This window comes from Microcaecilia unicolor, chromosome 6 (genome assembly GCF_901765095.1).
Source record: "Microcaecilia unicolor chromosome 6, aMicUni1.1, whole genome shotgun sequence".
Taxonomy (NCBI): Eukaryota; Metazoa; Chordata; class Amphibia; order Gymnophiona; family Siphonopidae; genus Microcaecilia; species Microcaecilia unicolor.
In genome coordinates, this window is record NC_044036.1 from 318,296,075 (window position 1) to 318,431,974 (window position 135,900).

At 47.8% G+C, this 135,900-nt stretch overlaps 1 protein-coding gene and 2 non-coding genes across 3 annotated transcripts; 2 read left to right on the forward strand and 1 right to left on the reverse strand.

Moving 5' to 3' along the window:
* Positions 1 to 8,037: 8,037 nt before the first annotated feature.
* LOC115472560 (5-hydroxytryptamine receptor 3A-like) lies at positions 8,038 to 55,358 on the reverse strand. Its single transcript, XM_030206857.1, has 7 exons — positions 54,810 to 55,358; positions 49,095 to 49,204; positions 45,828 to 45,997; positions 35,025 to 35,194; positions 33,923 to 34,133; positions 8,791 to 8,964; positions 8,038 to 8,069 (listed from the first exon to the last, which is right to left on the reverse strand). The coding sequence occupies exons 1-7, from the start codon at positions 55,356 to 55,358 to the stop codon at positions 8,038 to 8,040; spliced, it is 1,416 nt and encodes a 471-aa protein (XP_030062717.1).
* A 67,062-nt stretch (positions 55,359 to 122,420) lies between these two features.
* Positions 122,421 to 122,493, forward strand: TRNAR-UCG. Its single transcript has one exon. It is a non-coding gene; the product is annotated as a tRNA-Arg (tRNA).
* A 492-nt stretch (positions 122,494 to 122,985) lies between these two features.
* Positions 122,986 to 123,058, forward strand: TRNAR-CCU. The gene has a single exon. It is a non-coding gene; the product is annotated as a tRNA-Arg (tRNA).
* The last annotated feature ends 12,842 nt before the right edge of the window (positions 123,059 to 135,900 follow it).

Here is a 135,900-nt window from a genome sequence, read left to right on the forward strand (position 1 = left end):
CACAGTAGGCCTAACACGGGCCTACCTCATGTTAAAAGAGAACTACCGTGTGACGCTCTGAGGCATCCTGCGCTAGTTTTCTGCTTAGCGCATGCTAATCCCACACTGGAAAATATTTCTTTTACAGCGTGGGAGGCACACCCATGGGCAGAGTGTATGCATGCTTGCTCTAATCGGGTAGTGTGGGCACATTACCATGCACAACCTGATTAGCACGAGGGTATTGCAGGAGCCTTTACCACCTCCTAAATAGGTGGCGGTAAAGGGCGCCTGTGGTAACGTGGAAATTAATGCATGGCCATTTTACTGGCGTGCTAAAGGTGGCCGCAGCAAGGTAGGGCGGGCCACCTTTTAGCACGCTTTAGTAAAAGGGCCTCTGTGTGCGGAATGATATCGCACCCAGTGTTTACATTAAGGAAAAGATTTGCTACACTTTTTTTCAATATTTTAAATGGCTGAAGGCCAATGCAGTCGCTATTTTATAATTTAGTTATATAAGGATTTGTTATAAAGAAGAGCCTTGGAACTTACAATATTTCAAACATCTAGTGGCTGCAGTGCTATATAGCAGAAAGTGGGTTCATCTGAAGTATGTGTTATACATATTTATCATTGTCTAAGGAAAAATTTAGTTCCAAATGAGAAAACTGTGGAAGCATGATTGTCATTCAGAATGTAGGAAGAACTGGTGATAGATGGATTTTTGTGATGAACTCGAGCATCATTGTATTTCCACCAGTCTCACCTTTGCATTCTTTGTCACTAATATAGTTGTACTGTTTTGGGGGTTGGTAGTTGGCAAAGTGTGTGCTGCCTCAGTTCCTAGCAATCAAAAGAAGTGGGTACTTCTAGCAGCTAAAAGCTCCCCTTGAACCTCAAAACTTGAAAATTAGCAAGCCCTAAAACAATCCTTAAAGTTTCATATTGTGCTAGTCCATTTTAGAGCAAGAATGACACAGAACAATATAATACAGCTCATATGAATATAGAATATGCCCCTTTCTATGGCAGCAAGAGCAGGTGCCCTTTCAGTGTGGGCTGGGTCTTGGCTTTTTTTGAGGGCCACTTGCATCTCTATCAGTTGCACTTCAGAATGGATTTTCTTCAAAAGTCTGATCTCTTCATTGTCTGTCGTCATCGGGCTCAGATCCCTGGGTTCGCCCAGTGCTTCATTAGGAATGCAGACTGAAAAGGGTAGGAGATACAGTAATTGAGTGTCGGTGTAAATCGGAATAACTAATCTATATGAAATCTTAGTTTTAGGCTGGGGTGTGCTGCTGGTGTCAGTGTTGTCAGAGAATGTTCATGTTTGATAAATGCAGTAAACAAAGTGGTTCCATAGCGTCCCACAGATCAATCCAGAGACTTGTGGGTTATGTCCCCCCCACCCCCACCACCAGCAGGTGTAGAAGATAGAGAGAACGCCAGAGTCCTGCTATATGTGGTCCTGTGCAGCCACTCACAGCTCAGTATTCTCTCTATCTAGCACTAGCAGGTTGGTGGTCATAACCAGTGTTGCCAGGTGGGCAGTTTTACCGCCCAATTGGGCGGTTTCCGCGACCCGCCGCGGGAAATTTTTGCCCGCGGCGGGTTGCGGTTTTTTGGGCTGCTTTTTGGGCTTCGGGCGGTTTTTTGGGCTGCTTTTTCGGCCGCGGTGGGCGGGGTTAGTGACGTGGGAGGCGGGGTTAGTGACGTGGGAGGCGGGGTTAGTGACGTGGGAGGCGGGGCCGATGACGGCAGGGGCGGGGTTGATGACGGCGGGGGCGGGGTTGATGGGGCGGGTGTGTCAGGGGCGGGGTTTGAGTTTGGGCGGGTTTTGGGCTGGATTTTGGGCTCCTTTAGGCTGGAAAAATATTTTCTACCTGGCAACCCTGTACTGTGCAGCTCTGGATGGATCTGGCTCCTTGTGCTCTTTTGGGTGTAGTTGAGAGCCTGGACTGGGGTTGAGGCCACTGTTAGGCAATTGAGGTGTACACCTGGTGGTACCAGGTCCCTCCCTACCTCCCCCCCATCTACCCTCCCTTCATTTGCTGGTTAAAAAATAGGTAAATTCGGCTGGCTGTCTCTCCTGCCTCTTTAAAAAAAAAAAAAAAAAAAAAAAAGACTGAATACAGCCTTGAGGTAAGTAGTTTTAGTGCTTTGAAAGGATTCCTCGTCGACCCGTGCTGCGGCGGGGGCTGAGAGGGGAGCGAATGAGAAATCCGTTGGGGGAGCGTTTGGCCGCATGTCCGTACCCTCGGAAGCCGCGAAGCGCTGTTCCTGGTGTGGGAACCGGCGGCGAGCAGCGTCGGGGAGTGCGCGAGGCGTGTGGAAGCGGAGCACGTTTTAGCCTCTCCTGGGAAGCCCGACGGCGGAACAGCGTCAGATCGTGTTTTAGCGGGCAGCTCCGGGGCTGGTTTGTCTCGCATGCCAGCGGGCGCCATTTTTTCAGAGTTCCCGCGCTTGGACAGCGTGGCGCTCGGAAATGCTGCAGCTCTTGCTTCAGACGGTGAACAGCTAGTAGGACCATCGGAGATGGTCAATGACTCGGTTTTAGAGCCTTTTTCGCCAGAATTTGTGGTACTTATGCACAAGGCTTTTATGTTGAAGTGGGCTGGGGGGTGGCCTTAGGAGCAGGATTTGGCTCAGCTTTGCCTCCTCAGTTTGAACCTCCTTCCCTGCCTCGCAATCTAAGTGCCCTAGGGTGGACTTGGATCATTTGGGTGATGTGTCAGATGAGGAAGAATTGGGGTACACTAGGGGGTCTCCTCTTCAGGATCAGTGGATTATTTGGAGGACGTGGACCAGCAAGAGGAAGGTGATGACCCTACTGCGGCACGTTTGTTCCGCAGGGAGGAGTTGCCTAATTTGATCGGGCATTGGAGGTGTTGAATCTCTGTGCGCCAGAGGCGTCAGCGGGGCCTCCTCTCCCTCCTCCATCCATTATGTCAGGTACCAAGTGTCCATCCAGGTCTTTTTATATTCATGAGGCCATGAAAGTTCTTATCTCAACACAGTGGGATTCTCCTGATGGGGGACTTAAGGTAGCGCGTGCCATAAGCCGGCTTTATCCTCTACCGCTGGCGGATTTGGAGACCCTTAGGCTCCCGGCCATGGATTCCTTAATCACGGCGGTTACTAAGAAGACGACCCTGCCTGTAGAGGGAGGCACTGCCCTTAAAGATCCTCAAGATAGAAAATTAGAGGCTTCTCTTAAGTTGTCATTTGAGGTGGCGGTGCTTTGTTTGCAGGCATCGGTGTGTGGTTCATATGCGGCGCGGGCCTGTCTGTCTTGGGTTCAGAAGGCGTCCTCGGCAGATGAACTGATTAGTTGTTTGCCAGCTTATTTAGCGGATTTGCTTTATGACCTCCGGGCTTCGGCTAAAGGCATTTCTCTTGCTGTTACGGCTCGCTGGTGGATATGGCTGAGGCATTGGGCGGCGGTCGTGGCATCGAAGTCCCATCTCGCGAAATTGCCTTTTCAGGGCAAGTTACCGTTCGGGGACGAGTTGGCAAGAATTGTGAAAGAGGTGGGAGATTCCAAGGGTCAGCGGCTTCCGGAAGATAGGCCTAGATCGAGGGCTACGGTTCTCAGGTCTTGTTTTCGGGACACTAGGAGTTAACGGCCGGGTCGAGCGGGGACATTCCATAAGCCGCGTTTTCCCCCGAAGCAGCAGCCCTTTTGGGGAGACCGACGTCTGCCTGCCTCAGGATCTCGGGCTCAGCCAGTGGCAAGGTCCTCCCAATGATGGGGCCCTGGTCCATCCCTTTCCGGTTATAGGGGGAGTGGGCCAGGGTAACTTCAAATGCATGGAAACTCTAAGGTTGGTTATAGTGGCGGTTCAGCTGGGGGATATTTTGACGGCTCTCGATCTCAAGGAGGCCTACCTTCATATTCCCATTTGGCCTCCTCATCGCCGTTTCCTCCACTTCGCAGTGCTCGGGCAGCACTTTCAATTCCAGGCTATGCCCTTTGGGCTAGCAACCGCTCCGCGAACTTTTTCCAAGGTGTTGGTAGTGGTGGCGGGGTTCCTGCGGAAAGAAGGAATCCAAGTTCATCCTTACCTAGATGATTGGCTTATACGGGCCCCATCGTTCCAGGAAAGCGTTCGAGCAACGGGCAGGGTGATCAAGTTGTTGTAGTCCTTGGGTTGGGTCATCAGTTTTCCCAAGTGTCACCTGCAGCCAGTTCAGTCGCTGGAGTATCTCGGAGTCTTGTTCAATACCCGACTGGGGACGGTGTCCCTCCAAGTAGCTCAGGGTCTGCGGATTCAGGCGCAGCTGCGAAATTTGTTGGTAATTCCTGCTCCCAGGGCCTGGAATTATGTTCAAGTCCTGGGGTCTATGGCTGCCACCATGGACGTGGTTCTCTGGGCCAGAGCACACATGCGCCCTCTTCAGTGGCATCTGCTCAGTCGGTGGGCTCCTCTTTCGGAGGACTATTCGGTTTGCATTCAGTGGACAACACGAGTTCAGTCCAAAATGAGTTGGTGGTTGATTCTGGAGAATCTGCTAAGGGGCGCGCCTTTGGCGGCTCCGGAGTGGATGGTAATTACAACAGATGCATCCTTGACGGGCTGGGGAGCGCACTGTTTGGGTTACACGGCTCAGGGGAAATGGTCTCCGCAGGAGGCAGCATGGTCCATCAACAGGCTGGAACTCAGGGCTATTCGCTTGGAACTGAGAGAGTTTCTCTCCTTGATACGTGGACGTCCGGTGAGGATTCTTTCCGACAACGCTTCTGCGGTGGCTTATGTGAACAGGCAAGTGGGCACCAGGAGCCTTCCTTTGGCTCGGGAGGCTGCTCAGATCTGTCGGTGAGCAGAGGAGCAGGTGTTCCTGCTCTTAGCAGCTCACATTGTGGGTTCGCAGAATATTCAAGCGGACTTCCTGAACCGACACAGCTTAGATCCGGGGGAATGGGAGCTGTCTCACCTGGCCTTTCAACAGATTGTGGCACGATGGGGCCATCCGGTGCTGGATTTGATGGCGACTCGCCGCAACACCAAAGTGCCCAGTTTCTTCAGTAGGGGCAGGGAGGCGGGCTCCAGCGGAATCGGTGTGCTTTATGTATGTTTTTCCTCCCTGGCCCATGGTGGGGAGATAGTTGCTCGGATAGCCAGGTACCCCGGTCGTGTAATCTTGGTTGCACCGGATTGGCCGTGGCACCCGTGGTATGCAGATCTGATCCGCTTGTTGTTCAACAGTCCGTTACGTCTCAGTCTATGGAAGGGCCTGCTGTGTTAGGGTCCAGTGGTTATGGAAGATCCCTCCCCCTTTGGTCTTACGGCATGGCCCTTGAGGTTGAGGAGAAAAGGTTATCCAGAAGCCGTGATTACAACAATGCTTCAAGCACGTAAGTGGTCGACTTCAACTGCTTATGTGAGGGTGTGGCGCACTTTCGAAGCGTGGTGTGTATAGTCGTGGGTTTCGGCTATGTTGGCCTCCGTTTCGGTAATTCTTGACTTTCTTCAGCAAGGACTGAAAAAATCTCTGTCTCTGAGTGTGTTGAAGGTTCAGGTGGCGGCGCTAGCGTGTTTTAGGGGAAGCCTTCAAGGCAGTTCGCTGGCAGCTCATCCGGATGTCATTCGTTTCCTTAAGGGAGTAAACCATCTGAAGCCGCCTCGTCCTACACTGCTTCCGAGTTGGAGTCTTAATCTCATCCTCAGAGCTATGCAAAGACCTCCTTTTGAGCCTTTGACGCAAGTCTCTTTGAAGGATCTTACGTTGAAAACGTTTTTTTTTTTTTTGGTTGCGATGGCTTCTGCCAGGATGATTTTGGAGTTGCAGGCTGTCTCATGTAGAGACCCTTTTCTGCAGTTCACGGAAGCTGGGGTGTCCATTCGTACGGTTCCGTCTTTCTTACCTAAGGTGGTATCATGGTTCCATCTAAGCAAGTCTTCAGTGTTACCGTTGTTTAGCAGAGAGGATTATCCGGAGGATTTTAGAGCCGTGCATTGTTTGGATATTAAACGCATCTTGATGAGATATCTGGAAGTCGCCAATGGCGTTTGGATCATTTGTTTGTTCTGTTTGCAGGTCACAAGAAAGGTTTGCTGGCATCAAAGGCTACGGTGGCCCGTTGGCTTCGGGAGGCGATTGCAGCCACTTACTTGGCCTCGGGGAAGGATCCTCCTTTACAGATTCGGGCTCATTCGACGCGAGCGCTGGCTTCTTCATTGGTGGAGATCCGTTCGGTGTCTTTGGAAGAAATTTGCAAAGCGGCCACTTGGGCGTTGGTACATACGTTCACTAAGCATTACAGGTTGGATGTGGCTGTGCACCAGGACGCGGTTTTTGGAGCGTCGGTTATTGCAGCAGGGTTGGGGATTTCCCGCCCTACTTGAGGACTGCTTTGGTACATCCCACAAGTCTCTGGATTGATCTACGGGACGCTATGGAAGGTAAAACTAGTCCTTACCTGATAATGTTCTTTCCATTAGTCCCAACAGATCAATCCAGAGGCCCGCCCGGGAGTTCTTCTTTTTGATTGCTTTGGTTTAGTTGTGGTTTCTATAAGGATTCCTTTGTTAGCACTGTTTTTTTGTTTGTTCAGTTTGATTGGTTGTTTGTTTCCGCAAGCAAGTTTGCAGGTTTAAATTGTTCTGAAGAGGCAGGAGAGTGAGATTAATTTGTTCATGTTCCTTTCCACTGCTTTGGTATCGTTCATACTGAGCTGTGAGTGGCTGCACAGGACCACATATAGCAGGACTCTGGCGTTCTCTCTATCTACACCTGCTGGTGGGGGGGACATAACCCACAAGTCTCTGGATTGATCTGTTGGGACTAATGGAAAGAAAATTATCAGGTAAGGACTAATTTTACCTTGTCATGGACTTGTCTAACCATTGTTAACAAAAAAGATAAAGGTGGTCTTACTAAAAACATTTCTTGACTAGGTTTTTGGGAGTTCACACTTCTTTCCTCAGATCAGAAGAGAATGTGCTAAAAAATAACATTGCCCAATCTTGTAATAATGTTTCTTTTTAATTTTAGCTCCTTTAAATTCTTCTACGTTGATATTGCTGGGAACAGTTACTCTCTGTTCACCTGGATGAGCAGTGGCAAGGCCCATGTGCCTTAAACGTTAGCTTGAGAACCAGGGTAGTGTGGCGTGTTCAATCTTTGAGTCTTGCTGTATTCTTAAGACTGCTGTGGGGAGGGGGGGGCACTGTGGATTAGAGAAATTTAGTAATGCACATACCTGTTTGATGGAAAGTGGGAATTGGATTAAAAACTTCATCCTAACTACACACAGATGCATCTGGATTACAACATCTTGGTATTGGCATGTGTTTGTGATTGAGAAATGCATGAATTTAATGTATAAGGAATAGGATATGTGTGTCTTAGTCATAAAGTGGAATTTTGAAGTCTGTCCGCTGTGTATGGTGTTTTAAAGTATTGAATTATGCCTGTATGATGATAACAATTCTCCATCTCTGGTTTGCTCTAGGATGAAGTTCAAGGCTTGTGATAGATCTGTAGGTTTTGGTAATTTTTATAAACCTTTTTCCATATGTCATGGCTGTGCACACATGTGAAAGGGCATATTGAAAGAGCATGCCTCGTTTTACACGAACTGTATATTGACGCTCCCAGAGGGTGTAGTATGGCTGGAACGGTGGTAGACTTGCGATGCATACATGTGTCTCTTATAAATATTTGAATATATGGTGAAGAGTACGCGCACACATTTACGTGTTTTTCAGAGTCGGTGCAAGTTTGTGCATGGGGATTAGTAAACTAGTGGAGCTGATTTTGGGTATGCATTTTGTAAAGGCTCAACAGTGCTCTAAGGTTAGGATTATTTTACAACAACAAAAACCCAGATATGACGTCTGTTAAGAGAGCTTCACTGCCAGCTGTAGCAAGGGTTGATTTTAAGATTTTATGCTTTTGCTTTTAAATGTTTTTATATGGAAATTGTCCATTTTTATTTTCTGAAGCTTTTTAAAGATCTTGTCCAAAATTATGTGGTCAGTACATATTAATAAATTGGAGATACCATTGACGTCATCTATTCGTTTAAATTCAATAAATAAGGAACTTATTTGGTTATGTAGTTCCTGTGTTATGGAACTCACTACCTGTATCAAGAAGATGTGAAACCAACTATCTAAGGTTCAGAAAATTGGAATCTTGGCTATTTACCAAATATCTGAATTAGGTTCTAGCATTATTTTATCTCATAATAGCTAAGATTGTTATTGATTAGTAAGGTTTATTTGCTTTTTTTCAAATGTATTTTTTTCCTACATAAAACGTTCGTGAGCCAAGTGGTAAAGATGGTATATAAATATTCTGTTTATTATAACAAAAGTGTTAAAGTCACCATGTGTAGTTCCCCCACCCCCATGCCTCCCACAAATAACTTTTGTGTTTTGGGGTCCTATCAAAATGAGGAATGTAATGGCCTTTCTTTAGGGTATGTGTGTGTTTGTGAATACAACTGACTATAAATTTATATTTACGACAGCGGTATAATACAAATACACAAAACACCCCACTGTGATGTCTACATTTTTTAGATGTAGCTATCACAGTGGGGTATATTTTGTGAATTTTTGTGTGTGTGAATCTATATTTTGTTATATTCATTTAATATCATTAAAAATTTCTAAGTGAATATTCTTGTCCTATTTTTGTACTTAGCCATCAACCTTCAGCTTCATACTGTGTAGTCGTATAACAGTAGATTACTTTTTTCCTTATTGTTATATGACATCAAAATATTTAAGAATCTGTGGGATTGAAAGTCTAAAAAACAACCAATGCACTTTGAATATCTATGAGGCCCTGCATACGAACCCAGATCGGAGTCGTGTGACATTTTAGTCTTTTTCTTGTCTCTCTTGAAGTATTTGAGCATTTGGTTGATGAGCCTGAGTAAAGGATGCTGAGGCTTGTCTTTCAGGTACAGTAAGAAGAAAGTCTCAAGCAGACCAGTAATCATGAACATAAATGAACCTGTGAAAAACAGTGCTGAAGAAGAAAACAAAACTCATTAAACCTGTACAGATTTGGATGTGACATTAAATTTATCTTGTGGTCCATAGCTGCTCTTCATACAGTCTCACTGTAGCCAAGAAAATGCACTGAGGTGATTTAATTTCCTTTTTTTTGCTGCGTACAGAAATTTCAGTGTTGTAAGTACTCTCTCTCCAGGCCCTAATTTCCTCCTTCCATTTTTCATAATGGCCCCAAGGCTGGCTGGCGTCTATCTACTTTGCTAATGGACACAAGCACTTAGGGAAATCTTCTGTTCAGGAGGAAAATCAGTGTCATACTTACCGGTAGAACCCAGGGTCAAAAGATACCTTTCCTGAAAAGCTGTATAATTATCACAACCAGAAGCCCCAGCTGTATCTGGGAAATGGGCTGAAATGAAGTCGTGCATCATTAGGTAAAGATCATCTCTGCATACTTCTTGTATGCTTATGTAACTAATCTACAGTGATGTGAAAGTGTTTGCCCCCTCCTGATTTCTCCTCATGTATATATGTCACACTGAATGTTTTGATCTTTAAACAAAATGTTATGTTGGACAAAAGGAACCTGAGTAAATTTAAAAACTGGGTTGTGATTTATTATATCATTTTAGTTAAAAAAAAAAAAAAAGTTACTTTTTCACATGGGTGATATAAGTTAAGGGTAATTGCCCCTTGAAGATCCTTCTACTAAGTTGCGCTAAAATCCTTAGCGTGTCCATAGAAGGGGTTTTCCCCTGTGCTAAGGCCATTTTACTGCTGTTGTAAATATGACTGAATTTTTCCTTTTTTAAATAAATGGCCATGCACTAATTTTAATAAAACAAAAACTGGGAAACTCGCCCACAGCGATATCTCAGTGTATAAACTACTAACAGCATGCGATGGGAAATGTCAGCACTATGTACTGTAAAGTGCAAAAATAAAAGGAGGAAAAGACCTCAGCAATTCTTTTTCTATCATTGTCACCAACAGATGAAAAACTACTCATTGGCCGAAAACCTCCAAAACCTTTTACTTAACACGCCCCTATTAAATCCCCTAATGAAGCCTCAGGAGAAATGGGTCCCCTTTGGGATTCAGTGGGAAGATAATTGCTTTTTTTGCGAGGAACGATGAGAAGACTGTGATTTTCAGAAGTGCACACTGTTAAGTTATAGGATTTTGGAGGTTTTTGGCCGATGATTAATCTTTCATCTGTTGGTAACAATGAATTGTTGAAAATCACAGACCCTGCTGAGGTTTTTTTCCTCCTTTTATTTTTGCACTTACATAGTCACAAAAGGGAGGGTAAAACAGCATACAACAGAAACAAAGGAAGCAACACTGGGCCTTCAGGATAGAGATAAATGTCGTCCTTTAATGTGAAAATGACCCGACACGGGCCGTGTTTCGGCGTACTAACGCCTGCCTCAGGGGTCAGAATGATCCTTCAAAATCTAGAAGATATTCAAGCATTCCAGATTTATTACCAGAAACTGCTAATTGTCTGATTCTTCAGCGTCTGGTTTGAAGAAACGGACAATTAGCAGTTTCTGGTAATAAATCTGGTATCTTCATTTGTCTAGATTTTGAAGGAGGAGTGGCCTAGTGGTTAGGGTGGTGGACTTTGGTCCTGGGGAACTGAGGAACTGAGTTCAATTCCCGGCACAGGCAGCTCCTTGCGACTCTGGGCAAGTCACTTAGCCCTCCATTGCCCCATGTAAGCCGCATTGAGCCTGCCATGAGTGGGAAAGCGCGGGGTACAAATGTAAAAAAAAAATCCTGAAGGCCCAGTGTTCTTTTGTTTCTGCACTTTACATAACGCAGAAACTAGTTTTCCACAGTGTGTTGTTAGTAGTTCATGAACTAATTTTGCCATTAGCATGTGGCTGTAAAAAAACAAACAAAATCGGTGAGTGAGCACTTCCCGACACTTATTTTGTAGGTGGTAAGGGCTCATGTACCACTCCTGTGCTAATTGGTGTGCGGTTATGTAACTGCGCTAACTGATCAGTACAGAAATATCCCCAGCCATGCCCCCTCCACAATAAAATAAACATTTTTAGCGAGCACACAAAGATCAGGAAAGTACCACAGGATAAGTGAGCATGTCCTGTGGTGAGCCATTTTAATTTGTGGTAAATACATATTCCATATCATCATGCTGATCAATCCATAGACTGGTGGGTTGTGTCCATCTACCAGCAGGTGGAGATAGAGAGCAAACTTTTGCCTCCCTATATGTGGTCATGTGCTGCCGCAAACTCCTCAGTATGTTCTCTATCTCAGCAGGTGGTGGTCACACACAGCAGCAGCTCTGGCTAGGCCTCCAAGCCTAATTTTTAGGTTTTGTTGAGTGCCTGGTGTTGAGGGCTCTTTTTGAGCAAGTGCAAACCTGGTGGCGCCAGGTCCCTCCTTTTCTCCCCCCTCCCGCTGGCTCCGTTAAAAAAAAAAAAAAATTTTGGACGTCCTTAAAGGCGTTTATTTAAACGTTTATTGCAGCTACTCACTGGGACACCAGGTCGTTACAGCTCGGAGCGGAAAGCAGGTAATTTTTACCTTTTTATAGCGGGCAGGGGGTTCCCCGATTGATCTCCACGTGGCCTATGGCGTCGGAGGGCGAGGGCGCAAAGAGTCGCTCCCCGGATCACTTGTGCGCTTCTAGAGGGGATGCGGGGGTCTTAAAGTCTGATTCGCCCTTGTTGGGTGACAGTTTCGTGACCGATGAGTGTCCCGGTCCTTCCTCCGGTGTGGCGGTTTTTCCCGCCAAAAACGCCCATCCCCCGCTGCTCGCCTCCGCCATCTTGGCCGGCCACGCGGCTCGGACGGCTTCTTCTTGGGCCGCCCTTGAGGTAGGAGACGTTAATGCCATGAACGCCCTTAATTTGGGCGACGGCACAAAAGCGGCTAAAGTTAAGCGCCGTTCTTCCCGCGCGGCTCCTTCGCGGAGTGTTGCGCTGGACGCCATCTTGGATGCGCAGCATGTCTCTCCCCCGCTCTTGCGAGCGCCGGTTGAGGGTGCGTCTAGGGCTGTAGCCCAGGCAGCGGAAGTGCACAGTCTGGGGGGTTTCTCCCCCGAGTTTGTTTTGCTGCTGCATCAGGCCTTTCTTATGCAAAACGCTGCCCCTGCTCCCTCGTCTGGTAAAGAGGTTGAGGCCCCCGGAGGTAAATGCCCTCGGGTTGATTCCCAGGCCTTGGAGGACATTGTCTCCTCCGATGTAGATGAGGGCAGCGTATCTGAGTTCTCCCAACGGTCCTTTGCGGATTCCTTGGAGGAGACGGATCCCCGCTCGAATGGAGCGGATGACCCCTCTGCAGCGCGGCTCTTTAGCTCAGAGGATTTGCCCAACCTGTTAGTGCAGGCCATGGGCATTTTGAAGATTTCCTCTCCGGAGGACGTCTCTCCCTCAGCCCCTGTTGGCTCTGCCATTATGCTGGGGACGAAGCGCCCGCCTAGAACCTTCCATGTGCATGATGCCATGCACACCTTAATTTCGGCTCAATGGGATGTCCCGGAAGCGAGCCTTAAAGTGGCTAGGGCTATGTCCCGCCTCTATCCTTTGCCTGAAAGTGAACGGGAGGCCTATCTGTGGCCTACCGTGGATTCTTTAATCACTGCGGTGACTAAGAAAACGGCGTTGCCGGTGGAAGGTGGCACGGCCCTAAAGGACGCCCAAGACAGAAGATTGGAGGCAGCCTTAAGGTCGTCCTTTGAGGCGACTGCTTTAAATTTACAGGCCTCAGTTTGCGGCTCCTATGTGGCCAGGGCGTGCCTGACTATGGTGCAGCGGGCTTCCCCCTCGGATCATTCCTTGAGGGCTGATTGGCTGGCCCTGGAATTGGGCTTGGCCTATTTGGCAGACTTGCTGTATGATGTCTTGAGAGCCTCAGCTAAAGGCATGGCTCAGACAATCTCTGTGCGGCGGTGGCTTTGGCTGAAGCATTGGTCTGCTGACCACGCCTCTAAATCCCGCCTGGCTAGATTGCCTTTTAAAGGCAAGCTGCTCTTTGGGGTCGAGCTGGACAAAATCGTGACCGATCTCGGCACGTCTAAGGGCAAGAAGTTACCAGAGGTCAGGGCTCGGGCTAGTACTCGCCCCGGTACCTCCAGAGGACGGGTTCAGGAAGCCCGTCGGTACCGCCCGGGCAGGTCGGGCTCTTCTGCCTCCTCTTCCTTCAAGAGGAACTTCTCCCCCAAGCAGCATTCCTTTCGCAGAGACCGCCGTCCCGGAGGTGCTCCCTCCGGTCCTCCCCCAGGGTCTCGTACCCAATGACGGGGCCTTGGTCCACGCCCCAGTGCAGATTGGAGGACGGCTGTCCTCGTTTCTGGGCGAGTGGACCACAATAACTTCAGACGCTTGGGTGCTGGAAGTCATCAGAGACGGCTACAAGCTAGAGTTCTGCCGACCCTTAAGAGATGGGTTTGTACTCTCTCCCTGCAAGTCTCCGGTCAAAGCTGTGGCAGTGCAGCAGACCTTGGACAATCTGATCACCTGGGCGCGGGCGTTCCTATGCCAGAAAGTCAGCTTGGCAAGGGACGTTACTCCATTTACTTTGTGGTACCAAAGAAAGGAGGTTCTGTACGGCCTATTCTCGACCTCAAAGGGGTCAATCGGGCCTTGAAAGTTCGGCACTTTCGCATGGAGACTCTCCGCTCTGTTATAGCGGCAGTGAAGGCAGGGGAGTACCTGGCATCCTTGGACATCAAGGAAGCGTACTTGCATATTCCCATCTGGCCTCCTCATCAACGCTTTCTGCGTTTTGCAGTACTGGGCCGACTGGTTGATCCGAGCCCCCTCTTATGCAGAGTGCGGCAAAGCTGTGGACCGGGTGGTTGCTCTTTTGAGCTCCCTGGGGTGGATCATCAACTGGGAGAAAAGCCAGCTGTGCCCAACTCAGTCCCTGGAGTATCTGGGAGTTCGATTCGACACCCAAGTGGGCAGAGTGTTCCTGCCAGACAATCGGATTGTCAAGCTTCAGGCTCAGGTGGACCAGTTCCTAGTAGCCTCTCCTCTTCGGGCTTGGGACTATGTGCAGCTGTTGGGCTCTATGACGGCCACGATGGAAGTAGTGCCCTGGGCCAGGGCTCATATGAGACCACTACAACACTCTCTGCTGCAGCGCTGGACTCCGATGTCGGAGGATTATGCTGTGCGCCTTCCCTTGGTCCCAGCAGTGCGCAAGGCGCTGAGCTGGTGGACGCAGACAGACAAATTGTCTGCAGGAATGCCTCTGGTGACTCCGGAGTGGATTGTCGTCACGACGGACGCCTCTTTGTCGGGCTGGGGAGCCCACTGCTTGGGAAGGACAGCGCAGGGGCTCTGGTCTCCTGCAGAGGCAAAGTGGTCTATCAACCTCCTGGAACTCAGAGCCATTCGGTTGGCGCTTTTGGAGTTCATCCCGGTACTGGCGTTGAAGCCAGTACGGGTCCTGTCGGACATTACCACGGCTGTGGCCTATGTCAACCGCCAGGGAGGTACCAAGAGCGCTCCTCTAGCCAAGGAGGCCATGAATCTATGCCAGTGGGCGGAAGCGAACCTGGAACAGCTGTCAGCGGCCCACATTGCCGGAATCATGAATGTCAAGGCGGACTTTCTCAGTCGCCATACCTTGGAGCCCGGAGAGTGGCAGCTATCTGCTCAGGCGTTCTTGGACATCACGAAGCGCTGGGGCCAGCCGAGCCTAGATCTGATGGCGTCATCGGCCAATTGCCAAGTGCCGCGCTTTTTCAGCAGAGGACGGGACCCTCGATCCCTGGGAGTAGATGCTCTTCTCCAACAGTGGCCGACACAAGAGCTTCTCTATGTGTTCCCGCCCTGGCCCATGTTGGGCAGGGTGCTAGACCGGGTGGCAAAGCATCCGGGCCGGATAATCCTGGTGGGTCCGGATTGGCCCAGATGTCCCTGGTATGCGGACTTGATCAGGCTCTCAGTCGACGATCCTCTGCGGCTGCCAGTGGAGCAGGGTCTGTTACATCAGGGTCCCGTGGTGATGGAGGATCCCTCCCCCTTTGGTCTTACGGCCTGGCTATTGAGCGGCAGCGTCTGAGGAAGAAGGGCTTCTCAGACAAGGTCATCGCCACTATGCTGAGAGCGAGGAAGCGCTCTACTTCTACTGCTTACGCCAGGGTTTGGCGTACCTTTGCAGCGTGGTGTGAAGCAGGCTCATTTTCTCCATTCACTGCTCCAATTTCTTCAGTGTTGGCATTCCTGCAAGAAGGTCTAGAGAAAGGCCTGTCGCTCTTCCCTTAAAGTCCAGGTAGCGGCCCTGGCTTGCTTCAGGGGCCGCCTGAAGGATGCCTCCCTGGCTTCGCAGCCAGATGTGGTGCGTTTTCTCAAGGGAGTTAATCACCTTCGCCCTCCTCTGCACTCGGTGGTGCCTGCGTGGAATCTCAACCTGGTGCTAAGAGCATTACAGAAGCCGCCTTTTGAACCCTTGTCGAGGGCATCTCTGAAAGACCTGACGTTGAAAACAGTCTTTTTGGTGGCTATCACTTCAGCCAGAAGAGTTTCCGAGCTCCAGGCACTCTCATGTTGAGAGCCTTTTCTGCAGTTCACTGAGGCAGGAGTGACTATTCGCACAGTGCCTTCCTTCCTGCCCAAGATTGTTTCTCGCTTCCATGTGAATCAGCAGCTCTGTCTCCCTTCCTTTCGTAGGGAGGACTACCCAGAGGAATACTCTGCTCTCAAATATCTGGATGTGAGACGAGTCATCATCAGATACTTGGAAGTGACCAATGATTTCCGGAAATCGGATCATCTGTTTGTCCTGTTTGCAGGTCCTCGTAAGGGTCTGCAGGCTGCTAAGCCTACAGTGGCAAGATGGGTCAAGGAAGCCATTGCAGCGGCTTATGTGGCCGCGGGGAAGGTGCTGCCTATCCAGCTGAAGGCTCACTCCACTAGAGCTCAGGCGGCCTCGATGGCAGAGGCCGGGTCCGTCTTCTTGGAAGAGATATGCAAGGCGGCAACTTGGGCATCGGCCCATACATTCTCCAAGCATTACCGCTTGACTGTGGCGGCACGGGCGGAGGCCCGGTTTGGAGCTTCAGTGTTGAGGTCAGGGATTTCAATGTCCCGCCCTGGGTGAGTACTGCTTCGGTACATCCCACCAGTCTATGGATTGATCAGCATGATGATATGGAAGGTAAAATTATGTATCATACCTGATAATTTTCTTTCCATTAATCATAGCTGATCAATCCATAGCCCCTCCCAGATATCTGTACTGTTTATATTCTGGTTGCATTTCAGGTTCAAGTTTAGTCTTCAGTTACTTCAGGAAGACTTCGTGTTCAAGTTTTTTCAATTGGATTCTTCAAGAGTTGAGACGAGTTTGTGTTACAGTGAGCTGCTGCATTCCTCTCCCCTCCGTTTTACGGGGCTGGATTGAGACTTAAAATTCTGCCGGCACTCCCTCCCGCTTCGTGCGGCTGTAGGGCAGCTTTGTACCCCTCCCGCTTCGGCGGTGTTAGGGTCAGTCAGCTCCTCCCCCGGTTGCGGTTGCAGGATAAGCCAGATCCCCCCGCATCGGCGGGTGTGGTGTCCCTCCCCCGCTCCGCGGGGATGAGCTGGACGGATTCCCCTCCCCCACTTGTGTGGGGATGAGCTGGGTTAATTCCCCTCCCCCGTTTCGGCGGTGGTGAGCTGGGCAGAGTGACCCTTTGTGGGTGTAATTCTCTAAGTGCTGAGTCCTGCGGATGGAGCTTGGATATCGACATACTGAGGAGTTTCCGGCAGCACATGACCACATATAGGGAGGCAAAAGTTTGCTCTCTATCTCCACCTGCTGGTAGATGGACACAACCCACCAGTCTATGGATTGATCAGCTATGATTAATGGAAAGAAAATTATCAGGTATGATACATAATTTTACCCTAGTGCTTACCACAGCTTAATAAATAGATCCCTTAGTTACTTACCCAATTGGCCAGATTTAATTGAGTGTTAGGTTCAGCTGATTGAACATAGGCTTCATTACAGCCAGCCCTTTGAATCTAAACTTTATTAGACATTGAACCTTACCATGAAAGGTAAGTAGTTGTCCTAAATTTTCTACGCTATGCTATAATCAAAGGAAATTCCAGAAGAGATGAGAAACAAATGTTGAAATATATCGATCTGAAAAGGATTACAAAGCTATTTCTAAAGCTCTTGGACTCTACTGAACCACAGTGAGAGCCATTATCTCCAAATAGCGAAGACTTGGAACAGTGGTGAATCTTCCCAGGAGTGGCTGGCCTGCCAAAATTTCTCCAAGGGTGCAGCAATAACTCATCCAGGAAGTTGCAAAACATCCCAGAATATCATGCAAAGAACTACAGGCCTCTCTAACTTCAGCTATGGTCAGTGTTTATGAATTCACAATACAAAAAGAGACTGGGCAAAAATGGGAAAGGGGATGGGATTTGATATACTGCTTTTCTGTCATTATCAGTGCAGTTTTTACATATAAATACAGGTACTTGGTTTGTACCTGGGGAAGGAGGGTTAAGTGACTTGCCCAGAGTCACAAGGAGCTGCAGTGGGAATCGAATCTGGTTCCCACACTGCTGCACTAACCATTAGCCTAGTCCTCTACTCAGGATTCATGGGAGAGTAGCAAGATGGAAGCCATTGCTCTCCAAGAGTAACATCAATGCTCATCTCACATTTGCAAAAACACCAGGATAATCCCCAAGCCTTTTAGGATAATGTATGAATTGAGTCAAAAGTGAAACTGTTTGGATAAAACAGGTCCCATTATGTCTGGTATAAATACAGCATTCCACAGTAAAAACATCAAATCAACAGTCATAGCCTTTATGAGTGCACGTGCAAAGCAAGTGGCGACAGCATCATACGTTTAGAATCGGCATACAGGGCTAACCCAACTAAGGAAAACCAAGAAAACATGGCAGCTGCTTTGGTAGCATTAAATACAATGATCCATGAAAAATATCAGAGCTTATTATTTGCTACACGTCTTAATTTTCAAAGATCTGGAAACAAGTCTGGTAAGCTGTTAGCACAAGTAACTAGAGTCAGGAAATCAAGTCAATTTATCCCCCATATCCAATTGCAAGATGGGTCCCGGCTCTCGCAACCAGCAGAGATTGTAACTGTGTTTCAGGAATGCCGCGAGTTCGTGATTCCCTGGCTTTCCCCATTAGGGCACAGGAAATCCAACAGGTGATAAAGTCCCTCCCATTGAAATCGGCTCCAGGCTCTGATGGCTTCTCGAGTGAATATTATAAATCTTGTGTCCGGAGCTGGCAGAGCCCCTAACCTCGTATTTTGATGCTGCGGTGGAGCGCGGTTACTTTTCATCTGGAGAAAATGAAGCGCTTATTACATTGATTCCAAAACCGGGTAAATCCCCAGACCAAGTTGAAGCCTACAGGCTCATATCTTTGTTAAATGTGGATATAAAAATTTTGGCCCGAGTTTTGGCAGATAGGCTTGCGCAGCATTTGCCATCCCTAATTGGAAATTCAGGTTGGTTTTGTTAGAGACAGTCAGGCAACAGTAAATGTACGAAAGGTGCTGTTGTCTATTGCATGCAGTCATGCCATAGGGGAGCGGTTGTTCTCCGAGGACAAGCAGGCTGCTTGTTCTCACGACTGGGTGACGTCCGCGGCAGCCCCCATCAACCGGAAGAAGCTTCGCGGGCAGTCCGCACGCAGGGCACGCCCACCGCGCATTCGCGGCCGTCTTCCCGCCCGTGCGCGACCGTTCCCGCCAGTCTTTTCTTTTCCGCGCTGGAGAGAGTCGTGCGTCACCGCTCTCTTAGTCAGCCCCGGAAAACCGTCGCGTTACCGCGAATCATTCGCTTATTTTCTGTTTTTTGTTGTCGCGCGCCTTCAAAACTTTTTTTCTAAAAAAAAAAAAAAGAGGCGCTGAATTTTCCCTCGTTTTCTAGAGGGGGCGTCGCGTTGCGGCCTTGTGGCCGCACGGTCGATTTATTTTTCGAGGTGTGATTTACCGCCACCATCGACGACTTTAACTTCGCCGACGCGATTTTTCCGTCGATGTCCTCGAAGGTCCCGAGTGGATTTAAGAAGTGTGGTCGATGCGGCCGGCCTATCTCGCAGACCGACATCCACGATTGGTGCCTCTAGTGCCTCGGGCCGGAGCACAATATCAAGTCGTGTTCTTTGTGTCTTGGTCTCCGGAAACGGACTCAGGTTGCGAGGCAAGTTCTTCGGGACCGTCTTTTTGGAACTTGCGCCGGCCCCTCGACGGCATCGGTATCGACGGCCAGTTCTTCGGTACCGGTATCGATGTCCGCGAAATCGGCACCGATGGCATCGACCCCAGGAGTACAGGGCCCGTCGGTCCTCCGGTGACGGTAGGGGTGAGAGGCCGCATGGGCAATCGGCCCCGGTCACTCCCTCTGCTCATGGTCCTCGGGACCGAACCCTATCTGACCCGGCTCCTCGAGATCGAGGGGGATCGACCTCCTCCTCCTCCGTTCCACCTTGCGCCGATGACGGGCACCGCAAAAAACAGAAGAAGCACCGTCATCGGTCCCCATCGGTGCGCCCGGCCCTCGGTGCCGGAGAGGAGTCGACGCTGAGGCGTCCACGTCGAGAGGAAAGGTCCCCCTCGGTAGTGGAGGTACCGACGCGTCAGGGTCCCAGCACTTCGGTGCAGTCTCCTGGACCCGAGCAGCTTCCGGCACCGACGCCTCTACCGGCCCCCCCGTCTTTCCCGACAGCGGGCCTGGACGAGTGCCTCCGAGCCATCCTTCCGGGGATCCTGGAAGGGCTGATGCGCCAGGCTGTGCCGGCGCCGGAGGGGCTTGCGCCCTCGGTGCCGTTGACTGGGGCGCCGGCGAGCTCTATCCCGGTGCCGAGGCCTTCGACACCACCGCCGCTTGAGGCGCCGGTCTTGACCGCCACGCAGGTGGAGTCGACGTCGATGGAGGGAGCTTCGTCCCCGCCGGCACGGGAGTCCACCGCTCGACGACACCGAGGCCTTGGTGCCTCGACGTCGAGCTGGGCCCGGTTGAGGACTCAGCTGCATGAGCTTATGTCCGACACCGAGGAAGAGGCCTCATGGGGGGAAGAGGAGGACCCCAGATATTTCTCCTCAGAGGAGTCTGTGGGCCTTCCCTCTGACCCCACGCCTTCACCAGAGAGGAAGCTCTCGCCTCCTGAGAGCCTCTCCTTTGCCTCCTTTGTCAGGGACATGTCTATTTGCATTCCCTTCCCCGTGGATGAGCCGAGGGCTGAGATGCTCGAGGTCCTCGACTATCCATCACCACCTAGAGAGTCCTCCACGGTGCCGTTGCACAATGTCCTTAAGGAGACACTGCTTCGGAACTGGATGCGAGCATTATCTAATCCCACCATCCCCAAGAAAGCAGAGTCCCAGTACAGAATTCACTCGGACCCAGAGTTAATGCGGCCCCAATTGCCTCATGACTCGGCGGTCGTGGATTCTGTTCTCAAGAGGGCACGGAGTTCGAGGGATACCGCCTCGGCGCCCCCGGGGCGGGAGTCTCGCACTCTGGACTCGTTTGGGAGGAAGGCCTACCAATCTTCCATGCTCGTGACCCGCATCCAATCTTACCAGCTCTACACGAGCATCCACATGCGGAACAATGTGAAGCAACTGGCGGACCTGGTTGATAAGCTCCCGCCGGAGCAGTCCAGGCCTTTTCAGGAGGTGGTCAGGCAGCTGAAGGCGTGCAGAAAGTTCCTGTTCAGGGGTATCTATGACACCTGTGACGTGGCATCTCGTGCTGCGGCCCAAGGTATAGTGATGCGCAGGCTCTCATGGCTGCGTGCCTCTGACCTGGACAACCGCACCCAGCAGACTGGCTGACGTCCCTTGCCGGGGGGATAATATTTTTGGTGAGAAGGTCGAGCAGCTGGTGGACCAACTGCATCAGCGGGAAACCGCCCTCGACAAGCTCTCCCACAGGGCGCCTTCAGCACCCACCTCAGCAGGTGGACGTTTTTCCTAGGCCCGGCAGGCTGTGCCCTATTCTTTTGCCAAGCGTAGGTACACCCAGCCGGCCCGAAGGCCTCGTCAGGCACAAGGACAGCCCCAGCGCGCTCGTTCTCGTCAACAGCGTGCGCCTAAGCAGCCCCCTGCGCCTCCACAGCAAAAGCCGAGGACGGGCTTTTGACTGGATCCACGGGAACATAGCCGCCCTCAAAGTGTCCGTACCGGACGATCTGCCGGTCGGAGGGAGGTTAAAATTTTTTCACCAAAGGTGGCCTCTCATAACCTCCGACCAGTGGGTTCTCCAAATAGTGCGGTGCGGATACGCCCTGAATTTGGCCTCCCTGCCTCCAAATTGTCCTCCGGGAGCTCAATCCTTCAGCTCCCATCACAAGCAGGTATTTGCAGAGGAACTCTCCGCCCTTCTCAGCGCCAATGTGGTCGAGCCCGTACCACCCGGGCAGGAAGGGCAGGGATTCTATTCCAGGTACTTCCTTGTGGAAAAGAAAACAGGGGGGGTGCGTCCCATCCTAGACCTGAGAGGCCTGAACAAATTCCTGGTCAAAGAAAAGTTCAGGATGCTTTCCTTGGGCACCCTTCTGCCAATGGTTCAGAGAAACGATTGGCTATGTTCCCTGGATTTAAAGGACGCATACACTCACATCCCGATACTGCCAGCTCACAGACAGTATCTCAGATTCCGCCTGGGCGCACGGCACTTTCAGTATTGTGTGCTGCCCTTTGGGCTCGCCTCTGCCCCACGAGTGTTTACAAAGTGCCTCGTGGTGGTAGCGGCGTATCTATGCAAGCTGGGAGTGCACGTGTTCCCATATCTCGACGATTGGCTGGTCAAGAACACCTCGGAGGCGGGAGCCCTCCGGTCTATGCAGTGCACTATTCAACTTCTGGAGCTGCTGGGGTTTGTGATAAATTACCCAAAGTCCCATCTCCAGCCAACACAGTCTCTGGAATTCATAGCAGCTCTGCTGAATACCCAGACGGCTCAGGCCTTCCTTCCCGAAGCGAGGGCCAACAACCTCCTGTCCCTGGCTTCGCAGACCAGAGAGTCCCAGCAGGTCACAGCTCGGCAAATGTTGAGACTTCTGGGTCATATGGCCTCCACAGTCCATGTGACTCCCATGGCTCGTCTTCACATGAGATCTGCTCAATGGACCCTAGCTTCCCAGTGGTTCCAAGCCACCGGGAATCTAGAAGATGTCATCCGCCTCTCCACCAGTTGCCGCACTTCACTGCTCTGGTGGACCATTCGGACCAATTTGACCCTGGGATGTCCATTCCAAATTCCTCAGCCCACGAAAGTGCTGACGACGGATGCATCTCGCCTGGGGTGGGGAGCTCATGTCGATGGGCTTCACACCCAGGGTCTGTGGTCCCTCCAGGAAAAGGATTTGCAGATCAACCTCCTGGAGCTCCGAGTGATCTGGAACGCACTGAAGGCTTTCAGAGATCGGCTGTCCTGCCAAATTATCCAAATTCGGACAGACAATCAGGTTGCAATGTATTACACCAACAAGCAGGGGGGCACCGGATCTCGCTCCTTGTGTCAGGAAGCCGTCGGGATGTGGCGTTGGGCTTGCCAGTTCGGCATGCTCCTCCAAGCCACATACCTGGCAGGTGTAAACAACAGTCTGGCCGACAGACTGAGCAGAGTCCTGCAACCGCACGAGTGGTCGCTTCATTCCAGAGTGGTACGCAAGATCTTCCGAGAGTGGGGCACCCCCTCGGTGGACCTTTTCGCCTCTCAGACCAACCACAAGCTGCCTCTGTTCTGTTCCAGACTTCAGGCACACGGCAGGCTAGCGTCGGATGCCTTTCTCCTTCATTGGGGGACCGGCCTCCTGTATGCTTATCCTCCCATACCTTTGGTGGGGAAGACCTTACTGAAGCTCAAGCAAGACTGCGGCACCATGATTCTGATTGCGCCCTTTTGGCCCCGTCAGATCTGGTTCCCTCTTCTTCTGGAGTTGTCCTCAGAAGAACCGTGGAGATTGGAGTGTTTTCCGACTCTCATTTCGCAGAACGACGGAGCGTTGCTGCACCCCAACCTTCAGTCTCTGGCTCTCACGGCCTGGATGTTGAGGGCGTAGACTTCGCTGCGTTGGGTCTGTCTGAGGGTGTCTCCCGTGTCTTGCTTGCCTCTAGGAAGGATTCCACTAAAAAGAGTTACTTTTTCAAGTGGAGGAGGTTTGTCGTTTGGTGTGAGAGCAGGGCCCTAGAACCTCGTTCTTGCCCTGCACAGAACCTGCTTGAATACCTTCTGCACTTATCAGAGTCTGGCCTCAAGACCAACTCAGTAAGGAATCACCTTAGTGCGATTAGTGCTTACCATTATCGTGTGGAAGGTAAAGCCATCTCTGGAGAGCCTTTAGTCGTTCGATTCATGAGAGGCTTGCTTTTGTCAAAGCCCCCTGTCAAGCCTCCTGTAGTGTCATGGGATCTCAACGTCGTCCTCACCCAGCTGATGAAACCTCCTTTTGAGCCACTGAATACCTGCCATCTGAAGTACTTGACCTGGAAGGTCATTTTCTTGGTGGCAGTTACTTCAGCTCGTAGGGTCAGTGAGCTTCAAGCCCTGGTAGCTCATGCTCCATATACCAAATTTCATCACAACAGAGTAGTGCTCCGCACCCACCCAAAGTTCCTGCCGAAGGTGGTGTTGGAGTTCCATCTTAACCAGTCAATTGTCTTGCCAACATTCTTCCCAAGGCCGCATACCCGCCCTGCTGAACGTCAGTTGCACACATTGGACTGCAAGAGAGCATTGGCCTTCTACTTGGAGCAGACACAGCCCCACAGACAGTCCGCCCAATTGTTTGTTTCTTTCGACCCTAACAGGCTAGGGGTCGCTGTCGGGAAACGCACCATCTCCAATTGGCTAGCAGATTGCATTTCCTTCACTTACGCCCAGGCTGGGCTGGCTCTTGAGGGTCATGTCACGGCTCATAGTGTTAGAGCCATGGCAGCGTCAGTGGCCCACTTGAAGTCAGCCACTATTGAAGAGATCTGCAAAGCTGCGACGTGGTCTTCTGTCCACACATTCACATCACATTACTGCCTCCAGCAGGATACCCGACGCGACAGTCGGTTCGGGCAGTCGGTGCTGCAGAATCTGTTTGGGGTTTAAATCCAACTCCACCCTCCAGGACCTGAATTTATTCTGGTCAGGCTGCACTCTCAGTTAGTTGTTCTTCGTAGGTCAATTTTCTGTTGTACCCTCGCCGTTGCGAGGTTCAATTGACCTGGGTTCTTGTTTTGAGTGAGCCTGAAAGCTAGGGATACCCCAGTCGTGAGAACAAGCAGCCTGCTTGTCCTCGGAGAAAGTGAATGATACATACCTGTAGCAGGTGTTCTCCGAGGACAGCAGGCTGATTGTTCTCACCTACCCTCCCTCCTCCCCTTTGGAGTTGCGTTTCATCGTCATTTTTGCTTGTCATTCAACTGGCGGGAACGGTCGCGCACGGGCGGAAAGACGGCCGCGCATGCGCGGTGGGCGTGCCCTGCGTGCGGACCGCCCGCGAAGCTTCTTCTGGTTGATGGGGGCTGCCGCGGACGTCACCCAGTCGTGAGAACAATCAGCCTGCTGTCCTCGGAGAACACCTGCTACAGGTATGTATCATTCACTATGTTGGTAAGCCTAGATGCTGAAAAAGCATTTGACGGTACAGTGGACCTGTTTCAAGTGTTAAATCATGTCGGCGTGGGGGGCTGGTTCATGGAGGCGGTTTCAACACTATACAATAACCCCTCTGCTCGAGTAGTTGTGAATCGGATGCAGTCTGCTCCATTTCAATTACAGAGGGGTACTAGGCAGGGTTGTCCACTGTCCCCACTACTGTTTTTATTATACTTAGTCACTTCTCCGAACGATCATGAGGGTCCCGGATGTTGTGGGGATAAGCATGCCATCACTGGAGGTCAAGATGTTGGCATTTGCCGATGATATCCTTCTGACCTTGACTAATCCTGCCTCGTCGGTGCAACACTTAATGGCAAATTTAGATGAATTTAGTTTTTTGACGGGATTTTCCCTAAATTATCACAAGTCCGTGGCCCTCCCTATTCAAGCAGACATTCAAACTCAGTGGGAAGGGAATTTCCCCTTTCAGTGGGCGAACTCCAGTATTAAATATTTGGGGGTACATATACCCACAGATTTAGTGGAGCTGTATGAACTAAATATGGGGCGATAAAACAGCGAGCGGTGGAGTCTCTGCAGCGGTGGCATGCACCTCCGATCACTTTACTGGGACGAATAGCGCTTTACAATATGGTCCTTTTCCCTAAGTGGACTTGTGGGTTCCAAATGTTGCCATTTCATTTGAGGCCCCGTGATGGACACTGGCTGCGGAAAAAATTGACTCATTTCTTATGGCAGGGAAAGAGGGCCTGTTTGCCTTTTTCCAAAGTACTGCTACCGCGCTCAAAGGGGGGGGTTGGGACTACTAGATCTCAAATTGTTTTCTTTGGCTAGTAGCATGAGACATCTGTCTGACTGGTTCTGTTCTACAAATTTTTTCTCTTGTACAGGGGCAGAAGTGGCAATTTTGGGGGAAAATGCATTTCTCTTACTGGCTCCATGCGCCCTCCGGAGAATTGCCGGGGCTGGGTCCTTACCGACCTATTCTTTCACCATTGAGGGCTACATGGAGATGGATGGGTAAGCTCCACCGGATAGATACAAGGATTTCTGTTTTACTGCCCCTGGGGGGTAACTTGGCTTTCCTGGCGGGTGGTTCTTTAGTCCCCTTCCAGAGGTGGGCTACAGCGGGAATTAGGTATCTATTTCATGTGGTAACCAAGCAAGGGACACTAAAAGCATTTGAGGAATTGAAGAAAGAGTATGGTTTGAGTGTGAATGACTGGTTAGGATATACGCAATTGCGGCACTATGTAAACTCTCTGCTGGCAGAATCATTAACCAATGTTTCTGGAAAAAATTTGATGATATTAGGACTTGAGGCACAATCACGAGTGCCCTTGAGCTACTTTCATCGTGGTTTGAGGGACTCTTTGCAGCAAATTGATTGTCACCAGGTGGCACAAGCCTGGAATGAGGAATTGCGGATTAATCTCCAACCTGAACAACTTGACAAATGCCTTAAATCTATTTCTACTCTGACAGACAATGCTGCCTGGTGGGAGTTACAATACAAATTTCTGCTTCGTTTACATGTATCCCCCTGCACAGAGCACATAAAGCAACGCTCAGAGACTTGGACAATTGCCCAAAATGCAATGGGTATCACGGCCAATTTGGGGCACATGTATTGGACATGTGCGCCAATTAATGTCTTTTGGACTGAATTGAGCAGACATGTCTCTCAAATTTGGAATCATACATGGAGACCAACTCCCAAACAACTGTTTGACCTCTTTGCGATGCAGCGGCCTGCTCCAGTAGGATTTACAGCATTCTTGAAAAGAGCAGTATTAATGGCAAAGCGTGTCATATTGCAATTGTGGCTGGTAGCAGATCACCCGAGTATAGCACATTGGAGGTCTGCAATGATTCAAGCATGTGCCATAGAAAAGAAAGGTATAAGAGACTTGGCCTCCAAGAGAGGTGATCAATTTTGCTGCACCTGGTCTCCATTCTGGGACACTCACTCCAATAGCAAGAAGCAAGATATTGAACTCTTGAAGTTGTTCGTGGGGGGGGGGGGGGGGGGGGGGGGGGATAGGGTTAGAGGTTAAGGAGGGGGGGGAGGGGGAGGGGTTGAGTTCGGAAAAATGTTAAAAAATTTTCAGGCAAGCCAAACATTGTGTTGTAACTTTCTTTTGAGCTGTTTGAATGTGTTGAATTGCCTTGAAATAAAAATGATATTAAAAAAAAAAATCAAAAACCGTTTAGTGTGACATATGCAGTAATAGGAGACAAAATCTTTTCACATCACTGTAGATCCTTGTCAAACTGTAATCTTCTACATTTGTGCTTTTCAGCCCAGTCTTCAGGCCATACCCAACTGGGGGAGGGGGTCTTTTACTAAAGCTCAGCTCGAGTTATCTGCAACAGGGCCCATTTTATTCTTATGGGCCCTGCTGCAGATAAATCAAGCAAAGCTTTAGTAAAAGATCCCCTAGGTGACTTTTCAGGATATCTACACTGAGTACACAGGAGAGACATTTTCATGTACTTCCTTCATTTATCTTGTACATATTCATTGTGGATGTCATGAAAATCCGACTGGATGGATGCAGGGCCGGCCCTAGGGTTTCTAGCGCCCTCCTGCAGTCTATTAGTCGGCGCCCCTACCCATCCAGAGGCGGGATCACTATGGCTCTGCCCCCACAGTAGACACACCCCTTTTACCAGCCATGGCATCATTGAAAATATTATACCAGTATAGAAGAAAAATAACTTAGCACACAGAACAGACAGTCTTGCCAACTCTGAAAAACAATGTGTTATCAAGATTTCAGAATCTAACAAACAGATCCCTATTCAGACACTTGGCCTTGCAGTCACACATGTAGAACAGAGATAGCCCCTCTTCAAATTCTTCAAAAATTAACCTGAAATCCTAAGACGTTAGACTCTGCATGCAGCACAATAGCCTTCCCATCAAGCACAGCTTCCATATCATCATGCTGATCAATCCATAGACTGGTGGGTTGTGTCCATCTACCAGCAGGTGGAGATAGAGAGCAATCCTTTTGCCTCCCTATATGTGGTCATGTGCTGCCGGAAACTCCTCAGTATGTTCTCTATCTCAGCAGGTGGTGGTCACACACAGCAGCAGCTCTGGCTAGGTCTCCAAGCCTAATTTTTAGGTTTTGTTGAGTACCTGGGGTTGAGGGCTCTTCTTGAGCATGTGCAAACCTGGTGGTGCCAGGTCCCTCCTTTTCTCCCTCCTCCCGCTGGCTCCGTTAAAAAAAAAAAAAAATGTTGGACGTCCTTAAGGGCGTTTATTTCAACGTTTATTTAAACGTTTATTGCAGCTACTGACTGGGACACCAGTTCGTTACAGCTCGGAGCGAGAAGCAGGTAATTTTTACCTTTTTATAGCGGGCAGGGGGTTCCCCGATCGATCTCCACGTGGCCTATGGCGTCGGAGGGCGAGGGCATGAAGAATCGCTCCCCGGACCGCGTGTGCGCTTCTAGCGGGGATGCGGGGGTCTTAAAGTCTGATTCGCCCTTGTTGGGTGTCAGTTTGGAGGCCGGTCAGTGTCCCAGTTCTTCCTCCGGTGTGGCGGTTTTTCCCGCCATAAACGCCCACCCCCCGCTGCTCGCCTCCGCCATCTTGGCCGGCCACTCTGCTCGGACGGCTTCTTCTTGGGCCGCCCTTGAGCTGGGAGACGTTAATGCCATAGCCGCCCTTGATTTGGGCGACGGCAAAAAAGCGGCTAAAGTTAAGCGCGGCTAAAGTTAAGTTCTTCCCGCGCGGCTCCTTCGCGGAGTGTCGCACCGGATGCCATCTTGGATGCGCAGCATGTTTCTCCCCCGCTCTTGCGAGCACCGGTTGAGAGTGCGTCTAGGGCTGTGGCCCAGGCTGCTGAAGTGCACAGTCTGGGGGGTTTCTCCCCCGAGTTTATTTTGCTGCTGCATCATGCCTTCCTTATGCAAAACGCTGCCCCTGCTCTCTTGGCCGATAAAGGGGTTGAGGCCCCCGGAAGTAAACGCCCTCGGGTGGATTCCCAGGCCTTAGAGGACTGTCTCCTCTGATGTAGATGAGGGCAGCGTATCTGAGTTCTCCCAACGGTCCTTTGGGGATTCCTTGGAGGAGACGGATTCCCGCTCGGATGGAGCGGATGACCCCTCTGCAGCGCGGATCTTTCGCTCAGAGGATTTGCCCAACCTGTTAGTGCAGGCCATGAGCATTTTGAAGATTTCCTCTCCAGAGAACGTCTCTCCCTCAGCCCCTGTTGGCTCCGCCATTATGCTGGGGACGAAGCGCCCGCCTAGAACCTTCCACATGCATGATGCCATGCACACCTTAATTTCGGCTCAATGGGATGTCCCGGAAGCGAGCCTCAAAGTGGCTAGGGCTATGTCCCGCCTCTATCCTTTGCCTGAAAGTGAACGGGAGGCCATTCTTTGGCCTAGCTTGGATTCTTTATCACTGCGGTGACTAAGAAAACGGTGTTGCCAGTGGAAGGTGGCACGGCCCTAAAGGACGACCAAGACAAAAGATTGGAGGCGGCCTTAAGGTCGTCCTTCGAGGCGGCTGCCTTAAGTTTGCAGGCCTCAGTTTGCGGCTCCTATGTGGCCAGGGCGTGCCTGTCGATTGTGCAGCGGGCTTCCCCCTCGGATCCTTCCTTGAGGGCTGATTGGCCGGCCCTGGAATCGGGCTTGGCTTATTTGGCAGACTTACTGTATGATGTCTTGAGAGCCTCGGCTAAAGGTATGGCTCAGACAGTCTCTGCGCGGCGGTGGTTTTGGCTGAAGCATTGGTCTGCTGACCACGCCTCTAAGTCCCGCCTGGCTAAGTTGCCTTTTAAAGGCAAGCTGCTCTTTGGGGTCGAGCTGGACAAAATTGTGACCGATCTCGGCACGTCTAAGGGCAAGAGGTTACCAGAGGTCAGGGCTCGGGCCAGTGCTCGCCCCGGTAACTCCAGAGGACTGTTTCAGGAAGCCCGTCGGTACCGCCCGGGCAAGTCGGGCTCCTCTGCCCCCTCTTCCTTCAAGAGGAACTTCTCCCCCAAGCAGCATTCCTTTCGCAGAGACCGCCGTCCCGGAGGTGCGCCCTCCGGTTCTCCCCCAGGGTCTCGTACCCAATGACGAGGTCCTGGTCCATGGCCCAGTGCAGATTGGAGGACGCCTGTCCTCGTTTCTGGGCGAGTGGACCAGGGTAACTTCAGATGCTTGGGTGCTGGAAGTCATCAGAGACGGCTACAAGCTAGAGTTCTGCCGACCCTTAAGAGACGGGTTTGTACTCTCTCACTGCAAGTCTCCGGTCAAAGCTGTGGCAGTGCAGCAGACCTTGGACAATCTGATCCGCCTGGGTGCGGTCGTTCCGGTGCCAGAAAATCAGCTTGGCAAGGGACGTTACTCCATTTACTTTGTGGTACCAAAGAAAGGAGGTTCTGTACGGCCTATCCTCGACCTCAAAGGGGTCAATCGGGCCTTGAAAGTTCGGCACTTTCGCATGGAGACTCTCCGCTCTGTTATAGCGGCAGTGAAGGCAGGGGAGTTCCTGGCATCCTTGGACATCAAGGAAGCGTACTTGCATATTCCCATCTGGCCTCCTCATCAACGCTTTCTGCGTTTTGCAGTCCTGGGCCGACACTTCCAGTTCAGAGCCCTCCCGTTTGGGTTGGCTACTGCTCCGCGGACCTTCTCCAAAGTAATGGTGGTCATCGCGGCCTTCCTGCGAAAGGAAGGAGTACAAGTCCATCCTTATCTGGACGACTGGTTGATCCGAGCCCCCTCTTATGCAGAGTGCGGCAAAGCTGTGGACCGGGTGGTTGCTCTTTTGAGCTCCCTGGGGTGGATCATCAACTGGGAGAAAAGCCAGCTGTGCCCGACTCAGTCCCTGGAGTATCTGGGAGTTCGATTCGACACCCAAGTGAGCAGAGTGTTCCTGCCGGACAATCGGATTGTCAAACTTCAGGCTCAGATGGACCAGTTCCTAGTAGCCTCTCCGCTTCAGGCTTGGGACTATGTGCAGCTGTTGGGCTCTATGACGGCCATGATGGAAGTAGTGCCCTGGGCCAGGGCTCATATGAGACCACTACAACACTCTCTGCTGCAGCGCTGGACTCCGGTGTCGGAGGATTATGCTGTGCGCCTTCTCTTGGACCCAGCAGTGCGCAAGGCACTGAGCTGGTGGCTGAAGACAGACAAGTTGCCTTCAGGGATGCCTCTTGTGACCCCGGAGTGGATTGTCGTCACGACGGACGCCTCTTTGACGGGCTGGGGAGCCCACTGTTTGGGAAGGACAGCGCAGGGGCTCTGGTCTCCTGCAGAGGCAAAGTGGTCTATCAACCTCCTGGAACTCAGAGCCATTCGGTTGGCGCTATTGCAGTTCCTCCCGATACTGGCGTTGAAGCCAGTACGGGTCCTGTCGAACAATGCCACGGCTGTGGCCTATGTCAACTGCCAGGGAGGTACCAAGAGCGCCCCTCTAGCCAAGGAGGGCATGAATCTATGCCAGTGGGCGGAAGCGAACCTGGAGCAGCTGTCAGCGGCCCACATTGCCGGAGTCATGAATGTCAAGGCGGACTTTCTCAGTCGCCATACCTTGGATCCCGGAGAGTGGCAGTTATCGGCTCAGGCGTTCTTGGACATCACGAAGCGCTGGGGCCAGCCGAGCCTAGATCTGATGGCGTCATTGGCCAATTGCCAAGTGCCGCGCTTTTTCAGCAGAGGACGGGACCCTCGATCCCTGGGAGTAGATGCTCTTCTCCAACAGTGGCCGACACAGGAGCTTCTCTATGTGTTCCCGCCCTGGCCCATGTTGGGCAGGGTGCTAGACCAGGTGGCAAAGCATCCGGGCCGGATAATCCTGGTGGGTCCGGATTGGCCCAGACGTCCCTGGTATACGGACTTGATCAGGCTCTCAGTGGACGACCCTCTGCGACTGCCAGTGGAGCAGGGCCTGTTGCATCAGGGTCCCGTGGTGCTGGAGGATCCCTCCCCCTTTGGTCTTACGGCCTGGCTATTGAGCGGCAGCGTCTGAGGAAGAAGGGCTTCTCAGACAAGGTCATCGCCACTATGCTGAGAGCGAGGAAGCGCTCTACTTCTACTGCTTACGCCAGGGTTTGGCGTACCTTTGCAGCGTGGTGTGAAGCAGGCTCACTTTTTCCCTTCACTGCTCCAATTTCTTCAGTGTTGGCGTTCCTGCAAGAAGGTCTGGAGAAAGGCCTGTCGCTCAGTTCCCTTAAAGTCCAGGTAGCAGCTCTGGCTTGCTTCAGGGGCCGCCTAAAGGGTGCTTCCCTGGCTTCGCAGCCAGATGTGGTGCGTTTTCTCAAGGGAGTTAATCACCTGCGCCCTCCTCTGCACTCAGTGGTGCCTGCGAGGAATCTCAACCTGGTGCTAAGAGCCTTGCAGAAGCCGCCTTTTGAACCCTTGTCGAGGGCATCTCTAAAAGACCTGACATTGAAAACAGTCTTTTTGGTGGCTATCACTTCAGCCAGAAGAGTTTCCGAGCTCCAGGCACTCTCATGTCGAAAGCCTTTTCTGCAGTTCACTGAGACAGGAGTGACTATTCGCACAGTGCCTTCCTTCCTGCCCAAGATTGTTTCTCGCTTCCATGTGAATCAACAGCTCTGTCTCCCTTCCTTTCGTAGGGAGGACTACCCAGAGGAATACTCTGCTCTCAAATATCTGGATGTGAGACGAGTCATCATCAGATACTTGGAAGTGACCAATGATTTCCGGAAGTCGGATCATCTGTTTGTCCTGTTTGCAGGTCCTCGTAAGGGTCTGCAGGCTGCTAAGCCTACAGTGGCAAGATGGGTCAAGGAAGCCATTGCAGCGGCTTATGTGGCCGCGGGGAAGGTGCCGCCTATCCAGCTGAAGGCTCACTCCACTAGAGCTCAGGCGGCCTCGATGGCAGAGGCCGGGTCCGTCTCCTTGGAAGAGATTTGCAAGGCGGCAACTTGGGCATCGGCCCATACCTTCTCCAGGCATTACCGCTTGGCTGTGGCTGCTCGGGTGGAGGCCCGGTTTGGAGCTTCAGTGTTGCGGTCAGGGATTTCAATGTCCCGCCCTGGGTGAGTACTGCTTCGGTACATCCCACCAGTCTATGGATTGATCAGCATGATGATATGGAAGGTAAAATTATGTATCATACCTGATAATTTTCTTTCCATTAATCATAGCTGATCAACCCATAGCCCCTCCCAGATATCTGTACTGTTTATATTCTGGTTGCATTTCAGGTTCAAGTTTAGTCTTCAGTTCCTGTTCAGGAGGACTTCGTGTTCAAGTTTTTTTCAATTGGATTCTTCAAGAGTTGAGACGAGTTTGTGTTACAGTTAGCTGCTGCATTCCTCTCCCCTCCGTTTTACGGGGCTGGATTGAGACATAAATTCTGCCGGCGCTCCCTCCCGCTTCGGCAGTGTTAGGGTCAGTCAGCTCTTCCCGCGGTTGCGGTTGCAGGATAAGCCAGATCCCCCCCCGCATCGGCGGGGTGGTGTCCCTCCCCCGCTCCGCGGGGATCAGCTGGACAGATTCCCCTCCCCCACTTGTGTGGGGATGAGCTGGGTTAATTCCCCTCCCCCGTTTCGGCGGTGGTGAGCTGGGCAGAGTGCCCTTTTGTGGGTGTAATTCTCTAAGTGCTGAGTCCTGCGGATGGAGCTTGGATATCGACATAACGAGGAGTTTCCGGCAGCACATGACCACATATAGGGAGGCAAAAGGATTGCTCTCTATCTCCACCTGCTGGTAGATGGACACAACCCACCAGTCTATGGATTGATCAGCTATGATTAATGGAAAGAAAATTATCAGGTATGATACATAATTTTACCTTAGGATCTAGCTAGGACAGACTTAATCAGCATAAACTAACATATTCTACAATCTGAGTTGGACAGACTAACAGGAGTTACTGAAGTGGGAATGAGAGATAGGTGATGGTTAGGAATTGAAAGCAGGCATCTAGCCCTCCTGTCCTGTGAATTGCTGTGTTGGGGGTGGTGGGGTGGGGGTGGAAAAGGGTGGGTCAGGTGCAGCACTAAACAGCAGTCTCTGACAAAACAAGGGTCCAGGCTCTGCTGTGCTGTCTCTGTCTGGGCCCTCTCTGGGCAGAGGTTAGCTGAGCTCCCACAAGTTATTTCAGAGCCAGATTCAGTTGGAGCAGTGACATCCTCTGACAAACACAAGGAGGATATTTCTCTGCTTGGGAGGGGGGAGGGAACCAGACAGAGAGCTGACAGTTCTGGAGCCAGACTGAGATGAACAGCAGAGATTGTTTTTCTTAAACTTTGCATTCACCATCCCCAGCACTGGGAGACGGTTCCAAGCATCTGTCCCTCTTTCCACAAAGAAATATTCCTTTTATTGCTCCTGAGTCTACCCTCCTTGAGCTATCTAGCATGACCACTTGTATTAGATCAATAAAATTAAAAGATACCTATTATGGGTGGATTATTGGAGGTAGAAGGCAGGATTTCATTAAGTAGCAAAGATAAAACTGAGACTCCAAGAATCAGAGTTATTTTGAAACTGATCTTGTCTCCATAGTGCTCTGGGATGCTTGAAATGGTTATATCCAGTATCAGAAAGCAGGTGGTCGGCAAGAGAAGATTCAAAACATGTAAAACTGGTATTCTTGTCATGGATATCTGTAAAAAAAATCAAGACAGGTAAGAAATAACTAGCTGGTTAGTCAGGGCCGTGCCTAGGGTCTCTGGCGCCCCCCTGCAGATCATCAGTTGGTGCCCCCCTGCAGACTATCAGTTGGCGCAGCTGCATGCGTGTGTGCGCCCTCCCCCCCCCCCCCCCCCCCCCACGGACCTGCCTGGCTCCAAGGCATGTGAAGAGCTGGGCGGTGCCAAAGAGCCGAGCGCTGCTCTCCCAAGCTGCCATCTGGGGCGCAATGGAGGAAATGGCTGGGTTTGGACTGAGCCTCCTTCGCTCCATCCCCGATTCCCCGGCGCTTTAAATTTACCTCTCTCCACCTCCGGCTCTGACGTCTGCACAGCATCAGTGAAAGCGCTGCCTGTCTGACGTCTCTCCACCAGCCTTCCTTTCGCTTGTTTGTTCCTTCTGTGTCCCGCCTTCTTCTGACGTCATTTCCTTGAGGGCGGGACACAGAGGGAACAAACAAGCGAAGGGAAGGCTGGTGGAGAGACATCAGACAGGCAGCGCTTTCACTGACACTGCGCAGACGGAGGCGGAGCGAGGTAAATTTAAAGCGCCGGGGAATCGGGAATGGAGCGGAGGAGTAAGGGTTTTTTTTAATATAGGTCGACGGCGCGGCACCCTTGAAGGCAGGCGCCCCCCTGCGGCGCTTAACGCGCTTACTGTGTTGGCACGGCCCTGTGGTTAGTGGTCTAACCAAGCCCTGTGATACAACTCTGTAGCCAAAGGAATGTTGGTTGCCATTCTGCTGAAATGAACTTTTCGTACAAATGGGACTATTCTGTCGATTCTTTTTCAATTCCCTTCCATTAATGTAGCTCCCTTCTGAGGGGTAGCAAATGCAGTGGTATAAGCTTCAACAGTTTTAATACCTCATAAACGATGAATGAATATTCCTTGTTTTCTTCTAAGGGTACTGCCACCTTTAGTCTTGTGATTTTTATCTCTTTAAAGTTCCATTCTCCAGTGCTTAAATAAAGCTCTTTGCTTTCTCTGGTTGCTTGCGCTGTGCTCTTCGTGTTTCTTAATACAACTTCTTTGACTGTAGGAGCAGGAAGATAAAGGCGATATTCATAATGACATACTGCAGGCAGCTGAAGCCTACAGCCTACTGAGATAATAAGTATGGAGAATTGTTCTCAAACATTTTGTCCTATACTACTGTAGGACATAACATTGGGCCTGATTCAGAGATTCACAGATACAGAATGGGAGAATGGACTACTGCAACTTACTCCTCACCGGCCTCCCACTTAGCCATCTATCCCCCCTTCAATCTGTTCAGAACTCTGCTGCACGTCTCATATTCCGCCAGAACCGATATACTCATATCACCCCTCTCCTCAGGTCACTTCACTGGCTTCTGATCAGATACCACATTCAATTCAAGCTTCTCCTTCTTACCTACAAATGCACTCAGTCTGCTGCCCCTCACTATCTTTCTACCCTCATCTCCCCTTACGTTCCCGCCCGTAACCTCCGTTCACAGGATAAATCCCTCCTCTCGGTACCCTTTTCCACCACCACCAACTCCAGGCTCCGCTCATTCTGCCTCGTCTCACCCTATGCTTGGAACAACCTTCCTGAGCCCTTACGCCAAGCCCCCTCCCTGCCCGTCTTCAAGTCTTTGCTTAAAGCCCACCTCTTCAATGCTGCGTTCGGCACCTAACCCTTACCGTTCAGTGAATCCAGACTGCCCCAATTTGACTGCCCCTATCGGACCGACCGTTCATTTGTCTATTAGATTGTAAGCTCTTTGAGCAGGGACTGTCTCTCTTTGTTAAATTGTACAGCGCTGCGTAACCCTAGTAGCGCTCTAGAAATGTTAAGTAGTAGTAGTAGTAGTAAATCAGGCTGTGACTACGTATAAATCTCGAAAATATGTGCAAGAGTTTCGTTAACAGTTTCAGTTTGGATGCCTCTCTGTATTACTCCTGGTAGAATGTTGTATTCTGTACAATTTCTTTTATTACTGTGTAGACTTCATCCAGCATAAAACCCTGGCTCTTCATAAAAACCCATCCTCCAGTTTAGGCTTAATCACCCCTCCCCCAGCAGTCTCACTTTCCTCCCTAAGCTCTCTGCTCCCTCCCTTCTGCCTTTTTGAGGTTCAGTCCCCACTTTTCTGTACCCATGGCCTTTCCAGGATAGACACCCTTATGTTTCTCTTTTTCCACCCCCCAGTAGGATTCTCTCCACCTCACTTTCTCTCTCAAACCCCTCCCTCATGCACACACATCCCATTGCTCTTTCTCTCAGAACCCATCTCCCCCCCCCCCTCACAAATGCCCATAGATTCCTCTCACAATCCCTCAGCATGCACACCACTGTAGCTCTCTGTCAATCCTCCCTCCCTGAGGTGCAAACCCCTCTCTCAACCCACTTCCACCCTGATGCTCACAACACCATAATTCTCTCAAACTCCCTCCTTCCCATAAACACTATTTTTGTGAATCCCCTCTAAATACAGCTCCCCAGCTCTTCCCCCTCCCATAAACATACCAACAAATAATGATGTTAGAAGCAGTCTTAAATATCATTACCATTACAGAGACATGGTCTAATGTCTCCCATTAACAGGACACAACCATACTAGGCTATAATCTGTTTATGAAGGGTAAAGATAGTCAAAAAGGAATAGTAGTAGTGCTATATATGAAAAATAGTATTAAAGTGGTTGAAATATTGTGTGTGGGGGGGGGGGGGGGGGGGAGCTGCGGAAAAGATGAAGCAGTATGGATTATCTTGAAAAGAGAAGATGGAACTTCTATCCACACAGTGACAGCTTCTGACCTCCATCACAAATGAAGAGTATGGACAAAGATCCGATCTGATATATTCAAAAGCTGGAAATGAAGGGGAGGTGCTGTGGAGGGGCTTTGACCTGCTGGATGCAGATTGGAATGTCCCATCTGCAGAATCAGAAAGAAGTAGAGAGATCATTTGTACTTTTCAAACTGCGCTGCCCAGACAAATGGTGGTAGAATCCATGAGAGAAGGGGTGACACTGGATCTAGTACTCAAAAAGAGAGAAAGTGAGTTAATGACCAGGTCGGTGCCCATCTGGGCAATAGTGATCATCATATGGTGTGGTTTGATAGAAGAGCTAAAGTGGAGGGTAGATGCACAAAAAGACCTAGATTTCAAACATGTTGACTTTAGTAAAATGGAGGAATACCTCAAGAAAGAGCTGATGGGATAGGAGGATATGAGAGAACTGGGAAGACAGTAGTCCAAACTAAAAGGAGCTATAAAAAAGGGCAACATCTAATATAATAACACGCACCGTGAACGTTCTGAAGACAACGTTCTGAAGTCACTCAAACACTCCCTGGCTGTAGGGTTTGTGGATTCATGGTGTGAAGCCAGGCAGCCTTCTCTGCCCCGCCCTCGCGTCATGACGTCGAGGGCGGGAAAAAAAAACAAACGGATCGCACCCACGCACGGTGCGTTTTATTATATTACATTTACCTCTGTGGTGGCGGTTCTGGCAGCGCAGCGTCAGGGAAGGAGGCGGCGCTCCTGACATCTCTAGCCTTCCCTTCGCTGTGTTCCGCCTTCTTCTGACGTCAAGGATGACGTCAGAAGAAGGCGGAACACAGCGAAGGGAAGGCTAGAAGTCGGGAGCGCCGCCTCCTTCCCTGACGCTGCACTGCCGGAACCGCCATGGAGATAAATTTAAAAAGAAAAAAAAAAAGGGATGTTGGGGGGAGAGAAGAGGGTGGGCAGTAAAGTTGAACAATGGGAGCGGGAGGGCAGGGGAGAAATGACAGCATGGATGCGAAGGGGGGGGGCATGGATGCGAAGGGGGGGGAGAAGAGGGCGGGCCAGGCTGGGACATGGGAGAGAGAGGAGCATGGATGCGAGGGGGGGGTCATGGAAGGGAGAGAGGGGGATTGCTGGAAAAGGATGAATGGAGGGGGCAGGGGACAGAGGAGCATGGATTGGGAGGGCAGGGCTCAGGGAGAGAGGGGAATTGCTGGAAAGGGATGAATGGAGGGGGCAGGGGACAGAGGAGCATGGATGGGCATGGATTGGGAGGGCAGGGCTCAGGGAGACAGGGGAATTGCTGGATAGGGATGAATGGAGGGGACAGATGGGCATGGATGGATATGGATTGCAGGGCAGGGCTCAGGGAGAGAGGGGAATTGCTGGATAGGGATGAATGGAGGGGGCAGGTGACAGGAGCATGGATTGGGAGGGCAGGACTTGGAGAGAGGGGAATTACTGGAAAGGGATGAATGGAGGGGGCAGGGTACAGGAGCATGGATGGGCATGGATTGGGAGGGCAGGGAGACGGGAATTGCTGGATAGGGATGAATGGAGGGGACAGATGGGCATGGATGGATATGGATTGCAGGGCTCAGGGAGAGAGGGGAATTGCTGGATAGGGATGAATGGAGGGGGCAGGTGACAGAGGAGCATGGATGGGCATGGATTGGGAGGGCAGGACTCAGGGAGAGAGGGGAATTGCTGGATAGGGATGAATGGAGGAGACAGATGGGCATGGATGGATATGGATTGCAGGGCTCAGGGAGAGGGGAATTGCTGGATAGGGATGAATGGAGGGGGCAGGTGACAGGAGCATGGATGGGCATGGATTGGGAGGGCAGGACTCAGGGAGAGGGGAATTGCTGGATAGGGATGAATGGAGGAGACAGATGGGCATGGATGGATATGGATTGCAGGACAGGGCTCGGAGAGAGGGGAATTGCTGGATAGGGATGAATGGAGGGGGCAGGTGACAGAGGAGCATGGATGGGCATGGATTGGGAGGGCAGGGCTCAGGGAGAGAGGGGAATTGCTGGAAAAGGATGAATGGAGGGGGCAGGGGACAGATGGGCATGGATTGGGAGGGCAGGGCTCACACTCTCTCATATACAATGTCTTTCTGACTCACACTCTCACACACTCTGTCTCACACTGTATCACATTCACTCTCTATGTGCCACACAGTCACTCACACACTCGCTTGGTCTCATACACTCACTCTCACAGAGAATCTGTGTCACACACACTCTCTCTCTCTCGCACACACACACACACACACTCTCTCTCACACTGTCTCACATACACACTTGCACACACTCTCATTCTCACACACACACTCACAAACACACACACCCAGACTCACGCTCTCTCTCACACACTCACACTTTCACTCTGTCTCTCACACAGTCACTCTCACATACACTCTCCCAAACATACACACTCCGAGGAAAACCTTGCTAGTGCCCGTTTCATTTGTGTCAGAAACGGGCCTTTTTTACTAGTCACTTTATATAATGGAAAGTAAATAAAAGCAAGAGGGGGATGGAAACCAATGTGTTTCTCCAAACAAGAAATTGAAAAAAAAATAAGGTAAAAGAGTAATGTTTGTGAAATACAGAAGATTGCATGAGAAGGAATAAAGAAGAAAAGAATACAGGATAAAACTCAAAGAAACAAAGAGAGACGTATGGCTGGCAAAACCACTCGTAAAATATAAAATGTCTACAGATATAAAGATAGGTGACAACTTTTTTTTTTCAGGTACATTGGGGAAAGGAGGAAGACTAGAAAAGGAATTGTAAGAGTAAAGGATGCTGGGAACAGCCATATGGAGAATGATAAGGAAAAAGCATACATGCTAAACAATACTTCTATGGTCATGGAAGGAAACCCTGAAGAAGGATCACAATCGACTGACAAAGATATATGGAGGAATGGAGTAGATACTGTATTGTTCCTGGAAGAAAGTGGTTATATTAACTTGAAACATTAAAAGTGGTCAAAACCTTGGGGTTGGATAAGATACATTCCAGGATTATGAGGAGTCCAGAGAGGTTCTGGTGGGTCCTCTAAGACTTAGAGATTTGTTTAATAAATCCTTGGAGATGGGAGAGGTTCCATATGATTAGAAAAGAACGGATGTAGTTTGTAAGCCTGACTTTGATGGTTGGAAAAGTAATGGAGGTGCTGCTGAAGGAAAGAATAGTGAACTTCCTGGAATCCAATAGATTACAAGATCCAAAGCAACATGGTTTTACCAAAGGAAAATTGTACCAAATAAATCTGATTGATTTCTTTGACTGGGTAACCAGCGAACTGGATCGAGGACACGAGCTAGGTGTAATCTGCTTGGAATGTAGCAAAGCTGATGAATAAACTGAGCAGGCTACCCAAAGTAGTGAACTGGATTAGAAACTGGTTGACTGCGAGATGACAGAGGATGATGGTTAATGGAATTCACTTGGAGAAAAGAAAGGTGATTAGTGCAGTGCCTCAGAGATCAGTACTGCCTTTTTGTAGATGAGACAAAGTTTTGCAACAGAGTGGACACATCAAAGGGAGTGGGCAATGCAATCTACAAAAATTAAAAGAATGGTCTAATATTTGACAATTTAAATTAAATGCAACAGAGTGCACAGTGATGCACTTGGGATGTAGAAATTCACAGGAGTTGTATATGATATGGGGTGAGACTGATATTCATGGACCAGGAAAGAGACCTTGGGGTGATCTTGTCTGAGGATCTCAAGGTGGCAAAACAGTGTGACAAGGTCATGGCCAAAGCCAGAAGGATACTAGACCACATAGAGAGAGGCATGACCAGCAGAAAAAAGGAGATGTTAATGCCCCTTTACAAATCATAAGGCAGCACTTGAAGTTAAGGATATAAAAAGAGATGAGTTGGTTCAGAAAGTGCCAAAAGACATATGTAAAGAGTCTTAAATCTGAATATGTATACCCTAGAGGAAAGAAGGGATAGGGGAAGGGATAGATGTTTAATTACTTGAAGGATATTAGTGTATAAACAAATTGTTTTTTAAATAAGGGGAAGCAACCTGGGGGGTCATAAGAGCACAGGTCCTTTGGGGGGAGTGAACGGGGGAGTTGTGTCTTTCTAGGATTGTGAGTGGGGTAGGGGGTGGGCGGAGGGTGGGGTTGAGTTAGTATTGGAATTGTTTTTGCAACTGCGTTGAGGGTAGTAAGGAGGGCAGAAGGGAGGGAGAGACAATAGAAGTTGGATTTGTTTTCAAAAAGTTGTGAATCTTGAGAATGTATTGCATTTTGTTTGTATATGGATTTCTTTAATTAAAAAAGATTTAAGATAAGGGGAAGCAATAGAGCCAAAGAACGTGAATTAAGATTACAGATTTAGGAGTAACACCAGAAAACACTTTTTCACAGAGAGAGTGGTGGATGCCTGGGATACCTCCCACTGAAGGTGGTGGGACAAAAAAGGTGAAGGAATTCAAAAGTGCATGAGATATAAACACAGAAGATCTCTGTAGAAAGAGGAGGGAATCAGAACAAAGCTTAAATGAGTGTTGTACTTTAAACGGGACATAGGGGCCAATGCTCAAAACTTATTGGGCTTGTAATGTTTCATTTAGACCGGTTTTAGCTGATTTTGTGCCAATGCACACAGGTTTTCAGTATTGCGGAAGCAGTGACTGAAAACACAATGCAAATGTATTAAAATGAGCTCATTAGTATTAAAAGCAAGCCCATTAGCATTAAAATGATCATTCCCTGTGATGCACAGATGTTTCTGTGCAATGCACAGAAGAGAGTGCCTACCTGTAACGTTTACATTTTACTGGCAGGTCTGAGGTGGAGTTACACATGAAAGGGCAGCTTCTTAGTGGAATGGTCTGCTTGAAATTTTTTAATTCAGGTATGTGTATTATATGAGTGAGTTCTGCCTGGAATAGTGCTGTAAAAAAAAAGTATAGTGGAACAGAAAAAGGTAATGCTGATGCGCTCATATGATGTCCTTCTATGACGCACGGGTAAAGCGGTTTGCTTTACAACAGGATCTCTCATGAGATTTCTCTTGTTATAAAACTTTGCTGTAATAGAACCCATTCTTACTAGTGCATGTATCTTGCTGTCTGAAATGGTGCGTGTATCTTGTGTGTCTGTCTTGCACATGTACTTTGTGCAGGCATTCTGCTGCAACTGGAGCTATGGATGGAGGTTTCTTCCTGAGTTTTCTACAGGAGTATGAAGATGGTGAGCAAAAGAAAGAGGACACCGAGGAAAAGGCAGCTGTCGCCATTTCTGCTTTCTTTTTCCAGGGCATGCGCAGACTATTGACACTTACCGCAGGACTGTTCTGCGCATGTGCTAGGCGCTTTCTCTACTGAACTGCACCCAGACTTTCCATGAATCCCATTTGCATGCAATTTCCTTGGAATTTTGAGCATCAGCCCTATAGACAGATGTAACCTGCACGGAATGGCATGTATGTCTCTGGCCACTTTGTTGGACAGACTGGATTGGGGTAGACTGACAGTAATCGGGGCCCCCAGGCAGTAAAGGTTCTTAAGGCCCCCCTGGCCACTGCCTGCCACCCCACCAATACACTGCTACCTCCCTCCACACTACAACCCACCTCCCCACCACCGCAGTTGCTGCCCCCTCCCACACGCTAAAGCCATCCCCGCTCTTACCTTGAAGGGCCCTGGTGGTCTAGTGGCTTCTTCGGGGGCAGGAAAGAACCCCACTCTTTCCTGCATGCTGTCACGACTGTTCCCGGTGCTGCTCGTGTTTTAAAAATGGCTGCCGATACTTCCCGCGGTAGTCTTGTGGGTCTGGGCAGCCATTTTTCAAACACGGCGGCTGTGCAGAGCAGAGTAGCAACAGCGGGCAGGAAAGAGTGTAATTCTTTCCTTCCCCCACAGAGGTCACTACACCACCAAGGCCCTTCAAGGTAGGACTTGGGAGGGCTGTAGTGTGCAGCGGCAGCAGTGGGCAACCTGGCAGAACCTCTGGGCCCCCTAGAGCCTCTGGGCCCTCAGACACTGCCTGGTTGCCTGAATGGTCAGTCCACTCCTAGACTGGATGGCTCACACTGGTATTTACTATGTTACTATACACCCAATGGCAGCACTGAATCAGTAAACTGTTCCGTTTTTAAACAAACCCCAATAGTACAACAGAATAGAGCTCAAAGCAGGGCTGTATAATCATCATATCCAAAACAACAACAACAAAACACTTCTGTACTCATTCCAGGAAAGTAAGCAGATACAGTTCATATTCTCCACAATTTGAGTTTTCTTAGGGAGCACCTGACTATCTCTATAACATCACCAAAATGTGTCCCCTCCTTTCTGAGCACACTACCAAAACCCTTATCTCCATTCTCATCACCTCACACTTAGATTTCTTCAGCTTGCTCCTTGTAGGATTCCCACTAAACCATCAGAATTAGGCTGCACAGCTTAATCTTCCATCACTGTCGCTACACTCATGCAACCTTTCTCCTTGTCACTTCATTTGCTCCTTATCCATTTCTGTATACAATTCAAACTCCTCTTACTGAGGAGCTGCAGAATGAATACACTTGTATCTCTCTTCTCTTATCTCTCCCTACATCCCTACCCTGCTAAGTTACTCTTTTCTGTTTGCTTCCCCTCAACAGCCAGCTCCAGATTCTGTGCCTTCCATGTTGCTGGCTGTACACCTGGAATAGACAGGAAGCAAAAATTAAAAGCAGCCTCAAAAAGGGGGGCTTTTAGGCTGGATTTGATAGGGCCAGAGACGGAGCATGAAGTACCAACTCAGGAAGGTACTTCACACTCCATCTCTGGCCCTATCAAATCTAGCCTAAAATCCCACCTTTTTGAGGCTACTTTTAACCCCTTATTCACCTGTTCATTACCTATGTTGTTTTAATCATTCCTGTAATAGACGTAACTCCCTAATCCTTTATTTGTTCTGTTTGTATGTCTTGCATATATAGGAGAGCAGCTATATGTCTGCCCCCATTCTTCTTCTCTGCTATGCTGGCTCTGACCTACTGAATTTAAACTGTACCTGTGGAGGTGAGGAGCTCACTGTGAGAGATTGGGGTGGGGTCAATATTAGGGGAATTGTATACAAATTCTGCATTGCTCAGTTGTACAGCATTTCCCCCAGTAATACTAGATAAATATAATAGGTATGGTTATTGTGGATGATGGGAGTCAACTATTGTTGGCTCTGGCCACTAGGGGATGCTGTGTGCAGTGCAAAGAGCATAGGGTAGAAGGGTCTTCATTATCTCCCATGATAGTGGCAGACAGGGGCGTAGCTACGTGGGGCCTGGGGGGCCTGGGCTCCCGTAGATTTGGCCCTGGACCCCCCTGCCAATGACCATCTTGACCCCCCTCCTGCTGCCAAATCTCCCCCGCCGCCGCCTACCTTTGCTGGTGGGGGACCCCAACCTCCGCCAGCCAAGGTCCTCTTCTTCCCACAAAACGGCTTCGTTCAGTTTCTGAGTGATGTCCTGCACGTTGTACAATGTGCAGAACGTCACTCTGAAACTGAATGAAGCCGTTGTGCGGGAAGAAGAGGACCTCAGCTGGCAGGGGTTGGGGTCCCCCACCAGCAAAGGTAGGCGGCGGGGGAGGGTTGGTGGCGGGAGAGGGGGGTCAAAGTTATTGGTGGCGGGGGTCGGCAATGGCAGTGGGGGGTGATCAATGGCGGCGGGGGTCAGCAAAGGTGGAGGGGTCGGCAGTGGTGTGTGTGGGAGGGCTAAAATATGCCCCCTCACCTCGGGCCCTGGACCCCCCTCCCGCCAAAGTCTGGCTACGCCCCTGCAGATGCTAGAACCTCATGAGAATGAGGGGTAAAAATGTGAACATGGGTTGATGTGGAGCAGGGGAGAGTCAAGAGTGAAGAAATCCTTGGATGGAGGGAGTAAGAGTGCTGAGTTCAAGGAGAGAGAGCTAGGCTCCAGTGAATATTCAGCTATTTTTTGGGAACTGCCAGGTACTGTTACTTGGATTGGCCACTGACAGGATGCTGGGCTTAATAGACCTTCAGTCTGACCCAGTATGGTAATTTTTATGTTCTTATTCATTTATTTGGATTTTGCTCACACCTTTTTCAGTAGTAGCTCAAGGTGAGTTACATTCAGGTACTCTGGATATTTCTCTGTCCTAGGAGGGCTCACAATCTAAGTTTGTACGTGAGGCAATGGAGGGTTAAGTGACTTGCCCAAGATCACAAGGAGCAGCAGTGGGATTTGTACTGGCCACCTATGGATTTCAACCACTAGGCCACTCTTCCACTCCTCCACAATTTATGTTCTGTATCACCAATTCAGACTCCCTTTATATCCTCCATCAACCTAATCCTCTGAGTCAGAAGCTCAATGAAGAGAGCAAAGAGCAGTGGGGACAATGGACACCCTTGCCGAGTGCCCCTCTCGATCGGGAAGGCTGAAGAGTAACCCCCATTAATCTTAAGCCTTGCAACTGGGTGTTCATACAACCGCTTCAGCCAACCCAGGAGACCGGGTCTCATTCCCATACATTGCAACACTTCCCACAGGTAGGGCCACTGCACCCTGTCAAATGCTTTTTCGGCGTCTGTGCTCAAAAGGGCCACTGGAACTTCCCTCTGTTCGGCTTCCCACAGAACATGTAGCGTACGGCAAATATTATCTGCTGCTTGCCTACGAGATACAAACCCTGATTGATCTGTATGTATCAATTTGAGAAGTACCCGGCCCAACCTATCCGCCAATACCTTAGACAAGACTTTAACATCTAAATTTATCAAGGAGATTGGACGGTAGGATCCACAAAGTGCCAGATCCTGCCATGGTTTCAATAACACAGATATCCATTGTCAGTAATAAGAAAAGGAAAACAGTTCGTTAGGGATTTAAAGGCTTTAAAATACCATCAAAATACCTGAATGTAGCCAGAGTGAAATGGATAAGTCACATGACTGTGTGTCAAATGGAAACTTGTTGACATCTAGGTTGCAAGTTGAGATTATTTGATGGGGGCTACCTGTAGTCATGGTACCATCATACATAAGCTCAATATAAGGCATCTGAGGTGCTTTATCCTCACCAACCCTAAATAAAGCAAAAATGTTAATAAAATGAAGACTCGGATATAAGTGATCCTGCAGCAATACATATAAGGCAATCTTACTTGTTTCCAGAATAAATCCACCAATAATTCTGAGTGAGCTTTCATGAGGATTTTAATTTGCAGCATGGGTGTAAGAGGCTCTTTTACTAAAGTGCAGTCAAATGTGCAGTTACCGCAGCTTAACGCAGGAGTTTACTGCACAGTAACTGCAAATTTAGGGGGCCTCTTTTACAAAGCCGCGCCAGCGGTTCCTGCATGGGAAATGAGAGGAAGCTCATTCAGTTCCTATGGGCTTCCTCTCATTTGCTGAACAGGAATCGTTAGTGTGTTTAATAAAAGAGGCCCTTAAAACGGCAACTACTTTGGGGGGGGTGGGACAGAAGGGCATACCCATTATGTCCTCTACAGGTCCTGAGTAAAAATGTCCATTAGCACATGGTACTTAGTTTGACCTTAGCATGGAGGTGGTAAGTGGTCCCACTCTAATGACACATTAATTAGCAATTCGTCAGTGTAGTGTGCTAACTACTAAATGCCTTGGGTGCCCACTCTCTGCCTATGACACACCCCCTAACACACAAAAAAAACAGGGATAGGTCTACTAAAGGGCGTTAAGCCCTAAAATGCACTTATTGTTTACCGCAACGTATGTTAAAGTATTTTGTGGTAAGTAACCTGTTTGTGCGTGCTAAAGGTTAGCACATTCTGACTGCCCTTAACCCCTGTTTAATAAGACATGGCAGGGGCTCCCCTATCAATTCTTTTCTGGTGAACATTGGTGCACAACCTGAAAAGGAAATACTAGAAATTGCCCTATTTCCTTGGTGCACTAATTTTTGCTAGTACCTTTTTTTCCAGTGGTAGCTCAAGGTGAGTATTTCCCCTGGAGAGCTCACAATCAAAGTTTGCAGATGAGCCAAGGGAGGGTTAAGTGACAAGATCACAAGGAGCAGCAGTGGGATTTGAACCCACCACCTCTGGATTGTAAGAGTGGTGCTCTAACCACTAGGCCACTCCTCCACTAAAGCATCAGGTGCACTAACAGAACTAGTGCATTGTATATGCTAAGAAGCCCATTTTATATCTATGAGCTTCTTAGCATTTATGTTAATTCCATTGGTGTGCACAAAGCTTCAGTAAAAGGACCCCCCCTTAATATGCAGTTTACTCCACGGCAGGGGCGTATCTGAACTGCGGCGGTAGGGGGGGCCAGGGCCAGAGTGAGGGGGCACATTATAGCCCCCCCCCGCCGCCGCCGCCATTGCCGATCCCCCTCCCCCCAGCCGCTGCCAATCTCCCCCCTCCGTTGTTGTCGCCTACCTTCACTGGCGGGGGACCCCAACCCCCGCCAGCCGAGGTCCGCGTCCTCCTGCCGCTGCCGGCTGCCGTTAAAAGAATTCCGTCAGCTGGCGGGGGACCCCAACCCCCGCCAGCCAAGCCGAGGTCCTTTCATTTCTTCTTCCAGTAAAGCTGGCGCCGAAAGTTTCTTCTGAGTCTGACGTCGCTGCACGTTGTACATGCAGGACGTCAGACTCAGAAACAGAATCGGCTTGGCTGGCGGGGGTTGGGGGTCCCCCGCCAGCTGACGGAATTCTTTTAACGGCAGCGGCAGGAGGACGCAGACCTCGGCTGGCGGGGGTTGGGGTCCCCCGCCAGCGAAGGTAGGCGACAACAACGGAGGGGGAGGGTTGGCAGCGGTAGGGGGGTCCAGGGCGAAATCTGCGGGGGCCCAGGCCCCTGAGGCCCCACGCAGATACGCCCCTGCTCCACGGTAACTGTAAGAATACTGCAAAGCCCCTAAAATAGTTGTGTGCTAGCTGTTACCACACAGTAAATAACACATTAACCTCCAGATTCTATATAAGGTGCGGTAAGCAGCACACGTTAAATTGTGTGTGTGGCCTAGTTACGTACGCTGTTCAATTGAGTAATGAACCAATTAGTCATGATAATTGGCCAATAACAGCCAATTTATCATCACTAATTGGCAATAACTGGAATTTACGTGTACTGCTTTTTAGGCGTAGTCTAAAAAGAGGTGTGCTTAAATTCCAATGCACATAGCTTAAAAGGGGAGGAGTGTAGGCGTATCAGGGGCATCAATCACATGCACGTTGTTAATAGAATTTGGGGGAACATGCGTACTTTTAGGTGTGGGTATTTACACCAGGTTTACAGAAGTATAAATGGCTGCCCCTAAATGTATGTATGTTCCCCCAGCCTATGTGCTATTCTACAAACTACATCTTACTGTAGACACGGTTTATATAGAACTAGCCGTTCAGCCCGTAAAAACGGGCTAGTATAGGGGGGGGGTTGAAAGGCCCCCACCCCGCCGCCGAGTTCGCCGCTGCCGCTCCCCCTCCGAGTTCGTCCCCCCCCCCCCCCGGAGCCGTCGCCACCCACCTTCCACCCGGTCGGGCCCTCGCTCCGCTATTGAAACAGCGAGGGCACGCAGCACACAGCTCTGCTGCTGAGCTGCCGTGGCCTTCCTTCTTCTTCTCTGCCTGTGTCCCGCCCTCGTGTGATGTAACGTCGTCGAGGGCGGGACACAGGCAGAGAAGAAGAAGGAAGGCCGACGGCAGCTCAGCAGAGCTGTGTGCTGCGTGCCCTCGCTGTTTCAATAGCGGAGCGAGGGCCCGACCGGGTGGAAGGTGGGTGGCGGCGGCGGCGACTCCGGGTGGGGGGAGCGTTAGCGATGGCGGTGTCCCTCGCAAATGCGCAGTAGAGACCCTCTCTGTTCCGCCCCCGTCATCACATATTGACGCGGGGGCGGGGCAGAGAGGGTCTCTACTGCGCATTTGCGAGTGAGTACGACACTCACCATTTATATATATTGATAGTGCTACTCATATTATTCCAACATGCCTACATTTAAGACACCTCAGATAGAATCCGGCCCTAATGATTTATTAAGAGGGCCCCTTAGTCTTTCAATCATAGTTTTGCCCCACTCCTACATCCCAAATCCTTTTCTCCATCATTTCTCACTTGTTTTAATAATTTTGAGTTTCATAAAAATAAAGAAAAAAAAAAAGACTTCAGCTTCCTGCAAAGATAAATCCAATAGAATCTTACTGTTCTCCAAAGAAAATGTCTGGGACCCAGAATAAGTTCACTGGCAGTGTAATATAGGTGATATTACAGAAGTCCTCAGGATTCCAAGACAAAAATTCATTTTTCCAATGCTGGAAGATAAAACAGTTGTTTATTGATGTTCATGAAAAAGAAAGCTCAATTTCCTGCTCACCTAAGAGAAAATGTTGCTGAAAACAAAGATTCTTACCACTGATAACCAGATGTAGTAGCTTGCAGTTTGTAACTTTTCAACCTAGAGAAGTGAAAGGGGAACAGTTTCGTATCATGGCAATTTTATATAATAAGGCACTTTCCAGCATAGGTTGTTTTAGATAGCAAAATAGCTGTTTTTGGTGCATATTGACTGTACCATGTTTTTATTTTTATATTGTGTGTTTGTGTGGGTTTTTTTTTATTATACATGTGGTTAAAATGATGTGGTAGCCATGTTAATCCACTTTAAAGTTAATAAGTAGAAATAAAAAAAACAAAGAAAAGAAAATAAGAAGATACCTTTTTATTGGACTAACAATACATATTTTGTAGTAGATTTTGGAGGCAATACTTTCATCTGATATTGTATTATTTTTTTCACTTTATTGTGTTTTATTTTTATTTATTATATATGTAAATTTGTACTCTGCCTAGAATTGAAGGAAGAGCAGAATAGAATTTTTTTTTAAATATTTCCAATTCCTATCTCATTTACCCTCAGGCCCACCCATAGCTACATCCCTGCCCAGGGCTGGATTTATGCATATCGTGGCCCTTAAGGGCCTGCCTTCGATTAAATAGGAATTAAATTTTAGCTTTAATAGTTTCTCATGACAGTGAAGTGTGAGGCACTTTGTAATATGAGACTCTAAGCTGTAGCTTGGTTAGCTTATACATAAATTCAGCTCTGCTCCTGCCTCAGAACACTTTCTGTCCCCCCCCCCCTTTTTTTTATATTTTAATTCAGCTAACAGTTCGTCATACTTCCTGTAATTTAGTTCTGCTGTCATTGGCTCCTTTTTGGACATATGATCCCTGCTCCCGCTATCTCATGGGCCTTTCCTATTGGCTTTATGCCTGCTGGGTAAGCAATCCCCCCTCCCACTGTGTACTAAGAGAAGATCTCCATTTTTTGAAATGCCTTAAACCCTGCAAGCAGCCTGCTCCTAACTTGCTGCCAATCCCTGAAGCTGTTTTGTCTTTTACTGGTGTCACACAACAATACTCATCAGCCACTGATCTCCCAGTTCCTTCAGGCTGAAGGTGCTGTATTGAAGGACAAATTCCTTTCTGCAAAGACAGTGGCTGCAGTTCAGCAACTTCAGATGCAGTCTTGTCTTTTGTTTATCAGCAATCACTGTGCTGGTCATCTTTTGTTTGGGCAAGTCACAGTCAATAGGACAGGATCATCCAATGTAGTGTACAATTCTATAAGGATTCCCTCATGATCTCTGAAGCATCCAATGGTAATTAAAGAATGTACAAATGAAATTTAATTGGATTTTAGAGAAAATGAGGTGATAAAAATTAGAGGGCTACTTAAACCACTTTTTTCAGTTTTGTCAGAAACTTAACCCGTGATCAAATTTTGTTGCAATTTGGTTTCAACTGAAACTGGCTGCCCCTAATCTGTGCTCCGCTCCCTTATTCCCTCCCTCCCCCAAACAGGAGCAGCTCCCTTCCCAGACCCTCTGCCCCCAACATAACATGGGCAGCCGAGACACCTCGGATTACAAATTCACAACAGTACAGGAAATACAATAATTACACGTACACAGTATTTCATATGGCATAACACGGCCGCAGCTTTATTTGGATACAAAACATCTCAACCATGGGTATACCCAAGCCTATCCAGCCTCGGGCTCATTGTCCAACCCAGTCCGCCGTCATAGCAAGACTGACCAATCGTAACCTGAGCTCCCCGCCGTCGAGCAAGGGAGCTCAACCGTAAGCGCAGCTGCCCCAGCTGCCTAGCTTACACCATCAGGCTTGGGTACCCCGCCACTCGGCCGGGGTAGCACAGCTTGCCCCAGGCCCCCCACACCAAAAGCTGCGGCCTGTTGTGCCGACATTACCTCCTCTATCACGTTCTGGAGATCATTGTTAAACAAGTCATTTCCGATGTCAGATAGGTGCGTACCATCTTTCCAGAATATTTCATCAGCCCAAGTGTGTGTGATCTGCCATCCGCCCCTGGCCATCACCCCCGCTGCTATTTGCCTGTTCACTTTCTTTCTGGGCCTCCCCCATAGCTTCCTGTTTCTGTGCCGCCATCGAGGGATTATGTCGGACCATACTATGTGTGTAGTGGGAAAAAGTTGAGAAATTAGTAACAAATTCCGCTCTACAGCGCGTACTATGTCAATGCAGGGGAGTGTTCCGATGTCGTTTCCTCCCAGGTGAATTATAATGGCTATGGGGGTGGCTAAGATGTCTGCTTGGCGGCGAAGTAATGGGACCAGCTGGGGCCATTTCATGCCTGGCACACCTGTCCAATGTATCCTCAGACCTCTTGTAGCCATGCCTAAATGGGAGCCACCTGGTCTTGTCTCCGCTCTGCGTGCGGCCCACTTAATGAACGAGTGGCCAACGAGCCACATGGTTGAAGACCCTGCAATATAGAATGATGTGTATATTACATAGTACGCAAAGGGTCCTGATTGCCGAGCGATTTGTCCCTGATGTATCCCCTGTAAGCCTCAGATCGCCATCTGCCTAATTTTTTGATGGATGATGGTGGGAAACCTAGAGCTGCCGCACATGTGGCGGCTCCTATCCTGAAGGAATGTGTTCCAAATCCCTTTGGGTCGCGTCCTGCCTTTTCCAGGCATCTGCGCAATACCGCGGAGAATTGGAATAGGGTAAGAGGGGATCTATCCCGGTGCACTAGGAAAGCTTCACAACCTGAGGGCCTCAGTGATAGGTACTGCCTGACATTATCTACGGGACACGTTTGTAAGGAATCTACCTGAGTTAATGTGACTGCCCCTTGCCCAGTTGGTCCGTCTTGGATCTGTGGATTACAATCCGTAGAGTATTGTCTGACAACTTGACCCCGTTTAGCTGAAGGCCCGCTCTTACAGTGTTTTTCTTGGATGGAGCCACCAACTCACATACCCTCATTGCCCCGAAGAAGGCCAATGTAAATGCTGCTCGGAGAAGCCGAGTCTCGAATTCTGATGTGCACAAGGATTCCAGTGCATGCCAGATTTCCAGCAACAAATCGTGTGTGATTGGTAGTCTCCAGTCCGGTCTAGCGCCGCGTTCGCGCCGCCAGCCTTCCAATAGTTTTTTGACTATGAACCTGTTTTTTGGGTCACCCCATCCCGCAATTTTTGTGAAGAATGAGAATGCGGTCAGCTGCCTAGATACAGAGCTGTGGGACCCTCCGTTCTGTTTCGCATGTATTATGTAGTCCGCAATCACGTTGTCTGATACTGGGCCTTCCTGCCATCCCTGCGTATACAGGAAGGAACAGACTCTCCGGTAGGCCGCTGTGTAAGTTGCCCATGTTCGCGGGGCCAGAGATTGTTTCAGCAATTGCCAGGCCTCGGGGTTCCGAACCTCCATAGGTAGCTGGGCACCGGTTCCCCCTCCACCGCTGCTTGTGGTGCCAGTTTCCGGAATTCTTCCCACTTTGAACGAGAAAGAGCATCAGCAATTGGGTTGCGAGCGCCAGGAACATGCTTCGCGCGCAACAAGATATTGTTAACTATGCACAGCATGACTAGCTCACGCGCCAAGTCCACTACCCGCGAACATCGCGCCGTTTGCCTATTTATTATGTCTACCACTGCCCTGTTGTCCGACCAAAAAACTACTCTTTTGTTGTTTAATCTCGCTCTCCAAATGGCCACTGCTACTACTATGGGGAATAGTTCCAGGAATGCGATGTTTCTAATGATGGGCTGTTCTTTCCAACTTGACGGCCATACGTCCGCGCACCATTCCCCATGGAAGTAGATGCCAAAACCGATGCTGCCAGCCGCGTCTGTATACAGCTGCAAGTCGGTATTTGATATTGGGGCGTCTAGCCATACTACTCTACAATTGAAATCGTTCAGGAACATGTCCCACACTCTGAGGTCATCTTTCATGGCTTTTGTCATCCTGATGTGGTGTGAAGGCTTACGAACCCCTGCCATTGAGCTGGATAGCCTGCGCAGGAATGTCCGACCCATGATGATAACTCTGCACGCAAAGTTGAGGCTGCCAACCAGTGACTGCATTTCACGCAGAGTAACCTTTTCTGTGCTCAAGGCATCTGCTACTAGTGTTTTCAGCCTCTCAATCTTATCCACGGGGAGCGGGAATCCAGCTCAATGCCCAAGAACTGCAAGCATGTAGTTGGATCACATGTTTTCTCTCTCGCTAAAGGGATACCGAAGGCCTTTGCTATTGCACGAAATTGAGTAAGTGTGGACTGGCAAGCTGGACTGGCTGCTGAACCCACAAACAGGAAGTCATCTAAGTAATGTACGATATTCTTTCTCCCCGAGGCTGCTTCTACTACCCAGTGCAGGAATGTGCTGAAACATTCAAATATAGAGCAGGACACGGAACAACCCATGGGCATGCACTTGTCGTAATAGTATTGCCCTTCAAACTTAAAACCCAGTATGGGGAAATTATCAGGGTGTACCAATAATAGTCGGAATGCTGATTCGATGTCTGCTTTGGCCATGAGTGCTCCGTGACCCGCTCGCCTCAGTAACTGTACGGCCATGTCGAACGTAGCATATTGCACTGAGCTAGCCTCAGGGGGGAGGAAATTGTTCACTGATCCACCCGCCGGGTATGATAAATTGTGTATGAGTCTGTATTTACCTGGTTCTTTCTTGGGAATGATTGCTAACGGGGAGACTATGAACCCTTCGAAAGGCTGATAACGGAAAGGGCCCGCCACTCTCCCCAAGGTTAATTCCTTAGTGATGCACGTCCTGGCTTCCTGCCGCAAGCGCATCACTGAGGGGGAGTTTCTAGATGTTCTGCCTCGTTGTGTGCCGTAATAAGGAATTCTAAATCCGTGTGCAAAACCCTCTGCTATAGCAGTTGCATCCTTCCTGCGAGGGTAATGTGCTAACCAAGGCCGCATAGCAGCTAGGTTAACCGGGGAAGGAGCTTTTACTCTGTTATGTGTGTCAGAGCTGGGCAGCGGCTCTGTCGGGCTTTCTTAACACATTTGCTGGCGGGGTGTGGGGCCCCGCACGTGGCACAAGCATGCTTGAATTTACAGCTCGGTAAGGTACATGTGGCCCTGTTGAATCGCCAACAAACTCCCTCATGTGGCCCAGATGATCTCCCCGCGCCATGCAACCGCCCGGGCCGAAAGGACCTACCCTGGGTGCCCGCTGCCGCCCCTCTGTTTGTCATAGTGTACAGCCATAGGTCTACATCTTTCCATCCCCACCCCAGTGCGGGGTCGTCGTCCATCCTGTCCCTATATTCCTCATCATATTTTAACCATCTGTATCCCTCGTAATCTCTGTATGCTTGCATTATGCTGTGGGCATAAGCCAGCATCGGGCTGTATTGGGTTGGGTCGGCATGGCCTGCGGCATCTATCACCCTGAGGAATGCCCATAACCAGTTAAATAACGATCTAGGTATGCCTTTGGGCCGTGCCATAGAATTTTCTTTTGCGTGTTTACTTCTCTTCTTGCTCCTCTTCCTACCCTCTAGCACCTGAAACATATCAAAATATTTCTTGTTCTTTACCGTTTTTCGTGTGGATTTGGGGACTAGCCTCCATATGCACGGCAAGGCTGCCAGAGGCGGGGGACGTTCGTCCCTGGAGCCGGCTGCCGCTAATTCCGCGTTCTGTTCTTCGTCGTCCTCATCCGAAGAAGAGGAGGATGAGGACGACGAATCCGTACTGCTCTCTGTGTTGGAGTCTCTTCGCCTACTCTTTTTCTTTCCTTTCCCTTTCTTCTTCTTCTTACCCTTCTTGTTTTTTGTGGGCTTAGCCTCGCTGGTAAGCGTGCTTTGACACGTGTTGGTGCCTCCTCTCTCAGTGTGTGCGCCCTGTTCTGCTCGACTATTACTCTGTTCAGAAAAACTCTCTCTCTCCCCCACAATCATGTCGACATTTACATTATCAGGTCTGTGTGTGCCACCGGACGTACCTGCAGTGTCCATCATCTGCGTGGTGTCTCTCAGAGCAGGCTCCCGTACCAGGCTAGCTGGTTTAGGGCCCCCGGAGCTGGGGTCCAGGTTGCCCGGGGCTACTGGGTGTGCAGGGGTCGGGCCGCGCCTGTCGCTTGCCATGGCTGATAAAGGGGGGGGGGCAAATCCTGGCCACGCCCCGTAGTACGGAGGTTGTGGGGTTATCCCCAACCCATGCCGTACGTCCATGGAGGCGCGATGGCGTGCGGCCCTTGCCCCATCACTGGCCCCTGAGGCTCCGTCGCCTGCGTTACTGCACTCTGAGGCGTAGTCCATCCTGAGATTGTCGGCTGGTGCAGCCAGCCTCCTGATGTGCCCGGCACCGTTTGTATGGGGATGCTCTCCGCTGCGTTGGCTGCGTCTTATCGTCCCGTGGTTTTCTTTTTGCTGTCTTTTTTGGCCGATACGGTGTCTGCGGGGACGGCTTATCCCGTTGCCTTCTTGCTTGGTTGCTTTCTTTGTCCTTTCTTTTTGTCTGCAGTGCTGGGTGGCTGCGTCTCCGCCGTTGCGTTGGTAACGTCCGCTTCGCATCCTGCTGCCTCGTCAGCCTGCGTGGGTGATGCACTGTGCCCGTCCTCAATTCTGATTTCCTGGGTGGGACAGTTCTCGACCGCACTTGTACTTGCATCCGCTTCCATTCTGATGGGGAGGGTAAGGCAAGGTTGTCGACAGACAAAAGGATCTAAATAGACTTAAAAGATAACAAGTTAGTATCCGCTTCGCCCGCAGAGAAGCCCACTGGCAATGAACCCCCCCTTTTTTTTTTTTTTTTATTGTAATATATGTATATATATTTTTTCATGGGGCCCTGTGGCATCTCGAGGTGCGAATACTCTATAACGGTAATTTAGGCGGCTTGCCCTTTCGCAATTATCTCTAGTGATTTATAATATATGTTACTATTATATTTTATTTATTACTATTTATTTAATTATTTATTCTCTATTTATTATTATTATTATTATTTTTTTTTTATTTTATTTTATTTATTTATTTATCTATTTATTAGAATAGCCGCTGCTTTCCCGGTCCCCACTGCTAACTTTGCCATCTCCAATATGGCCGCCTCATATTCCCATCTTCAGTTATTTCTCATTAGGATTATGAGCCCTCCCCAAGATGGCCGCCCTCAATAATACAAGACACTCTGCACTGCCCTATCCAAGATGGCCGCCCCCAGAGAAAAGCATGCTCTATCTAATATGTCTGCCCCCTGCCTGCAGCATGCATTACCAGAGATGGAAGCCTACTTTCTGCCTTAATGGCACCGGACCTACTAAAGCAACCCGAGGTGCTGTAAACACGCCAACTATTTTTTTTTTTTTTTTTACTTACGATTTTACTGGTCGCCCGGCTTTCTCTCCTCTGCGCTTTTGAATGTTTAGCGGTACAACACTTGCCGCTTCTCGATCTGCTGCACTTTTGGAGCGGTGCGGGGGCCTGGATCGCCGGTGTCTGGGATGGCCGGTCGCGGTGCCTCACTCGTCTTCGTGTCTTCTTGGGGCGGGCTGCCTGGGGACTAAAACGCCGATCCCGGAAGAGAAGCCACGCGACCAAATTGCGCCGAGGTAGGCAGGCTCAATCAGTTAAACGCCGCTAAAGCCGCCGCCGCTGTTGAAGGTGCCCCTGCACCGCACCTGGAGCAAAAAGAGCACCTGGAGCCCGGAAGCAAAAAGAGGCCGTCCGAGCTCCAACTCGGGGTTTTTAAACCCCCGCTCTCTCTCCTCCCATGCCAGCGGGGTGCCTCCATTTGCGGCGGGAACGCACCCACTCCGCTTCCTGGCACCCCGCTGGCATGAACACGCATGCCCCTTGGTGCACGGCGCCATGTTAGCTACGGCTCGGTGCACCTCTGGGGCACTGCGCCTATCTTGAAGCAGCTCTTCCCCTGGACCCCTGAGCCTACCTTACAATTGGTGGTCTAGTGGTGCAGTTGGAGCAGAAGCAATCCCTGGTTACTCCTGCCCATGTTGGCTCCAATCTCAAAATGGCTGTTGTGACCTCTAACCGCAGTCTTGCAAGTACCCTGCAGCTCCTAAACAGTAGATCCACAGTATTTTTTGTTTGGTTTGGGATGGACATATCTTTCATAGGAAAGAGAGCCACAGTCTTTCCTCATCCTATATAATAAAACGCACCTCCAACATTCTGAAGCTGACTGCGTGGCTGAGGCATTCCTGCTCTCTGTATCCATCTCCTGAATTGACATCACGTACTTCCGGGTTCGTCACAAGCAGAAGTGACCAATCACACGAGGTTTCTCGGCTTCAGAATGTTGGAGGTGCATTCTATTAAATAGGATTGGTCAGTTCCTTGAAGCACAGCCAGAGCTCAGCGTCCTGCACAGTAACGCTCAGACACCAGAGAGAGGGGGGGGGGGGGGGGACCTGACACCAGAGAGGGGGGGAGATATCTCTGTCACCCACACTCTCTCTCTCTCACAGTCAATGTATTTCTCTCACTCACTCTCACACACTGTCTCTCACACACTCTATGTCTCACACTGTATCATATTCACTCTCTATGTGTCACACAGTCACTCACACACTCTCTTGATCTCATACCTTCAGTCTCACAGAGAGTCTGTGTCTCACACACACTCTCTCTCGCACACACTATCTGTGTGAAACACACTCTCTCACACTGTCTCACATACGCACTTGCACACACTCTCATTCTACTACTACTCATTCTCACACACACACACACACACTCTCTCTCTCACACACACACACTCGCACATTCATTCACTCTCTCTCTCATACACAGTCACTCTCACATACACTCTCTCAAACATACACACTCTGAGGAAAACCTTGCTAGTGCCCGTTTCATTTGTGTCAGCAATGGGCCTTTTTTACTAGTCCTATTTAATAATTTGCACCTCCGTCTGGATGCCTGGGTTCGTAACACACTTTCCATTGGTCAGTCTTGGTGATGATGTCAGAGGCGGACCAATGGGAAGGAAGCCAGCACCAGCCAGCGGAGGTGAATACAGAATAGCCCCTCCCCCCCGTCCTCCCTCCAAGTTCCAGGCCCCCCTCTCCTCCTCCCCCTCTCCTCCAAGTTCTAGCCCCCTCCGAGTTACATGCCCCACTACCTCCCTCCCTCCCTCCCTCTCCTCCGAGTTACAAGCCCCCCTCCCCTTCAAGTTGCAAGACGCCCTCTCCCTCTGAGTTCTATATCCCCCCTCTCCTCCGACTTCCACGCCCCCGTGCCTCCCTCCCTCTGTCTCTCTGCCCTCCCAGTGCAAGCACGACCTGTCCTCCAGCAGCCCCTCGCCTTCCTAATTGCCAGCTGTAATTTAAAAAATCTTACCTCGGGGTTCAGTGTCAGCATTGAAGGCGAGTGGTGCTTCAGACTGCCTTCACATGTGTCTCAGCTCTGCCTCTGGTCCCACCCTCATTTCCTGTTTCTGGAAGGGCGAAACCAGAGGCAGAGCTGAGACACATGCGAAGGCAGTCTGAAGCGCTGCTCGCCTTCAATGCTGACGCCAAACCCCGAGGTAAGATTTAAAACATTACAGTCGGCACTTAGGAAGGCGAGGGGCTGCCAGAGGACAGGTCATGCTTGCATTTGAAGGGCAGAGAGAGAGAGAGGGAGGGAGGCGCGGGGGTGTGGAACTCGAATGAGAGGGGGGGCGTGGAACTTGGAGGGGAGGGAGGGTTCCTGGAACTCGAGGGGGAGGGGGTCCTGGAACTCGAAGGGGGGTCCTGGAACTCAAAGGGGAGGGGGGTCCTAGAACCTGAAGGGGAGGGGGTCCTGGAACTCAAAGGGGAGGGGGTCCTGGAAGGGGAGGGGGTCCTGGAACTCGAAGGGGAGAGGGTGGAAGTGGTCCTGGAACTCGAAGGGGAGGGGGGCAGGGGGTCTTGTAACTCGAAGGGGAGGGGTGCCTGGAACTCGGAGGAGAGGGAGGGAGGCAGGTAGGGGGCATGGAACTCAGAGGGGAGGGGGTCTGGAACTCGGAGGAGAGAGAGAGGGAGGTAGGGAGGGGGCCCTGGAACCTTGCTAGTGCCCGTTTCATTTCTGTTGGAAACGGGCCTCTTTTACTAGTTTTAAAGATAATTTCCTCAGTTCAAGTTGCCACAAGTCTCCTCTCTTGCCTTCCTGTGCATCTCTTTCCTATTCAAAACTTTGGTTAAAAACTGAGGGCTAGATGCACTAAACTTAACGAGCCAGCAACGTGGTTTTTAAACTGGTTCTAGCCAGTTTAACGTGCAAGTAGTAAACCAGGACATGCACAAAAGGGTTCTCCGTGCCATTTTCCTGTCATGGTAGCAGCTAACGAAAACGGAAGCAAATAAGCAAATTAGTATTATAATGTGTATACGATGCGATGCACTTCCGTTTTCCGATCCCCTTACTGTGGAAAACCTAACGGGAGGTCTGCACCTCTTGTTGGGGCTGCTGTGAGGGAATCGGAAGGAAAATAAACGTACAAACCTTACAGCTTTCTTTTGTTTTTTTTTTGGCTATTTTCCTGCTCAAACCTCCCTGGAAAATTCTTGCAGGGCTAAACAACACCTATAGCGAGCTCCAAAACACATCTGAGAAGGACGACAATGTGGAAAGAAAAACGTCCACGTGCTCGTCAGGGACGTCCTTCTAAAGTGCCTAACATGGACGTCCTTCACTCAAAAACAAAAAGGCGGGCCAAGCTATGGTGCTGTTGAAAGGAGAAGGGTTTACTGAACCGGTAATGAGGGTTGGAGGAGCTCGGGCTCAACAGCAGTAATCAGCCTGTAATGCTTTTTAATGAATCAGGGTTCGGGACATGCGAGGACGTCCAAATCAAACTATTTGAACGTCCCTTTTGATTATGCCCCTCCAGGTCTCAGGCAATCACAGTGCGTTTAGCTGACACCAGTGACAGCTAAACGCGCTGTGGTTGGCTGAGAGAGACCTGGCGGAGGGGCATAATCGAAAGGGATGTCCAAATAGTTTGACATCCTCGCACGTCCTGATTCTCTCTGGCGGTGGTCGTATGAAAAACGCATCCAAGAAGGACGCCCATCAAAAAATCTGTAGGAAAAAAAAAGTCCAGTGCTCGTCAGGGACGACCTTTTTTTTTTTAATGTGAAGCTGTCTTTGAAATGTGCAGAGCAGCCAGCATAACGATTGGCTGCTCTGCGCATGTCCAGCTGGCTGACAAGCTTCCAAGGAAATTGCGTGCAAATGAGCTAACAGCGAGCAGCTCATTTGCATGCGATTTCCTTCATGTATGCCCTTTCCTTACCGATTCGCTAGGGGATCAGTAAGGGAAGGGTTCTTCCTTGGAGTTTAGTGCATCTAGCCCTTAAGCAACATGCCTGTTCCACACATGATTTTAAAACCCGTATTATATCCTCCTCCAGGCTAAGGAGCCCTAACCTTTTAAACCTTTCTCTATAAGAATGGTGTTCCATCCCCTTTGATCACCCTTCACTATATCTTTTTGAGATGAGGTGATCAGAATTGCACACAATATTCTTAATTTTATTTTCCATTCCTTTCCAAATGATTTCTGCCATTCTGTTTGCTTTTTTTGACCACTGCTGCACACTGGACTAAAGAGCTCAATATACTATTCACAGGGACTCCAAGGTCTTTTTCCGTTGTAGTGACTCTTACTATGGAATTATGTACCCAAGATTAGGATTATTTTTTCCCTATCTGCATCACTTCCATCTCTATCTATCTATCTATCTATCTATCTATCTATCTATCTATCTATCTATCTATCTATCTATCTATCTATCTATCTATCTATCTATCTATCTATCTATCTATCTATCTATCTATCTATCTATCTATCATTTATTTTACCCATTTAACTTCTTGATAAAGACTGCAGTTATGAGTGGTATAAATGGTTTACAATCAATAAATTGCACAAAGCATTACATGAAAATATAATAAAAACATATAATTCAGTAAACAGAGCAAAGCGTAATGACGCATAGGTGTGCACAATAAGAATTCTAACAGGAAAGGAAAACCTGCCCATCTCAAATTTAAGAAAAGGTATAAAAGAAAACATTTAAATGGGATGGGTTTTAGTTGAGGTAAGGTTGGTGGAATCCTGGTCTGCTCTACGACTAGCATGTAGGTTTCCCTGCATGCTGAGACCACCTTTAGTGCAGACGGAAAATGGCTGAGTTTTCATTTCCTTAATTAATGGCCACATGCTAACTTCCCAATTAGCATGTGGTCATTAGCACGTGAACCCTACCGACACCTAACCATGCACTAATCGGTAGGCACACGGCAGTGTAGCTGTGCTAACCAATTAGTGCTGGGCATGCCTACTCTCCGCCCCAGTGCTAAAAATATAAAGTATTTTTTGTACCTGCTGGGAACTGTGCACAGATGTCAACATTACAGAGGGATGCCAGACTGCACCAATTTCCCACTTAGTAAAAGCAGAAGCGTAGCCAGGTTCAGCCAGGTTGACGGTGCAGGGGGAACGACAGCAGACTTCTGTCGGTGCACATTTTCAGTGCTGCACAATGAAAAAAAAATAGGCGCCAGCAGAACTTCGTTTAGGGGAGCTGGCGCCCCACCGAGCTATGCCACTGAGTAAAAGAACCCCTAAGGTTTAAATTCCAGCAGAAGTTTCCCTCTAGTTATATCAGGATAAACTAACAAGAGAAAAAAAAGTGTTTAAATAAAACAAGGAATTTAAAAGCCAGCACAATTTTAAATAAATGAAAATCTGAGAAAATCAAAAAAGATACAAACAGAACACCTAAACCGAAGGGATTTCTAAGATTCCTCTCCAAGAGGCAGAAGATGGAGTAATCTGAAACAGCAACTGCTCTTTGACTGTAATGGTACATTGTTTACTCTTTGTGTTTCTAGAACCAAGAGTTAAACAAGTCAGTATTTGGTTTGTCAGCTCTCCATATTAAACCAGACAAGGTGCTTTTTCTGCTAAACCCTGCAAGACTGCAGATCTCTTCTGCCCCCTTGTTGTTTTTTGGTTTTTCAACATGGCACCAGCTATACACACACAAAAACGAAACCCCAAACCCCTTACGTATAACCCAAGACACAATCCAAACAGTAGGGGTGAACCAAAAATTCTTGGCAGCCAGAAGTAAGATGCAACAAACTTTATTCAGCACCACTCATTTATATGACCCATATTCACTCCATATAGAAAAATAGCACCAATCTTAGGGCCCTGTTTACTAAGCCGCGTTATAGGCACGTTAGTGTCTTTAAGGTGCATTAATCATGTACGCACGTTAACCGTGTACATGCCTACAATATCCTTATAGGTGCCTACATAGTGCACATGCTAATTGTAGGCATGTTAAAAATGCTAACGTACCTTAGTAAACAGGGCCCTTAGATTAGCCTGTGTCATTTTGAAAGCCAGAAGAAGTGAGATAGGAGTGAGTGGATCTGTTCTGTATGAATTAAACCCCTAGATGCTTAAGGGTGTGTAGGTGCTGAGGGGACCCTATGCTTTCACTGGTTTGGGAGGCATATAGGAAAGGGGAGCTTTGCATGTAGGGTTTCAGCAGTAACAGCAACAGCACAACGAGTAATGCAGGCAAGTGAGAAAGGGGTTAAAATGTTCTGACGGGGATGGGGAAGTGGTCAGGAGAGTGGGAAAGGGGTTAAAATGTTCTGACGGGAATGGGGAAGTGGTCAGGAGAGTGGGAAAGGGGTTAAAATGTTCTGACGGGGATGGGGAAGTGGTCAGGAGAGTGGATAAGGGGTTATAATGTTATGACGGGGATGGGGAAGTGGTCAGGAGAGTGGGAAAGGGTTAAATTGTTCTGACGGGGATGGGGGAAGTGGTCAGGAGAGTGGGTAAGGAGCTAAAATGTTCTGACGGGGATGGGGAAGTGGTCAGGAGAGTGGGAAAGGGGTTAAAATGTTCTGACAGGGATGGGGAAGTGATCAGGAGAGTGGGAAAGGGGTTAAAATGTTCTGACGGGGATGGGGAAGTGGTCAGGAGAGTGGGAAAGGAGTTAAATGTTCTGACAGGGATGGGGAAGTGGTCACGAGAGTGGGAAAGGGGTTAAAATGTTCTGACGGGGATGGGGAAGTGATCAGGAGAGTGGGAAAGGGGTTAAAATGGTCTGATGGGGATAGGGGTGGATAGGAGAGTGGGTAAGGGGTTAAAATGTTCTGACGGGGATGGGGAAGTGGTCAGGAGAGTGGGAAAGGGGTTAAAATGGTCTGATGGGGATAGGGGTGGTCAGGAGAGTGGGAAAGGGGTTAAAATATTCTGATGGGGAAGTGGTCAGAAGAGTGCCCTGATGAGGAAAGGGGTGAGGGTGACAGAATTTTCTGTGGAATGGAAAAGTGCTAAAGGGGGAAACGGCGGTTTGTATGTTAAAATGCCTCAAGGGAGGGAGTCAATAAGGCTCAGACAGAGGGGACCTTTTCTGATCATTCAAATGGGAAAAGGGATCCTAAGTACATAAGTATTGCCGTACTGGGACAGACCAAAGGTCCATCAAGCCCAGCATCCAGTTTCTAACAGTGGCCAATCCAGGTCACAAATACCTGGCAAGATCCCAAAAAGTACAAAACAAAAATGGTCCATGGACTTTTCGTTTAGGAAGCCGTCCAAACCTTTTTTAAACCCCACTAAGCTAACCGCCTTTACCACATTCTCTGGCAACGAATTCCAGAGTTTTACACGTTGAATGAAGAAACATTTTCTCCGATTTGTTTTAAATTTACTACTTTGTAGCTTCATCACATGCCCCCTAGTCCTAACATTTTTGGAAATCATAAACAGACGCTTCACATCTACCCTTTCAACTCCACTCATTATTTTATAGACCTCTATCAAATCTCCCCTCAGCCGCCTTTTCTCCATGCTGAAGAGCCCTAGCCGCTTTAGCCTTTCCTCATAGGGAAGTCATCCCATCCCCTTTATCATTTTTGTCGCCCTTCTCTGCACCTTTTCTAATTCCACTATATCTAGTATATCCTGCCTTCAGTTATTTGACTTAGAGGAAACACCCTTTTTCCCTCAGTACCAGCTAATACCAAACCATTTCCCCAACCATTTTGAGCCCAATACACATCTATGTTAACACAAATGTTTAGGGGCCCTTTTTACTAAGCTGCGGTAAAAGGAGCCCTGCGCTAGTGGCAGGCACATGTTTTTGCTGCATGCAGAGTCCCCTTTTACCGCAGCGGGTAAAAAAGGTGGAAAAAAGAAATGGGGAGTAGGAGGAGTAGGCTCTTGAACAACACTAGTAGGCGACGTAGGTTAGGAACAATCTCTTTATTTAAATATACACTCGACTCAACACAGCCGTGTTTCGGCGCTACAGACGCCTTCTTCAGGAGTTTTGAATTTACTAAGAGACGATATTTCATGTGCTCCATTGTCAATCAGTATATACTTTGTGCATCCACTGATCGGCACCTGGTACTGAGAAATGGCAGTTTGTAGAAGTTTAACATGAATTGCTAGATCTGATCTGCAAGGAGCTCTTCTGAACACTGTGCGCTCAACTTTTCAAAACTCCTGAAGAAGGCGTCTGTAGCGCCGAAACACGGCTGTGTTGAGTTGAGTGTATATTTAAATAAAGAGATTGTTCCTAACCTACGTCGCCTACTAGTGTTGTTCAAGAGCCTACTCCTCCTACTCCCCCTTTCCTCAGATTCTACTTTTCGTAGGAATTTGTGTACCTCCACCCTTGTGGTGGTTTGGCTTGCTGGAAAAAAGAAATGGCCGTGTGGTAAGTTGGCACTTGTCACACGGCCATTTCGGGGGGGGGGGGGGGAGCACTTACCGCCACCCATTGAGGTGGCGGTAAGGGCTCCCACGCTAACCTGGCGGTAACCAGGCAGCGTGTGTCTTTGCTCGATTACTGTCAGGTAACCCCTATGCTAGAAAATATGGAACAATTTTCCACGGCACACGCTGGGGTGGAACTACTGCTGGCACCCACATTGGGCCAGCGGCGGTAGTTCCATGTTGTCACGCAGCAAGCTCATTGCCACACGGCAACTCTTTAGCAAAACGGCCCCTTAATAATACATTAGCCTCTGCAGAACTGCAGTGCTGCGGCCACAAAGAGAACCCATATGGCCAAGAGGGAAAAGGAGGAGATGCAGTGCACGGGGTGAATGCTCTACAAAGCAGAGCCTGCCCCTTTGTGCCCTGTATGCTGCCCCACACTCACAAGTTAAAAAAGAAAAAAAGCAATCGCTTGCATCATTCTTACAGTAAATAGATGGAAGACCCACAATGGAAGTGTCTTAGCTTATACCTGAGGAGTACATTTGAACATGCTCATTTTCAAAGCACTTTGACCTACAAAGTTCCATAGGTTACTAATGTAACTCTGTAAGAGTAAGTGCTTTGAAAATAAGCCTCGTTCAAGTCTCTCAACTGGATAACCCCACCTGTTCCAGTAAAAATCTATTTCCAGTAGGTGCTGGACCTCTGTCCCCTGTATCAGCATTGTGTAATAGACAATATAAAATATGTCTAAATAAGAAATGTTTTTCTTGTAAAGTCCAATGAATCGGCTTTTCCAGGACAGAGTAACTCTGAAGTTTGATTGCGCCCTATTTCTCCCAAGCGAAATGAAACGGTGGTAAGAAACATTTTATTGCTAAAGGCGCCCAAACAAGTTTTAGCTTAAGTGACACTCTTTATTGGACTCACCACTGACAGAATGGAAAATAAGTGCAAATCCACATCGACTATTAAGGGTTCCATCCAGTTTTTCTTGGGCACGGTATAGGATAAAAGACTTTTCTGGGAAGAAATATTCAGATATTCGATAACATCGTGGAACTTACAGATTTTTTGCGGCGAAGTCCATTCTGTAAAGAAATCACAGCACTGACATTAGTGGAAAGGAACAAGTTTCCAGTCCAAATCAGATAATGAAGATGAATCACCAAGAGCCACCTTACAACTCCCAACAGGAACAATGCAAGTGTTGAGATGAACATTAACAGTGAGTCTGAGACACACTGATCACCAACATACTCTGGTATAGGGATGAGGTTCACTCCTGACATGGTATGCACAAAATTAACCCATCTGGAGACCAAGTTGCCCCTGCTGACCAGTCTCTTATCATACTGTCAAGAATTAAGATATGCACAGGAGCCAACTTTTCAAAATTATTAGGGTGCTAAGCCTAGTGGAAATAACTCCTCCCTGAACATATACAAGGAATTTTCTCAATATTAGGTGTGCTCAAGAACCCACAGAGCTGGATCCTATGAGGACATGGAAAGAAAACGTTACAAGATCATTCCAGGTAGATGCCTTCTAACTACGAGTTAGCGTTGAAGGTTCTGTTGACTCTTGTAAATTAATTAACCAGAATACATGTCCAAAGGTCAAGTCACTTTACATGCCCATCTAAACCATGTGGAATTCATGTTTAGAATTCCAATTTGCTCCATGTTTTCATGGCATTCACGGGTTTTTATGGTTATTTGCACAGAATTAAAAAAAAGTATGGGTTTTGTATATTTGTTTTGCATGCGGTTACTAAGAGTTTCATATCCATTAATTAGAGTGTGAACTCAAAGCTGTAAAACTGAACCCTAGCTGTGCCAGTTTCTTAGTGAATCACCCATGTAACGGACACTAATAAGTAAATCTTTCACCTTTTCTCTGTGCAGTGGCCCAGGAATAATTGCAGTCTTGTACAGACTTCAGCTTGTAATCCCTTCTGCTTACCCGGGGACAGGAAAATACTCTACCTCAATGTAATTGGCCTTGAATTGTAGAGGCATAAACTATGCAGAATCCCTTGTTTCCACCCTGGAAGTGATATTTTTAAAAACTATTTTCAGGCATGTCCATGACTGGCATTCCATAAAACTATATACAAACATAGTGTATAATTTTGGATGTACAGAGGCCTCTTCAAGATCCCAGGGGGTCTACAGACAAGAAAAACTATCCGAACAGCCATTGAACGTGCACACAATTTGCAAAATTTATAGGTGAGAGAGAGAGAGAGAGAGAGAGACCGCTTTTGATCTTACCTGGTTCCAGTAACAAAAGGATTACCATTAGACTGAGTTTCCACATATTTCTTGCTTTCTTCTTTCCTAATAATAATAATAATTATTATTATTATATAAATGAGATCAGATCTGGCTTCTGTTTGATTCGAGTATGTTTTTATATGTTGATGGAATGAGGTGGGCGGTGCTGGATGCATGATGCACTCAAAGAAAGAGGTTGTAGTGGACGTGATAATATTTAATTGAAAGTCTGCTAATGACTAAATGCATTCTGCTTGTTCTATTAGTCTCTTTACTTTAAGTGGTTCTTTCTCCAATGTGATATGGTATTGATACATTGCAGAATGTAATTATATTTGAAAATAGGCAACTTGCCTATTTGGGCTTCCATTACTGTTCATCTGAATTTCCAAGTTGCCCACTGTGCACTTATCCACATTCAAATTTCTCATAAGTACATAAGTACATAAGTAGTGCCATACTGGGAAAGACCAAAGGTCCATCTAGCCCAGCATCCTGTCACCGACAGTGGCCAATCCAGGTCAAGGGCACCTGGCACGCTCCCCAAACGTAAAAACATTCCAGACAAGTTATACCTAAAAATGCGGAATTTTTCCAAGTCCATTTAATAGCGGTCTATGGACTTGTCCTTTAGGAATCTATCTAACCCCTTTTTAAACTCCGTCAAGCTAACCGCCCGTACCATGTTCTCCGGCAACGAATTCCAGAGTCTAATTACACGTTGGGTGAAGAAAAATTTTCTCCGATTCGTTTTAAATTTACCACACTGTAGCTTCAACTCATGCCCTCTAGTCCTAGTATTTTTGGATAGCGTGAACAGTCGCTTCACATCCACCCGATCCATTCCACTCATTATTTTATACACTTCTATCATATCTCCCCTCAGCCGTCTCTTCTCCAAGCTGAAAAGCCCTAGCCTTCTCAGCCTCTCTTCATAGGAAAGTCGTCCCATCCCCACTATCATTTTCGTCGCCCTTCGCTGTACCTTTTCCAATTCTACTATATCTTTTTGAGATACGGAGACCAGTACTGAACACAATACTCCAGGTGCGGTCGCACCATGGAGCGATACAACGGCATTATAACATCCGCACACCTGGACTCCATACCCTTCCTAATAACACCCAACATTCTATTCGCTTTCCTAGCCGCAGCAGCACACTGAGCAGAAGGTTTCAGCGTATCATCGACGACGACACCCAGATCCCTTTCTTGATCCGTAACTCCTAACGTGGAACCTTGCAAGACGTAGCTATAATTCGGGTTCCTCTTACCCATATGCATCACTTTGCACTTGTCAACATTGAACTTCATCTGCCACTTGCATGCCCATTCTCCCAGTCTCGCAAGGTCCTCCTGTAATCGTTCACATTCCTCCTGCGACTTGACGACCCTGAATAATTTTGTGTCATCGGCGAATTTAATTACCTCGCTAGTTACTCCCATCTCTAGGTCATTTATAAATACATTAAAAAGCAACGGACCCAGCACAGACCCCTGCGGGACCCCACTAACTACCCTCCTCCACTGAGAATACTGGCCACGCAATCCTACTCTCTGCTTCCTATCTTTCAACCAGTTCTTAATCCATAATAATACCCTACCTCCGATTCCATGACTCTGCAATTTCTTCAGGAGTCTTTCGTGCGGCACTTTGTCAAACGCCTTCTGAAAATCCAGATATACAATATCAACCGGCTCCCCATTGTCCACATGTTTGCTTACCCCCTCAAAAAAATGCATTAGATTGGTGAGGCACAGTCTGCTAATGCTCCCTTTTCCCCCACCTTGGCAATCTCCCATTCTATTTATGTTTATAACATGACATTTATTTATTTAAAGTTTGTATATATATACCTCTTTCCTGTATAAAAGTGCTGTAGAACATCAGTAATCAAGAACATCCAAATTATCATAAAAAAGAAATAGTAACGTAGAAATACAACAGATAAAAAAAAGTGCCAATATGTATTTTTTACTTATCAAATTTATATCCTGCCTATCGAATACATCTAAGTGGGTTACAAAATATAACAACTAAAACAAAACATACTATACATCAGGGCCATCGACAGACAAAGCTGGGCCTGGGGCAAACAATCTTCTGGGCCCTACTGCCGCCACTCCCTCCACTGATGTTCCCCCCCATTGCTCCTCCTTCCATCCCTCTCCCGCAGCAGGAAATGAAAGAGAGTGCTCTGCCAGCTATAGGTCTTTGTTTCTGCCACGTCCCGCCTCCTGTGAAGTAACTTCCTGTTTCCACATAGGCAGGATGTGGCAGGAAGCAGAACCTGTGGCTGGCAGAGCAGTCTCTTTTGATAGCCGGCGCTGGGCCCTCCTTGAAGGCTAGACCCGGGGAATCTTGCCCCCCTGCTCCCCCTCTCAAAGGCACTGTATACAATGAAACAAAGTACAGAATAAAACAAAAACATAAAACATACATCATTATTATACATCATCAACAAAAATAACAGAATACAGCATAAAATTATTATACATCATCAGTGTATTCCAAATAGCTGGTCCTGCTACCAGGGATGTACGAGCATGATTTTCAACAAGACGGACTCGGCGAACAGATAGTACATCCAAAAAGGTACATGCCTGAGATCTTATCTCCCTTGAAAGTTGACAAACCTTAAACCTCTGAATCACAGCAAAAGGAGCTTCACTATGTTGAGTTTTAAAAGCCAACATCAAAATTTTAAATTTGATGTGCCAAAAAAATTGGCAACCATTGAAGCTTCTGCAATTGGGGAGTCACATGTTCAACCCTACTCATACCCTCAATTAACAAAGCAGCATAGGTTTGGGCTACCTGCAATGCCCTCAAAGAGTTTTTTGGAAGACCACAAAAGACAGCATTGCAGTAGTCCAAATGAGGTAAAAACATAGCTCTGCATTACATATCGAAAGTTTTCTACAGAAAGCAAGTCTTTAAGTCCCGCAACCAAAACATACAGTTTTAATAACAGCAGAAATGTGCTGCTTAACCGGTAGAGTAGTATCCAGAATTACTCCTAAACATTTTACATACCCTAGAGCAATCATTAAAAAGAGTATATAACCTACACTTAGGGGCCTTTTATCAACTGGCAGCAGGGGCGTAGGCAGACCTGCCATTTTGGGTGGGCCCAGAGTTAACCTGGGTGGGCCCTTCCAACCCCCATCCCTACCCCTGTACATGCAGGCTTCTCTCTACCATGTCCCCTCCAAAGAAACAAGAATTGACATCACTGAGGGCAGGACATGATAGAGAGAAGCCTGCAGGGCTGGCACAGGATGCCTATAGGAATTGCTGCCGGCAGTAGCTCCAAGGTAGACCAGGAGGGGGTGGTTCTAGAGAGAGATGAGCAGATGCTAGGCCATGAGTAGAGAGTAGTGAGGTGCTGCCACTGAAGAGTTTTGGGGGCCTCATGGGCTGTTGACTGGGTGGGCCAGAGGCAAGAATGGGTGGGCCTGTGCCCACCCAGGCCACCCTTGGCTACGCCACTGACTGGCAGTAGGGCTGCTGCCGGGCTGGGGCATGGCAGTTCCGGTGCTACATAATAGCTTTTCTTCCTTCGATGGGCAGTAAGGGATCTGGCAGTAAATAGCTGTGCACCACTTTTTAAAGTAGCACATGGCCACTTGCTGCCTCTATCCTGAAAATGCCTTTTTATCCGCTGTGGTAAAAGGTGGCCTCAGTGTATAGCAATCCCATGCACTGATGCCACTGTGGGCCACCTTTTATCGCCACTTGGTAAAAGGGCCTCTTACAGAGCTGCCAAGTTACCCCAGTTACAGGAGGAAGACTCTGACAACCCTATCCTGATGCATTGACATACAGCACTGAGTTCAATGGCCAAAATCACGGATTCTACATGGAATGTTGCTATTCCACTAGCAACATTCCATGTAGAAGCCTGCGCGGCCACATTAGTGATCTGCAAGGGCCGACTTCTACATGGAATGTTGCTAGTGGAATAGCAACATTCCATGTAGAATCTCCAATAGTAGCAACAGTGGAGGAGTGGCCTAGTGGTTAGGGTGGTGGACTTTGGTTCTGAGGAACTGAGTTCAAATCCCACTTCAGGCGCAGCTCCTTGTGACTCTGGGCAAGTCACTTAACCCTCCATCGCCCCAGGTACAAATAAGTACCTGTATATGTAAGCCACATTGAGCCTACGCCCACAGAAGGTGAGCTCTCCACAGGGGAACCCGAGACAGGCAAAACAAACAGTGGATCAAAAAAAAGTCCTCTCACAATGAGTGTCTTCCTGAACAAGGTCTTTATTAAAAGTAACACAGTTGACCTGACACGTGACGTGTTTTGGCCATAAAGGCCTGCATCAGAGGTCTATAAAATAAAATAAACATGATATAACCAATATACATAAACATGTGATTGCAATTAAAAACATATTTAGACCATCAGACACTTGAATAAAATATAACTGATGGTCTAAATATGTTTTTAATTGCAGTCACATGTTTATGTATATTGATTACATCATGTTTATTTTATTTTATAGACCCCTGACGCAGGCCTTTACGGCCGAAACACGTCACGTGTCGGGTCAACTGTGTTACTTTTAATAAAGACCTTGTTCAGGGAGCCACATTGAGCCTGCCATGAGTGGGAAAGCATGGGGTACAAATGTAACTAAAATAAAGGAAATGGCATGTCAATTATATGCATGCTATAAAAGCTAAAGAATGGGGGGGGGGGGGGGGGGGGAGGGGAATGTGCATATAAGCACAGCTCTTGTTCAGGTGTGCCAGGCAAACCCAAAAGTAAAGCAGACATTAGCATCTCCTGCACGTTTAAATGTAAATTTTATTTTTATTTGGAAGGCTTATATTAAGTACAGAAAACAGGTGCCATTGTGTGCTTACACTTTCAGGTTTACCTCTGACTCGTGCACACTTCTTTCTCAGTACTGGCACTTGTAGGCTTCCACGGGCTTTCTTTCACTTCAAAAAGAAATCAAAAATGGCAGATTTTAAACTGAAAATCAAGAGATACTCTTCAAACTCCCCCGCTCCCAGCAGTAAGACTGGAGTTTGTGCCTTGTTCGCCAATCATTACAAGGGTACAGCTAATCACCTCATTAACATCCATCTGACTATATTTAAATACAATTTGCGGCCCTCTCTGGCACACATGTTGATTCCTGCATTAAAGCTCTCTGTATATTCTAAAATGCACGCTATTCCAGCGCTAACTGGCCTTAATGCCAGCAGTCATCCTATATAATAATTTGCACCATGAACGTTCCATGAAGCTGCCTGGTCCGTGCCCACGGAAAATAAAAAAAAAAAAAAGGAAAAAAGAACAAAAGGACAAAAACCTACCGAGACTGCCGCCCTCCCAAACTGCCCTCCCGAAATCGCCAACCTCCCTACCCCCCCAAGACTGCCACCCTCCCAAACCGCCCTCCCGAAATCGCCAACCTCACTACCCCCCCTCCTCCTCCTTTTACCGGGGTCCTGGCGGCACCAGTGAAGGGCGAGCAGGCTCGCTGAGTCTGCTGCCTTCCCTTCTCTTCGCTGTCAGCTCTGATTCTGGTGGTCCCACCCTTGCGGAAACAGGAAATGAGGGCGGGACCAGAGTCAGAGCTGACAGTGAAGAGAAGGGAAGGCAGCAGACTCGGTGAGCCTGCTTGCTCTTCACTGCTGCCGCTGGGACCCTGGTAAGAGGGGGGGAGGGGAGAGTAGCAGAGGGGGGTTGGCGATTTTGGAGGGGGGGCAACGTGCACATAAGGGGATGGGCGGGGCCAGGGGAGGGGAGCGGGTGGAGGCATCGCAAGGACGTGTGTGAGACTGAAAGAGGGGGGGTCTGGAACGGGGAAGGAGGGAGGGGGGTCGAACACGGAGGGGGAAGGGAGGGAGCGGGGTCTGGAACTCGGAGGGGGGATGGGGATGGGGGAAGGGAGGGAGGGAGGACGAACTCAGAGGACAGACAGAGGGAAGGAGAGTGACAGAGGGAGGGAGGGGGGCCTGGAACTTAGAGGGGGAGGGGAATGTACCACCTGTTAAATACATTTAAAAAAAACCCACAATCAGGCCCGTACAGAACACCTGGAAACTTATGGACAAAGTGGTGAGTTGCAGGGGAGTGGGAGAGGGGAGGGAGGACGCCATGGAAATCGGAGGGGAGGAAAGGGGGCTGTGGGACTTGGAGGGGACAGAGGGAGACAGGGAGGGAGGGGGGATAACCTTGCTAGCGCCCGTTTCATTTCATACAGAAACGGACCTTTTTTACTAGTAAGTACATAAGTATTGCCATACTGGGACATACCACAGGTCCACCAAGCCCAGCATCCTGTTTCCAACAGTGGCCAATCCAGGTCACAAATACCTGGCAAGATCCCAAAACAGTACAATACATTTTATGCTTCTTATCCTAGAAATAAGCAATGGATTTTCCCAAGTCCATTTCAATAATGGCTTATGGACTTTTCTCTTAGGAAGCTATCCAAACCTTTTAAAACCCCACTAAGCTAACTGCTTTTACTACATTCTCTGGCAACAAATTCCAGAGTTTAGTTACACATTGAATGAAGAAATATTTTCTCTTATTTGTTTTAAATGTACCACTTTGTAGCTTCATTGCATGTCCCCTACTCCTAGTATTTTTGGAAAGAGTAAACAATTGATTCATGTCTACCCATTGAACTCTACTCCTTATTTTATAGACCTCTATCATATCTCCCCTCAGACGTCTTTTCTCCAAGCTGAAGAGCCCTAGTCACTTTGACCTTTCCTCATAGGTAAGTCATCCCATCCCCTTTATCGTTTTCATCACTCTTCTCTGTATCTTTTCCAATTCCACTGTATCTTTTTTGAGATGTGGTGACCAGAACTGCACACAGTTCTGAGCAGTAGATCAGCATTACGGAGCAGGGAGGTGTTCCAAGACAGGAGGACAGACGTGCCAGAGATGTGGGGCCCTTAGGAGAGCAGGGCCCTGTGCGACCGCCTCTGTCGCCCCTGCCTAAGACTGGCCCCGGTGGGAGGGATTTAGCAGGGTACTGAATTATCTTTTTGGGGTAGATAGGGACAGTACACCAGTGGCGTTCCGAGGGGCGCTGACACCCGGGGCGGATTGCCGATGCGCCCCGGCCCCCGGGGGAAGCGCCCCCCCGGCGAAGGGAACCCCCCCACCCCAGCGAAAGAACCCCCCCTGGTGCACGCCGCTGGGGGGGGGTGCCGCATGCCGGTCAGCGTCGTTTGTTTCTATCCTCCCTCTGTTCCGGGGCAGAGGGAGCATGGAAACGAACGACGCTGACCGGAGTGCGGCACCCCCCCCCCCAGCGGTGTGCACCCGGGGCGGACCGCCCCCACCGTCCCCCCCTGCAGTACACACAAATTTATTTATTTTATTTTTGTTACATTTGTACCCCGCGCTTTCCCACTCATGGCAGGCTCTATGCGGCAGGCAATGGAGGGTTAAGTGACTTGCCCAGAGTCACAAGGAGCTGCCTGTGCCTGAAGTGGGAATCAAACTCAGTTCCCCAGGACCAAAGTCCACCACCCTAACCACTAGGCCACTCCTCCACCAATATGTGCAGGAATACTGGTGTTAGGCTAAGGTAAATCTATACAAAACAAAAAAGGCAACACCAGAAAAGTAACTAATCCACTACAAAATTTATTTTTTTGAAAGGAGAAAACCCCTCAGAACCTATCGGACAAGACGTCCTAGGTTACAACATGCCTCAATATAGCTGTTGATAGTTTCTATCATAGGGGTTGTTATAGTCTCCTAATTTTTAAGTGGCTGCTCTATACTGTGTTTTAAGATTATATGCACAACTTGAACTGAAATCTAACAAGACTTAATAAAAAGTGCCAGAGAGTATCAGTCAACACTTAGCTTTTAGTCCGACGGCGCCACCGTTTCACCTCCATGTGGCTTCTTCAGGGACTTAGTGTTGCTGCTTTCAATTATCTAAAAATGTAAAGATTCAGTCATTAATTTTAAAATGCAATTTGTAAGGGATAAATCTTGAACATAGGCTCACTTACTTTCAGTTCTATACTTGGCGCAATATGAAGTTTGGGGCTTCGGCTCTGGATAAAGGAATTGCAGCCATTTTTGAGCCGCTATATTTCTGAGGTCCGCCATAGTGAAAAAAATAAGTAAAAGTAAAAGGAGTACAATGGATAAGGCATATGGAATTTAGAATTATTTTATTATCAGTGACAGAAGTTGAATGGGAATTATAATTGACATTTGAGTGCGCTGGGCAGTCTACGTTACTCTGCAGCATGGAGCTTGCTGCTCCAAACGTACAGCAGAGAATATTGGCAGGGGTGCTCAGCTACCCACAGAGCGGGTGCCTAGGGTCAAACAGTGGACAGAATTGAGGTGGAGGCCGTTAATGAGAGTATAAGTGTTCCACTTCCTGCATGGCCTGAAAACATTAAAACACAGCAAATAGCGGCCAGATATCTCCTTTTACAACAGTGTTTGTGAAAACTTGATATGGGGTCAGTTTGTCTCTTGGAAGCTAAAGTTCAAGGTGAATAGACCCTTTAAGGATGGTTCCCTAGACACAGAATGGGACACATGCCTTAAAAAGATATCACTGCAAAATTCATCTTACAGATTTAAAAAAAAAAATCAGAAAAGCTGAGGGCTAGGTCTAGAGTAATGATGGCACAGAGGCAGCATTCTGACCTAGAACTTATGAGGTCATAGCTGTTGTCCAGGGAGACTCAGCTTGTCCTGCTGCTCATTCCATTTATTGGTTTCAGAGCAAGAGTAGGATCTGTATCTTTCTCTAGCTATAGTCGGCATTGAGTGCCTGTGATTTTTTACATTTTAGTCCAGCAGAAATAGTTCTCTGAGGACACCCTGGAAAGGGAATATTACCATATATAAGACCCAAATTCAATTGAATCTCTCTGGGTAAGTGAACGTTTGCTCTGTTCTTTGGTGACTTAAAACATTGGGATAGAAGATAATTTGTACGTTTATTGATAAAAAAAACAGTTTGGTGGAAACGAAAACGGTAACGGAATTCAAACATGCGTGGGATAAACATAAAGTAATCCTGCTCAGAAGGAATGGATCCTAAGGAGCTTAGACGAGATTGGGTGGCAAAGCCGGTGGCGGGAGACGGAGATGGTGCTGGGCAGACTTATACGGTCTGTGCCAGAGCTGGTGGTGGGAGGCGGGACTGGTGGTTTGGAGGCGAAGATGGTGCTGGGCAGACTTATACAGTCTGTGCCAGAGCCAGTGGTGGGAGGCGGGACTGGTGGTTTGGAGGCGAAGATGGTGCTGGGCAGACTTATACGGTCTGTGCCAGAGCCGGTGGTGGGAGGCGGGACTGGTGGTTTGGAGGCGGGGATAGTGCTGGGCAGACTTATACAGTCTGTGCCCGGAAAAGGACAGGTACAAATCAAGGTAAGGTATACACAAAAAGTAGCACATATGAGTTTATCTTGTTGGGCAGACTGGATGGACCATGCAGGTCTTTTTCTGCCGTCATCTACTATGTTACTATGTTTAAATAATGTAAACCTCTTTTCCCCATAGTTTTAAACCTAAAGCTTTCTTTCTTCCAGAGGCTTGTGTTCTGTCCTCTTGACAGCCTCGCACTAGTTTATAACAAGATCCTGAAATGTGTGTAATGTTTTTGCTGTTATTCTCATTACAGTAGCTTTGAACCATTTTTACCTGTTCAACTATCTTTCTCCGCTGCAATAAAGCTGCCTCTCCTCAGATCTCAACCTCCAACAGCTCCCAGAACTGCGGAGTCTCTGTGCCCTGAGGCAGCACATCTGACCATCTGACTGTGAGTAAATTATCTGCGATTTATTCAAATAAAAGAGGCTTCATAGAAATAATAGAGACTCCAGGTGTGACTGGTGTGCCAAGGTTATACTCTAAGACATCATGACTTTACAGTAATAAGTCTATGAGAGTCTTAACAGCTTGAACTTAACTGTTATAGCCTAGAGCATTAACAGATAACCTAGTTCAGTCTGCTTTCCCACCCACCCACTTCTCTTAATTTACAATCAATTATTTTAATTAGGAGAACAAAGGGGGGGAGGTTTATCATTACAGAGTAGTTTCAGCTGCGAATGATTGTCCTAAACAATTTACACTAAATAAACCATACAATATACCTTATAATCTTAAGGCTCTTTATATTACATAGTAACATAGTAGATGATGGCAGAAAAAGACCTGCATGGTCCATCCAGTCTGCCCAACAAGATAAACTCATATGTGTATACCTTACCTTGATTTGTACCTGCCTTTTTCAGGGCACAGACCGTACAAGTCTGCCCAGCAGTATTTCCCGCCTCCCAGCCACCAGTCCCGCCTACCATCACCGGCTCTGGCACAGACCGTATAAGTCTGCCCTCCACTATCCTCACCTCCCAACCACCAACCTCTCTTCCCCCACCTGCTCCGCAGATATTAGTCTAATATCCCTGTTATATATGTGCTGGTAAAGATGTTAATAAACCTGCACTGTTCAATGTTTAAGGAAATACATGTAGAGCTTTATTAAGGGAAGGACTAGATTCTTATTTCTTATACAGATTGAGTTTATGTACAATACTAAATTCAGCACTCAGTATAGGGATCTTATCCAAGGGAAATGTACCACAAGATAAATGTTGCTAGAATTCCTGAATTATTAATTATGCTGGATCGGTATGAACTCACTCTGATTGAGGTCCAGATGTATTCTTTCTAGTGGTGAAGAGAGGGTCATTTGAGGTTGATCTTTGCTGGAAGAAAAGGTCTTCTGTTTGCAGAGTGGAACATGGAGGAGGTCTTCTGTTGGGTGCAGATGAGGAGTCCTGCAATGATGACAATATGATAATGATAAATTGGTCTTATACAGGGCCACCGAGGGGGGGGGGGGGGGGCAGGGGAAGCAAAATGCCATGGGCCTGGGCCTCCAAGGGGGGCCCAGTGCTGGGGTCTTTCTCTCTCCTGTTCCTGACAGGACCTGGGTGATCGCATCCCGATAGGAGCAGATGAGAGAAAACTCTGATGCTGGGCCCCCCCTTGAAGGCTGGGGAGGACCTGGGGCAGCAGAACACAGCAGGACCTCTGGCTTGGCCATCAGAAGAGATCTTCCTCCAACAATGCTCTTCACTCTGCCACATTGCCTGCCAAGCGGCTGCTTTTCCCCTCAGGCCGCACATGCTCGGTTTTGACCAAAGAGAGAGTCCAGCCCAAGAACGAGGAACTGAAGCCTGCTTTTATTATTCTTGTTGGGCCATAGGAACCAAGTTAGTGAGTATGGACACATGTAGAGATAAAATGGAGGAGCACATGTATCACTGTGAATCATCCATGTCAGCATCACAGAAGGCAGTAGCTCACCTTCAGGAGGGAATACCACCTTAAGCAAAAAGGAGAGAACAGTCCGAACCAACACCCCAGCAGCTGAAAAGTGGAGAAAGTGGTCTCTGCAAGAGAGAGCCTGCAAATAAGAAATTCAGCGAGCAGAAGAGAAGCCTCTAGAAAAACTGACTTGAGGGTGAAGTCTGTACCGTGACCGAATGTAAAGGGTCAAACAAAGGGGCTTGAGGCACCCTTAGCACCAGATTCCGATTCCAATTCGGACACAGACAAAAAAGACAGGAGGCTTCAGCTGCACAACTTCCTTGAGAAAGTGCACCCCATCGGGAAGAGTAGCCAGAGAAACTAAAGCTATATGACCCCGGTAACAGTCAAGGACAGCCACCTGAACCTGAACCCCCAGGGAGGTTGTCTGCCAGGCCGTTCTGCAACCCAGAGTGCAAGAAAGCCAAAATAGGAGTGTACTACCGTCCGCCTGGCCAGGACGAGCAGATGGACACAGTAACGTTAAAGGAAATTAAGGAAGCAAATAAAATGGGCAATGTAATAATAATGGGTGATTTCAATTATCCGGATATAGACTGGGTTAATATAACATTGGAACATGTTAGGAAGGTAAAATTTCTTGATGAAATCAAGGACAGCTTCATGGAATAGCTGGTTCAGGAGCTGATGAGAGAAGGAAAAAATTAGTATTTTTTAGTAGTCTAGTTAGTCCTTAGTGGAGTGCATGACCTGGTGCGGGGGGTAACGGTGCTGGGGCCGCTTGATAACAGTGATCATAATATGATCAGTTTTGATATTGGCTTCGAAGTAAGTGAACTTAGGAAATCAAATACACTAGCGTTTAACTTTAGAAGAGAAGAAAAAAAGACTGAGAGGAGCAGTTGATAGGGTAAAAAACTTGCATCAGGCATGGATGCTGTTCAAAAACACCATCCTGGAAGTCCAGGACAAATATATTCAACGTATTAGAAAAAGAGGAAAGAAAACCAAACGTCAGCTGGCATGGCTAAACAGTAAGGTAAAGGAAACTATAAGAGCTAAAAAACAATCCTTCAGAAAATGGAGAAGGGAACCGACTGAAAATAATAAGATACAACATAAGGAATGTCAAACCAAATGCAAAGCGGAGATAAGGAGGGCTAAGAAGGACTTTGATAAAAGATAGCATTAGAAGCAAAAACACATAGTAACAATTTTTTTAGGTACATTAAGAGCAGGAAGCCGGCTAAAGAATCGGTTGGGCCGCTAGATGACAGTGGTGTTAAGGGGGCGATCAGGGAAGACAAAGCCGTAGTGGAGAGATTAAATTAATTATTTGCTTCAGTCTTCACCGAGGAAGATTTGGGAGGGACACCGGTGCCGGAAAGGGTATTTGAAGCAGGTGAGTCAGAGAAATTAAATGAATTTTCTGTAAACTTGGAGGATGTAATGGGTCAGTTCTGCAAACTGAAGAGTAGCAAATCTCCTGGACCGGATGGTATTCATCCCAGAGTATTAATAGAACTGAAAAATGAAAATATTTCCTTAATTATTACTTCGAAAGGAGTGAAGCCTGTGAAAACTGGGATTGCTTTAATCAGTATATGTATCGTTAAATAATTTCTGGTTTTTATAAGAGAGAGAATGCAATCAGATGTATTATTTTTAATTAAAATCTGGATAATAAGTATGTTCTCAATTAAATGAATTGACTACACGCCGTATTTGGTCTTGAGGAAGCCAACTAGATGATCAATGTGGAATAATGAATTAGATGAGTAATATCTGGGGATAATCAGGTTAATACCATGTTTTCTTTTTCTGTTTACTGTTTAATTGATCTCCTTGTCTTATCTCACTCTCCCTATTTTTCTTTATATTGTGGTCTAAGAAAGAGAAAGATTGTATATAATCCATATATTTAATTGGGATTGTTTTCTTCTTATATTGTATTAATATGCAATCATCTCTGTATTACTGTTTTGCAAGTGACCCTTGTAAAATGAAAAATTATAAATAAATGATTAAAAAAAAAAAGAACTGAAAAATGAATTTGTGGAGCTACTGTTAGTAATATGCAATTTATCCCTAAAATCAGGTGTGGTACCGGAAGATTGGAGGTTGGCCAATGTAACGCCGATTTTTTAAAAAGGTTCCAGAGGAGATCCGGGAAATTATAGACCGGTGAGTCTGATGTCGGTGCCGGTCAAAATGGTAGAGGCTATTATTAAGAATAAAATTACATTCAAAAGCATGGACTAATGAGACAAAGTCAGCATAGATTTAGTGAAGGGAAGTCTTGCCTCACCAATGTACTGCATTTTTTTGAGGGGGTGAACAAACATGTGGACAAAGGGGAACTGGTTGATATTGTGTATCTGGATTTTCAGAAAGCGTTTGATAAAGTGCCTCATGAAAGACTCCAGAGGAAACTGGAGAGTCATGGGATCGGAGGTAGTGTACTATTGTGGATTAACAACTGGTTGAAAGATAGGAAGCAGAGAGTAGGGTTCAATGGGACAGTATTCTCAATGGAGAAGGGTAGTTAGTGTGTGTGTGGGGGGGGGGGGGGGGTGAGTTGTTTTGTTTTTTTTAACTGCGAGACTACTGCTAGGGGTTATCACTGGCATTTTTGAACCCCAAGCCAGAAGGGGGCAGGAGCCTAGGGGGACAGCTCTCACCATAGCCCACTAGATGCTAGGAATCACCTCTTGTGGGGGTTGGGAAACAGAGTGGGGGGGGGATAGGATCAGGGATCCAGGAGGATTAGAACTGGGGAGGTTACAGTAGCAGGTACCCGCAGAGATAAATCAGCCTTCTGTATAGTTCTATCTGGACACAAAGGTGCCAGCTTCTCCTCGACTCAGCTTGCACATTCCATATCATCAAGCTGATCAATCCATAGACTGGTGGGTTGTGTCCATCTACCAGCAGGTGGAGATAGAGAGCAAACTTTTGCCTCCCTATATGTGGTCATGTGCTGCCGGAAACTCCCCAGTATGTTCTCTATCTCAGCAGGTGGTGGTCACACACAGCAGCAGCTCTGGCTAGGCCTCCAAGCCTAATCCTTAGGTTTTGTTGAGGCCTGGGGTTGAGGGCTCTTTTGAGCAAGTGCAAACCTGGTGGTGCCAGGTCCCTCCTTTTCTCCCCCCTCCCGCTGGCTCCGTTTAAAAAAAAAAAAAAAAATTTTAAACGTCTTTAAAGGCGTTTAATTCGACGTTTCTTTAAACGTTCATTGCAGCTACTCACTGGGACACCAGTTCGTTACAGCTCGGAGCGGCAAGCAGGTAATTTTACCTTTTTATAGCGGGCAGGGGGTTCCCCGATTCTTCTCCTCGTGGCATATGGCGTCGGAGGGTGAGGGCGCAAAGGGTCGCTCCCCGGATCGCTGGAGCGCTTCTAGAGGGGATGCGGGGGTTTTACAACCTGATTCGCCCTTGATGGGTGACAGTTTAGTGACCGATGAATGTCCCGGTCGTTCCTCCGGCGTGGCGGTTTTTTCCCGCCATAAACGCCCATCCCCCGCTCCTCGCCTCCGCCATCTTGGCCGGCCATGCGGCTCGGACGGCTTCTTCGTGGGCCGCCCTTGAGGTTGGAGACATTAATGCCATGAACGCCCTTAATTTGGGCGACGGCACAAGCGGCTAAAGTTAAGCGCCGTTCTTCCCGCGCGGCTCCTTCGCGGAGTTTCGCGCCGGACGCCATTTTGGATGCGCAGCATGTCTCTCCCCCGCTATTGCGAGCGCCGGTTGAGAGTGCGTCTAGGGCTGTTGCCCAGGCTGCGGAAGTGCACAGTCTGGGGGGTTTCTCCCCCGAGTTTGTTTTGCTGCTGCATCAGGCTTTCCTCATGCAAAACGCTGCCCCTGCTCCCTCTTCTGATAAAGAGGTTGAGGTTCCCAGAGGTAAACGCCCTCGGGTTGATTTCCAGGCCTTGGAGGACTTTGTCTCCTCCGATGTAGATGAGGGCAGCGTGTCTGAGGTCTCCCAACGGTCCTTTGTGGATTCCTTGGAGGAGATAGATCCCCGCTCGGATGGAGCGGATGACCCCTCTGCAGCGCGGCTTTTTAGCCCAGAGGATTTGCCCAACCTGTTTTTACAGGCCATGGACACTTTGAAGATTTCCTCTCCGGAGGACGTCTCTCCCTCAGCCCCTGTTGGCTCTGCCATTATGCTGGGGACGAAGCGCCCGCCTAGATCCTTCCACGTGCATGATGCCATGCACACCTTAATTGCGGCTCAATGGGATGTCCCGGAAACGAGCCTTAAAGTGGCTAGGGCTATGTCCCGCCTCTATCCTTTGGCTGTGAGTGAACGTGAGGCCTATCTGTGGCCTACCGTGGATTCTTTAATCACTGCGGTGACTAAGAAAACGGCATTGCCGGTGGAAGGTGGCACGGCCCTAAAGGACGCCCAAGACAGAAGATTGGAGGCGGCCTTAAGGTCGTCCTTTGAGGCAGCTGCTTTAAGTTTGCAGGCCTCAGTTTGCGGCTCCTATGTGGCCAGGGCGTGCCTGACTATGGTGCAGCGGGCTTCCCCCTCGGATCTTTCCTTGAGGGCTGATTGGCCGGCCCTGGAATCGGGCTTAGCCTATTTGGCAGACTTGCTGTATGATGTCTTGAGAGCCTCAGCTAAAGGCATGGCTCAGACAGTCTCTGCGCGGCGGTGGCTTTGGCTGAAACATTGGTCTGCTGACCACGCCTCTAAATCCCGCCTGGCTAGATTGCCTTTTAAAGGCAAGCTGCTCTTTGGGGTCGAGCTGGACAAAATCGTGACCGATCTCGGCACGTCTAAGGGCAAGAAATTACCAGAGGTCAGGGCTCGGGCTAGTACTCGTCCCGGTACCTCCAGAGGACGGTTGCTGGAAGCCCGTCGGTACCGCCCGGGCAAGTCGGGTTCCTCTGCCCTCTCTTCCTTCAAGAGGAATTTCTCCCCCAAGCAGCATTCCTTTCGCAGAGACCGCCGTCCCGGAGGTGCTCCCTCCGGTCCTCCCCCAGGGTCTCGTACCCAATGACGAGGCCTTGGTCCACGCCCCAGTGCAGATTGGAGGACGGCTGTCCTCGTTTCTGGGCGAGTGGACCACTATAACTTCAGACGCGTGGGTGCTGGAAGTCATCAGAGACGGCTACAAGCTAGAGTTCTGCCAACCCTTAAGAGATGGGTTTGTACTCTCTCCCTGCAAGTCTCCGGTCAAGCTGTGGCAGTGCAGCAGACCTTGGACAACCTGATCCGCCTGGGTGCGGTCGTTCCGGTGCCAAAAAATCAGATTGGCAAGGGACGTTACTCCATTTACTTTGTGGTTCCAAAGAAAGGAGGTTCTGTCCGGCCTATCCTCGACCTCAAAGGGGTCAATCGGGCCTGGAAAGTGAGGCACTTTCGCATGGAGACTCTCCGCTCTGTTATAGCGGCAGTGAAGGCAGGAGAGTTCTTGGCTTCCTTGGACATCAAGGAAGCGTACCTGCATATTCCCATCTGGCCTCCTCTCCAACGCTTTCTGCGTTTTACAGTCCTGAGACGACACTTCCAGTTCAGAGCCCTCCCTTTCGGGTTGGCTACTGCTCCGCGGACCTTTTCCAAAGTAATGGGGGTCATAGCGGCCTTCCTGCTAAAGGAAGGAGTACAAGTCCATCCTTATCTGGACGACTGGTTGATCCGAGCCCCCTCTTATGCAGAGTGCGGCAAAGCTATGGACCGGGTAGTTGCTCTTGTGAGCTCCCTGGGATGGATCATCAACTGGAAGAAGAGCCAACTGCGCCCGACTCAGTCCCTGGAGTATCTGGGAGTTCGATTCGACACCCAAGTGGGCAGAGTGTTCCTGCCAGACAATCGGATTGTCAAGCTTCAGGCTCAGGTGGACTAGTTCCTAGTAGCCTCTCCTATTCGGGCTTGGGACTACGTGCAGCTGTTGGGCTCTATGACGGCCACGATGGAAGTAGTGCCCTGGGCCAGGGCTCATATGAGACCACTACAGCTATCTCTGCTGCTGCGCTGGACTCCGATGTCGGAGGATTATGCTGTGCGCCTTCCCGTGGACCCAGCAGTGCGCAAGGCGCTGAGCTGGTGGACGCAGACAGACAAGTTGTCTGCAGGATTGCCTCTGGTGACCCCGGAGTGGATTGTCGTCACGACAGACGCCTCTTTGATGGGCTGGGGAGCCCACTGCTTGGGAAGGACAGCGCAGGGGCTCTAGTCTCCTGCAGAGGCAAGTGGTCTATCAACCTCCTGGAACTCAGAGCCATTCGGTTGGTGTTATTGGAGTTCATCCCGGTACTGGTGTTGTAGCCTGTACGGGTCCTGTCGGACAATGCCACGGCTGTGGCCTATATTAACCGCCAGGGAGGTACCAAGAGCGCCCCTCTAGCCAAGGAGGCTATGAGTCTTTGCCAGTGGGCGGAAGCGAACCTGGAGCAGCTTTCAGCGGCCCACATTGCCGGAGTCATGAATGTCAAGGCGGACTTTCTCAGTCGCCATACCTTGGAGCCCGGAGAGTGGCAACTATCTGCTCAGGCGTTCTTGGACATCACAAAGCGCTGGGGCCAGCCGAGCCTAGATCTGATGGCGTCATCGGCCAATTGCCAAGTGCCGCGCTTTTTCAGCAGAGGACAGGACCCTCGATCCCTGGGAGTAGATGCTCTTCTCCAACAGTGGCCGACACAAGAGCTCCTCTATGTGTTCCCGCCCTGGCCCATGTTGGGCAGGGTGCTAGACCGGGTGGCAAAGCATCCCGGCAGGGTAATCCTGGTGGGTCCGGATTGGCCCAGACGTCCCTGGTATGCGGACTTGATCAGGCTCTCAGTCGACGATCCTCTGCGGCTGTCAGTGGAGCAGGGCCTGTTACATCAGGGTCCCGTGGTGATGGAGGATCCCTCTCCCTTTGGTCTTACGGCCTGGCTATTGAGCGGCAGCGTCTGAGGAAGAAGGGCTTCTCAGACAAGGTCATCGCCACTATGCTGAGAGCGAGGAAGCGCTCTACTTCTACTGCTTACGCCAGGGTTTGGCGTATCTTTGCAGCGTGGTGTGAAGCAGGCTCACTTTCTCCCTTCACTGCTCCAATTTCTTCAGTGTTGGCGTTCCTGCAAGAAGGTCTGGAGAAAGGCCTGTCGCTCAGTTCCCTTAAAGTCCAGGTAGCGGCTCTGGCTTGCTTCAGGGGCCGCTTGAAGGGTGCTTCCCTGGCTTCGCAGCCAGATGTGGTGCGCTTTCTCAAGGGAGTTAATCACCTGCGTCCTCCTCTGCACTCAGTGGTGCCTGCGTGGAATCTCAACCTGGTGCTAAGAGCATTGCAGAAGCCGCCTTTTGAACCCTTGTCGAGGGCATCTCTGAAAGACCTGACGTTGAAAGCAGTCTTTTTGGTGGCTATCACTTCAGCCAGAAGAGTTTCCGAGCTCCAGGCGCTCTCATGTCGAGATCCTTTTCTGCAGTTCACTGAGGCAGGAGTGACTATTCGCACAGTGCCTTCCTTCCTGCCCAAGATTGTTTCTCGCTTCCATGTGAATCAGCAGCTCTGTCTCCCTTCCTTTCGTAGGGAGGACTACCCAGAGGAGTACTCTGCTCTTAAATATCTGGATGTGAGATGAGTCATCTTCAGATACTTGGAAGTGACCAATGATTTCCGGAAATCGGATCATCTGTTTGTCCTGTTTGCAGGTCCTCGTAAGGGTCTGCAGGCTGCTAAGCCTACAGTGGCAAGATGGGTCAAGGAAGCCATTGCAGCGGCTTATGTGGCCGCGGGGAAGGTGCCGCCTATCCAGCTGAAGGCTCACTCCACGAGAGCTCAGGCGGCCTCGATGGCAGAGGCAGGATCCGTCTCCTTGGAAGAGATATGCAAGGCGGCAACTTGGGCTTCGGCTCATACATTCTCCAAGCATTACCGTTTGACTGTGGCTGCACGGGCGGAGGCCCGGTTTGGAGCTTCAGTGTTGAGGTCAGGGATTTCAATGTCCCGCCCTGGGTGAGTACTGCTTCGGTACATCCCACCAGTCTATGGATTGATCAGCTTGATGATATGGAAGGTAAAATTATGTATAATCATACCTGATAATTTTCTTTCCATTAATCATAGCTGATCAATCCATAGCCCCTCCCAGATATCTGTTCTGTTTTTATTCTGGTTGCATTTCAGGTTCAAGTTTAGTCTTCAGTTATTTCAGAAAGACTTCGTGTTCAAGTTCTTTCACTTGGATTCTTCAAGAGTTGAGACGAGTTTGTGTTACAGTGAGCTGCTGCATTCCTCTCCCCTCCGTTTTACGGGGCTGGATTGAGACATAAATTCTGCCGGCACTCCCTCCCGCTTCGTGCGGCTGTAGGGCAGCTTTGTACCCCTCCCGCTTCGGCGGTGTTAGGGTCAGTCAGCTCCTCCCGCGGTTGCGGTTGCAGGATAAGCCAGATCCCCCCGCATCGGCGGGTGTGGTGTCCCTCCCCCGCTCCGCGGGGATGAGCTGGACGGATTCCCCTCCCCCACTTGTGTGGGGATGAGCTGGGTTAATTCCCCTCCCCCGTTTCGGCGGTGGTGAGCTGGGCAGAGTGTCCCTTCGTGGGTGTAATTCTCTAAGTGCTGAGTCCTGCATATGGAGCTTTGATATCGACATACTGAGGAGTTTCCGGCAGCACATGACCACATATAGGGAGGCAAAAGTTTGCTCTCTATCTCCACCTGCTGGTAGATGGACACAACCCACCAGTCTATGGATTGATCAGCTATGATTAATGGAAAGAAAATTATCAGGTATGATTATACATAATTTTACCATCTGAGCCGATATTCTGTAGCACTGCCCGATTAACTGCTGCTAAAATATCAGCAGCTAACCTGCTCAGTGGAGTGTAAGTGAGTGCAGAATAGATTTAATTGCTATATAAACTCTTTCTAATATTTTATCCAGCAATATATATTTCTAACAAACATGTCATTTCCTGGACTATATGTGACCATTTCTGGGAAAATATGATTAAAGACTGGTGACTTTAGTCATTCATGTTATCCCAGAAGAGGTCACGTATTTCACTTTAAAAGATGTAAGTACTTATGGCTTCATCTAAATCTATTTCCCCGAAAATGCTTGAAATAATGTTTGTAATCTGTTTTATTATACAGAATAAGAAGATTATGCAGAGAGATACGCTCCTGCTTTAGATGTTGTTCTAGCAAGACTTCCACTTAATGAGCCCTGCACCAACTGCTCCATCGAGACATCCTCTTCATGAGGCCTGCATCATCTGTTCCATCGAGACATCATGAAGGCTGCACCATCTGTTCCATCACACATCATGAGCCCTGCACCATCTGTTCCATCAAGACATCCTCTTCATTAGCCCTGCACCCCCTGTTCCATCAAGACATCCTCTTCGTGAGCCCTGCACCATATGTTTCATCGACACCTCATGAGCCCTGCACCATCTGTTCCATCAAGACATCCTCTTCATTAGCCCTGCACCCCCTGTTCCATCAAGACATCCTCTTCGTTAGCACTGCACCATCTGTTCCATCAAGACATCATGAGCCCTGCACCATCTGTTCCATCACACATCATGAGCCCTGCACCATCTGTTCCATCAAGACATCCTCTTCATGAGCCCTGCACCATCTGTTCCATCAAGACATCCTCTTCGTGAGCCCTGCAACATCTGCTCCAGCGAGAATTGCTAATGAGCCCTGCACCATCTGTTCCATCAAGAGATCAAGAGCCCTACACCATCTGTTCCATCAAGACATCCTCTTCGTAAGCCCTGCACCATCTGTTCCATCAAGACATCCTCTTCATGAGCCCTGCACCGTCTGTTCTACCGAGGCATCATAAGCCCTGCACCATCTGTTCCATTGATACATCATGAGCCCTGCACCATCTGTTCCATCAAGACATCCTCTTCATGAGCCCTGCACCATCTGTTCCATCAAGACATCCTTTTCGTGAGCCCTGCAACATCTGCTCCAGCGAGACTTGCTCTTAATGAGCCCTGCACCATCTGTTCCATCAAGACATCCTCTTTGTAAGCCCTGCACCATCTGTTCCATCAAGGCATCCTCTTCATGAGCCCTGCACCATGTTCCAATGAGACATCATGAGCCCTGCACCATCTGTTCCATCAAGACATGAGCCCTGCACCATCTGTTCCATCAAGACATCCTCCTCGTGAGCCGTGCAACATCTGCTCCAGCGAGACATGCTCTTAATGAGCCCTGCACCATCTGTTCCATCAAGACATCCTCTTCAAGAGCCCTACACCATCTGTTCCATCATAACATCATAAGCCCTTCACCTTCTGATCCATCGAGACATCATGAGCCCTGCACCATCTGTTCCATCAAGACATCCTCTTAGTAAGCTCTGCACCATCTGTTCCATCAAGACATCATGAGCCCTGCACCGTCTGTTCCATCAAGACATCCTCTTCGTGAGCCCTGCACCATCTGTTCCATGAAGACATCTTCTTCATGAGCCCTGCACCATTTGTTCCATCACGACATGAGCCCTGCACCATCTGTTCCATCAAGACATGCTCTTCGTAACCCTAACCCTAGGGTTGGGTTTGTGGGTTAGGGTTAGGGGTTGGGGAATGGGGGGGTTGGGGTTAGGGGGTTAGGGTTAGGGGGTTACGGTTAGGTTTAGGGTTAGAGGGTTAGGGTTAGGGGGTTAGGGTTAGGGGGTTAGGGTTAGAGGGTTAGAGTTAGGGTTAGGGGGTTAGGTTTAGGGGTTAGGGTTAGGGGGTTGGGGTTAGGGTTAGGGGGTTAGGGTTCGGGGTTAGTGGTTAGGGTTAAGGGTTAGGGGTTAGGGTTAAGGGTTAGGGATTTAGGGGTTAGGGGTAGGTTTAGAGGGTTAGAGTTAGACGTTTATGGTTAGGGTTAGAGGGTTAGGGGGTTAGGATTATGGTTAGGGGGTTAGGTTTAGGGTTAGGGTTGGGTTAGGGTTATGGTTAGGGTTAGGGTTAAGGATTAGGGTTAGGGGTTATGGTTAAGGGTTAGGGGGATAGGGGGTTAGGGGTAGGGTTAGGGTTATGGTTAGGGGTTAGGGTTAGGGGCTACGGGTTATGGTTAGGAGTTTAGGGGGTTAGGGTTAGAGGGTTAGGGTTAGGGGTAGGGTAAGGGTTAGAGGGTTATTGTTAGAGGGTTAGGGGGTTAGGGTTAGTGGTTAGGGTTAACGTTACGGGTTAGAGGGTTAGGGTTTAAGGGTTAGGGGTTTAGGGTAGGGATAGGGTTAGGGATTAGGGCATGGGGGTTGGGGTGGGGGTGGGATGGGTTTGGGGTTGTGAGGTTGTTGGTGGGGGTGGAGTTAGGGATGGGGTTAGGGTTAGGGGTGTGGTGGGGGTTGGAGGTTGGGGGGTAGGGGTTGAGTTAGGGGTAGGGTTTGGGGTTAGGGGGTGGGGTGGGGGTAGGGGGTGGCGATGGAGGTTGGGGTTGGGGTTAGGTTTGGGCTATGTAGAAGCAAGGTTCAGGACTGAAGCTCTAGTAGCTGGCAGACACAGACAGAGAGCACAGCAAGGCTGAAGCTTCAGTGACTAACAAACATAGGCAGATGACTGAAGCTCCAGTAACCGAGAAACACAGACAGATAGCAGATTACAGAAGGACTGGAAGTCCACAGACACCACAAGCAGAAGGGCAAGAGCCCAGAACAAGGTTAAGAAACAAAGACTACAGAAGGACTGGAAGTCCACAAACACCACAAGCAGAAGGGCAGGAGCCCAAAGCAAGGTTAAGAAACAAAGACTACAGAAGGACTGGAAGTCCACAGACACCACAAGCAGAAGGGCAGGAGCCCAGAACAAGGTTAAGAAACAAAGACTACAGAAGGACTGGAAGTCCACAAACACCACAAGCAGAAGGGCAGGAGCCCAAAGCAAGGTTAAGAAACAAAGACTACAGAAGGACTGGAAGTCCACAGACACCACAAGCAGAAAGGCAGGAGCCCAGAACAAGGTTAAGAAACAAAGACTACAGAAGGACTGGAAGTCCACAAACACCACAAGCAGAAGGGCAGGAGCCCAAAGCAAGGTTAAGAAACAAAGACTACAGAAGGACTGGAAGTCCACAGACACCACAAGCAGAAGGGCAGGAGCCCAAAGCAAGGTTAAGAAACAAAGACTACAGAAGGACTGGAAGTCCACAAACACCACAAGCAGAAGGGCAAGAGCCCAGAACAAGGTTAAGAAACAAAGACTACAGAAGGACTGGAAGTCCACAGACACCACAAGCAGAAGGGCAGGAGCCCAAAGCAAGGTTAAGAAACAAAGACTACAGAAGGACTGGAAGTCCACAAACACCACAAGCAGAAGGGCAAGAGCCCAGAACAAGGTTAAGAAACAAAGACTACAGAAGGACTGGAAGTCCACAGACACCACAAGTAGAAGGGCAGGAGCCCAAAGCAAGGTTAAGAAACAAAGACTACAGAAGGACTGGAAGTCCACAAACACCACAAGCAGAAGAGCAAGAGCCCAGAACAAGGTTAAGAAACAAAGACTACAGAAGGACAGGAAGTCCACAAACACCACAAGCAGAAGGGCAGGAGCCCAAAGCAAGGTTAAGAAACAAAGACTACAGAAGGACTGGAAGTCCACAGACACCACAAGCAGAAGGGCAAGAGCCCAAAGCAAGGTTAAGAAACAAAGACTACAGAAGGACTGGAAGTCCACAGACACCACAAGCAGAAGGGCAGGAGCCCAAAGCAAGGTTAAGAAACAAAGACTACAGAAGGACTGAAAGTCCACAAACACCACAAGCAGAAGGGCAGGAGCCCAAAGCAAGGTTAAGAAACAAAGACTACAGAAGGACTGGAAGTCCACAAACACCACAAGCAGAAGGGCAAGAGCCCAGAACAAGGTTAAGAAACAAAGACTACAGAAGGACTGGAAGTCCACAAACACCACAAGCAGAAGGGCAGGAGCCCAAAGCAAGGTTAAGAAACAAAGACTACAGAAGGACTGGAAGTCCACAGACACCACAAGCAGAAGGGCAGGAGCCCAAAGCAAGGTTAAGAAACAAAGACTACAGAAGGACTGGAAGTCCACAAACACCACAAGCAGAAGGGCAAGAGCCCAGAACAAGGTTAAGAAACAAAGACTACAGAAGGACTGGAAGTCCACAGACACCACAAGCAGAAGGGCAGGAGCCCAAAGCAAGGTTAAGAAACAAAGACTACAGAAGGACTGGAAGTCCACAAACACCACAAGCAGAAGGGCAAGAGCCCAGAACAAGGTTAAGAAACAAAGACTACAGAAGGACTGGAAGTCCACAGACACCACAAGCAGAAGGGCAGGAGCCCAAAGCAAGGTTAAGAAACAAAGACTACAGAAGGACTGGAAGTCCACAAACACCACAAGCAGAAGGGCAGGAGCCCAAAGCAAGGTTAAGAAACAAAGACTACAGAAGGACTGGAAGTCCACAGACACCACAAGCAGAAGGGCAGGAGCCCAAAGCAAGGTTAAGAAACAAAGACTACAGAAGGACTGGAAGTCCACAAACACCACAAGCAGAAGGGCAAGAGCCCAGAACAAGGTTAAGAAACAAAGACTACAGAAGGACTGGAAGTCCACAAACACCACAAGCAGAAGGGCAGGAGCCCAGAACAAGGTTAAGAAACAAAGACTACAGAAGGACTGGAAGTCCACAAACACCACAAGCAGAAGGGCAAGAGCCCAAAGCAAGGTTAAGAAACAAAGACTACAGAAGGACTGGAAGTCCACAAACACCACAAGCAGAAGGGCAGGAGCCCAAAGCAAGGTTAAGAAACAGTGCAACAGAACACTGGCTAACAGTTATCACACACTAAATATACTGAAAATTGCAATTTCACTTCAATAAGCATGAATACAAAGTCTATCATGGTCACTGACTATGGAGTGTAAAAGAAAATTCTACTTCATCTGCTGTAAGAAATTCAGTAAAACGATTTGAAAACTTTTATTGCTATGAGGATTTGTTACCTATATTTACATGTTAATTTGGAAACATTTTTCATTTTGAAAAAAAAGACACTTTCCTGAAGATAGAATGCACTAAAAAAATATATGGTAGAAGGCCATATATTTTTAAATATGATACTACTACTTATAGGATGTACTAATTTTTCCCCAAAGATACAAAATCATAAACTTCCATATCATCAAGCTGATCAATCCATAGACTGGTGGGTTGTGTCCATCTACCAGCAGGTGGAGATAGAGAGCAAACTTTTGCCTCCCTATATGTGGTCATGTGCTGCCGGAAACTCCTCAGTATGTTCTCTATCTCAGCAGGTGGTGGTCACACACAGCAGCAGCTCTGGCTAGGCCTCCAAGCCTAATCCTTAGGTTTTGTTGAGGCCTGGGGTTGAGGGCTCTTTTGAGCAAGTGCAAACCTAGTGGTGCCAGGTCCCTCCTTTTCTCCCCCCTCCCGCTGGCTCCGTTTAAAAAAAAAAAAAAAATTTTAAACGTCTTTAAAGGCGTTTAATTCGACGTTTCTTTAAACGTTCATTGCAGCTACTCACTGGGACACCAGTTCGTTACAGCTCGGAGCGGCAAGCAGGTAATTTTACCTTTTTATAGCGGGCAGGGGGTTCCCCGATTCTTCTCCTCGTGGCAATGGCGTCGGAGGGCGAGGGCGCAAAGGGTCGCTCCCCGGATCGCTGGAGCGCTTCTAGAGGGGATGCGGGGGTTTTACAACCTGATTCGCCCTTGATGGGTGACAGTTTAGTGACCGATGAATGTCCCGGTCGTTCCTCCGGCGTGGCGGTTTTTTCCCGCCATAAACGCCCATCCCCCACTCCTCGCCTCCGCCATCTTGGCCGGCCACGCGGCTCGGACGGCTTCTTCGTGGGCCGCCCTTGAGGTTGGAGACATTAATGCCATGAACGCCCTTAATTTGGGCGACGGCACAAGCGGCTAAAGTTAAGCGCCGTTCTTCCCGCGCGGCTCCTTAGCGGAGTTTCGCGCCGGACGCCATTTTGGATGCGCAGCATGTCTCTCCCCCGCTATTGCGAGCGCCGGTTGAGAGTGCGTCTAGGGCTGTTGCCCAGGCTGCGGAAGTCCTCAGTCTGGGGGGTTTCTCCCCCGAGTTTGTTTTGCTGCTGCATCAGGCTTTCCTCATGCAAAACGCTGCCCCTGCTCCCTCTTCTGATAAAGAGGTTGAGGTTCCCAGAGGTAAACGCCCTCGGGTTGATTTCCAGGCCTTGGAGGACTTTGTCTCCTCCGATGTAGATGAGGGCAGCGTGTCTGAGGTCTCCCAACGGTCCTTTGCGGATTCCTTGGAGGAGATAGATCCCCGCTCGGATGGAGCGGATGACCCCTCTGCAGCGCGGCTTTTTAGCCCAGAGGATTTGCCCAACCTGTTTTTACAGGCCATGGACACTTTGAAGATTTCCTCTCTGGAGGACGTCTCTCCCTCAGCCCCTGTTGGCTCTGCCATTATGCTGGGGACGAAGCGCCCGCCTAGATCCTTCCACGTGCATGATGCCATGCACACCTTAATTGCGGCTCAATGGGATGTCCCGGAAACGAGCCTTAAAGTGGCTAGGGCTATGTCCCGCCGCTATCCTTTGGCTGTGAGTGAACGTGAGGCCTATCTGTGGCCTACCGTGGATTCTTTAATCACTGCGGTGACTAAGAAATCGGCGTTGCCGGTGGAAGGTGGCACGGCCCTAAAGGACGCCCAAGACAGAAGATTGGAGGCGGCCTTAAGGTCGTCCTTTGAGGCTAAAGCTTTAAGTTTGCAGGCCTCAGTTTGCGGCTCCTATGTGGCCAGGGCGTGCCTGACTATGGTGCAGCGGGCTTCCCCCTCGGATCTTTCCTTGTGGGCTGATTGGCCGGCCCTGGTATCGGGCTTAGCCTATTTGGCAGACTTGCTGTATGATGTCTTGAGAGCCTCAGCTAAAGGCATGGCTCAGACAGTCTCTGCGCGGCGGTGGCTTTGACTGAAACATTGGTCTGCTGACCACGCCTCTAAATCCCGCCTGGCTAGATTGCCTTTTAAAGGCAAGCTGCTCTTTGGGGTCGAGCTGGACAAAATCGTGTCCGATCTCGGCACGTCTAAGGGCAAGAAATTACCAGAGGTCAGGGCTCGGGCTAGTACTCGTCCCAGTACCTCCAGAGGACGGTTGCTGGAAGCCCGTCGGTACCGCCCGGGCAAGTCGGGTTCCTCTGCCCCCTCTTCCTTCAAGAGGAATTTCTCCCCCAAGCAGCATTCCTTTCGCAGAGACCGCCGTCCCGGAGGTGCTCCCTCCGGTCCTCCCCCAGGGTCTCGTACCCAATGACGGGGCCTTGGTCCACGCCCCAGTGCAGATTGGAGGACGGCTGTCCTCGTTTCTGGGCGAGTGGACCACTATAACTTCAGACGCGTGGGTGCTGGAAGTCATCAGAGACGGCTACAAGCTAGAGTTCTGCCAACCCTTAAGAGACGGGTTTGTACTCTCTCCCTGCAAGTCTCCGGTCAAGCTGTGGCAGTGCAGCAGACCTTGGACAACCTGATCCGCCTGGGTGCGGTCGTTCCGGTGCCAAAAAATCAGATTGGCAAGGGACGTTACTCCATTTACTTTGTGGTTCCAAAGAAAGGAGGTTCTGTCCGGCCTATCCTCGACCTCAAAGGGGTCAATCGGGCCTGGAAAGTGAGGCACTTTCGCATGGAGACTCTCCGCTCTGTTATAGCGGCAGTGAAGGCAGGAGAGCTCTTGGCTTCCTTGGACATCAAGGAAGCGTACCTGCATATTCCCATCTGGCCTCCTCTCCAACGCTTTCTGCGTTTTTCAGTCCTGAGACGACACTTCCAGTTCAGAGCCCTCCCTTTCGGGTTGGCTACTGCTCCGCGGACCTTTTCCAAAGTAATGGGGGTCTTAGCGGCCTTCCTGCTAAAGGAAGGAGTACAAGTCCATCCTTATCTGGACGACTGGTTGATCCGAGCCCCCTCTTATGCAGAGTGCGGCAAAGCTATGGACCGGGTAGTTGCTCTTGTGAGCTCCCTGGGATGGATCATCAACTGGAAGAAGAGCCAGCTGCGCCCGACTCAGTCCCTGGAGTATCTGGGAGTTCGATTCGACACCCAAGTGGGCAGAGTGTTCCTGCCAGACAATCGGATTGTCAAGCTTCAGGCTCAGGTGGACTAGTTCCTAGTAGCCTCTCCTATTCGGGCTTGGGACTACGTGCAGCTGTTGGGCTCTATGACGGCCACGATGGAAGTAGTGCCCTGGGCCAGGGCTCATATGAGACCACTACAGCTATCTCTGCTGCTGCGCTGGACTCCGATGTCGGAGGATTATGCTGTGCGCCTTCCCGTGGACCCAGCAGTGCGCAAGGCGCTGAGCTGGTGGACGCAGACAGACAAGTTGTCTGCAGGATTGCCTCTGATGACCCCGGAGTGGATTGTCGTCACGACAGACGCCTCTTTGATGGGCTGGGGAGCCCACTGCTTGGGAAGGACAGCGCAGGGGCTCTAGTCTCCTGCAGGGGCAAGTGGTCTATCAACCTCCTGGAACTCAGAGCCATTCGGTTGGTGTTATTGGAGTTCATCCCGGTACTGGTGTTGTAGCCTGTACGGGTCCTGTCGGACAATGCCACGGCTGTGGCCTATATCAACCGCCAGGGAGGTACCAAGAGCGCCCCTCTAGCCAAGGAGGCTATGAGTCTTTGCCAGTGGGCGGAAGCGAACCTGGAGCAGCTTTCAGCGGCCCACATTGCCGGAGTCATGAATGTCAAGGCGGACTTTCTCAGTCGCCATACCTTGGAGCCCGGAGAGTGGCAACTATCTGCTCAGGCGTTCTTGGACATCACGAAGCGCTGGGGCCAGCCGAGCCTAGATCTGATGGCGTCATCGGCCAATTGCCAAGTGCCGCGCTTTTTCAGCAGAGGACGGGACCCTCGATCCCTGGGAGTAGATGCTCTTCTCCAACAGTGGCCGACACAAGAGCTCCTCTATGTGTTCCCGCCCTGGCCCATGTTGGGCAGGGTGCTAGACCGGGTGGCAAAGCATCCCGGCAGGGTAATCCTGGTGGGTCCGGATTGGCCCAGACGTCCCTGGTATGCGGACTTGATCAGGCTCTCAGTCGACGATCCTCTGCGGCTGTCAGTGGAGCAGGGCCGGTTACATCAGGGTCCCGTGGTGATGGAGGATCCCTCTCCCTTTGGTCTTACGGCCTGGCTATTGAGCGGCAGCGTCTGAGGAAGAAGGGCTTCTCAGACAAGGTCATCGCCACTATGCTGAGAGCGAGGAAACGCTCTACTTCTACTGCTTACGCCAGGGTTTGGCGTATCTTTGCAGCATGGTGTGAAGCAGGCTCACTTTCTCCCTTCACTGCTCCAATTTCTTCAGTGTTGGCGTTCCTGCAAGAAGGTCTGGAGAAAGGCCTGTCGCTCAGTTCCCTTAAAGTCCAGGTAGCGGCTCTGGCTTGCTTCAGGGGCCGCCTGAAGGGTGCTTCCCTGGCTTCGCAGCCAGATGTGGTGCGCTTTCTCAAGGGAGTTAATCACCTGCGCCCTCCTCTGCACTCAGTGGTGCCTGCGTGGAATCTCAACCTGGTGCTAAGAGCATTGCAGAAGCCGCCGTTTGAACCCTTGTCAAGGGCATCTCTGAAAGACCTGGCGTTGAAAGCAGTCTTTTTGGTGGCTATCACTTCAGCCAGAAGAGTTTCCGAGCTCCAGGCGCTCTCTTGTCGAGAGCCTTTTCTACAGTTCACTGAGGCAGGAGTGACTATTCGCACAGTGCCTTCCTTTCTGCCCAAGATTGTTTCTCGCTTCCATGTGAATCAGCAGCTCTGTCTCCCTTCCTTTCGTAGGGAGGACTACCCAGAGGAGTACTCTGCTCTTAAATATCTGGATGTGAGACGAGTCATCATCAGATACTTGGAAGTGACCAATGATTTCCGGAAATCGGATCATCTGTTTGTCCTGTATGCAGGTCCTCGTAGGGGTCTGCAGGCTGCTAAGCCTACAGTGGCATGATGGGTCAAGGAAGCCATTGCAGCGGCTTATGTGGCCGCGGGGAAGGTGCCGCCTATCCAGCTGAAGGCTCACTCCACAAGAGCTCAGGCGGCCTCGATGGCAGAGGCCGGTTCCGTCTCCTTGGTAGAGATATGCAAGGCGGCAACTTGGGCTTCGGCCCATACATTCTCCAAGCATTACCGCTTGACTGTGGCTGCTCGGGCGGAGGCCCGGTTTGGAGCTTCAGTGTTGCGGTCAGGGATTTCTATGTCCCGCCCTGGGTGAGTACTGCTTCGGTACATCCCACCAGTCTATGGATTGATCAGCTTGATGATATGGAAGGTAAAATTATGTATAATCATACCTGATAATTTTCTTTCCATTAATCATAGCTGATCAATCCATAGCCCCTCCCAGATATCTGTACTGTTTTTATTCTGGTTGCATTTCAGGTTCAAGTTCAGTCTTCAGTTGCTTCAGAAAGACTTCGTGTTTAAGTTTTTTCACTTGGATTCTTCAAGAGTTAAGACGAGTTTGTGTTACAGTGAGCTGTTGCATTCCTCTCCCCTCCGTTTTACGGGGCTGGATTGAGACTTAAAATTCTGCCGGCACTCCCTCCCGCTTCGTGCGGCTGTAGGGCAGTTTTGTACCCCTCCCGCTTCGGCGGTGTTAGGGTCAGTCAGCTCCTCCCGCGGTTGCGGTTGCAGGATAAGCCAGATCCCCCCGCATCGGCGGGTGTGGTGTCCCTCCCCCGCTCCGCGGGGATGAGCTGGACGGATTCCCCTCCCCCACTTGTGTGGGGATGAGCTGGGTTAATTCCCCTCCCCCGTTTCGGCGGTGGTGAGCTGGGCAGAGTGTCCCTTCGTGGGTGTAATTCTCTAAGTGCTGAGTCCTGCGGATGGAGCTTTGATATCGACATACTGAGGAGTTTCCGGCAGCACATGACCACATATAGGGAGGCAAAAGTTTGCTCTCTATCTCCACCTGCTGGTAGATGGACACAACCCACCAGTCTATGGATTGATCAGCTATGATTAATGGAAAGAAAATTATCAGGTATGATTATACATAATTTTACCTTCCTTTAGTAAGACCAGGCCAGTTCTTCAACTTTCTTAATTTGAAAAAGGGCAAACTAGCAAGTTCAAAAACACAGTAAAGATCTTTTGAGAACCAGTTATAGCAATTAAGTCCCCTAATGATAACTGAGGCCCTAACTCTTCCATCTGATGTATTTTAACTGTATTCTGTAGCCTGAAAACATTTACTAAACAAAGAAAGTAAAAAATAAACGAAAGGGAATAGATCAACACAAAGTAAACACAAAGTAAACTCTTAATTCTCTTCATAACTCCTAACTTTAAAATAACTGGTATTATCTTACAAGCAAACATAAAACACAGGAGATACATCCACTGAAAAGAATTAATCAAATGCCAGATGTTCATTTCATGGGAACGCAAACGTTTTATAAATCATTTCTATAATACTGAAATGTTACACAATAATTTTAATTTATGGGAGTATATTTGTAACACTGTATCCAAACAGATGTCTAAATAAATAACTATTCAGTGAAAAATTGTGAGGGGAAGAGAGGAAAGGATGCAGTGGATTGAAAATAACGAGTGGAGGAGTAGCCTAGTGGTTAGTGCAGTGGACTTTGATCCTGGGGAACTGTTTGATTCCCACTGCAGCTCCTTGTGACCCTGGGTAAGTCACTTAACCCTCCATTGCCCCTGGTACAAAATAAGTACCTGAATATATGTACAGTAAACCGCTTTGAATGTAGTTGCAAAGAAACCTCAGAAAGGCAGTATATCAAGTCCCATTTCCCTTTCCCTATTTGAGATTCTACATGGAATGTTGCTGTTGCTACTATTTGAGATTCTGGAACTGTTTGAAGATTCTACATGGAATGTTGCTACTATTGGAGATTCTACATGGAATGTTGCTATTCCACTAGCAACATTCCATGTAGAAGCCTGCCCTCCTGACCTTGCAGATCAGCAATGCGGCCGCGTAGGCTTCTGTTTCTGTGAGTCTGACGTCCTGCACGTATGTGCAGGACGTCAGACTCACAGAAACAGAAGCCTGTGCGGCAGCATTGCTGATCTGCAAGGGCAGGATTCTACATGGAATGTTGCTAGTGGAAGAGTAGCCTAGTGGTTAGTGCAGTGGACTTTGATCCTGGGGAACTGAGTTCAATTCCCACTGCAGCTCCTTGTGACTCTGGGCAAGTCACTTAACCCTCCATTGCCCCTGGTACAAAATAAGTATAAGAATATATGTAAGCCGCTTTGAACCTACTTGCAAAAACCTCAGAAAGGTGGTATATCAAGTCCCATTTCCCTTCCCCTTAAAAGCAAGTGCTTCTAATTAATTCAGATGTAAGAAAATAACCCACTGGCCTTTTTTCTCTCTTCCTTTCCTTGGGGGTCTAATTCAATTTTGCTTCAAGATTCGATAAAATACAAGGAGTAGGAGTATATGAAAGCCAAAATGAAAATTATCACACACTAAATATACTGAAACAATACCACTTCAATAAGCATGTATACAAAATCTATCATGGTCACTAATAGGATTATGGAGTGTAACAGAAAATTCCCATTGGCCTTTTCAGATAAGGTAAGGTTTGTTGATGAATGCGGATTAACTATTGGCATACAAAAGTACGTACGCATCGAAGACATAGACGGGAGCGCCATACGGTAAAACAGGTAAACAAGGCTTGACCAAAAGAGGAACTTATTAGCAAATTGGTCAACTTTCTGTTCCAGAAGCACTAAAAGACCAAGTTTAGCACCAAACTTGCTGAGCTCAGTGTAGACTGTAAAATGTGTACATTAATTCTCATCGGGGATCACTTCCAAAAATACAAACACCCACATTCAGAAAGCTGCGCTACCGGAGGCAGAGAGGTTGGCTGGGTTAAGGAAGAAGAGGAGGAACTACCAGTCCCAGAATCCCTCTCTTCCCCACCTGGCTGTACAAGAGTTAGGGGAGGAGATAGAAGATTGGGAAATGGTCTCTGAGGAAGGTGATGAGGGCCAGCTGGAGAGGTTGGGGGCGAGGGAAGTTGAAGAGGAGGATAAAATGGAGGTTACTGAAGGACTAGAGGAGGAACAGATAGAGATTGGAGCTCTGGCTCAAACCCGAAAAGCTGCTGTAAGAGGGTGGCTAGCTGTGCCTTGGAGAGACTGGTGGAAGACCAGAGGAGAGAGACTGAGGCGCTGGGGGAGATCTCTACTAAAGAGGAAACAGGTGCAGCCCCTGGGAGAGAAAGAGAGCTGGGCACAATTGAAACCCCAGTCTGAACCAGGTGGGACCAAAGCTGTGTAGCTGTGCTGTAAGAAAGACTGTGTAAACTGTTTCATACTGAAAAGGTCTGGGCCTGCAACCTACCAAGCTACTGTGTTTTCTTTCTGATAATGTACTGTTCCCTAAAAGAAGTAATTTTGGCTAAAGTGAAGTGAAGTTATATGGACTGTTTTGAACCTGAATTGTGCTTTGGGGCAGCAAGCCTGAACAACCTGGAGTTAAGGTGTTCCTGGGCTTTTATGTTAACTGGAAGCAAGAAAATAAAGCTCTCCTACTTGTAAACGTTGGGCTGTGGATGTGCCTCTGTGCAAGGAACAGAGGGGGGAAGAAGTCCTGAAAATTCTCAGGGCCTGGAGCTGAGGCTCAGAGCAACCAGGTTGCTGTGGAGTGAGGCAACAGCTGTGTGAAGGAGGAGGCAGCTAAGCAGGGTTGAGCCCAGCTGGGACCTGGAGGGGTGACCCCGCTACAAATCACAACAGCATAAGAATGTGTTTGAAAAATGACACGGTCACAGCCTGAGTAAAGGGTTTCCTGTACAAAGGAGCTCTCTAATGCTTCCCTCTATTCTGCTTTCTGTGCAGCTTATTTCTGAACTAGTTCAGAACACCAAAGCGTGTTCAAGCTTCAGCAGTGCGGCCGAGGTGCCAGCCCTTACAATTCAATCATCCACTCCCCCTCCAGGATCTCCTGCCAGTTGTTGTCGGTGATGACTCGCACCTTGCCCTTATTTCCTAGCACCGTGACAAGCAGGCAACAAGCAGCCTACTGGAGAGCGCCATGACAGTTTCCCCAAGCCCCAACCCGGCCTCAGCAAACCCACGCTTCCCCACTTCCGCTCCGCTCTCGTGCTCAGAGCCCACACTGCGCAGGACAGGTCTTCAAATGCATGTCACGGGACTCACGCTTCGTCGTACGTCATCCTGCCCTCTCTGCTAGGGCCAAAGAGGTTTGATTGAGCAGGCATGACGTCAAAATGTTGAAGCCACTTAGGTTAGTCTATGTTTCCCCCTTTCCCGCGCAGCCGTCGTTCTACGTACAACCAAAACAAAGCAAAAATACGTATGAGCTGCTGCATCCATGTTGTCGTCCTTTATTGTTGGTAGTATTTTTATTTAATCTCACTTATATTTTCAACATGCCAGCTTGTGCATCATCCGGATATACACAGAGGAAGTATAATAACGGAATAACTTTTCATAGGTAGAGTAGTAATTTGTTATAAATCGTAATCAGTGTGTCATTTGGAGGGGACACCCTAGCATGTTATATTCGTACAGAGATTTAATTTTTCTCCTGTTAAAGGGCCACTAAAACAGACATCATGTTATGAGAATCAGGTGTTTATATATTTACTTATTTATGGCAGTTATATCCCACATTAAACATGAATTAGGTTGAAACCTGGGAGCATTTAAAATCTTTTTTATTCCTGTGCCTAGATTAAAAGAGAAAGATGGTTTGTGGGAATTTGCACCTTTTGTTTTGTGGACTGCTGTGGTATATTATAAAAATGCATTAAGTATTGTTTATTACTACTCTTTAAAAGAAAGATATTAAATAATGAGGGCAGAGCTACCTTCATGCAGAAGTGCAGAGTCAGTCTAAGGGCCCAGTTTACTAAGGTGCATTAGTATTTTTAGCATGCTCGCACTAACTATGTAGGCACCTATAGGGATATTGTAGACACATACATGGTTAACACGCGTACATGGTTAACACATATTAAAAATGTTAACGCGCCTATAACTCTGCTTAGTAAACAGGGCCCTAAATGTGCCAACATTTCCAGTTCTGTGATATATATTTATTTCTTCAGTTTTCAACAGCATTTTCTCAGTAATTACCCAAATGCAAACACAATTATTATAAGTTTTGAATGTTACTGAATTATGTTATTCTGTCTCACTGTGTTTCCAGTTTTGGCACAGTATAAGTCATCACAAGGACAAAATATAAGAAAGCCAATGGACTGCATTAGGGGCTTATAGCCCATTTAGTTATGTTTAAACAAATGAGAGATCTGCATGAAAGAAAATATTTATTTTTATTATTTTGACTTATGAAACCCACTTGTCCCTGAAACATGCCCAAAAACAGAATAATCCATTTGTACAAAAGAGATGAGGTGAAGATGTGATTCCATGTGCCCCAATGAAAGGAGAGTTTAATTTTACTTCCAATCTTTATAACACCAACAACAGTTAAGATGAACCCATCAGTAAACAGGATATCCTCACTGAAATTTGTTCATGTATTAACTGTATTGTACCAAAACAGTGTAGAAAAATGAGCACAAAATACAGCCTTTATTACTGCTGTTTCTACCAGCTACAATAATAAAAAAAATTCTAGACCTTAGTGGAGCACATGATCTGGTGCAGGAGGTAATGGTGCTGGGGCCGCTTGATAATAATGATCATAATATCATCGGATTTGATATTGGCTTTGGAGTAAGTACCCAAAGGAAATCCAATACATTAGCGTTTAACTTTCAAAAAGGAGACTATGATAAAATAAGAAGAATGGTGAAAAGAAAAACTTAGAGGAGAAAATGCGAAGTTCAAAAATTTATATCATGCGTGGATGCTGTTCAAAAATACCATCCTGGAAGCCCAGGCCAAATATATTCCGTGTATTAAAAAAGGAGGAAGGAAGACAAAAATGACAGCCTGCATGGTTAAAAAGTGAGATGAAGGAAGCTATTAGAGCTAAAAGAAAATCCTTCAGCAAATAGATAATAGATGACGGCAGAAAAAGACCTGCACGGTCCATCCAGTCTGCCCAACAAGATAACTCATATTTGCTGCTTTTTGTGTATACCCTACTTTGATTTGTACCTATGCTCTTCAGGGCACAGACCGTATAAGTCTGCCCCGCACTATCCCCGCCTCCCAACCACCAGCCCCACCTCCCAACCACCGGCTCTGGCACAGGCACAGACCGTATAAGTCTGCCCAGCACTATCCTCACCTCCCCAGCCCTGCCTCCCAACCCCGGCTCTGGCACAGACCGTACAAGTCTGTCCAGCACTATCCCCGCCTCCCAACCACCAGTCCCGCTTCCCACCACCAGCTCTAGCACAGACCGTATAAGTCTGCCCAGCACTATCCCCGCCTCCCAACCACCAGCCCCGCCTCCCGATCTTGACTAAGCTCCTGAGGATCCATTCCTTCGGCACAGGATTCCTTTCTGCTTATCCCACGCATGTTTGAATTCCGTTACCGTTTTCATTTCCACCACCTCCCACGGGAGGGCATTCCAAGCATCCACTACTCTCTCTGTGAAAAAATACTTCCTGACATTTTTCTTGAGTCTGCCCCCCTTCAATCTCATTTCATGTCCTCTCGTTCTACCATCTTCCCATCTCCGGAAACAGCATAAGGAATGTCAAGTCAAATGCAAAACATTGAAAAGGAAGCAAAGGGGGACTTTGAAAAAAAGATTGCGTTGGAAGCAAAAACACACAGTAAATTGTTTTAGGCATATTAAAAGCAAGAAGCCGGCAAAAGATTCATTTGGACCGCTAGATGACCGAGGGATAATAGGGGCAATCAGGGAAGACAAAGCCATAGCGAAGAGATTAATGAATTCTTTGCTTCGGTCTTCACCGAGGAAGATTTGGGAGAGATACCGGTGCCAGAAATGGTATTCAAAGCTGACGAGTCGGAGAAACTAAATGAAATCTCTATAAACCTGGAGGATGTAATAGGGCAATTTGACAAACTGAGTAGCAAATCTCCTGGACCGGACCGGAACTGAATAATGAACTTGCGGAACTATTGTTAACAATATGTAATTATCTTTATCTTTAAAATTGAGCATGGTACCGGAAGATCAGAGGGTGGCCAGTGTAACGCTGATTTTTAAAAAAAGGTTCCAGAGGAGATCCGGGAAATTATGGACCGGTGAGCCTGACGGTGCGGGGCAAAAAGGTAGAGACTATTATAAAGAACAAAATTACAGAGCATATTCAAAAGCCATGAGGCCATTTCGGGGAGGAGCACTTACCATCATCTATTCAGGTGATGGTAAGGGCTCCCGCACTAACCTGGTAGTAACCGGGCAGCACATGACATTGCCTGATTACCGCTGGATAACCCCCCTGTGGAAATATTTTAAAATATTCCTGCTAGCGCCAGAAATGGCCTGCGCTGGGGTGGAACTACTGCTAGCACCCGCATTGGGCCGGCGGTAAGAGCCCCTATGGTAAATTGAGAACTTTTTCGCTGTTACTCTTGTACGCATATTTCAGAGATAAGCAATATATTAAGCCGTTATTGTGTTTTGTAATTTGCTCTGAACCTGGAAAGGGATTTTGCGGGATATTGCATAACATTTTATTTTTGTTACATTTGTACCCCGCGCTTTCCCACTCATGGCAGGCTCAATGCGGCTTACATGGGGCAATGGAGGGTTAAGTGACTTGCCCAGAGTCACAAGGAGCTGCCTGTGCCTGAAGTGGGAATTGAACTCAGTTCCTCAGTTCCCCAGGACCAAAGTCCACCACTCTAACCACTAGGCCACTAGTTTCTTAATGTCAAATGTCAAATGTTTAATTCCTGTGTACTCCTGAAGTTTCTGTTAAGTACCTTAATTGAAAGGTCATTAAGGGAGTGATCTTTTTCTGAGAAATGTTCACCTACTGAGCTGTCACTGAGCTGTTTTTCTCCGTAATAGGTCATTTAAGATTGATGTATGTCCTTAATTTTTGGTTTGGTTCATCTATGTACCATCTGCAGCACATTTCCCCCCAGATGCTATAAAGATTGCCCAAATTTGGGTGTGGACCTCAGATGTGAGCACAAGCTACTCAGCTTAAGGAGCCATTAACAATCAATTATTGAAGTTAATTGGCACTAATTAGGGTTTGCATGCAGCTCTGCCTGCGCCCTATTCTAAAAGATTGCACACCTAAATTGTGTACCACTCAAATGGGGGAGTGTGACCAAGGGAGGGGCATAGGCAGGTCAGGGGCATTCCCACAATTTAGGCGCAGTGTTATAAAATACCAGGGTTGTGAGTCCAGCTTGCGCACCAGGATTTACACCAGGTTTCAGCAGGAGTAAGTCCTCACGCTCATAAGCAGAATAGCGCTTAGTGTGGATTCTTCCCAGTACCTAACTTTGGGTGCCAGTTACTGAATCCGGCCCTTTGTGAATTGGATCATGTACACTATGGAGTCACTATAATATATGGATCATATTGGACTATTTGAATTGTAGCCCGGTGCTAGCCATATAAAAAAGGAGCAAGGTGAGGTCAAGACTAGAGAAACAGAAAAAGAGATGCATTTCATCCTTGTGCAGTGCAAAAGACAGATATTTAAGATGTCCGTTTTCCCAGTCTAGAGGAGATAATCAGAATCTCTCATAAATTATGGCAAAATAGTACGCCCTAAGAACGATGATGGGGGCATAGAAGCCCCACTATAGCAGTCCCCAGTGACGGCCCTACCATCAGGCCACCAGCGGTTCCCATACGCAGAGTGGCGTACATATGAGAAGATAAAACATCTTTTTTTCCAGGCTTAGATATTTTCATGGTTTTGAAATGCTGAGTGCCCTTATCTACATGCCTTTCTTATTTTTGTTTATAACAAATAAGTAATTGCAGTATATTTATGTAGGTAATTTGATAAACAACCAGTAAGACATATAATTATCAGTGTGTTTCTTCTAGCAAAAAAGGTGCCGGTACTCAAATGTCAGGCCACCCTTCAGGGATGAGGTGATCACTGAGGGACTCACCCCACAATGGCCAGGACCCCTGCAACCAGGCACAGAATCTATGGCAAGGCAGAATTGGTGTGTAGAGCCTGAGCTCTTTCATTAAAACATGGGGACCATGGACCAATTTCAGCACACAATGGAAAAGGTGCCAGTACTCAGTACCCCCTCAAAAACAGCCCTGATAATTATTAAAGACTGTAGCAATAAGGACACATTAATACATGCCTTGAAAACCTTTAATAACTGAGAATGATCTGTCAGGGGATTTAATCTCTTGTGGACTCATGTTTACAATAACTCATTCTTACAACCAATCTTAGATCAGACTCCATAATCTCCAGGGTGAATATTATTCTTACACACATGCAAGGTCCATATTAATTGCCACAATGGCTGACACTGCATCATCAGAATTTATATACTAATGCAGGGGTTCCCAAACTTTTTCGGTTCGCAACACCCCTCCCCAGACACATGGGTCTCCATGGCACCCCCCCCCCCAGGCACATGGGTCTCCCTTTCCCTGCAGCCCCCTCCTCTCACACCAGAACACCTCTGCCTCCATTCAGCCCCCTCCTCTCATACAGCACACCTCTGCCTCCCTGCAGCCCCCTCCTCTCACACCAGCACACCTCTGCCTTCCCTAAATCTGGCATCGCTTGCTACCTTCCTTTCTGCAGGTCCAGGATCGTTGCCACTGCCTTCTCCTTTCCCCACCACCGCTGCAGTGCTTGCAGCTTACATTTTCAGGCCGTTCACAATTCACATAGGCACTCTGGGGCCTTCCCAGTCTGCGGCGTCTGGCCCTCTCTGATGCAACTCCCTGTTGTGAGGGCCGGACACGGCAGAGGGAAGTCTCCGCAGTGCCTGTGTGAATCGCGGATGGCCCAAAAATGTAAGCCTGCAAATAGGTGGGAAAATGTGGGATACAAATGTAACAAATAATAATAATAATAAATAAGCTGCATGCCAGTAGCGTAGCCAGCGATTAATTTTTGGGTGGGCCTGGAGGTGGACTGGGTGGGCACAAACCTCTTTCCTCTCCACCGTCCACCCCCCGCCCGCCGCCACCGCCACCACATTTTGTGTCCACCCGCGACCGCCCCCTGCACTGACCTGAAGCGCGTTCTCCCTCCAATCCAGCACCGGCGATCATAGCCAGCCTTCTACCACGTCTAGCGCGCATCGTCGGAGCGTCTCAGGCGCGTCCCGCCTACTCTGCAACTTCCTGCTGGACGTGGTAAAAGGCTGGCTATGATCATCGGTGCTGGATTGGATGGAGAACGCGCTTCAGGTCAGTGTAGGGGGCTGTCGCGGGTGGGGCAGGCCTGTAGCAAAAGTGAGTGGGCCTGGGCCCATCCAGGCCCACCCGTGGCTACGCCCCTGCTGCATGCACTGCAGCGGCGGCGGGGGAAGAAGCAGGAAGCAGCAGATGCCGGACCTGCGGGAGGGAAAAGTGAGGAGTTATGCGCCGCGGCACCCCTGAGAATTTGCTGCAGCGCACCAGGGTGCCGCAGCGCACAGTTTGGGAACCGCTGTACTAATGTCATAAGAACTTAAGAATAGCCATACTAGGTCAGACCAATGGTCCATCTAGCCCAGTATCCTGCGTCCAACAGTGGCCAATCCAGGTCACAAGTACCTGGCAGAAACCCAATTAGTAGCAACATTCCATGCTACCAATCCCGGAACAAGCAGTGGCTTCCCCCATGTCCATCTCAATAACAGACTATGGACTTTTCCTCCAGGAACTTGTCCAAACCTTTTTTAAATTTAGATACGCTAACCGCTGTTACCACATTCTCCAGCAGTGAGTTCCAGAGCTTAACTATTCTTTGAGTGAAAAAATATTTCCCCCTATTTCTTTTAACAGTACTTCCATGTAAGTTCATCGAGTGACTCCTGGTCTTTGTACTTTTTGAAAGAGTGAAAAATTGATTCACTTCTACCCGTTCTACACCACTCAGGAATTTATAGATCTCAGTCATATCCCCCCTGAGCCGTCTCTTTTCCAAGCTGAAGAGCCCTAACCCCTTTAGCCTTTCCTCATATAGGAGCAGTTCCAACCCCTTTATCATTTTGGGTGCTCTTCTTTGAACCTTTTCTAATTCCACTATATCTTTTTTGAGATACAGCAACCAGAACTGAACACAGTTCTCGAAGTGAGGACGCACCATGGAGTGATACAGAGGCATTATAATATTCTTGGTCTTATTTTACAACCCTTTCCTAATAATGCCTAGCATCCGTGTTTCCCCGAAAATAAGACCTACTCCGAAAATAAGGCCTACCAGGGTTTTGCTGCAAATTTGTATTATAAGGCCTCCCCTGAAAGTAAGACCTACCTGAAGCAGTGCCGCCGAGAGCCGGACAAAGGCCGCCGCCGCCGCCCCCAAGGTCGCCGCCCCCCCCTCCACCCGCCCTCCATCGCTCCCGGAACTACCAGTACCTGAAACGCCTCCTTTCACCTTCCTTCGCAAGTTCAGAGCAAGCAGCAGCAGGGCAGGCCACTCCTTCCGTGTTCCGCCCTCGCCTGACGTAACGTAACGTCAGGCGAAGGTGAGGCACAGAAGGAAGGAGAGGTCTGCCCTGCTGCTGCTTGCTTCGAACTTGCGAAGGAAGGTGAAAGGAGGCGTTTCAGGTTGGGAGCAATGGAGGGCGGGTGGAGGGGGGTCCCGGCGACCTCAGTTGGGGGGGGCAACCTTGGGTGGGGGTGGCGACCCCGATGTTTCCCTGAAAAAAAATAAGACCCTCCCCTGAAATAAGACCTAGCGGGTCTTGGGGAGGAAAAATTAATATAAGACAGTGTCTTATATTCGGGGAAACACGGTAGATCCTTTTCTTGAGTGTTGACTCCTAAGGTGGATCTAGCATCAGGTAACTATGAGTCAGATTATTCTTCCCAATGTGCATCACTTTGCATTTGTCCACATTAAATTTCAACTGCCATTTGGATGCCCAGTCTTCTAGTTTCCTAAGGTCTTCCTGCAATTTTCATAACCCACATGTGTTTTGACAGTTTTGTGTCATCTGCAAATGTAACCACCTCACTTGTTCCATTTTCCAGATCATTTATAAATATGTTAAATAGCACCGGTCCCAGTACAGACCCCTGCGGCCCTTCACTATTCACCCTCCTCCATTGAGAAAAATGGCCATTTAACCCTACCCTCTGTTTTCTTTCCAATAACCAATTCCTTATCCACAGAAGGATTTTGCCTCCTATCCCATGACCTTTTATTTTTTCCCAGGAGCCTCTCATGAGGAACTTTGCAAAAGCTTTCTAAAAATCTAGATACACTACATCACCGGCTCACCTTTATCCACCTGCTTATTTACATCCTCAAAGAAATGAAGCAAATCGGTGAGGCAAGACCTCCCTTGCCTGAACCCATTCTCACTTTGTTCCATTAAACTATGTTTGTCTATGTGTTCCATAATTGTATTCTTTATAACTAGTAAGGAAGGCCCGTTTCTGAGGCCAATGAAACGGGCGCTAGCAAGGCGCTTTCCTTCCCATCCCCCTCCCCTTTTTGCTGGCCTTACCCTCCTCCGTGCTTCAGGGTCTTGGACCCACCCCCCCACCCCCACAGTGCCACATGGAGACTGGCTGGCTGGCTCCGTCGCTGCCTCCGACCTTCAGGCTGCCTGCCTCAGTCCCTCTGTTCGTCCGGGCTGGCTGGGTGGGTCCCTCACTGCCTCCGACCTTCAGGCTGGCTGCCTCACGCCTTGCGTTCGTCCGACGTTTGTGGTTTCGGGCGAACAGCTGACTCCCCATTGCCCGACGGCCCTGCAGGTGAAATGGCGCCCTCGCGTCAAACGTGTTGACGTCAAGGGCGCAGTGATGCGATTGGGAGAGTGTCATTTCTCCGCCCTCGACGTCATCACGTTTGACGTGAGGGCGGAGCAAACAGTCCTGGGGAAAAATTCCGATCTCTGCCGCCTCAAGAACTGGAAGTTGCAGCTTCATTAGAACGTTGAGGTAGGGAATTACGTATGTGCGGAAGGGGCGTGGCTGCGGGCGGGTCTATTAGTGAGTGGTGCATGAGTGACAGTGAGAGGTGAGTGGTGACAGCCTAAGTGCAGGGCTTCAGTGTTTCCCTGCCACAGAGTGAGCTTCAGAATGTTTGAGGTGAGAATTATTTATACAGATAATTTCCACTTTGTCTAGCTTGAATTACTCTTTTTTTTCTCTGGTGAGGATGAAATAGCCACGTGGAGGGGCATAATTGAATGAAAATGTCTATCTCCATGGGCGTTTATCTCCGAGAACGGGTCTGTGAAGGGGCGGACCGAACCGTATTTTTGAAAAAAATAGACGTCCATGTTTTATTCGACAATTTGTGAGCTGGGCGTTTTTGTTTTTCAGTGATAATGGAAAATGAAAGCGCCCAGCTCAAAAACGAATAAATCCAAGGCATTTGTTCGTGGGAGGGGCCAGGATTCGTAGTGCACTGGTCCCCCTCACATGCCAGGACACCAACCGGGCACCCTAGGGGGCACTTTTACAAAACAAAAAAAAAGGTACAAGAGCTCCCAGGTGCATAGCACCCTTCCCTTGTGTGTTGAGCCCCCCAAATCCCCCTCAAAACCCACTGCCCACAAGTCTACACCATTACTATAGCCCTAAGGGGTGAAGGGGGGCACCTACATGTGGGTACAGTGGGTTTGGGGGGGTTGGATGACTAAGCATTAAGCAGCACAATTGTAACAGGTAGGGGGGGGGATGGGCCTGGGTCCACCTGCCTGAAGTCCACTGCACCCCCTAACAACTGCTCCAGGGACCTGCATACTGCTGCCAGGGAGGTGGGTATGACATTTGAGGGTGAAAATAAAAAGTTGTGAAACATCATGTTTTGTGGTGGGAAGGGGTCGTCCTTAGTGATGGTCATCCCTAGACTTGGTTGTTTCTGATTTTCGGCGATAATGGAAACCAAGGACGTCCATCTCAGAAATGACCAAATGCAAGCCCTTTGGTCATTGGAGGAGCCAGAATTTCTAGTGCACTGGTCCCCCTGACATACCAGGACACCAACCAGGCACCCTAGGGGGCACTGCAGTGGACTTCATAAAATGATCCCAGGAACATAGCTCCCTTACCTTGTCTGCTGAGCCCCCCCCCCAAAACCCCCCTTAAAACCCACTACCCACCTGTACACCACTACCATAGCCCTTATGGGTGAAAGGGGGGCACCTAGATGTGGGTACAGTGGGTTTCTGGTGGGTTTTGGAGGGCCCTGCACCCACTAAAACTGCTCCAGGGACCTGCATACTGCTGTGATGGAGCTGAGTATGACATCTGAGGCTGGCAAAAATTATTTTGAAAGATATTTTTTGAGAGTCTGAGGTGGTTAGTGACCACTGGGGGAGTAAGGGGAGGTCATCCTCGATTCTCTCCGGTGGTCATCTGGTCATTTCGGCCACCTTTTTGTGCCTTGGTCATAAGAGAAACACGACCAGGTAAAGTCATCCAAGTGCTCATCAGGGACGCCCCTTTTTTTTCCATTATGTGTCGAGGACGTCCATGTGTTAGGCACACCCAAGTCCCGCCCTTACGCTACGCCTCCGATACCCCCCCTTGAACTTTGGCTGCCCCTGCGACGGAAAGCAGCTGGGGACATCCAAAATCGGCTTTTGATTATACCGATTTGGATGACCCTGAGAGAAGGACGCCCATCTTTCGATTTGTGTCGAAAGATGGGCTTCCTTCTCTTTCGAAAATGAGCCTGATACTCACCGCCACAGTGACTATTAAAGGCAATGAGTGAGATTTTCTACCGGTGCATCCAGGGTATAAATTTGGACAGATCTGCATGTTTTGTTTTTAAATCCTGCAGAGACTCTGTGGCATTGATTCTCAACCTATTTTTCACTTAGGATACACCAGATGGACGATGCTTGTATATGTGACACACTGCATATATGACCTTAAGGGATGTTTGGTCCGACACAATATAGCATTTCTTATGAGTTAACTGTAACCATGCTCTGCATCCACAACCTTCCCCCTCCCCCCCCCCACCCCCCCCCCCCCCCCCCCCCCCCCCCCCCCCCCCCCCCCCCCCCCCCCCAACAAGTGCAGATCATGACTAGGACTTTTCTCCATGGAAGTCACAATACAATTATTCTGATTTTCATGTCATTGGAGTAATAGCAACAAAAATCTCTCTACCAGGCGCATTGTGAAATGTAAAACTTAAAGACAATCCAAACTCAACATACATTTAGCAGACATATCATAGAACAGTGGCACTAATGCTATGATTCAAACAGCAAGAACCCTATCTGTTACTCCTGGGGGAATTTAGAGCAAAATGAAAAATTCTGCAGAAACATTTTGGAAATTCTGTGCACAGTATTTTAAAATTCTGCATCTTTGTTTGTAATTTTTTTTGTGTGGAGAATTTCCCAAGTCATCCTTCACCAGTAATATCACTCTCCAGATGCCATCTTGCCCAGCTCTCTCTCACTCCAACTTAGCTTCAGGTTCCACCCTCCCCACCCTGATTTAGCTTGATCCCCTTCTCCCAGCTTTCTCTGCTCCCTAGTTCTTTCTCTTGCCTACCTCTCTGTATTTTTTCTCTCCTTGCCTCTACATTACTGTATTTTCCTCCTGGATAATGTGGCATAAGGAAGAAACAAGTAATGGCTCATCAGTCCACTTCGTCCTCCTCTGTTGGCCTATGAACTGAGGCCACCTTTTACCACAGCGGATAAAAAGGCATTTTCAGAATAGAGGCAGCAAGTGGTCATGTGTTACTTTAAAAAGTGCTGCACAGCTATTTACTGCCAGATCCGTTACTGGCCATCGAAGGTAGAAAAGCTATTATGTAGCACCGGATCTGCCATGCCCCAGCCCGGCAGCAGCCCTACTGCCAGTCAGTGGCGTAGCCAAGGGTGGCCTGGGTGGGCACAGGCCCACCCATTCTTGCCTCTGGCCCACCCAGTCAACAGCCCATGAGGCCCCCAAAACTCTTCAGTGGCAGCACCTCACTACTCTCTACTCATGGCCTAGCATCTGCTCATCTCTCTCTAGAACCACCCCCTCCTGGTCTACCTTGGAGCTACTGCCGGCAGCAATTCCTATAGGCATCCTGTGCTAGCCCTGCAGGCTTCTCTCTATCATGTCCTGCCCTCAGTGATGTCAATTCTTGTTTCTTTGGCGGGGACATGGTAGAGAGAAGCCTGCATGTACAGGGGTAGGGATGGGGGTTGGAAGGGCCCACCCAGGTTAACTCTGGGCCCACCCAAAATGGCAGGTCTGCCTACGCCCCTGCTGCCAGTTGATAAAAGGCCCCTAAGTGTAGGTTATATACTCTTTTTAATGATTGCTCTAGGGTCTGTAAAATGTTTAGGAGTAATTCTGGATACTACTCTACAGGTTAAGCAGCACATTTCTGCTGTTATTAAAACTGTATGTTTTGGTTGCGAGACTTAAAGACTTGCTTTCTGTAGAAAACTTTCGATATGTAATGCAGAGCTATGTTTTTACCTCATTTGGACTACTGCAATGCTGTCTTTTGTGGTCTTCCAAAAAACTCTTTGAGGGCATTGCAGGTAGCCCAAACCTATGCTGCTTTGTTAATTGAGGGTATGAGTAGGGTTGTACATGTGACTCCCCAATTGCAGAAGCTTCAATGGTTGCCAATTATTTTGGCACATCAAATTTAAAATTTTGATGTTGGCTTTTAAAGCTCAACATAGTGAAGCTCCTTTTGCTGTGATTCAGAGGTTTAAGGTTTGTCAACTTTCAAGGGAGATGAGATCTCAGGCATGTAACTATTTGGATGTACTTTCTGTTCGCCGAGTCCGTCTTGTTGAAAATCATGCTCGTACATCCCTGGTAGCAGGACCAGTTATGTGGAATACACTGATGATGTATAATAATTTTATGCTGTATTCTGTTATTTTTGTTGATGATGTATAATAATGATGTATGTTTTATGCACCGATGCCACCGTGGGCCATCTTTTATCGTCACTTGGTAAAAGGGCCCCTTGCTGCCAAGTTACCCCAGTTACAGGAGGAAGATTCTGACAACCCTATCCTGATGCATTGACCTACAGCACTGAGGTCAATGGCCAAAATCATAGATTACTTATATTACAGAGTGCCCTCAGCAAAAAAAAGCACTGTTTAAGGCAATATATTTTCAATGCCAAGTGGTCTAGCACTTCTTTCATTGGGTCACTCTTATTTTTTGTGTGCTATAAATATGGTGCTTAATCAAAATAACTCAAAACATGAACTTATCTCTTAACGTTCTCTCCAAAGTGCGCTGTGTTACATGACTTGCTGCTTCCCTCTTGTCCACCACTATCTCTAACTGAATTTGTCTTCCCCTGGAAACGCCCGACTCTGTGGGTTTCACCGAGACTTTCATCAGGGACTTGGGTTAAAGCCGAACCAATACTGAACGTGAAGTCTTCATTACTTTCTCGACGTAAATGCGGCATCCATTCACACTCCTCCAGCTGTTTAAAAGGCGCCCATCTATGATTAGAAGCGGAAACAGTTCTTATGACGTCACTGCAAAATAACGAGGGTTAATAATAGGAAGTACTAATGCAATATACCATGAAAGTACTTATAATGGCGTCTACTGAGTCTTAATCCCATGCATTCAATAAGACTCAATAAGATTCAATAACCCGCTGTGAACAAGGATGGATATATAAACTGCAGACTGTCAATCCCTTGGGCCTAAACAAAAATATTGAGTGGAATACTATGATTTAACAAGCAGTGGATGTTGAAGCTATTTAAATGTTATTTAGTTAAGTGCCGAGACAAAGCATTTATCCACAGATGGCCCTCATCAAAGTCTTATTGAATGCATGTGATTAAGACTCAGTAGACGCCATTATAAGTACTTTCATGGTATATTGCATTAGTACTTCCTATTATTAACCCTCGTTATTTTGCAGTGACGTCACGTTGAGTATTGGTTCAGCTTTAACCCAAGTCCCTGATGAAAGTCTCAGTGAAACCCGCGGAGTCGGGCGTTTCCAGGGGAAGCCAAATTCAGTTAGAGATAGTGGTGACCCGATGAAAGAAGTGCTAGACCACTTGGCATTGAAAATACATTGCCTTAAACATTGTTGTTTTTTTTTTGCTGAGGGCACTCTGTAATATAAGTAAGAAAAAAAGAAAAAGAAAAAACTAGATATATTTAAATGCTGGTAGCCTTATTTATATTTCGGCATATTCAGTCTTGGTTTTACTAGTTTATGCTACCATTGATTTTCCAAAGACTGTGGGATTTAATTGGTAAATATCCAGTGTTCCCTAAAAAGATGGGCCATCAAAAATCATCAAAATTATATATAACTCTTCTACTGTTTTTTTTATTCACCGTGATATTCTATTTTTATTTTTAAAAATTATTTTATTACTTTTAATGAAGCTACTAAGAAGTAAAATTTAAAACAAAATGGGAGAAAATATTTCTTCACTCAGTGTGTAATTAAACCCTGGAATTTGTTGCCAGAAAATATGATAAAAGCAGTAAGCTTTTAGTTTTGTTGTATTTTAAAAAGAAGGCTTTTACATAAGCCATTATAAAGATGGACTTGGGAAAATCTATTGCTTATTCCTGGTATAAACAGCATAAAACCTATTCTTTTGAGATCATGCCAGCAGATGTGTAGCCAGACCTTGGGGTTTGGGGGGCTTGAGCCCAAAGTGGGGAAGGCATACAACAATTTTGCCCCACCCCCATGCTCTTGGCCCCCTGTGACCCCACATACCTTAGTCCTGCCAACAGAAGCCCTTCTCCACCCAAAGCCAAGCAATTGCTGGTGCTTTCCTGGACCACTGCAGTGCAAAGCCCCCACCCCAGCATGTTTGGTTTTCATAAAACTGAGCATACATGGGAGAGACTTCCCCCCCCCCCCCCCTGCTTACTTAATTTTCATGCATGCATAGAGTGTGGGCCTCCCTCATGCATGCTCAGTTTCACAAAAATCAGGCATGTGGGGGGGGGGGGGGGGCGGTGCATTAGTGACCCAGGCAAAGTGCTGCCAACTGCCAGACGTTGGGGAGAGAAGAGCCTCTGCGGTGGGGCTCGGGAACCTCCGTCAGCCAACTCAGTAGACAGCACCTCAATTTGGGGGGGGGGGGGAGGCTAAACCCACATTTGGAGACCCAGGCCCCCGAGTCCCCCCTCATGGCTACACCATTGCTTGTCACGTACCTGTGACCTGGATTAGCCACTGTTGGAAACAGGATGCTGGAACTGATGGATCTTTCGTCTGTCCTACTATGGCGATGCTTATGTACTTAAGTGCTTATGGTTTATACAATCTATTGTTTAATTTATTGGGCTAATATCTCGAAACTGAAACAAATAAACAAATAGTGTGAAATGTGTAGTAACAAGATAAAAGAATATTAGACAAAGAATGCAACAATTATTATAGTTATAGCGCTGAAGTTTTAAACCTCAAGGATTTTCCAGCAATAATTGATAATAATGAAAAGGAAGTGTATTCTTTATGTTTATCAGAGGAAGAAGACTACCTTGCAAAATTTATGGTAAGAGTGTCAACGTACTTTGTTATGCATATTTTCCTTCTCTTGCCTGCTGTTCTTTCTAGGCATGTTCTATTACTGAAAATCATAAAAACAATACACAACTTGATTGCCTTCCGGAAACTACTAAAGACCAACCTGTTCAAAAAGACCTGTCATATTGATACTTCATAAATGACCTGACTTCAAAACTCTACCAGAACAAGATAATATCGTACTCTTTATACGGTTTACGTTAATTACTTGTCACTAAATGATCTTTCTTACACCTGTTATGTACTGTTTAGACACTTACTTTAATTGATCTTATTACTGTTTGTACCCTACACCTTATAATACCTTGTATTTCTCATTCCGTAAATGGCTATTGCCACTTCGGCTTTATGTAAGCCACATCGAGCCTGCAAAGAGGTGGGAAAATGTGGGATACAAATGCAAAAAATAAATACATATGTGTTGGATTTGGTAACACAGGGGCCCTTTTACTAAGCTGTGCTAAAAGAGACCATGCGCTATGACAAGTGCTAATTTCTAAATTAGCGTGTGAACCCTTATTGACACGTTTTTAGCAGGTGGAAGGGGCTCATGTGTTAGGTTGGTGCATTAGTGACCCAGGCAAAGTGCTGCCAACTGCCAGACGTATAAACTGCCAGATTGTATAAACGTGTGGCAGTGTAGCAGCACTAACTCTGCCTCCGTTGCAGCCCTCTGCCATGGAGGCTATCTCTTCTCCCACACGCCCCGCCCAATTGGCCGCGGCGGAGGCGTTGGGCTACTACTCTCACCCTCCTGTAGTTTCCAACCCCTCCACCTACCGCAGTCTCACTGCTTCTCATCCTTTGAAGCCCATTCCATCCGGCTATTCTACCCGCTACCACTCAGAGTGGCAGTCATTTACCGCCCCCCTGATAAATCCTTCCCTTCCTTCCTTACCGACTTTGATGCTTGGCTCTCTGTCTTTCTTGACCCCTCATCTCCGTCCCTCATTCTCGGAGACTTTAACGTACATGCTGATGACCTATCCGACCCCCATGCTTCTAAGTTCCTCACCCTAACATCCTCCTTCAACCTCCAGCTGTGCTCCACCACCCCTACTCATCGTGACGGCCATTGTCTTGACCTCGTCCTCTCCTCCTCCAGCTCACCCTCCAATTTCCACGTCTCAGCTCTTCCTCTCTCCGACCATCACCTGATCACATTCACACTTCTTCACCCCCCCCTCCACCCCGTCCAACTTTAACCACCACCTCCAGGAACCTCCAGGCTATTGACCCCTCCACCTTATCATCTACTATCTCTAATCTCCTCCCCTCCATCATGTCCTCCGAAACTGTCGACAAAGCGGTCTCCGCCTACAATACCGCTCTCTCCTCTGCTTTGAACACCCTTGCGCCATCCATCTCCCGTCCCACAAAGCGCACCAATCCCCAGCCCTGGCTGACTCCTTGCATCCGTTACCTTCGCTCCTGCACCCGATCCGCTGAGCGCCTCTGGAGGAAATCTCGTACCCTTCCAGACTTCCTCCACTACAAATTCATGCTATCCTCCCTCCACTCCTCCCTATTCCGTGCAAAACAGGACTATTACACCCAATTGACCAATTCTCTCAGCTCCAACCCTCGTCGTCTCTTCACCACCCTTAACTCCCTCCTAAAAGTGCCCCCCGCTCCCACTCCCCCTTCTCTCTCTCCTCAATCACTGGCCGACTATTTCCGTGACAAAGTGCAAAAGATCAACCTTGAGTTCACGACCAAGCCACCACCTCCTCTTCACCCTTTAACCCTCTCCATCAACCAACCTACCCAGGTCTCTTTCTCCTCTTTTCCTGAGATCACCGAGGATGAAACTTCCCGCCTTCTTTCCTCCTCGAAATGCACCACCTGTTCCTCTGATCCCATCCCCACCAACCTACTCAACACCATCTCCCATACTGTCACCCCCGCCATCTGTCGCATCCTCAACCTCTCTTTCTCCACTGCAACTGTCCCTGACACCTTCAAGCACGCCGTTGTCACACCTCTCCTCAAAAAACCTTCACTTGACCCTACCTGCCCCTCCAACTACCGCCCCATCTCTCTTTTACCCTTCCTTTCCAAAATACTTGAGCGCGCTGTTCACAGCCGCTGCCTTGACTTTCTCTCCTCTCATGCCATCCTCGATCCACTTCAATCCGGCTTTCGCCCTCTGCACTCGACAGAAACAGCACTCTCTAAAGTTTGCAACAACCTGCTCCTGGCCAAATCCAGAGGTCACTACTCCATCCTCATCCTCCTCGATCTTTCCGCCGCATTTGACACTGTCAACCATGATTTACTTCTTGCCATGCTGTCCTCTTTTGGGTTCCAAGGCCCTGTCCTCTCCTGGTTCTCCTCTTATCTCTCCCACCGCACCTTCAGGGTACACTCCCATGGATCTTCCTCCACTCCCATCCCACTATCTGTTGGAGTTCCCCAGGGATCTGTCCTTGGACCCCTTCTCTTCTCAATCTACACCTCTTCCCTGGGCTCGCTGATCTCGTCTCATGGTTTTCAGTATCATCTTTATGCTGATGACACCCAGCTATACCTCTCCACACCTGACATCACCGTGGAGACCCAGGCCAAGGTATCGGCCTGTTTATCCGACATTGCGGCATGGATGTCCAACCGCCACCTGAAGCTGAACATGTCCAAGACCGAGCTCCTCGTCTTTCCTCCTAAACCCACTTCTCCTCTTCCTCCACTCTCTATCTCTGTTGATAACACCCTTATCCTCCCTGTCCCATCTGCCCGCAACCTCGGAGTCATTTTCGACTCCTCCCTCTCCTTCTCTGCGCATATCCAACAGACTGCCAAGACCTGTCGCTTCTTCCTCTTCAACATCAGCAAAATTCGCCCTTTCCTCTCTGAGCACACCACCAGAACTCTCGTCCACGCTCTCATTACCTCTCGCCTTGATTACTGCAACTTACTCCTCACCGGCCTCCCACTCAGCCATCTATCCCCCCTTCATTCAGTTCAGAACGCTGCTGCACGTCTTATATTCCGCCAAAACCGATATACTCATATCACCCCTCTCCTCAAATCACTTCACTGGCTTCCGATCAGTTATCGCATACAATTCAAGCTCCTCCTCCTTACCTACAAATGCACTCAGTCTGCGGCTCCTCACTACCTCTCCACCCTCATCTCCCCCTATGTTCCCGCCCGTAACCTCCGCTCACAGGACAAGGCCCTTCTCTCAGTACCCTTCTCCACCACTGCCAACTCCAGACTCCGCCCATTCTGCCTTGCCTCACCCCATGCCTGGAACAATCTTCCTTTACCCATACGCCATGCCCCCTCCCTACCCATCTTCAAATCTCTGCTTAAAACTCACCTCTTCAATGCTGCCTTCGGCGCCTAACCACTCGAGATATATAAAATACCCCAATCTATCCACCCTATCAGACTAACTGTTCACTCGTCCTCTAGATTGTTCACTTGTCTTTAGATTGTTTTCTTGTCTTTTAGATTGTAAGCTCTTTGAGCAGGGACTGTCCTTCTATGTTTAAATTGTACAGCGCTGCGTAACCCTAGTAGCGCTTTAGAAATGCTAGTTAGTAGTAGTAGTAGTAGTACTGGGTACGCCTACTCTCTGCCCCCCACCAAACATCTATTTATTTAGTGCTTAACACTGTTTAATAAAAGGGTAATTTATTTGATATACTACTGCCTTTCTGTGGGTACAGGCAAAGTGGTTTACATATATTATGTGCAGGTACCAGGGGCGTAGCCAGACTTCGACAAGGGGGGGGGGCAGGGCCCTGGGTGTGGGGGCATATTTTGGCCCACCTCCCCCCACCACCCTCCTGCCACTGCTTCTGCACCCCCCCCCCCCCACGGCCGCTGGCGCCTCCCCGCTGCCACCCTCCTGCTGCCGCTTCTGCTCCCCCCTCCACTGCCACTGCTTAGGTACCGCTAAAGCATTTGTCTCATGCTGGTCTCACATTGCGTGGCACCCTGTTCTGTTTTTAGTCGTTGTGTACTCGCATGCTCAATTGCATTAAAACGAGTGTGCACAGTGACTGAAAACAGGACAGAGCACCAGGCAATGTGAGACCAGCGTGGGACAAATGCTTTAGCTGAAACCGGGGGCCCCAGAGCCAATTTGGGGGGCCCAGGCCCCCATGGCCCCCCCGAAGCTACACCACTGGCAGGTAGTTTTCTCTGTCCCTAGTGAGCTCACACTCTAAGGGGTCCTTTTAAGGAGGTGTGGTAAAAAGTGGCCTGCAGTAGTATGGGTGCGTGTTTTGGACGTGCGCTGGGCTATTTCTTTACTGCGTCTGGAAAAAAGGTGGTTTTTTTTAATGGGCCGGGAAATGGACGTGCGGCAAAATTAAAACTAGCATGCACCTATTTATGGCCTGGACCCTTAATGCCACCCATTGACTTAGCTGTAAGGCTTACGTACTACCCACATGGTACTATTGTCCACTCTTTTTACCTATGTTATCTCCATGATACTTTGTACCATTCTTTGTATTATCTCTATGATACTATGTACCATACTTTGTATTATCTCTGTGATACTATGTACCATGCTTTGTAAGCCGCACTGAACCTGCTATTGAGCAGGAAAGAGCGGGGTATAAATAGTAACATAGTACATAGTAGATGACGGCAGAAAAAGACCCGCACGGTCCATCCAGTCTGCCCAACAAGATAAACTCATGTGTATACCTTACCTTGATTTGTACCTGTCTTTTTCAGGGCACAGACCATATAAGTCTGGCCAGCACTAACCCCTCCTCCCAACCACCAGCCCCGCCTTCCACCACCAGCTCTGGCACAGACCGTATAAGTCTGGCCAGCACTATTCCCCGCCTCCCCACCACCAACCCCTCTTCCCCCCACCCGATCCTAACCGTGCAGTGCATGCCAACTTCCAATTACCGCTGGGGCCATTTCATCTTTTTGAATTTCTGACTTTGTACTTAATTCTGGATTAAAAAAAAAACCCCAAAACAACCAACCAAACAAACCTTTTAAACAGTTGAATAAAAGGAGTACTAGGTGCTTCCTCTTTAGCATTCCATGGAACTCAATTACACAGTGTAAGAATTTTTCCAAATGTTATGCAGTTGGCAATTAGCTTTGCGGATAGTTTCCAGGAGGGTGTACAACAGCTCTCCAGTGCCTGAGGGTGCATTTTAAATTTGCACTCCCACCTCCAATGCATTCCACATAAGCCTATGCTTTTATTTTTTTGTTCTTTCTTCAGTACTCTCTCTTAGAGGTACTAGAGGATTATGGCTCCATCCACTCTTTTGGTGTACCACTGGGAATATCTTGGTTTGTAACCTGTCTTGGTATAACATACGTATCAATTTAAACAACAGTACACAACCAACGAAATAGAAGCAAATAGTGACTCACGTCTAATAACTCAACATTCTAACTTGACCGCGTGGCCTAATGGATAAGGCGTCTGACTTCGGATCAGAAGATTGAGGGTTCGAGTCCCTTCGTGGTCGCTTACTTTTAAGTGGTGACAAAAAAAATTTACCTCAAGTAAATACTGTTAGCTCTTTAGAAACGAACTGTCGTTTCACAAATGGGTGAATAGTCCATACCTAAATGCTGTTAACACACAAACGAGCTTTGCTGAAATGTTTCACCACTCGGACCGGATAATTGACTTTATTTTTTACTTTTAGCGTTACCATATTTGCGAGGCAAAAAGGCAGAAAAAATAAAATGCTTGCTTCCTTTGCTAAAGAAATATTTAATCATAGCATATGTGCTTTTAGTTAACGAACACAGAACAAGCAGCGACTGACTTTAAGTACAGCAATAAACAATAATATATTTATGTCAAAAACTTCCAGATTTCAGTTTGACTGAGCCTGAGTCCAAATGTACTTAGCACCCTATTTACTTTTGAATGAAAAACAAGTGAAATAGCATTAGCGGAAGTAATGTAATGCAAGGGTTAAGCAGACTACAAGAAAGGACTATTACACAGCGCCCCAGTGGCCTAATGGATAAGGCACTGGCCTCCTAAGCCAGGGATTGTGGGTTCGAGTCCCATCTGGGGTGTAAATAATTTTTAAACGTTCGTTGTTTTTTAGCAAAACCATATTAATTAAATCAAGCTTCCTCAATCCTCCCGCACACCAACCAAAGTGCTGTAGTTAATATAATTCTAGTTGGATACTTGATTATTTAATATGATTGGAAGAGATTCACTTCCCATGACAATCTAACAGTTTTAACTGTGATCCACGTTGACAAGTCACGTCCTGGGCTTGGAGATTTTCCTTTTTTTTTTTTTTTAAATACATTTCGGAAAAGCTATATTTTTATCTTTGGAATTGCAGAGCTCTGAGCTTCATTGGCTGCCCCTGCACACGTGCCTTCCCATCATCAACGTTACTCTTCCTGGAACAGAACAAATTGTTAGTGCAGTCTGCAAACTTTCTCCAGGCCCCTAGGTTTTATTGGCAGGCTTCTTTTACCTGCCAGCGAAACAATGGTTTTCCGTTTGTGTGGAACTGCAATTTGTAAACATATTTTTTCATGCTGTGCAAAAATTTAAGATCATAAATCCATTATTTAAATGCTCCCCCCCCCCCCCCATTCAAGGCAAAAAGGCTAATAATGACAAAACAGCTACCGTAAAGACAGTGAAGCAGCGCAACAGTGAATTAAAAACTACATTCTGGCGGTCCGCAAATCGAAAAGCGAACTCGACCTCCCGCTCTTAGAGGTTTGCAACCCAATATACTTAAAAAAAATCTTATTTCTACTGTAGAGTTTAATCATTTATTTATAATTTTTAATTTTACAAGGGTCACTTGCAAACAGTAATACAGAGATGACTGTACATAGTAACATAGTAGATGACGGCAGAAAAAGACCTGCACGGTCCATCCAGTCTGCCCAACAAGATAAACTCATATGTGCTTCTTTTTGTGTATACCTGACTTTGATTTGTTTCTGCTATTTTCAGCACTAGCCCCGCCTCCCAACACCGGCTCCGCCACCCAATCTCGGCTACGCTTCTAAGGATCCATTCCTTCTGAACAGGATTCCTTTATGTTTATCCCACCACCTCCCACAGGAGAGCATTCCAAGTATCCACCACTCTCTCCATGAAAAAAATACTTCCTGACATTTTTCTTGAGTCTGCCCCCCTTCAATCTCATTTCATGTCCTCTAGTTCTACTGCCTTTCCATCTCCGGAAAAGGTTCATTTGCAGATTAATACCTTTCAAATATTTGAACGTCTTTATCATATCAACCCTGTTTGTCCTTTCCTCCAGGGTATACATGTTCAGGTCAGCAAGTCTCTCCTCATACGTCTTGTAACGCAAATCCCATACCATTCTCGTAGCTTTTCTTTGCACCGCTTCAATTCTTTTTACATCCTTAGCAAGACACGGCCTCCAAAACTGAACACAATACTCTAGGTGGGGCTTCACCAACGACTTATACAGGGGCATTAAAACCTCTTTTCTTCTGATGGTCACACCTCTCTCTCTATACAGCCTAGCAACCTTCTAGCTATGTCAACCGCCTTGTCACACTGTTTCGTCACCTTCAGATCCTCAGATACTATCACCTCGATCCCTCTCCCTGTCCGTACATATCAGACTCTCAACGCCTAACACATACATCTCCCGTGGATTTCTACTCCCTAAGTGCATCACTTTGCATTTCTTTGCATTGAATTTTAATTGCCAAACCTTAGACCATTCTTCTAGCTTCCACAGATCCTTTTTCATGTTTTCAACTCCCTCCCGGCCGTCCACTCTGTTACAAATCTTAGTATCATCTGCAAAAAGGCAAACTTTACCTTCTAACCCTTCGGCAATGTCACTCACAAATATATTGAACAGAATTGGCCCCTGCACTGATCCCTGAGGTACTCCACTACTCACCTTTCCTTCATCCGAGTGAATTCCATTAACCACTACCCTCTGGCGTCTGTCCATCAACCAATTCCTAATCCAGTTCACCACGACGGGCCCTATTTTCAGCCTGTCAAGTTTATTCAAGAGCCTCCTGTGGGGAACCGTGTCAAAAGCTTTGCTGAAATCTAAGTAGATTACGTCTATAGCACGTCCATGATTCAATTCTCCTATCACCCAGTCAAAGAATTCAATGAGATTCGTTTGGCACGATCTCAACTAGATAAATGGATTATATACAATCTTTCTCTTTCTTAGAGCACAAAATAAATAGGGAGAGTGAAACAAGACAAGGAGATCAATTAAACAACAGTAAACAAAGAAAACGTGGTATTAACCTGATTATCCCCAGTTATTATTTATCTGAATCATTATTCCACATTGATCGTCTGGTTGGCTTCTTCAAACCCAAAACGGTGTATAGTCAATTAATTTCGTTGGAAACATACTAGTGGAAATAATACACCTGATTTCATTTTTTTCTCTTTTAAAACCAGAAATTATTTAACAATACAAACACTTGAATCTGTAATCCAATTCCCACTGATTAAGGTAATCCCAGTTTCACAGGCTTCACTCCTTTTGAATTAATATACTAAGGGAATCATTTCAGAGGAAAAAACTTTAGGAGTCATACCCGGAACTCTGGGAAAACAACAATCTCGATATTAATCGTCTGTAATAATATTCATTTTGTTCAAAATTTTCTGGTCTTTTATCATTTTCAAAATTTTAACCATTTCCTACTCCTGTAAAACTTCATTTGCTGTATTCTACTGTAGAGTTTAATTAAACTGGAATTCTGGCTTGGTCTATATTGCAGCTGTATAGAGATAACATTAGAAGGCGAAAACAGTTTAAAGAAAAGTAGGGCTTTTTTTTTTCCAGGTGGATGCTTCAATTTTATGCTCATGAAAGCTGTCTGTGTAACTTCCATAGCTGGTGGCTTCTCTGGTTTAGAAGGGACTAGGGGTACTGTGAAGCAGACATCACAAACACCTGAGGGAAGCTCAAAGCCACCTGCTTGTGATATTCTGGACCCTGAAGGGAAGTGTGGGGATCCTTGGTTTCTACCAGGAACGCCTGGATTATAGGAGGAAGGTGAGGGATTAAAAACAAGCCTAAGCACCACTTGTTCTGGATGAGTCAGGATTTCTGGCAAAGCTGGAATTTAAAAAGAACTGGAGAGTGAACATACTGGAGGACCTTTGAATGATAATTAACCAAAATAAATACAGAAAGACTTTGAGCCGTCTCCTCCAAAGTGTGCATACTGTAGTTGGTCTAAATATCTTTTGATTTCCAACCAGGGATATTTTATTTCTTATATGGTGCTCAGTGTGCTTACAAATGTTAAATGAAATAAATGTTATATATGATAAATCTGATTGAGAGCATTACAGTTGAGACAAACTGCAGCTCATCCATTCATTTCTTTTAATCCCATTATCCCATTTCCCCCAGCTGTATCGTTAGATGTAATCAGAATGGTACTAATTCAGTTTTCTGCCAATAGCATCATTAGTATTTGGCTACACACAGGATTTGCAAATGATGAGACAGAGTGAAATTTATTGGCAGCAAACTCCAATAAAAAAGAAAGTCTAGTCCCCAAGAAAAAAGTTGGGTACAATTTTTTTTTTACATTTTCTATACATCTTTCACCCTAGACAGAATGCCAGTCAGAAGGCTGTAGGAAAGATTTATTTAAGAATTAACTCCCCCCCCCTACTCCTTGGCACCGTTTTAGCTGGCAGGGGGAGAATTATATACGCTGCCTCCAGTGAATTTCCCTCTTACTCAACAACCAAAAAATGTTAATTTTTGCAGAGTTCTTGGGTAGATTTGCTATGCTTCACATGTTAGAATTTGTAGGCTGCAATGAAGCACTTGTTCACACTGAGTAACAGGTCAAAAGAAATTTATGCAAACTACAATCCCAACCCTATATAAGTACATAAGTATTGCCACACTGGGACAGAACAAAGGTCCATCAAGCCCAGCATCCTGTTTCCAACAGTGGCCAATCCAGGTCACAAATACCTGGCAATATCCCAAAAAAGTACAGAAGATTTTATACTGCTTATCCCAGATATAGTGGATTTTCCCCAAGTCAAATTTAATAATGGTCTATGGACTTTTCCTTTAGGAAGCTGTCCAAACCTTTTTAAAACTCTGCTAAGCTAACTGCCTCTACCACATTCTCTGGCAACAAATTCCAAAGTTTAATTACATGTTGAGTGAAGACAAATTTTCTTTGATTCTTTTTAAATTTACTACTTTGTAGCTTCATCGCATGCCCCCTAGTCCTAGTATTTTTGAAAAGCATGAACAGATGCTTCACATCTACCCTTTCAACTCCACTCATTATTTTATAGACCTCTATCATATCTCCCCTCAGCCGCCTTTTCTCCAAGCTGAAGAGCCCTAGCTGCTTTAGCCTTTCCTCATAGGGAAGTCATCCCATCCCCTTTATCATTTTCGTTGCCCTTCTCTGCACCTTTTCTAATTCCACTATATCTTTTTTGAGATGTGGCGACTAGAATTGAACACAATATTTGAGGTGCAGTCATTGCACTTCTGACACAATGGTCATGTGGCCATGTAAGCAGTGCAGCTTCCAGTGCAGGAACATCCTAGCCAGCTTTGGAAAGAATTCTGAAGAACAAACTAGTCTTTACAGCATGCCTTTAGGAAATATAACCCCCCCCCCCCCCTGTTTACTAAGCTGCGTGGCAATGCTGACAAAGCCCATTCAAAGAAAATGGGCTGTGTTGGCATTTGTGTAGCTCAGCCGCTAGCATGGCTTAGTAGAGGGGGGGGGGGGGGTAGTGAATTACTGTGCTCTGTATGTGATGACAAATTGGAACAGAGAGGGTTGCAGTTGGGTTACTACTACTACTACTACTTAACATTTCTAGAGTGCTACTAGGGTTACGCAGCGCTGTACAAATTAACAATTAAGGACGGTCCCTGCTCGGAAGAGCTTACAATCTAAAGGGTTGAACAGATTACGGCGGTTGTGCAAATGTTTAGGCGTTCTTGTTCAAATTCTGGGATTCACTGAACAGCTGACATAACTCCTAGATGCAGGGGCGTAGCCAGACTTCGGTGGGAGGGGGGGGGGGGGTCCAGAGCCCGAAGTGAGGGGGTGCATTTTAGCCCCCACCTGGTGCTTTAATGTCATTTCCCTACTACTACTGCTACTACTAATCATTTCTATAGCACACCTAGATGTACGCTTCACTGTACACATTATATACAGGTACTTTCTCTGTCCCTAGGGGGCTAACACTATATAAGTTGACCAGTACTTAAAAACAGGTTCCTTTCTCATAGAATCCAGCTTCTGCATGCCACAAGTTTAATTAAAATGCATCTTCATTATACTCAACAGAGCCTGGAAATTCTTTAGAATCACCTAAATAGTATCCAAGCCAGAATGTATAAATAATAATTTAAATCAGGGCTGCCCAGAGACACAGCCAGGCCACTCCCATTGCCCCCCTTAGCTTCCTATGTTTGCTCCTCCCTCGGTCTATTACTCTCCTGCTTCTGTGTGCCAGGACCCAGGTTATCACCTTAATGCAATCACCTGGGTCCCAATACACAGGAGCAGGAGAGAGATAGACTGAGGGAACAGAACCTTCTGCTTGCCTCCAGAAGCCTTGCTGTCGCTGGGTCTCCCTTGGAGACTGGCCCTGGGAAATCTTGCCCCCTACCCTTCCTCTTGGTGGCCCTGATTTAAATAATGAAAGACCATATTTTACCTCAAAGCACAATGGCCTGTGCACACACGGACCTCAACTGACGAAAACTGAAACTAAAAACCACAGTGCTTTTACAATGGCTGAGTTTGCGCCACATTTGGAGTGACAGCTGCTGATGCCTAAATGCTTTGAAAATACACCTCTAAGCGGCCCTTTTATTACAGCCTAATACATAATAAATGCTGTGCATCTTTATTATATACCTCTGGGCTATGTGGGCACAGGACCAGTAGCATCCATCCCCCTGATAGTAAAACTAATGGAAACTATGGTAACCAAACAACTCACCAATTACCTAAGCAAATTGACAGTCAGGATTTCGATCCAACCACAGCGCTAGCCACTCTCATAACCAAATGTAAACAACTAATTGCAACTGGAAATAATGTGCTACTCCTACAATTCGACATGTCCAGAGCGTTCGACATGGTCAGCCACCAAATACTGTCGAACATCCTAGACTACTTCGGGATTGGAGGAAACGTACTGTTTAAAGGCTTCTTAACAGCAAGAACTTATCAAGTGATTTCTAACTCAAAAACGTCAAAACCATGGAAACCTGAATGCGGAGTACCACAAGGATCACTGCTCTCACCAACCCTTTTTAACTTAATGATGACACCTTTAGCCAAATCGCTATCCAACCAAGGACTCAACCCGTACATCTATGCAGACGATGTCACGATATACATCCCATTCAAACAAGACATAATCGAAATCACAAACGAAATCACACAAAGCCTCCAAACAATGAACTCAAGGGTGGACGCATTCCAACTAAAGCTAAACGCAGAAAAAACACAATGTCTCATCCTGTCCTCACAATATAACACAAACAAACCCAATACCATAAACACCTCAGACCTCACCCTTCCAGTCTCAGACAGCCTGAAAATTCTGGGAGTCACAATTGACCGAAATCTCACACTTGAAGACCATGTGAAAAATACAGCAAAGAAAATGTTCTACTCAATGTGGAAACTTAAAAGAATCAAACCTTTCTTCACAAGGGAAGAATTCCGCAGCCTAGTACAATCAATGGTGCTAAGTCATCTAGACTACTGCAACGTCATTTATGCTGGATGCAAAGAACAAATCATTAAGAAGCTTCAAACCGCTCAAAACACAGCAGGCAGACTCATATTTGGGAAAGCGAAATACGAAAGTGCCAAACCCCTAAGAGAAAAACTACACTGGCTCCCATTAAAAGAACGAATTGCGTTCAAAGTGTGCACCCTGGTCCACAAAATCATTTACAGGGAAGCCCCGACCTATATGTGAGACCTTATAGACTTGCCTTCTAGGAAAGCAAAAAGATCATCACGCACATTCCTCAATCTCCACTATCCTAACTGCAAAGGGCTAAAATATAAATCCACATACGCGACCAGTTTCTCATACATCTGCACGCAGATATGGAACGCACTACCGAAGGCCATAAAAACAACGCAAGACCTAACCATCTTCCGAAGACTATTGAAAACAGATCTTTTCAAGAAGGCATACAATAAACATCCATCTTAAATACTAAATAATAACACTATACACGATCTATACAAAACCGAAATCTTACCACATGACTGTTTAACCTCTTTGCTATTAATGATCAAGCACTACCACCTTAAACCTTATGTCGAATAGGGTCTCTCTCTAGCCGATGACCTAATGTATGTTACAATCCAATTTATTACTCAGGAACCTTCATGCAATACCATAATGTATTCTGCTTTACCATGTATGTATGTATGCACATGGTACATATATATACCATGATCTGTTCCATATATGTTATGTTCCATGTATGTCACCATGTATGTCTGCACCTTAACGCAATACCATTTGTAATTCTGTTACCCGGAAATGGCAACCGCCATTACGGCAAATGTAAGCCACATTGAGCCTGCAAATCGGGAAAATGTGGGATACAAATGCTACAAATAAATAAATAAAAATGTTGTGATGCCAGGTTCAGCTCATATTCAGCAGCGATAAAAATGCTCCTACAAGAGCTTCCAATATCAAGACATTTCTAGTGCTTTCATCCAGAGGTATTCAAAGATGAGCAAAAGCAAGGAACCAATGCCCAGTACTTCCAGTCAGGCAAAGGACCAGAAACATCACAGACTCTGCATCTGGCAATAACAGAGAGCCTGCAAGAAGGATATTCTGCTGCTCTGATTGACAAGATGAGAGGAATGTAGTTATTGCTGCCAGAACACCTAAGGTTTTGAAGAGAAGTGCCAGAAATGTGACAATTATTGATCGGGCCATATGCTGGGATAGTATGTACTTAACATCAACTGAGGATGAATTTGATTTTGAAAGATATCCGGATCAGGAGTGTGCAAAGTATCTCTGCATAGACAAGGATTCCACTGAACCCACAGAGAACAAATTGAGTACATTTCAACTAAATTTTTCACTTACACTAAAAGTCTTACTCTCATTTCTTCATAATTTTTTTTTCCATGTGTGTTTGTCTGTTAATAGTTTGTCTTCCTGCAGATTCTCTCACCTTTGTTTTTTCTCTCCACCATGAACCTCCCTCAATACATACAGCCTCTCAGCCCCTTTTCTCAATCCCACCTGCATAATCTCCATATCTTCCTGCCTCTCTTCCCTTTGCCTGCTCCCTTCCCCCATTTACAGCCTGTTTCTATTCCTGTCACACAGCTCTACTCCCAGCCCATCCCCATTACCCAGCCTCTCTTCCCTTTACAGATCCTTTCTACCTCTTTCAGCCCTTCACAGCAGCAACTTTTTCCCAATGTTTCTCTGTCTTTTTCATCTTAACCACTTAACATTTTGCTTTTGGCAACACATGTTAAAGGTTATCTGTCTCCTTTCTACAGTGTCAATCTGCAGCGCTTCCCCTCCACACTGGCAGAAATGTCTTTATCCTTCCTAGGCTAAAGAAGTTCCCTCTTCTCCCTCCAGCCCATCAATCACACACAGCCAGCCAATAGGCTTCAGCAGCTTCCTCCTCTCCCTACAGTCTATTGCTCAGACATAGCTAGCTAATAGGCTACAGGGGGAGGCAGAAGCAGTAGCTAGGATACAGACACTTTCCTTCCTGCCTGCAGCATGGAATTTTATTTGACAACTTTTTTTTTAATATAAATTCATAACATCAGAGACGTAGCAGTTAGGATGAATGGGTTGCAGGAACGTCAGGAGGAAGAAGTTGAGGAGGTTGAAGACACTAACAGCATTTGAGGATGAATTGATTTTGATAACTATCTGGATCAAAAAGTGTGTGCAAAGCGTCTCTGCGTAGAAAAGGATTCCTCCAAACACGGAGAACAAATTGAGTACATTTCTACTTAATTTCTCATTTGTACTAAAAAGTTGAAAAGTTTGATCATTCATCAAAACTAACAATGCAAAAAGCCATTTCTTTATACCCTGAAATTGTTGATGTTGCTCTGGCGGTTACTACTTTACCACCGACCCAAGTTACTGTTGAGAGGTTGTTCTCTGTTCAGAGAATAATTAGATCAGATTTCAGGACATCCATGAAGGAGCATCTCTGACTGATGCGTTTCTTTTTCTGAGGACAAATTCTTCAAAGATTTATTTTAAAAAATTCTCCTGTGTGCTATTGGATTCCCCAATTTGTGGACTTGGGCTGGATATAATAATGTAAAATTTGTAATAGTTATCATGAAGATTCATTTTCAAAGCACATAGACTTACAAAGTTACATTGGTTACTATGTAACTTTGTAAGTCTATGTGCTTTGAAAATAAGCACCTTTTGGGGGTTCATTTCAAAAGAGAAAAACGGCCAAAAAGTGTCTTAAAGCACCATTTGGATGGATTCCTTCTCATAAAGTCCAAATCAGTAATTTTGAAACCTGTTTTGCAGACATTTATCTGTGCATTTCATCAGCAGTGCATCCACATCACAAGGGGGCGTGTAAGGGGCAGGATTAGGGCAGGCTCAGAGCATGTACAGTTGTAATGGAACAAAACGAAAACATCCAGGGTGAAAACTTTTCAGAATAAGGCACTAAAAGGTGCCCTAAATGACCAGGGAGGGAGGGAGGGAGGGAGGGAACCCCCCCCCCCCCCCCCCCCCCCCCCCCCCCCGTGGTCACTGGTCCATTAGAGCAGTATGCCTGGAATAGACTTCCTGAGCCGGTACGTCAAGCCTCATCTCTGGCTGTCTTCAAATCTAAGCTAAAAACCCACCTTTTCGATGCTGCTTTTAACTCCTAACCCCTCCTCACCTTTTCAAAACCCTCACCTTTTTGTCCTCCTGTCAACTGTCCCTTATCCCTGATATGTCCTGTCTGTCCTAACCCTTATCCCTCACTTGTCCTGTCTGTCCTAATTAGATTGTAAGCTCTATTGAGCAGGGACTGTCTCTCCATGTTCTAGTGTAAAGCGCTGCATACGTCCGGTAGCGCTATAGAAATGATAAGTAGTAGTAGTTGTATGCAGGACCCCAGAGTAGTGTATTGGTGGGTACAGAGCACTGTAAACAGGTGGACCCAGGCCCAATTGTGGTGGAAACTGTGAACCCTCCAAAACTGGCCAGAAACCCATTGAACCCACATAAGAGGTGCCCCCTTCACCCAAAAGGGCTATTGTAATGGTGTACAGTTGGGGGTAGTGGGTTTTGGAGGGCTCAGCAGATAAGGGAGCAACGGTGAGATGTGTACCTGGGAGCATTTATATGAAGTCCACAGCAGTCCCCCCCTAGGGTGCCCTATTGCTCTCCTGGGACGTCTTGGGGACCAGTCTGCTAAAAATGCAGGCCCCTCCTATATCTCAATGGCTTGATTTTCTATGTTTTTTACTTGTGTATTTTCTTTCCAAAAATGGCATGACAAGATAAACACAGAGCATAAAACCTTGTTACAAATGTTTTTTGTGGTTTCAAAACTAGTCATGTTTTCCATTTGGATTTGGGACATTTAGCGCAAAACGTCCAAAATTGAAAATGCCCTCCACGTAACTTATGATTTTTTTCCTTGAATACCAGCTTATCTGTATAAGTTGTTTACTTTGACTTATTATTTTGAATCACTTAAAAATAAAAAAATTTTAAGTGCGTAAGTGTATTGCATATTTCCATTTGACAGCATTTTTTTGTTCAGGTTCTTTGTTCAAATTTCAAATAAAATATATCTTGTGTTATATTAGTCTTAATTTTGTACATAAAGAAATATCTCTTAGATTTACTATAGGTTTAGAAACCCATAAACACTCTGAACATCCCATCTCATCAACAATAATGATATGATGCTTGTAGAGTGGAGGAGTGGCCTAGTGGTTAGGGTGGTGGACTTGGGTCCTGGGGAACTGAGTTCGATTCCCACTTCAGGCACAGGCAGCTCCTTGTGATTCTGGGCAAGTCACTTAACCCTCCATTGCCCCAGGTACAAATAAGTACCTGTATGCGTAAGCCGCATTGAGCCTGCCATGAGTGGGAAAGTGTGGGGTACAAATGTAAAATAAATAAATAGTCTTCCAACTCCCATAACTTAGGTTCAAAGTGGATAACAAAAAAAGTGAGAAAACAATTTACGTGATTAAAAATATGATTTATGGAACAAGTCTTTAAATGTTTATGAAAAGATAGATAAGGCATAATCCTAAGTGCTAAATATGGACTGCTTGATAAGAAAACAATGCCTATAAAGATTTCTGTATTTAACCCTGGAAAATAAAGGGGGTGAGAATCCCCAGCAGCTCAAGACTTACAGAAGGTATGACTAACGAAGGGCTGCTATGCATTCATTGAGGTCCACACTAAAATATTCATCCTCTCTATTCTCCCCTTTACAATTACTTAGGAGCCAAATTATGTAATTAACCAGATATTAAATTTAAAATGTGCGTTGGATCTACGATGCAGGCTGTATAGAGCTTCCTTGCAGGCCATGTTTGACACGCCAGACTTAACCATTACTACAGAAAACCTACATCCTGAGGGAATTAGAAAAACTCTGGGCATTTTTATGGGTGGTCAAGAGCTGTTGGTACTGTTGTTTCCTTCCCATTACCTTGGAAATACCTTGAGTATTGCGTTCAGTTCTGGTCGCCAAAATATAGCGGAATTAGAAAAGGTTCAAAAAAGAGCAACTAAAATGATAAAAAGGATGGAACTCCTCTCGTATGAGGAAAGGCTAAAGAGGTTAGGGCTCTTCATCATGAAAAAGAGACTGATGAGGGGAGATACGATTGAGGTCTACAAAATCCTGAGTGGTGTAGAACAAGTAGAACAAAATCGATTTTTTACCTGTTCCAAAAGTACAAAGACTAGGGGGGCACTCGAGGAAGTTACATGGAAATACATTTAAAACAAATAGGAGGAAATATTTTTTCACTCAACAAATAGTTAAGCTCTGGAACTCTTTGCTGGAGGATGTGGTAACGGTGGCTAGCGTATCTGGGTTTAAAAAAGGTTTGGACAAATTTATGGAGGAAAAGTCCATAATCTGCTATTGAGGCAGACATGGGGAAGCAACTGCTTGCCCCGGGATTTGTAGTACGGAGTGTTGTCACAACTTGGGTTTCTGCCAGGTACTTGTGACCTAGCTTGGTCACTGTTTGGAAAGCAGGGTACTTGGCTAGATGGACTGGTCTGACCCGGTATGGCTACTCTTATGTTATTTTATTATATTCAGGTACATAAGTACATAAGTACATAAGTAGTGCCATACTGGGAAAGACCAAAGGTCCATCTAGCCCAGCATCCTGTCACCGACAGTGGCCAATCCAGGTCAAGGGCACCTGGCACGCTCCCCAAACGTAAAAACATTCCAGACAAGTTATACCTAAAAATGCGGAATTTTTCCAAGTCCATTTAATAGCAGTCTATGGACTTGTCCTTTAGGAATCTATCTAACCCCTTTTTAAACTCCGTCAAGCTAACCGCCCGTACCACGTTCTCCGGCAACGAATTCCAGAGTCTAATTACACGTTGGGTGAAGAAAAATTTTCTCCGATTCGTTTTAAATTTACCACACTGTAGCTTCAACTCATGCCCTCTAGTCCTAGTATTTTGGATAGCGTGAACAGTCGCTTCACATCCACCCGATCCATTCCACTCATTATTTTATACACTTCTATCATATCTCCCCTCAGCCGTCTCTTCTCCAAGCTGAAAAGCCCTAGCCTTCTCAGCCTCTCTTCATAGGAAAGTCGTCCCATCCCCACTATCATTTTCGTCGCCCTTCGCTGTACCT

Excerpts from the sequence above, each read along its gene's own strand:
- LOC115472560 (XM_030206857.1), bottom strand. The coding sequence starts at position 55,358 with ATGGCAAGCGACAGGCGCGGCCCGACCCCTGCACACCCAGTAGCCCCG. Across the intron at positions 49,205-54,809 it reads CCAAATCCACACGAAAAACG|CATTGGAAAAATGAATTTTT; the intron begins GTAAAGAACAAG and ends TTTATCTTCCAG. Across the intron at positions 35,195-45,827 it reads TTCACTCTGGCTACATTCAG|TCAAAGAAGTTGTATTAAGA; the intron begins GTATTTTGATGG and ends CTGCTCCTACAG.